Genomic DNA, 144,179 nt, shown 5'->3' with positions numbered 1-144,179 from the left:
TCTCCTGTAGATGTCAGTTGTTTGGGGCGGGAGTGCACCAATCTGTCTTTAAGATTCTGTGATCTTCTGAATGCGAAACGAGGAGGCGGCATTTTGAAGTTGGTAGTGCTAAGCAGATGCCAATGACTTCTTGACATATCTGCAGCGACGCTAAGGCAGCGGGCTCAGTCAGAATAGTCCTGAAGGTGAACCAGGGAGGCCCATGAGATGGTATGTAGGCCGGTCTGTGGTTAATTTCTGTCCGATGGCCTCTTGGTAGTCTTTGGACTGCCTGCTTTTTTTGGTTTCTGTTTGGTCCGGTGGCCGGTGGGCCACAACTTCTCTATGAACAGGAGTCGACGGGCTCTGTTCCTTGGTTGTTTTTGAAATCATGATTTAGAATTTGAAAAAGAAAAATAATGTTTCCCTTCTTGTTGTAATACATTGTGTGTCAATTCAATGTGTATGGTTAGTGCGAGGTTAATGATATGTTGAGAGTGAATGAAACATGGCCATGTTTTGAGTCTGTGTAACAGAGTGTAAGAGCCAGTTGTCAGAGAAAAATGTCGTGTTTTAGCAAAATATGTTTTGGATGTTGTTGTCGACGAAAAAGTATACGATTAGATGAAAGTCAACCCGCCCACCCGGAGGGCAGCCCAAATTTTGATATGTATGTGAAACATGATCTTACACCCATTCTATTTAGTAATTTATGGCACAAGTATACAAAGGATAATGAAGAATTAAGATGGCCTCTAACTGGCTCTTTCGATGAGAAAAAGATACAGTATTTACAAGACCGATTATTTTCAAAACTAAGTAGACAAGGAATGTTTGACGCTCTACAGTTATGGCAGAAAGAGTCAAAACACCGTCGAATTAGAGAGGAAAAATTGTTAAAAATACAGAATGGACAGACCATAACGCAAAAAGCTATACCATATGATAAAGATCAGACAGAAAAGAAAATCGAATGTATAGATAGACAGTTTCGATTACAAACAGATGAAAGTTACACAGTTCGCCCTGAGGCGGAGGACGAAATAGAGGATCTACTGAATGCCCGTCCTCCGCCCTTTTATGTTCCACAAAGAGTGTATCCTGCGATACCTTTAGCTAGTGGCCCCTCCGCACCCATCGTGGTGGCCACTGCCCCTACGCCCCCGTTTCTGCTGTGTCAAGTAGTGCTATTCTTGCTTCCCCCTCTATGACATCTGCCACCGCAACTTTGTTGACAGATGGTCCGTTGACCTCTGTTACGTCCCCAATGACTTTAATTTTTCCTTCGTCGTCAGTAGCCTGGCCCTCTGAGTCAGCCACCCCTACTCCTGTTAAGACAGACATGACTTCCTCTCAAGCCCCCAGGTTGGGGGGTGCTCGGAGATTATATACACGGGCGGTAGTAGGATATGAGGAGAAGCAGCTGGTAATAGATCAGGCGTCCCAATGGGTGCGGAACACTATTTATACCCTTGAAGATATTTGGGGGACTATGAAGGATTATGAACCAGTTATGCAGCAATATGCATTAGAAACTATGGCAAACCGTCTGATCTCATTATGGGAGCAGCAGTTTGATGATTGGAGGGCCCCCCAGGTTTTATATGATATAGTGGATCAGGCCCATAAGTTTGAATTAGGTCAAGAATATGTGTATGGGAATTTGGTTACCATTTTCCGATACCGGCAACGATTGATTAGTAATAGTCCGGCTTGGAACTCTCAGCACCCGATGCGGGAAGTCCACCCCATTTATCACCCCGTAATCGCCGAACTTAAAGACAATGCTAATCAAGCTATAGGAGCTCACGTGGAGGCTCGATTTCAGGAGCAGTGGGTATATACTCCTTGGAAGAGAAGTGAGGTTCTTTCCCTAAAATCGCAATTACCTGATCCATGTAAAAAGCCTACTGCCTATTACAAAGAACTCACTGAGGCAGCCTCCTCAGCAGTAATGACGTTAGCTGATATAGAACTATTTTTGGGATTATTGGTCCCCGTCGATGTATGGCACCAGGTACATGATCAGCCCCACGCAAATGAATTAGGAGGGACATGGGATCAGCTTAAAGCTTGGGAAGGGGAGCGGAAACCTGGAGATAAACCAAGGGCTGAAATTCTGGCCCTGCCAGCTCGAATAATTGCGTATATGCACACTTTAATCCCTCCTCGAAAAGTAGATTGGGATAAGTTAACTTCATGTAAACAAAAGAAACATGAAAGTGTATCAGATTTCTTTACTCGATTTGATGGGGTATTTATTGATTTTAGTGGGCATGAGGTACTGAGATCCTGAACCCCTCTCATAAAAGTCATCGTATCATGACGATTTTGGTGTCATCAGACCGAAAATAGCGAGTATATTATGTACAAATGTTTTCGTCATGTTCGCATGATGGATTCACGATGACATATGGAATTTCGTTCTGAACCCTCGGGTTCCATTTTGTGCACGGCAGCCATTTTGTGGTTGCCCTCACATAAGCCGATGACAGTGGCCGAACGAGTTTTCAAGCACACGTACACTTTAGCTGACTTCTGAATGACCTCAGCAAGCGACCCTCTTGCCTGAAGCCAAACTTGTTAGGCCAGTTCCTTTCCCAGTAGCTGATCAAGATTACGAAGCAAGGCACAGGGCACCATAAACCTTTTCATTGCACACAACTATGTCTTATCTTGCTCTCACCTGTCTCTGCTCCTTTCTTTATGACCTATTTACAATGAGGAGGTGCCCGTTTTTATTATGGGTTCGATCTACCTGTCTGAGGAAGAATGTTGGGTTTGACCAATAATTGATTATGGGCTGGACAAACTGAAAATTGGGCTTGTCATCATGCTCCTACTGTTTCTTTGTCGTGAAAATATGTGAGTGGTCAACTGTAAATAAGGAATGTTTGCCTGAAGCATAATATTTGATATAAAAAGGGATGACTGGCTTTGTAAAGTTGAGCAGTCTCCTGAGAACATACACCGTGTTGTACTTCTAGGATCTCTGTTACCAGCTGCAGCTAATAAAATCGATCTTTGACGTCACCAAGAAGTACCCCGTGTCTCTGTTCTCTAAGACAGGTGGACCCAGAGACTAGGGCGTTTCCCCTGGCGCCGCTGGGTCTTAAATAACCCGGTTCTTCAGGCAAGATCTGTCCGTGGAAGGAGGTATTAGATTGTTTGTTAATCGTTTTGTCACTAATTTATTGCCGGAAGTATCGGCACGGCTTCAAGCCGCCGAAAGTACTTGAACCACCTCTACCCCTTCAATTATACTGAGCATGGCTCAGTATTACTAACATAGGGAAAACGAGAGTAAGGATAGAACAGATAAGAAGGCTAAGGATCTTAAAACTCAAGTCTTATTGCAACAGGTGGCTAGGGGGCGAGGCTGGAATGGAAGAGCAAGGGCAACTGGCCAAAGGGGGGCAGGAACTGAAAGAAGAGAAGAAGGGCCAGCTGTCACTTTGGGACTGAATCAGTGTGCTTATTGTAAAGAGGAAGTACATTGGCGAGCTCAGTGTCCCTACCTTCCCACTCAGAACAGACCCGTGCGAGGTAGAGGTAGAGGCAGAGGATGAGGTGGTACTGACCGGGGTGATATGAGACGAGATGAAATGACACGAGGTGAGTCTGGAGGGAATTATTTCGATAGAAATAATGGAAAGCAGTATTATAATGAAGTTTATGGAACAAGTGAGTCGGACAGATATTTTTGTGCATAGGACAGCCACGGACAGAGAGGGGGCCAAGTGTCAGTACCTGTTGATCAAAGGGGACCCTATGTAAAGGGACAGATCATGGGAGTTTCTGAACATTTCTTAGTGGACACGGGTGCAAAGAACAGTTCAATTTCTCATTCGTTGGTCCCAGGGGCTGCTCTGTCCGGGCAAAATAATGTGTCAGTGGGTTTTTCTGATGTCCCCGTGGTGAGTCCTATTTCAAAGCCCCTTGCATTCACGTTAGGTCCGGTACAGTGGATTCTCCATTCTTGTTGACGTTGCAATGTGGAGAAAACTTACTGGGGTTGGATCTATTAAAGAAAATGCATGCTAAGATTTATTGTTCCCCGGATGGAGTATATTTAACAGTCCAAACACCAAAAGAATATACTAAGCAGAACTTCATGAAAACTGATCAGCTTCCTCCAGAGCCTTATGGGCAGCTGGGGATAATGATGTAGGGTTACTAAATATTCCACCAGTTTTTATTACATTGAAACCCAACGTTTGCCCCGTATTCCACAGTATAAAATATCCCAAGCTGGTGAAAAGGCATTAATGTTGATAATTCAGGATTTGATTGATAAAGGGGTGGTGGAAGAAACAGCTTCTAATATTTGTAATAGTCCTATATTACCGATCTTCAAGAAGGCTCCTATTGGGAGCAGTCCTGATTATGCTGATACGTACCGCTTTGTAATTGACCTCCGGGAGGTTAATAAAGTAGTAGTGCCACAGTATCCAGTGGTTTCTGATATTACAACGATACTTACTATGATCCTTCCTATGGCTAAATATTTCTCAGTTATCGATCTAAAGAATGCTTTCTTTAACATTCCTATACATCCTGAGAGAAGACATATTTTTTGCTTCACATCATCAGGCCGCAGTTTCAGATTTTATCGCGCTCCTCAAGGCTATACAGAAAGTCCTAGTATTTATAGCCAGGCTTTAGAGGTCATCTTGGATGAATTGACCTTGCCTCCAGGAAATGTGCTCCTCCAGTATGTCGATGACTTGCTGGTGGCATCTGATACAGAGGAAGGCTGCAAGGAGGCGACGGTTAAATTGCTGTCCCACTTCGCGGCACATGGTAACAAAGTGTCTCTTTCAAAATTTCAATATTGTCGACAAGAGGTGACTTATCTCGTCTACTGTCGAAAGAGGGGAGGAAACTGACTCCGGAACGTGTGTCTGCTATTTCTAACATGCCTGTTCCTTGTACTCAACGAGATGTTCGTGCATTTCTTGGCATAACCTCTTACTGTCGCCAGTGGATTCCTAATTTTTCTCTTCTTACTAAACCATTGTTACATTTGATTAAGAAAGAAGTGCATGAGCCCTTACCCTGGACTGGTGAATGTCAGGAAGCCTTTGATTCATGAAAACTGCTCTTTGCTCTGCACCTGTTTTAGGAACTCCAGACTACCAGAAGCCTTTTGTACTTTATGTGCACGAGGTAGATGGTTGTTCGCTTTCAGTGTTAACACAAGGTTTTGGTGGTAAGTTAAGACCTTGGGTTTATTTTTCAGCAGTATTGGACCATGTGGCTTGAGCACGTCCTAGCTGTCTGAGGGCTACTGCCGCAGTCGCAGTGGCCATTAGGCAGTCGGAAGGACTCGTGTTAAATTCTGATCTCACAGTGATGGTACAATATGCAGTGGACACACTCTTGAATAAAACAAAGACACAGTACCTTACTAGTGCACGTCTTACTGGATATGAATTAACCTTGTTTGCCCCCCATATCACTATCAAAAGATGTACCACTTTTAACCCAGCCACGTTGCTACTCCTTCCTTCGTATGAACCAAATAATGACATACATGATTGTATATTTCGGACAGAAGAAGAAGCGAAGGGACAGGTGGATCTTACTGACACGCCCCTATTTGAGCCCAAAGGGGAGTTGGATGTGGATGGCTCTTGCTTTAATTTACCAGATGGCACAACAACAACAGCTGCGTATGCGATTACCACTTTGCGTACTGTAGTTGAAACGTCTCTAGTTCCCTATCAAATTGCCCAGGCAGCTGAATTAATGGCCCTTTTACGAGCATGTGAATTGAGTGAAGGACTGGCAGTAAATATTTATACCGATAGCCAGTATGCCTTCGGTGTCGCCCATAGTTTTGGGAGGTTGTGGGCAGAACGGGGATTTTTCACTTCTCATGGCCAACGAATACAACATGGCCCTTTGATATCGAGGTTGCTGACTGCGCTAACTTTGCCCAAGAAGGTAGCCATTATTAAATGTAGTGCCAGCAAAGCTATAGTGGATACAGTGGGAGAAGGAAATGCTTTCGCTGATCAGACTGCGAAGGAGACAGCCAGATCCATAGTGTCCCCCATGTATGTGAACTCAACTCGATGGGTGGAGGAGACTGATATGTTTGATAACACAATGGAAAGTGTCCGGGAAATGCAGAAGGAGGCAACACTGGATGAACTAGCTCGTTAAGAAAATGAAGTAGGGAGGTTGGATGACAACGGGTGCTGGGTTGATTTGAGTGAAAAACAAAGATGGATGCTTCCTAATGCTTTTTTTAATGCTGTAGTGACGATGGCACATGGGACTGCTCACATAGGAGCGAAGGGAATTTGTAAACTATTGGACCAGGTTTGGAATAATCCCAACATTGCTAAAACTGCCATCCATTTGGTTCAACATTGTATGGTTTGTTTGCGACATAGTCCTGGAGGGAGAGAACCTGTTCTTAGTGGAAATTTCGCACCACCTTCTTTACCTTTCGAGGTGCTTCAAATGGATTATATTCAACTAGAGAGAGTGAATAATTTATAGTATGTTTTGGTAGTGGTGTGTACATTCAGTAAGTGGGTAAAAGCTTTCCCTACTAAGGAAAATACTGCATTAGCGACTGCAAAGGCCTTAATAAAAGAGTATATCCCAAGATTTGGGGTTCCTCGGGTCATATGGACCGACAATGTAACCCATTTTATTGCTGCTCTTATCAAGCACATCTGTAACGGGTTGCATATAAATCAAAAATTTCATGCTGCTCGACATCCTCAGTCAGCTGGGTTGGTGGAAAAATATAATGGTGTTTTGAAGTTGAAGATGGCAAAGATTCAAGCACAGATCTTGCTGGCCACCCGAACGGCGGTGAAGGTGACCGGACGGAAGCATTGGGTACATGTGGCCCATGTAAAGTGATTACCTCTGCCCCTCCCATCTGATTGCCTGAATTCAGAAGGAATATTGACCCAGGAAAGTGAAAGAGCTCCCCGTATGGTTCCCTTTTCTGAAGCCCAGGAGTGTGAGAGCGAGACAGGGGAGCCGGAAGCACGAAAGAGGCTACCTCATCAAGTGCAGAATTGGCCTCTGAATCTGTTGCTCCAGTTGTTAAAAGGAGGGTACAGGGGAAACTTGGCGCTTTGGAGGCCACCACTCCTGTTTTGTTCAATGATCAGGAATTGTCAGGTCAAGCTCGATACAACCTGCGGCCCAGAAAACCGACGCGGTATTCCCAATGATGATAGGAGATAGGGAAAGACTTGAGCAGTCGGGACTTGCTTGAAGAATTTGGGAATACTGAGTGAGACACTGGACTGAACCCATTGAGAGCTGGAACTCTGTGTTGCTCTGTTCAGAAAGAAAGACTGAAGGAAAAGGGCCAGGTTGTGATTCTGGAAAATCAGTGAATAAGAGGATTTGTTCTTTTGATGAATGATAGGAGCCTACCTGTGAGGCTCTAGACGGACACAGGAAAGAAACACCCTCTGGCAGGACGGACTGCATTGTTCCTATAATAGTTTGGACTTTTAGTGAGAATGTATCCTTTTGGTCGGTTTATGCCCGAGGAGGAGCGTCCTCTTGCTCCCCGATATATGCCCATTTATGTACCTATGTTTTCGTCATGGACAACCAGAGTGAAGGTTGCTTTTGTGACGACTATTGCAGTATTGTTTATTGTAATCATGAGTGTGTTTTTATATTTAGAATTGCATCACCCTGTGCATACAATAATAGGGACCTCTACCCCACCCCAGAGCATCATTTCTTTACGTTAGCTCCCCACAAGGAAAGACACCGTCAGACCTATGCTAAGAATGTATTTGTAGAAATGCTGCATCAGACTCACAGTGCTACTAATACGACCAATTGAGAACTAAATGGAACATTGTGACTAAGAGAGGGAGGAAGGATGTTGTCTCGGCGGACTGGGGCCTGGGGTTGGAAAATCGTTTTTCTGTATTTTCAAACTTGAATGCCTGTGACTGACAACCACCTATTTGTAATTCTATGCCACTAATTGTCTGCGATGAAAGCATCATTGGGGAGGCCAGCTACTTAACTAAAGACCGAACTAAGGGGTCCCCCCTTGCGGCTCCAGCAGGTCCAACTAATGAAAATGTTAATTGTAATGATACTGTTGGAAAGATGACGCATGAGATTATTACTAGCCCCAGTTCTCTCATGGCAACTAATACGGGGAATCTTTTGTCTTGGAATGTGGCAGGTCTATGTTCCAAGTTGGATTGTGCTGATTGGTTTGGATTTATTAACAAGTACGATCTTTGTATCTTCCAAGAGACTTGGGCATGTGACCCTGTTTTTGCCTTGGGGTATATAAACTTTCATGTCCCTGCTACTAAGGGCCCTAAAGGGCGTCCGATGGGGGGTCTCACCGTATGGGTCAGGCAGTCTTTAAAAACTGTAGTAAAATGTGTGGAGCTCGACCAAAAGATATCCAGCTCATCAGACTCACTAGTGATCTACCCATCTCCATAGATATCTATAATATCTATGCTAGAGGTGGAAATAAAGGTAAATCTGAGGTTCTTATGAACCTGTTTAATCTCCTCGAGATACATTCTGCAGGGAAAAACATACTAATTGCAGGCGATCTAAATCGCACTTTTGAACCTCCCATCACTGGTGTCTCCCCTCTTGGGGAGGAGGAAGATAAGCTATGGGATATCCCCACATTAGACACTCCTCCGATAACTCGCTGGACGGCTGACATACTAGGCTTAAATGCAATGTGCCTAGAGTACGGGCTACGAGCCTTGAATGGTCGAACCAAGTCAGATCGAGTCCCTGCCATGACTTTTAACAACGGGCGAAACAAAAGCCGCATTGATTATGTCATCTGTAGCATATCTATATGGTCATTTGTTAGCGACATGGTGGTAACAGCAAGGCCAGAAAGCGATCATGACCCTTTATGTGTCTTTCACAATTGGTGGCTGTCCAAAGCTATTACATCAACCCCTTGTGACCAACTTTTGCCCCTGACGATTGTTCCAACTAATGATATGCGCAGGTTAAGGTGGTCAGGTGTCAGGACAGACCAGCAGGTCCTTGAAAAAATAGGAGCAGCGACAGACAAGGCCATAGCGGCCCTGGAGTGCGTAGCTGGGACCTCACAGGGTTATGAAGACATAACTAAAGCACACGTGACTCTCTTTAATGAAGTTAAAAGTTATTTCTTAAAACCTGTACATAACAAGAGGGTCTGCCCATATAGAGCTGCAAAGTGGTATAATCATGACTGTAGGGTGGCAAGATCCAACCTAGGAGTTGCCATTAAGAGCAATAACCTGGGTGAGATTCGATCTGCTAGGAAGCATTACAAAAATTGTATTGCTAGGGCAAAAAGAGAATGGGACGAAGCCCACTGGCAGAAGTTGAAATGTGCTAGTGATCGCAAACACTCTAGACTATTTTGGCACGTTGTCAAATGGGGTCACGAAAGGTCTTTAGAAGCTACCAATAACAATGTTTCTCATGATGCATGGGTCAAATTTTTTAGTGAACAGTACTCCTCCAGGGACCAGTTCGTAAATTGTACTTGTCCTACTCATCTGTTTGCAGATGATGACATCTTTGCTCAGAGTGAAGTACTGCTTGCTCTGAAATCCGTTCACAGTGGCCGAGCTCCAGGCATTGACGGGGTCCCCGCGGATGTTTTCTTGAATGACACCGATAGGTGGAGCAAATACATCTGCTTACTACTAAAAATCACATTGCCAAGGGTGCTGAAATCCCGGTATCCTGGTGGGGTGCTGTCATTATTCCAGTATATAAAAAGGGAGATCGTGCCCAACCTTGCAATTATCGCCCTATCAGCTTAATTGATACTGTTCAAAAGGTTGTGGGGCGAGTGATTATTAACAATTTGCTCGATTGGGCAGAGGATCAGAACGTTCTATCTCCCTTTCAGGCTGGGTTTCGCAGAGCAACCAGCACTGTGGACCAGGTCTTCCGTTTTCAATTGATTCAGTGGAGGACTGTGGTGCTGGGTGGGGGTAGTCTTTATGCAGCATTCGTTGACCTACGGGCTGCATTCGACCTGGTGCCTAGGGCAAAATTGTGGGACGTGTTGGCAGCTCTGGCGGTCCCAATGACCCTTCTGACTTTGATCATGAGACTCCACGAGGGTACTTACGCTAAAATCCAATGGGGTGGCTATGGAAACGACACCATTGAATTTCCTGTTGAGCGCGGGGTTCGACAGGGATGTTCAATGGCACCAACATTGTTCACCCTTTTTATTAATGGCATCGTTTCCCGCATGCAATCTCAGGCTGTGGATGCTCCCTCTCTCGCAGGTGTAAAAGTTCCTATTTTAATGTTTGCCGATGACACCTTAATTTTATCTAAATCCCCTAGCGGTCTGCAAAAGGCACTGGTAATCTTTGATAAGTTTTGTGGTGATCACGGCTTGGAGGTGAACGCTTCTAAAACAAAACTCATGGTTTTTAATCCTCACAGAAATTTTAAATCCAAAATATCCATGAGTGGGCGTTACCTTGAAGTAGTAAATTCTTTTACTTACCTGGGGATTCACATTTCTAATGACAATAGATGGAACCAACATCTAAACATTGCAGTATTGAGACATAAGCAATTGGCTGGTACCATCGTTAAGGAACACAGTAAATCGTTGACCAAACCGATCAAACCACCCTTGATCATATACGAGGCTAAGGCAATAGGGTCAGCATTGTACGGGGCTGAGTTGTGGGGGCAAGAAAATCTCCAGGAGTTACAGACATCGGAGAATAACTTCTTACGGAAACTTACAGGCACCCCACAGAGCAGTCCCCTTTTGCCTCTGAGATATGACCTTGGCAGGAAAGAAATCTCGGCAATGGGCAAACTACGTCCGATATTATATTGGCGTAGAATTTGGACCACTCCTGAGCTCTCACATTATGCAGAAGGGTTTGCTGATGTTATCAAAGCGGACCGATTTAACAAAATTAGATGGTTTAAATCACTAAAATTAGCATTATGTGAACTAGGACTAAATGAATTGTGGTCCGACCCAGCCGGGTCACCCTTCCCATCTAGGTTAACCTTAAAAAATGTATTTTGGGAACGGGTCGAAAACAGGAGTATGCTTAGTACTAATAATGGTTCCATGACTACTGCTTTCCTTGAGGTTAAGCTGTTTCCTACGTATGAATTGTATTGGGATTATATATCGAAACCCATGGACAGGAAACTGTTTTTCCAACTGAGGGCTGGTTCTCTACCTCTCCGCAACTTAACATCAAAGTGGAGAGATGGAGGTCCAGCTACTTGCCCAGTATGTGGGGTAGGAAAGGAAACGCTTGGTCATTTTTTGTTCTCCTGTCATGTATATTCAGCTCCTAGACGTGTTTGGTTGGCACCTATGTGTAGAAACCTGGGTACTAAAAGTAGTATGGTAGCTCTGCGTATTGTAAAATCTACCTCCTTAACCTGGATTATAATAGCGACTGCAAAATATTTAGGGTGGGCGTGGTTAATTAGGCAGAGATTGCTAGTAGGGTAACTACTCTCTGCTTAGTTGAACAGAGACTGCTAGTTTATCTATTCTCTGTTCCGTCCCACGCGAGGTGTCTTTGCGGGTGGAAATTTTTTTTATTTTTTTTTAACAGTGAAATTGGACTTGTTCTCTTTTTTAAACCTGATTCTTATTATATGAACTTTACATCTGTGATTGTATGAATTATGCTGAAATGTAATTGTATTTTGTAACGTGCTTATGTCAAATTCGATCTTTGTAATTTAATTGTATTTTATTATGTGTTTGTATGTCTGCTTTTATGAGTAATACTCGAATAAAGCACTTTTGAATTGAATTGAATACGACCAATTGTTGGGTTTGTGTAATGCATCGACATGAACTTTTCATCTCACTGCCCCTATCCTATTTAGGAAGTTGTGAAGCATGGTTCAAATTATTAAGTGTGATGTACTTACATTACACTGTAGATGACTCCCGATACACGGAAAAGGATTACGAGATGATCCTCACCTATATAGAGGTACATCAAGGTTTTGACCCACAGGGGAATATTGGGGAAGGGTCTTTGGACCCCAAAGCGTGTATGAACTTGTATACTGAATATGAAAATGTAACTTGGTTGAGGGTAGAAATTCTAGGCTTTTGCGGAGTTCAACTTTACTCAGTATTTTCACAATTTTCAAGATCGAAATGTCACTGATAATAAACCTATTCCAGTACCTATATTGAACAGCACCTCTGCATTCTGCATACAAGGGCAGGACATATTTCCTTAGGGGGTAGCCAGTGTAATTATACGTACCGACTCGGCACTTTCAGTAGTCCACCATTGATAACGCCCCCGAATGTGTATTTCGTCTTTGGAGAAAATGCATATACCTGGCTTCCCCGGGGATGGATGGGTCAATGTTATTTATCCTTCCTTCACCCACCTGTATACATTGCTCCCTCAAATTACCACAAGGATCATAGACTGGATGGCCTTGGGTCGCTAATTATTAGAGAGAAAAGAGAGTTTGATGCATCTGAGGTAGACCAGACGGATACCCCTGAGCAGCATTTCGTCAATATAGTAAAGGGAGTGTTTCCACGATGGGGGCCTACAATAACCAGTAAGGAAATAAGACGATTATCAAGAGTAGTCGAGAGGGTTATTAATACTACAGCCGGCATATTAACCAATTTGACAGTAGAGCTTCAGGCTACAAGACTTGTCTTGCTTCAAAACCGTATGGTATTGGATGTTATCCTAGCGGATCGAGGAGGAGCATGCCGCGTGATTGGCAGCTCCTGCTGTGTATACATTCCTGACTCCGCCCCATCTGTCCATCTGGCCATACAAAAGTTGCACCGATTAGCATCCGAAATACACGCAGATACAGGGAATTTGTCACTTACTGGTTGGTTTTGGGATTTATTGTCGGCCTGGTGATGGAAGATTCTGATGATTCTGATAGGTATAGTGGGATTCCTCTTTACTTGTTGTTTATGCATACACTGTGGCCCTGCCTGCTGTTCCTATTGTGCTAGGAGAGTATCTTCTGCCCTGGTACCGTCACCGCCCATAAAGGAAAAGCCCCAAATCATACAACAAGAAATACAAGAATTGATGCAGATAGATGAAGGTATTTTTGAAGATTGATTTAGCTACATCATGCTAAAAGGGTGGTTCTGAGGGACAGAAAGTTTTTTGCATAGTTGCTAACGTTATATTTGTTAGCATGATATAGCTGTATGTATATGTGTTCTCATTTATGCGTTATTTCTATATTAGCAACCGAGTGTAGTTCGAGCTCCTTGTAAATAGGCTAAATTGCATCCTAGTTCGAGAGATCACTAAGACTCCATTTTGAATCTGTCGGCCAGGGCCTGGGCGGCTATCACGTGTTGCCTGCTGAATATATAGCTCAGGTCCCAATTAGCTGAGTTAATGGACAGCTGAACTCATGACTGTTTTCCTTTACTAAGGCCCAAGGTCACATCTGGTGTTAAGGGACGATAAGCGCATTCTTGCTGTCGCCAGGCCGTTACTCCCATGTACCAAGAGGAAAGGGAGTTACCCTTACTGACCTTCCTTCTAATAGAAGAAACCGACTTCTAAGCTCTCTTTGTCTCCCATATATGGTCCTTCCCGAAAGATCTCATACCTATTGGAATGCTGCCAAATATGGTTAGTTCATGTAACGTGTCTTTGCATAAAGGATTGGTCTCATGTGTAATTCGGGAGTCTTCTCGGCGCACTGACTGGGTGCTGACGAGGGGGCTCCTCTGCGCAGAGTCTACATAGAATAAACGATTGCATCTTCTTCACTGCCGACTGATTGACTTATTTAATAATTATCAGGCCATTGGTAAGTATAGTCTGGATTTGATTTGTTATGGTACATCGAACCTATCATCGGAACTGTACAATCCGCCCACTTTGAAACCCTGAGATTGCAGAGACTGAAAAGATACTGTGTTCTGGGTGCCCCCCGCCCCCCTCCGGTTGGCTGGACGGTGCTGAGGGTCAGTCCTGGGCAATAGGTGCTGTTGTATCTCCTACCATGTGACTAGGCTGCTTCGTGATAGACACTGCTCTGTCTCCTGCTTCTGTGCCACTACTACTGGGACTGGAAATGGTGGTCGAGATCGTAGGCCTTTTAAGAGGGATACTTGTGGAGAGATGGACACGGCCCCTTTGCAAGTAGCTATCAGTGCAGACAGGTTGCTTTCCAGTGCAGAAAGTCGGAGTAGGATGGAGTCCAATTTAGTTCCAAATGCTGACAGCAAGGCTGCTATGATCATGTCTAACGAAATAGCATCCAGGTTAGGCACTTCTGGGTGGACTGCTGAAGATGACTGTGATCCAATGTTCTTTTTTGATTACAAGGGCCCCCAACTGAGGGGCGCTTCCTCTTAGCCTCTCCTGGGCCCCACCCATTGCCAGGGGTCATGTCAGGGGCTGACCTAAAAATTGGAGACTGGGCACCGACCCGTGTGACAACAACTGTGTGTAAGGGGGACCCCCAGCCTGGTCTTGAGGCATATCTTGAGGTATGTCCACCAAGCCTACTTGAGGGGACTGAGTATGGGAACCAGCATATGGAGCAACAGAAGAAACCCCTAGGGAAGGGTGGAAAGGTGAGCGAGATAATTGTCTAATAGCCAGTTCAATCTCCCTGTCCAGAACCCCAGCAGCATGCTGCAAAAAAGCATCCTATCTATGACTTTTATGGGTTTTTTCCATTTATAAACTGAATAAAGTTTGTTGAATCCCCTAGTGTTTAGAAGAAACATAGATTAGACAGTACTGGACCTTAAAGTAAGCCTTTTCTGCCTGCTCTTTCTGCATTTGGTGAGCCAAGTCTACTCAGGAAGTAACTTGATTGGTATGAAATAAAATCTTAGGCATCGCTATCTCCTTATTATACCTTTAGGGCCCGATGTAGGTAATCTCAATTTACCGATTCTTAAATACCGAATTTTACCGATTCGGTATTTAAGAATCGGTAAATATGATGTAGGTAAAAAATAGGTAAAATTTACCAATTCGGTAATATTCCTTATTCGGTAATGAGGAATACCTTCCCATTCATTCCTATGGGCCTGGAATGAATATGAAGCCATTCACTATTACCAATTCGGTAAATACCGAATCGGTAATAGCGGGAGCATATTCAAGGGTGACAAGGTGTCACATTGACACCCTGTTACACCCCTGAATCGTGCATGTGTGCACATGTGGCGCACATACATGCCCTAAGGGCATGTATGTCTGCCACATGGCACTTTGAAAAAAGCAAATAATTGTTTTTTTAAAGGTATTCGGTATTTACCACCAACTTGTAGTTGGTGGTAAATAGAGAATCCTTAAAGCAAAAATGCACTCACTTAAGTGCTACCTACATAAGTTTTAAGGATTCAGTAATTTACTGATTCCTTAAAATAAGGAATCGGAATTTTACTGATTCCATAGAATAACGAATCGGTAAATTATCGAATCCTTCTTTACAGCCTCCTACATTGAAAGTGCTAAATACCGGTCTGTAACGGATAATACACCGATTTTTGGCCGTTACCGACTGGTATTTAGCTACCTACATTTGGCCCTTAGTCTCTTATCGGTAAACACTTTGAGTGCTTGGAAACTGGCTCTGTAAAAGTAGAGAGTGCTTAAAAAAAATCCTTGTGAATCCCCCCCCCAACAAGGTGTTCACTGATTTGGGCAGCCACAAACCTCACTCATTTATTCCCAAAATATTGTGGTTGAGAACTCTCTATTCAAGGTCTGGGCAGCTCGCACTCAGTGGCATTTCCATGATAAGAACAGTCCCGGTCTCACCATCACAGACAGTGACATCCACTAAAAAACAAGATTGAATCTAATAAAACCAGGAGATTTCTTGTTTTTCTTAATTCTTAATTTTGGAACAGTCACTAGAACTTACTGAGAAACTGGAACACCGTAATTACCCACGGAAGGTGGTAAAGAATGCTAGGAAAAGAGAGCTAAACACTCCACGGAGTGTTTTGTTGGAACAGAACATTAAAGAAAAACAGGACTGTTTACCTGTGGTGATGACCTTTGATCCGATGGCCACCAAAATTAGGCAATCAATACGAAAACATTGGTCACTCCTATCCAACAAGGACTTCTTGATGCCACCACCAAGATTTGCCTTTAAAAGATCGGGTAATCTTAAGGACAGGCTTGTCCATACCCGGGAACAGATGGGGTCTAAAAAAGAAACAACGACTGTCCTCAACGGGCATTATCCATGTGGCATGTGTTCTGTGTGCCCACTCACTAAGAAATGTAACAGTGTGTCTTTGGCATCAGGCAAGGAGTGGTTTCTGAACCATTTCAGCAACTGTAACACCACTAATGTGGTATATCGATTACTGTGTAACTGCGGCCTCCAATAAATTGGTTTAACATCCTGAAAGATTAAGGTCCGAATACAAGAACACCTCAGTTTTTTTTTTTTTTGCAGAGTTTTATATAGGGCGAACTAGACCCGAACCGAATCAGGTATCAGAGCGCTTTACATATTTTCCAGTTACGTTACATGAGGACACACTTTCATTTTAGGCACAGGGAAATTAAGTGATTTGCCCAGAATCACAGAAGGTTTTTGGCGTCGTTACCGAGACCCGAACCCAGATCCCCAGGTCCGAGGTCGAGCGCCCTAGCCGTTAGGCCAACCCCTTTCCCCTACCATCAGGGCAGGCAAATTGACAACCAAATTGGTGCAGCACTGCTTCCAAGAGAAACATAACTTCACGTGGACCGTGCTTGAGAGGGTCAAGGGTAACCCGAACAACATAGAGGGTGTGCTTTTATCGAAGGAAGGCAGGTGGATCTTCAGAGAAAAGAGCGATACACAGGGGCTCTGAGATAATTGAATGGAACAGAGTAAAATAGGGAGTATACAGTTGGGTTATTCCCCACTCTGCTCTAACCATGAAAAGTGATGTTATGCTTTGCTCCTTTGTGTCCTCCAAACAATCCGTGACTGTGATGCCGATCTGATAATATGCGTCCTGGGCTTTAAGCAATTGCCAATATATGTGCCATGCTATGGCTATATATTGTGTCCAGTTGATGCACTACACTGGGCATTCTTTCCATATACGTGTAGGGACATGGGGCTCGGGTTGTGGCGTCGCGACAACCTGATTAGGGTGCTTTTGAGTTGACTCTCATTTTGGCAACATGTAAACACCAGCGTATGTTTATCTACTGTTGAAATTTTCTGCTTCCAAAAAAACTCTTGCATATTGCTTGTAGGTTTTTGATTGTGGCCTCTTTTTCCAGATATGGGGCATAAATATACAAAAATGATTGATGTTTTTTGTTCTGTTTTATGTAATAATAAAAAGTTACAACAAAAATGATTTTTTCACACAGGATGTATATCCTATCACATTCCGTGATTAGACTAACATATTAGCACATCATTAGCCTTGTGTAACGATGTTAGGTGTCGCTCGAAAGATTTTCAGGCCCTTTTTCATTGTAGGGGTTTCTTCTACACGGTCTGCGTTTTAATGTGGCCCTTAAAGATATAATATGAGCTTTCCACACAGCATGTGCAAGTTGTGGTTTATTATTTGTTAGATTACACTCCAGTATTCCCCCTGTAACTTGGACATTCCAATATGGCGCCCGTAGCTGTGATCATAGTCACATGATCTATGCAAGTCACGTGACAGTAGCGGTCACGGAATCAACCGGGCTTTCTCTTTAAGTAAGAGGCACCCGGACAGCCGCGTCGTTCCTGGGATGAGTTACTGAGCGGGGGGTGCGGGGTGAAAACGCGAGGGTGTCACACTTTGTGATGAGACAGCGGGAAGTTGTTTGCACTGATTTCTGAGAAGTACGCCTTGCTGTGAAAAACAAGAGTTTCTTATGGGGCGGGAATGTGAACATAACGCTCTACAATAATATTGATACAGAGCGTAGAGAGACATATGCAGACTCGCAGTTAAGTCTGTTGCTGAGGGCCATAGCGGTGGTTTTTAACAATAATTATGCAAGTTTGGTTCCGATCTAGAAGGTAAATAGATCGTTTTGAATGTCGAGAAATATCTAAGGGCATGTGTACACTAAATTTACACCGTATTATCAATGGCTCATTTGTTAAGGCAATAGTAGAGGTGGGAAGCAGGTTATAAACAAGCACTGCAGAAAGTTTATGCATTCATTCATATATTGCAGATTGATGTAACAATCGCCAGGAGTTGCGTATTCAACTATTGGAACAGGCTTGCATTCAGAGCCTTTTTGCCCCACCAGCCGGTATGAGATGACATGGTTGGATGAGGGTAATTATTTTTTTCGATACGTAATATGCACATATGGAATAGGTCCGGAGAGATGTTCTTAGGTGTTTTTAGCTACGATGTGTTTTCAACTTGACAGTCCCAGAGATATGGTGTCCAACATTGGTGCAGTGACTAAGTGGTGAGCCCTGACGAATGTGCCAGAAGTTGTGAAGGCAGTGAAACATGTTGGCTGCATGTATTGGTATGCAAAACTAAGCTACCAGCCTTTTTAGTTCATCAGAACACACCAAATTTAAGAATTAAATTGTGTTACAGGTATGCCTGTTGATTTTAATCACTTGTTGTGTCACATAAAGGAGCGAATGTGAATGCTCTTTGTTTGCACTATATATTTTTCACAAGTTAAGTTGTTTTACGTTGGGCACGTTTTTTTCTTGCTTTTCTGAATTTGAATGATTACCAATGATGAGAAAGGGGTTCTAGTTTGGTAACATCGACCTTTTGCCCCGAGAGTGGTGCGCCCGTGAGGTGTCATTCTTTTCATCACACATTTTTTCACAGATAGTAAGTGTGGGTGGATGTACTGTCTCAGTGGAGCAGACATCGTACAATTCTCTCTGTGACTGTCGTGTTGAAATCCGCTGGGAGTTTCTCTGATTTATACAAGAATTTGTTTTTGGACGATACATATTTAACATACCCAGCTACATATCGAGGGGGTGCGAGACTGGAATCTGACAGTTTGCTTTTCCAGGCGAATAATAATTTACGCTAAGAGAGTGCTATCCGACGGACAGGGTTTGTGTTATTGTTACTGGTTGAGTGGAGGGCTACCCTGCTGTTACCCCTTATTCCCTCTTGGCTCCTGTGTGAATTATATATTATATTTATATTTCTTAATTCTCAGCCTACCCTTGTGACAAATTGTGTTCTCAAGATCAATCTCTTCGTTTTGAACAGTTACAGGAATAGCTTAAATCAAACAAAATATTTGAAGTAAGTTTGTGATAGAAAAACAGGACTGTAACCTTGGGTAGTCTTAGATGCAAACGGCAGCTAAACCGCCACTCAACTGATCGGCCATCTTACACGAGGCCTTTGAACACTGCATGTACATGCTGCGGCTGCCAGCTGCATCCCGTTTATGTTCTCTGCCGTGTTTCGTTAACCAGAAGCGCGGAGAGAACCCACAATGATTTATTAAATCTTCAGAAATCGAACGTGGAGCATTTACATTTCAAATGAATATATGAATCTTTTACTTATACTTTAAGTTCTTTGACTCTAAGTTCCCTGACTGATTGTAACAAAATGTAAATTTGAGCTAGGACATGTGGATACTGTCCTTATAGAATCCCTTGGGGATCGTAAAGAAGTGCCACACTCAGCGCAACTTCCTGCAAATTCGTTTTTCTATTGCCCTGTTGAGATGAATGCATCTAAGGTAGTTGGGTTCTTTCCTGGTAGGAGGGTTGGCGGGCCGGATGCTGGTGAAGCTGCAGTTCCGGCAGGAGAAGGGTCTTTGGGTGCGTTTCGGGGCAGCAAGGCAGCAGGTGCATGATCATCCGGGGTTGAGTGTGTGGAGGGAGCTGAAGTAGTAGCGGAGACGGGTGTTGTGGCGTTCACGGGGGCCAGGTGTTCTGGCTCTGGGCGCGGTCCAGGTGCGAACACCATAAGAAGGGGAGGTAGAAGGGAGGAGCAGCTGGGTGGTGGGGGCAGACAAATGGGTGAGCGGGGGAGCGGGGGCGCAGCGGCGGGAAAACTGGGGAGGAACGGCGAGGGTACAGAAGGCAGAAAGGGCACAGAAATGGCACAAGAGGAAAAGGAGGAATGGGAAGGAAAACAACTAACAATCCAACAAAATGCAATACAAAATACACTAAGGCGAAGTGTAGCAAGTGGGGGGGGGTGGGCTGGAGGGGACGCAGCGACGGAGAAACCATGGGAGGAACGGCAAGAAGGCAGAAGGGCACTGGGCACAGAAGTAGCGCTAGAGGCAACAGGGGGAATGAAACAAACAAAATAAACAATACAACAAGCAATACAATTACACAAAGCAACCTACCACTGGTCACCAGGGATGAGGCGCAGGTGGTAGCCTGCAGGTGGAGGAGGGCCCGAACTCGCGTCCAAGGCAGCTGCAGCGAGCTGGGAGACACGGGCAGACAGGTGGTGCTGTTGCGGCGTGGGGAGCCACCTGCCTGTGAAAGGATCAAGGGTCGTTCTCCTCACAGTGCAGCAGCCGCCATAAGAAGGGAAGATGGGAGGGAGGAGCATCTGGGAGGTGGGGGCGCATGAATGGGCGAGCGGGGTGTTGGGGCCGCAGGGGGCGCAGCGGCGGGAAAATGGGGAACGGCGAGGGTACAGGGGGCAAAAAGGGCACAGAAATGGCACTAGAGGAAAAGGAGGAATGGAAAGGAAAACAACTAACAATCCAACAAAATGGGCACAGGGCACAGAAGTAGCGCAAGAGGTAACAGGGGGAATGAAGCAAACAAAATAAGCAATACATCAAGCAATACAATTACACAAAGCAACCTACCACTGGCCACCAGGGATGAGGCACAGGTGGTAGCCTGCGGGTGGAGGAGGGCCTTGAACTCGTGTCCGAGGCAACCGCAGCGAGCTGGGAGACACGGGCAGACAGGTGGTGCTGTTGCAGTGTGGGGAGCGACCTCCCTGTGACAGGAAACCTATTGTACTACCTTCTCCTGCTCGCCCATGGCCCAGCAGCAGGAGGGCAGAATTGTGTCTGGCATCGGCAGCAGACCTAGGTTGCTGTTAGGCTCTGTAACGTCTGTCCCGGGAGCAGGGAGGGTTCCCCGGAAGAGCTCTCCTAAGACCAATTTCACGGACCAACTGATAGATCTAATTGCTATACATGTGCTTTCTTCAAATACATTTCTTTTGTTGGGGGATTTTAAATTACATGGTGAAAATCATACGAACCCTGAGGTTAATAAACTCCTCTCTACTCTTGACATGATTAAACTCACCCAAAGAGTTACAGGCCCAACTTATCCAGCTGGCCACTCGCTAGACCTAATCTTTTCTAATATTGATCATCTAACGTGTAACCTCCCAGACTCTTTCTGTAGAAGCCTTTAATGAGGATTTTCACCTGGAATCACCAAAGAAGGATAAGGATGCTCCTACGACGTTGGAAGAATTTAATACAGCCTTTGTGACAGTTTTGGATTCTCTCCAATGTCCACCATCAGACCCCTGGTGCACTTCGGAGCTAAAGATTGAAAAATCCAAATGCAAGAGATTGGAGAGACTTTGGCGAGTTAGTAAAGACCCACAAAACAAACTACGGTTTAAACAATTCTTGCCTAGCTGTAATCTGAATTTAAAATCAGCCAGGCGTCTATTTATTATTAACCAAATTGAACGTGCCAGTAACGTCCCAAAGGCCCTTTTTAATATAGTAAAAGACTTCGTATCTCTTCATGTCTGTTGACAATTGCCTATGGAAACACAAGATTTTTGTAATTCGTTAGCAATCTATTTTCAAGAAAAGATAATTGATATTTATGCTAACTTTTCATCGATCACCTCTCAAGACCTTGAAGCCCCTACTAGAACAGAGGCTTAGAAAAAATGACAGCTAGCACCTTAGATTGTTTCGAGTTAACCACGCTTGAGGAAGTTTCCAATGGTCTCTCCTTCTCAAAATCTGGCTCACCCCAAGATCTTTGTCCTCCAAAGACAATGGCCCTATTAGCCACTCGTTGCGTGCCAGCAATTCTAAATATCAATAATTATTCAATACAATCAGGTACCATTCCAATAACATGGAAGCATTCGTACGCCCAATATTGAAGAAACCAACTGCGGATCCCCGAGAACTAAGCAACTACCGCCCTATTTCTTTGTTCTCCTTATTGGGCAAGCTGCTGGAAAGTATAATTAACAAGCAACTAAGTCTATGCCTGGAGTCCAAGGAAATTCTGGATCAATCACAATCCGGGTTTCAACCGGGCTTCTGTATCGAGACTGCCATGCTCGCTGTAACTGACTCGCTCAGACAGAAAATAGATATTGGAGGATCGGTAGTACTGATCCTTCTAGATATCTCGGCGGCTTTTGATACCATCTCACATTTAGTGCGCGTGGAGAGACTAGCTTCCTGTGGCATTCAAGGGACAGCCTTGAAGTGGTTGCAGAACTTTGTCAGACAGAACGCAAACTATCATGCTAGGGCCATATCTGTTAGAAAAAATTGTAGAACAGCTAGGTTTTGAGATAATTTCATATGCTGATGATACTCAGCTTATATTTACTATTGGCCCAAAGATAGAAGCAGAGAAATTGCGGTTCTCCAGCGGAATGCTTGTAATCTCTAGCTGGATGACACAGAACTGCCTCCAGTTGAATCCTGGAAAAACCGAGGTCATGCTAACGGGGAAAGCCTCAGCTAACTGGTCTGATGAATGGTGGCCCTTACAATTGGAACTAGCTCCTGTTCCTAAACAATGTATTAAAAATCTAGGCCTAAAATTAGATCAGTCATTAACCATGAAAGACCACATTGCTGCCACTACTAGCTCCTGCTACTATAGTATGCGTTTACTCTGCAAACTTCTTCCCTACTTGCCCACTAATCCCAGTGGAACCTTAGTTCAAGCCATGGTCATCAGCCAATTAGACTATGGTAATGCTCTGTTGGCGGAAGTGGGAGAGACCCTGCTTACTAAATTACAAGTGATTCAGAACACGGCGGCCAGAATGTTACTGAACCGCCCTGCTGGCTCCCCTTTTGCTCCCTTGCTGAGAGAGATGCATTGGTTACCTGTAAGGAAGAGATCCTTTTTCACAATCTGTTGTCTCACTTACAATGCACTGAATGGCAGAGGCCCTTACTATCTACAAAAGAAACTCACCTTTCATACACCGAACAGAAATCTCAGATCCAGTACTCTAGGCCTTCTACAGGTTCTACAGGTTCCTCGTATACGTTTGGCCCCAAGATACTGGAATAAACTACTGCTGTCCCTAAACAAAATTTCCATATACAGCACCTTTAGGAAACAACTAAAAGCATTCCTGTTCTAACTCTGTTCTGACTTTCAGTCCTCGGGCCAAATTCCTAGGCGAGTGCTGAGATGCCCGCGGGTGAGTCATGCGCTATAGAAATTAACTTAACATAACAACATACATAACATGCCTGAATATAGATAAACCAGAACCCCTAAATGTGCGCTGTCAACTTTGCTCAGTTTGACTTCTAATTATTATAGCAGCGCTTCAGCACTTGACAGCTCAGGAAGCCATAAAAAATGTGTGACTTTGCATTTCAGTATAGAGATGCGAACCACCACATTGAAATGTGTTAGTCTAACTCCTGGTACTCGTGGTACTTGGCAGGCCTGCTCCCCTCAACGCAGGCACCCTTGCAGTATGGTGCAAGGCTGCCTGCATTGGCGCTATGCAGCTAAATTCAGCACCAGCACAGGGAGAAATGCAGGGCTGCACCGTATTCTTGTAAATACGGTGTAGTCCTGCATTTCAGAAGTGGAGAGCGTGGCGTTAAGCCAAGGAGGCCAACGCCGTGCTCCACCACTTCCTTGTAAATATGCCCCTTAATGTCAACAGCCTGACCCATTTTATCAAGAGACAGAAACTCCTCTCATTTCAGAAGATGCAACGCCTTGATGTAGCATTGCTCCAGGACACACACCTGTCACCTAGTGAACATGATAAATTCAGAAGGGATTGAATGAGTAGGTACTACATGCCAGCAGGATCCTGACTACCCTTACACACCCATCTACTCCTTTGGAACAGGGGGAGAGTGGGTTGGACATCTTATTTCGCAAATTCCTGGGGGTTTGCACACTGCAGACATGGTGGGACCACCCTGGGCAGATATATTTTTGCCAAGGTTCAGATACTCAATGAGTCTTTGTGTGTTGGCTCTATCTATACCCCGGCGGCTGACCAAACTCCTGCTCTCCTTTGGACAGCCAGGGTATTCATGAGGGGGGGTTCTGGAATATGGCACCTTGATAAGTCCAGAAACCAAACGACCAGGCAGCCCCGAGACCGGTTCATCCTCTCTGACATTATTGATGATCATGCCTTGATGGATCCATGGTGATTGATGCACCTGAGGGACGCAGACTATACTTTCACCTCCTGCGTCCATTGTAATCGTTTACGCCTTGATCCTCCCAAACAGTACCTCTGATCATGATCTTCTGCTACTCGACCATAAATTTTGATTGTTGAAAACCCCTCAGGCCCTTTGGCGTATATATACAGCATGGTATAAAGCCCCTGAAAACAAACACAGATGGTTTCAATATCTGAGCCAGTACTTGGAGGAGAACGCTGTGTCCATCTCCTCTGCACAGGTGCTGTGAGCGGGCAGGAAGGCCGATAAACGATTTGGCTGACCAGCCTGACTCGTGCAGCATCGGTCGCTCCCCCAGGCTCCCTGAACACTGGGTATCGTAGCGCTAGCATTTAAATTACACCCATCAGCATTTGTGCTCTGCATTTCTGTGACGCTAATTTCCATTACTCTTGCCCACATCACGCGAGTGACTTTTATTCATTTTATTCCTGTTGCGCGACTTAAAAGTAAATTGCCTGCTGCGCTTGTGACAATTGTTGGTTCTGCCCGCTTGTATGATTAGCTGTGCCTCTGCCCACATTTACGTTTTAATTCCCTGATTGCCGATCTCGTCGTGTTGTGTATTGAACTTCCGGCCATTTTGTTTGTTGTTGTGCCTGCCAGCCCGCCCCTCCACCCCGATCACACCTCCCTGCGGCCCCTCCCTCGCTCCGCCCCCTCCTCCATCCATTTATGACTGATGCCCCAACGCGCAGCGTCCACACGCTGCGGCCGCGCCGAAGGTGCGCCAAAGGTAAGCCCGTCTACGCCCGTCCGCGCCAAGACCGCGCCCAGCGCCAGACCCCCTGGCCCCCACACCACCCACCCCACCCGCATTACATACGACGCCTCCACCCTCTTAGCCCTAAACCCCGGCCGACTCCCCAACTGCGCCCAAGCCGCACCTGGACACACCCATGGACCCTTCACATGCTACTCCTGCAAATATGACGGCACCAAGACCAACTCCTCATCCACGAACACCAAACAGAGATCTGACACCAACCACCTAAAATGCATCCTGCTCAACACCTGCTCGGTCCACAGACACGCCATCGACCTTTGGAATCTACTAGACACCAACTCTCCGGACGTCGCCTTCCTAACAGAAACATGGATGAACGCCTCCTCAGCCCCAGACATCACCATTGCCATCCCGGAAGGCTACAAGATCATCCAAAAAGACCGCACCTACCAAACAGGAGGAGGCATCGCTATCGTCCATAAGAATTCCATCCGCATCTCAACCAGCTCAGACGTCAACCTCGCCTGCGCCGAACACCTCCACTTCCAGATCCACACCGACCCCAAGACCACACTCAGAGGGACCCTCCTCTACAGGCCACCAGGACCCCGTGCACAATTCAGTGAAGACATCACTGACTTTATCACTCCACACGCCCTCCCCTCCGAGGACTACATTCTACTGGGAGACCTCAATTTTCACCTGGAAAAGAGCAACGACAGCAACACCACCACCCTTCTAGACAATCTCGCCAACCTCGGACTCAAACAACTTGTTAATACCCCCACTCACTACGCAGGTCACACACTCGACCCTATATTCACCTCCAGCAAACATATCTCCTTCAGTCACACCACAGTTCTCCACTGGACGGACCACAGCTGCGTTCACTTTGTCTACAAAAAGACCACAACCCACAACCATCCTCAACCTACTCTGCGAAGAAACTGGAACAAAATCACCATCGACCAGATCTCCTCATCGCTTCTTCAAAACCCCCCTGCCCACTCTTCGAACCCCAACCAAGCAGCCATTAACCTCACGCAATGGCTAACCAACAGCGCCGACAACCTAGCACCTTTGAAAAAACGTCAAATCAAACTAGGCAGCAAAAACGCCCCCTGGTTCAACGATGATCTTAAGAAATCCAAGAAACTCTGTCGTTCCCTTGAGAAGGCCTGGAAAAAAGACCCAAACACCATCACCAGGGACACCTTCAAAAACGCCACCCGCATACACCACCAACTGATCCGGACTGCCAAGAAAACTGCATTTAAAGACCGACTAGACAACAACGCCCATAACAGCAAGGAATTATTCAACATCGTCAAAGAATTTACCAACCCCACAGCCAACTCCAACGACATCACTCCCTCTCAAACCCTTTGTGACTCCCTAGCTTCGTTCTTCCACAACAAAATCGCAGACATCCACAACAGCTTCGACAACCAACCCGAAGACCAACCCACCCAACCTTCTGCCGTACCATCACCCCCCTTGAACATCCTTAATGACTGGAACCCAATCTCCACCGAGGACACCATCCGCCTGATGAACTCCATCCACTCAGGATCCCCCACAGACCCATGCCCTCACCACATCTTCAACAAAGCAGACTCCATCATAGCACCACAACTCCGAGACGTCATCAACTGCTCCCTCAACTCCGCCACCTTCCCGGAAAGCTGGAAACACGCCGAACTCAGCGCCCTTCTGAAAAAACCCACAGCTGACCCCACCGAACTCAAAAACTACCGCCCCATCTCGCTCCTTCCATTCCCGGCCAAAGTCATCGAGAAAACTGTCAACAACCAACAAATCCCTCGACTCCTCACAGTCCGGCTTCCGAGCAAAACACAGCACTGAGACCGCACTCATCGCAGCAACAGACGACATTCGAACTCTACTGGACAATGGAGACACAGTCGCCCTCATCCTCCTTGACCTCTCCGCAGCCTTCGACACAGTCTGTCATAGCACCCTGCTACAACGCCTCAGAAACATCGGAATCCAAGGAAAAGCACTGGAATGGATCACCTCGTTCCTTGCCGGAAGAACTCAGAGAGTCCGCCTCCCACCATTCAATAAACCAGAAAAGGGTTCGGGCTCTAAAGCAGTAAGGTCAAGCCTCACTAGAATTCTCAACAAAACAAAACTACCAGTACTGCAGTGTTAGTCCTTGAATAATCACACCAATATAGTGACTCAAAACACTATATAGACAAGACTGCTTTTTCTGTCTGAAATAAATCTTTTTATATCAACATTTTATGATACCAAAACACATTTTACATTTTTTTAGGCACTTGAACACAAAAGACACAGATTACAATATTAATTCTGTACATTACAAATACAAATTAGCTCACTGTACAGCTCTCACCTTTCCCACTCATACCAGTCAAAAATCCCACTCACACTCCTATTTACACAATATACAATATAGAACTGTCATTGTAGTATCAATGAATCAAAGTTCATAACAGAATTCAAAGGAAAGCGACCTTGGTGCGAGTTTCACTTGACTCTCTGTTTTTAATCACTTCAAAAAAACCTAAGGTCGCGTGGAAGGGTCTACGCGTTTCAAACACCCATATTGGAGGGTGTTCTCGTCAGGACCACATATCTGCAAAGACGAAAGGAGGTGTATTTTAAAATCACTCATATAAGCACCACCTTGCAAGCGCATGGGTATCCTCAACTTGGGTCTTACCTTTGCCAATTAGTGGCGTAGGGTGAGAGAAAAAGAGGTTGTGGAATCTGAAAATAATCAAAAGTGGTTGTTCAGTATATAATATGAAACCCGGTTGTTTACACCGTGGTTATGAACCAACCACATGGCTGTGCTTCGCATTCATACTTACATCCGCAACTTGTATGTATTGTTGTCTTGGCAGAATTTTTTCTATTTTTTGAATCTGTGGGGAGAATTCAGAAGGACGCACATTAATTGTGATCTGTGTGTCACTGGGGAAAATAGCACGTTATAAACCACTCGAGTCTGGCTGGAGAGGACTTACTTGCACGGCGGACTCTGTCTTAATGGCGTCCAGCCGTCTGTTTTCGTTCGTGCACTCTGAGGAGAGAGGGAAGCGGGTAGTTTGTTTAGATGACATGGCCTGACTAATCAGCCTCCGTGTCAACATACTCAAAATGTGCGAGGTCTTACCGTAAATGAAGCACTCTCTCTCAGGCGATTCAATCCGTGGTTCTCCTGTGTCAGTCTGTAATGGGTGATCACGTGACTTACACCGATTCCCGTGTGGTGTGTGTTAAAAGCGCACGTGGTGCCCCGCGGGCTTCTGGAGGTTGTAGTGTGTTTTCAGGCCAATACGTGCCAAATGAGTATTATGGGACGCTCATAAGTGGTAGTTGTTGGCGTTGTCCTGTAGTGATCCAAAGTTGGATTTTTTAGGTGTCTGCGGCGACAGCAATTTTATGTTTTGCAATTGTGAATGCTTAGCTTGATGATCATAATATGATCTGCGTGGATGAGTACATAACTCATGATGTAGAAAGGCGCAAGTTAGAAGGACTGTTTCATGGGGTATTTACAACTTATAAATTTCCGAGATTTCATTCAAACCGTCAATCGCTGTGTTAAATTTTATAATAAGCATAGCTTCTCTCCTTGACAGTTTCTCCTCTATGTCACCACCTCTGGGGTCCATCTCAATTTTTGATAGTACAGTCCATTTTATATCAGACTCACAATGATTGTGTGATTTCCAATGATTAACTAGTGGTGCTGTCTCCACGTTTTTTTTAATTCTGGACTTATGTTGTGTTATTCTACACCTGATCTCTTGATTAGTCTTCCCGATGTAAAGCATGTCACAAGGACAGCGTATTCCATAAATTACATAACGCGATTTACAATTTGTAAATGTGTCATGTTTCCAAAAGGTCTGTCTGTGTTTAAACAGCGATCCTTCTTCGGTTGTTGAACAGCAGACGCAGGTGCCACATTTATGGTGGCCTTGCACTGGGGGTAGACTTAACATTGCTCGTAAGCATGGTTGTTTCTTTGTTGGTAAAGTGGCACGCACCAAATGATTGGCGATGTTCTGATCTTTTTTGAATGCAAACAAAGGTTTGTCTTTCAGTGATTCATCTAGATTTTGAATTAAATGCCAATTTTGGTTTATCACTTTTTTGAGGTTATTTGAGTTGGGGCAAAAGGTTGATACACATACCAGCCTTTCCATTGGCTTTTTTTCTTTTTTCATTAATAGATCCTCTCTCGGTGTCCACCAAGCCCTCTTCATGGACCGCCTCAGTAATTTTTTCGGGTATCCTCTGTCCATAAGATTTTTTGTGAGATGATTGGCATGAAGTTCATATTCATCTCTGAAATGACAGTTTCTCTTGATCCGCAAATACTGTCCAAAAGGGAGATTTTCTTTTAAATTTCTTGGGTGGTGGCTGTCAAAATGTAGGGCTTTATTTCGATCGGTCGGTTTTTTGTAAAGTGTAGTTACTAATTTATTCTCTGCAGAATACACCTCTACATCTAAGAACGCCAGTTTTGTCTGTGAGTACTTTATGCTGAATTTAATTTCCTGGGTCCTGTTATTCAACCACTCATGGAACTTGATGAGTTCCTCTTCACTGCCTGTCCAGACAGCAAATACGTCGTCTATAAAACGACTCCAGTGTGAAATATGCTCACAAAAAGGATTGTCTTCGTACATGAATTTGTCTTCGAATTTGGACATGAAGAGAATAGCCAATTCAGGAGCGAAGGGACAACCCATCGCCACTCCCCCTGTTTGAAAAAAGAAATCACCATTAAAGTTGAAATAATTTTTCTTTAAGGCGAATGATGCCAATTCTAGAATAAATTCAGTGGGTATTCTCACTGGTTTGTCTCTGGTCTCTAAAAAAGAACCTATGACTTCCAAGCCTTCCATTTGAGGTATCTGTGTGTATAACGATGTTACGTCTAATGTCACCAAAAAGTCCGAACCTTCATTGAAATCAATGGAATCTAGTTTGTTGATAAAATCCGAAGTATCGCGCAGATACGATTTGACTTGAGGTACAAACGGTTTTAGAAAATGGTCCACAAATTTTGAGATGGGTTCCAATAAGGAGTCACATGCCGAAACTATCGGTCTTCCTGGGGGCGCTGTTTGGTCCTTGTGGATTTTAGGTAGAATATAAAATTGGGGGATCCTTGGAAATTTGCATTGTAAGAATTCAAACTCCTTTTTTCCTAAGAGGCCATCAGTGTGTCCTTTTTCCAGGATTACTCGGAGTTGATTGTTTAATTCCATCGTAGGGTCTTTTGAGACTTTTTTGTAGCAAGCTTGATCGTTCAGCTGTCGCATGACTTCAGAGATGTATTTTTCTTTTTCCCAAATGACTATTGATCCTCCCTTATCTGCCTGCTTAATTACCACAGACGTATCATTCTTAAGACACTCTAGAGCAGTTTTTTCCAATTTCGTTATGTTGTATTTAATCCATTGTCTTTTCTTTTCCATGTTGTTGATTGCGGAAAGTATAGTTTTTTCAAAAGTCATTACTTCTTTCGGAATTTTATTGTATGGGGGGCAAAATGATGATTTCTTTCTGAGACCCGTTGTTTCCTGGTTTTGGTCCATCGGTGTATTTGCAAAAAAAGTTTTTAATTTTATCTTGTGGCAAAATTCAATAGCTTCTGTCTTAAGTTTGACAAAGTTGGTATGTTTGGTTGGGACAAAAGTCAAACCTTTTTCCAGAATACTTATTTCACTATTTGTTAGAACCTTATTCGAAAGGTTGTGAATGGGTGATGTACCTCCTTCAGTTGCGAGATTCTGGAGTGGTGTCATTACCAGTTCTTGTAATTCTGTCGGCGTGTCGACATTTCCCATGGTTGTTGGTTGTACCTGGGTCGTCCTCTGGTTTGTGGTTCGCCTCTCCCTAAAAAAGGTTGTTGTTGTGGTTGCTGTTGAAAATTGCCTCTTTGGTTTGTATTTCTGCGTTTATCGTTGCTATTGCTGTCCCCACTACTTGATGATGAAGTGTCTGAAAAAGTAATGAAATTTCTTGATGATCTGCCTTGGAATTCTCCTAAATTGCGTCTAGACTCTGGTCTCGAATAATAATCCTGTTGGAGGAACGGGTATACTTTTTCCAACGAGAAGTTCCGTTTGTCCTTCTCAAATTGGTTGCTTTTTTGATTTATTGTAAGATCTTTAAATTCAAGTATTTCCTTTTCCACTTTTTCCAGGAGTGTTTTTGCGTCCGTAATAAATTGATTTGCTTTGATTTCAGATTCAAGGGTCTCAATTTCCTTCAGTTGATCGGCTGAAAGTCTCTGTGCCGTCTCGATTGTTAAGACCATTAGGTCTCTGCTACACTTGGTCTCTATGTAGCTATATCCTTTCTTATAGAGTGGATCCTCCGTGAAAATCACTGGGACGTTTTTTACTTGTAATCCTCCCGGGATTGTACCGGCTCGTAAGTGTTGTAAAAGAAAATGCCCATGAAGGTCCGTTCTAATTTGTTTCTTCCTTAATCTCAGAAGTTTATCCGTTTCATTTTGATTTTTTGCAGTAATACTCAAGGAAGCTGATGCGAAAACAGGGGGTGCCTCCAATAGTTTTTTGATATGCTCCTCGCTATACGCGAATGTTTGATCCTCTGACATTATATGTATCTGTTGGATTGTGTTTGATCTGTGTCTTCAGCCACACAGCGTGGTCTCACCACGTCTCATTCATACAAAAATTCAATAAACCACTCAATTAGTCTCGGTGACCCGGACGCTAGACAACCTCGCAGATAGATATCTGCTAGTAAGCAATAAACCAGAAAAGGGTTCGGGCTCTAAAGCAGTAAGGTCAAGCCTCACTAGAATTCTCAACAAAACAAAACTACCAGTACTGCAGTGTTAGTCCTTGAATAATCACACCAATATAGTGACTCAAAACACTATATAGACAAGACTGCTTTTTCTGTCTGAAATAAATCTTTTTATATCAACATTTTATGATACCAAAACACATTTTACATTTTTTTAGGCACTTGAACACAAAAGACACAGATTACAATATTAATTCTGTACATTACAAATACAAATTAGCTCACTGTACAGCTCTCACCTTTCCCACTCATACCAGTCAAAAATCCCACTCACACTCCTATTTACACAATATACAATATAGAACTGTCATTGTAGTATCAATGAATCAAAGTTCATAACAGAATTCAAAGGAAAGCGACCTTGGTGCGAGTTTCACTTGACTCTCTGTTTTTAATCACTTCAAAAAAACCTAAGGTCGCGTGGAAGGGTCTACGCGTTTCAAACACCCATATTGGAGGGTGTTCTCGTCAGGACCACATATCTGCAAAGACGAAAGGAGGTGTATTTTAAAATCACTCATATAAGCACCACCTTGCAAGCGCATGGGTAGCCTCAACTTGGGTCTTACCTTTGCCAATTAGTGGCGTAGGGTGAGAGAAAAAGAGGTTGTGGAATCTGAAAATAATCAAAAGTGGTTGTTCAGTATATAATATGAAACCCGGTTGTTTACACCGTGGTTATGAACCAACCACATGGCTGTGCTTCGCATTCATACTTACATCCGCAACTTGTATGTATTGTTGTCTTGGCAGAATTTTTTCTATTTTTTGAATCTGTGGGGAGAATTCAGGAGGACGCACATTAATTGTGATCTGTGTGTCACTGGGGCAAATAGCACGTTATAAACCACTCGAGTCTGGCTGGAGAGGACTTACTTGCACGGCGAACTCTGTCTTAATGGCGTCCAGCCGTCTGTTTTCGTTCGTGCACTCTGAGGAGAGAGGGAAGCGGGTAGTTTGTTTAGATGACATGGCCTGACTAATCAGCCTCCGTGTCAACATACTCAAAATGTGCGAGGTCTTACCGTAAATGAAGCACTCTCTCTCAGGCGAATCAATCCGTGGTTCTCCTGTGTCAGTCTGTAATGGGTGATCACGTGACTTACACCGATTCCCGTGTGGTGTGTGTTAAAAGCGAACGTGGTACCCCGCGGGCTTCTGGAGGTTGTAGTGTGTTTTCAGGCCAATACGTGCCAAATGAGTATTATGGGACGCTCATAAGTGGTAGTTGTTGGCGTTGTCCTGTAGTGATCCAAAGTTGGATTTTTTAGGTGTCTGCGGCGACAGCAATTTTATGTTTTGCAATTGTGAATGCTTAGCTTGATGATCATAATATGATCTGCATGGATGAGTACATAACTCATGATGTAGAAAGGCGCAAGTTAGAAGGACTGTTTCATGGGGTATTTACAACTTATAAATTTCTGTCAAGGAGAGAAGCTATGCTTATTATAAAATTTAACACAGCGATTGACGGTTTGAATGAAATCTCGGAAATTTATAAGTTGTAAATACCCCATGAAACAGTCCTTCTAACTTGCGCCTTTCTACATCATGAGTTATGTACTCATCCACGCAGATCATATTATGATCATCAAGCTAAGCATTCACAATTGCAAAACATAAAATTGCTGTCGCCGCAGACACCTAAAAAATCCAACTTTGGATCACTACAGGACAACGCCAACAACTACCACTTATGAGCGTCCCATAATACTCATTTGGCACGTATTGGCCTGAAAACACACTACAACCTCCAGAAGCCCGCGGGGCACCATGTGCGCTTTTAACACACACCACACGGGAATCGGTGTAAGTCACGTGATCACCCATTACAGACTGACACAGGAGAACCACGGATTGAATCGCCTGAGAGAGAGTGCTTCATTTACGGTAAGACCTCGCACATTTTGAGTATGTTGACACGGAGGCTGATTAGTCAGGCCATGTCATCTAAACAAACTACCCGCTTCCCTCTCTCCTCAGAGTGCACGAACGAAAACAGACGGCTGGACGCCATTAAGACAGAGTCCGCCGTGCAAGTAAGTCCTCTCCAGCCAGACTCGAGTGGTTTATAACGTGCTATTTGCCCCAGTGACACACAGATCACAATTAATGTGCGTCCTCCTGAATTCTCCCCACAGATTCAAAAAATAGAAAAAATTCTGCCAAGACAACAATACATACAAGTTGCGGATGTAAGTATGAATGCGAAGCACAGCCATGTGGTTGGTTCATAACCACGGTGTAAACAACCGGGTTTCATATTATATACTGAACAACCACTTTTGATTATTTTCAGATTCCACAACCTCTTTTTCTCTCACCCTACGCCACTAATTGGCAAAGGTAAGACCCAAGTTGAGGCTACCCATGCGCTTGCAAGGTGGTGCTTATATGAGTGATTTTAAAATACACCTCCTTTCGTCTTTGCAGATATGTGGTCCTGACGAGAACACCCTCCAATATGGGTGTTTGAAACGCGTAGACCCTTCCACGCGACCTTAGGTTTTTTTGAAGTGATTAAAAACAGAGAGTCAAGTGAAACTCGCACCAAGGTCGCTTTCCTTTGAATTCTGTTATGAACTTTGATTCATTGATACTACAATGACAGTTCTATATTGTATATTGTGTAAATAGGAGTGTGAGTGGGATTTTTGACTGGTATGAGTGGGAAAGGTGAGAGCTGTACAGTGAGCTAATTTGTATTTGTAATGTACAGAATTAATATTGTAATCTGTGTCTTTTGTGTTCAAGTGCCTAAAAAAATGTAAAATGTGTTTTGGTATCATAAAATGTTGATATAAAAAGATTTATTTCAGACAGAAAAAGCAGTCTTGTCTATTTAGTGTTTTAAGTCACTATATTGGTGTGATTATTCAAGGACTAACACTGCAGTACTGGTAGTTTTGTTTTGTTGAGAATTCTAGTGAGGCTTGACCTTACTGCTTTAGAGCCCGAACCCTTTTCTGGTTTATTGCTTACTAGCAGATATCTATCTGCGAGGTTGTCTAGCGTCCGGGTCACCGAGACTAATTGAGTGGTTTATTGAATTTTTGTATGAATGAGACGTGGTGAGACCACGCTGTGTGGCTGAAGACACAGATCAAACACAATCCAACAGATACATATAATGTCAGAGGATCAAACATTCGTGTATAGCGAGGAGCATATCAAAAAACTATTGGAGGCACCCCCTGTTTTCGCATCAGCTTCCTTGAGTATTACTGCAAAAAATCAAAATGAAACGGATAAACTTCTGAGATTAAGGAAGAAACAAATTAGAACGGACCTTCATGGGCATTTTCTTTTACAACACTTACGAGCCGGTACAATCCCGGGAGGATTACAAGTAAAAAACGTCCCAGTGATTTTCACGGAGGAGCCACTCTATAAGAAAGGATATAGCTACATAGAGACCAAGTGTAGCAGAGACCTAATGGTCTTAACAATCGAGACGGCACAGAGACTTTCAGCCGATCAACTGAAGGAAATTGAGACCCTTGAATCTGAAATCAAAGCAAATCAATTTATTACGGACGCAAAAACACTCCTGGAAAAAGTGGAAAAGGAAATACTTGAATTTAAAGATCTTACAATAAATCAAAAAAGCAACCAATTTGAGAAGGACAAACGGAACTTCTCGTTGGAAAAAGTATACCCGTTCCTCCAACAGGATTATTATTCGAGACCAGAGTCTAGACGCAATTTAGGAGAATTCCAAGGCAGATCATCAAGAAATTTCATTACTTTTTCAGACACTTCATCATCAAGTAGTGGGGACAGCAATAGCAACGATAAACGCAGAAATACAAACCAAAGAGGCAATTTTCAACAGCAACCACAACAACAACCTTTTTTAGGGAGAGGCGAACCACAAACCAGAGGACGACCCAGGTACAACCAACAACCATGGGAAATGTCGACACGCCGACAGAATTACAAGAACTGGTAATGACACCACTCCAGAATCTCGCAACTGAAGGAGGTACATCACCCATTCACAACCTTTCGAATAAGGTTCTAACAAATAGTGAAATAAGTATTCTGGAAAAAGGTTTGACTTTTGTCCCAACCAAACATACCAACTTTGTCAAACTTAAGACAGAAGCTATTGAATTTTGCCGCAAGATAAAATTAAAAACTTTTTTTGCAAATACACCGATGGACCAAAACCAGGAAACAACGGGTCTCAGAAAGAAATCATCATTTTGCCCCCCATACAATAAAATTCCGAAAGAAGTAATGACTTTTGAAAAAACTATACTTTCCGCAATCAACAACATGGAAAAGAAAAGACAATGGATTAAATACAACATAACGAAATTGAAAAAACTGCTCTAGAGTGTCTTAAGAATGATACGTCTGTGGTAATTAAGCAGGCAGATAAGGGAGGATCAATAGTCATTTGGGAAAAAGAAAAATACATCTCTGAAGTCATGCGACAGCTGAACGATCAAGCTTGCTACAAAAAAGTCTCAAAAGACCCTACGATGGAATTAAACAATCAACTCCGAGTAATCCTGGAAAAAGGACACACTGATGGCCTCTTAGGAAAAAAGGAGTTTGAATTCTTACAATGCAAATTTCCAAGGATCCCCCAATTTTATATTCTACCTAAAATCCACAAGGACCAAACAGCGCCCCCAGGAAGACCGATAGTTTCGGCATGTGACTCCTTATTGGAACCCATCTCAAAATTTGTGGACCATTTTCTAAAACCGTTTGTACCTCAAGTCAAATCGTATCTGCGCGATACTTCGGATTTTATCAACAAACTAGATTCCATTGATTTCAATGAAGGTTCGGACTTTTTGGTGACATTAGACGTAACATCGTTATACACACAGATACCTCAAATGGAAGGCTTGGAAGTCATAGGTTCTTTTTTAGAGACCAGAGACAAACCAGTGAGAATACCCACTGAATTTATTCTAGAATTGGCATCATTCGCCTTAAAGAAAAATTATTTCAACTTTAATGGTGATTTCTTTTTTCAAACAGGGGGAGTGGCGATGGGTTGTCCCTTCGCTCCTGAATTGGCTATTCTCTTCATGTCCAAATTCGAAGACAAATTCATCTACGAAGACAATCCTTTTTGTGAGCATATTTCACACTGGAGTCGTTTTATAGACGACGTATTTGCTGTCTGGACAGGCAGTGAAGAGGAACTCATCAAGTTCCATGAGTGGTTGAATAACAGGACCCAGGAAATTAAATTCAGCATAAAGTACTCACAGACAAAACTGGCGTTCTTAGATGTAGAGGTGTATTCTGCAGAGAATAAATTAGTAACTACACTTTACAAAAAACCGACCGATCGAAATAAAGCCCTACATTTTGACAGCCACCACCCAAGAAATTTTAAAGAAAATCTCCCTTTTGGACAGTATTTGCGGATCAAGAGAAACTGTCATTTCAGAGATGAATATGAACTTCATGCCAATCATCTCACAAAAAATCTTATGGACAGAGAATACCCGAAAAAATTACTGAGGCGGTCCATGAAGAGGGCTTGGTGGACACCGAGAGAGGATCTATTAATGAAAAAAGAAAAAAAGCCAATGGAAAGGCTGGTATGTGTATCAACCTTTTGCCCCAACTCAAATAACCTCAAAAAAGTGATAAACCAAAATTGGCATTTAATTCAAAATCTAGATGAATCACTGAAAGACAAACCTTTGTTTGCATTCAAAAAAGATCAGAACATCGCCAATCATTTGGTGCGTGCCACTTTACCAACAAAGAAACAACCATGCTTACGAGCAATGTTAAGTCTACCCCCAGTGCAAGGCCACCATAAATGTGGCACCTGCGTCTGCTGTTCAACAACCGAAGAAGGATCGCTGTTTAAACACAGACAGACCTTTTGGAAACATGACACATTTACAAATTGTAAATCGCGTTATGTAATTTATGGAATACGCTGTCCTTGTGACATGCTTTACATCGGGAAGACTAATCAAGAGATCAGGTGTAGAATTACACAACATAAGTCCAGAATTAAAAAAAACGTGGAGACAGCACCACTAGTTAATCATTGGAAATCACACAATCATTGTGAGTCTGATATAAAATGGACTGTACTATCAAAAATTGAGATGGACCCCAGAGGTGGTGACATAGAGGAGAAACTGTCAAGGAGAGAAGCTATGCTTATTATAAAATTTAACACAGCGATTGACGGTTTGAATGAAATCTCGGAAATTTATAAGTTGTAAATACCCCATGAAACAGTCCTTCTAACTTGCGCCTTTCTATATCATGAGTTATGTACTCATCCACGCAGATCATATTATGATCATCAAGCTAAGCATTCACAATTGCAAAACATAAAATTGCTGTCGCCGCAGACACCTAAAAAATCCAACTTTGGATCACTACAGGACAACGCCAACAACTACCACTTATGAGCGTCCCATAATACTCATTTGGCACGTATTGGCCTGAAAACACACTACAACCTCCAGAAGCCCGCGGGGCACCACGTGCGCTTTTAACACACACCACACGGGAATCGGTGTAAGTCACGTGATCACCCATTACAGACTGACACAGGAGAACCACGGATTGAATCGCCTGAGAGAGAGTGCTTCATTTACGGTAAGACCTCGCACATTTTGAGTATGTTGACACGGAGGCTGATTAGTCAGGCCATGTCATCTAAACAAACTACCCGCTTCCCTCTCTCCTCAGAGTGCACGAACAAAAACAGACGGCTGGACGCCATTAAGACAGAGTCCGCCGTGCAAGTAAGTCCTCTCCAGCCAGACTCGAGTGGTTTATAACGTGCTATTTGCCCCAGTGACACACAGATCACAATTAATGTGCGTCCTCCTGAATTCTCCCCACAGATTCAAAAAATAGAAAAAATTCTGCCAAGACAACAATACATACAAGTTGCGGATGTAAGTATGAATGCGAAGCACAGCCATGTGGTTGGTTCATAGCCACGGTGTAAACAACCGGGTTTCATATTATATACTGAACAACCACTTTTGATTATTTTCAGATTCCACAACCTCTTTTTCTCTCACCCTACGCCACTAATTGGCAAAGGTAAGACCCAAGTTGAGGATACCCATGCGCTTGCAAGGTGGTGCTTATATGAGTGATTTTAAAATACACCTCCTTTCGTCTTTGCAGATATGTGGTCCTGACGAGAACACCCTCCAATATGGGTGTTTGAAACGCGTAGACCCTTCCACGCGACCTTAGGTTTTTTTGAAGTGATTAAAAACAGAGAGTCAAGTGAAACTCGCACCAAGGTCGCTTTCCTTTGAATTCTGTTATGAACTTTGATTCATTGATACTACAATGACAGTTCTATATTGTATATTGTGTAAATAGGAGTGTGAGTGGGATTTTTGACTGGTATGAGTGGGAAAGGTGAGAGCTGTACAGTGAGCTAATTTGTATTTGTAATGTACAGAATTAATATTGTAATCTGTGTCTTTTGTGTTCAAGTGCCTAAAAAAATGTAAAATGTGTTTTGGTATCATAAAATGTTGATATAAAAAGATTTATTTCAGACAGAAAAAGCAGTCTTGTCTATATAGTGTTTTGAGTCACTATATTGGTGTGATTATTCAAGGACTAACACTGCAGTACTGGTAGTTTTGTTTTGTTGAGAATCCCACCATTCAAGTCAGAGGCCACTGAAGTTATTTGCGGCGTGCCACAAGGATCTTTACTCAGCCCCACCCTCTTCAACGTTTACATGAGCCCCCTCGCGGCCATCGCACGCCAACACAACCTCAACATCATCTCCTACGCTGATGACACTCAACTGATCCTCTCACTCACCAAAGACCCTAACACCGCCAAAACCAACCTACATGAAGGAATGAAAGAAGTAGCCGAGTGGATGAAGCACAGCCGTCTGAAACTGAACTCAGACAAAACAGAAGTCCTTATCTTAGGTACCTCCCCCTCCGCCTGGGATGACTCTTGGTGGCCAGAGGCCCTTGGAAAAGCACCCATCCCGACGAACCACGCACGGAACCTGGGCGTCATCCTGGCCTTCTCACTCTCGATGACCAGACAAGTCAACGCCGTTTCATCATCTTGCTTCAACATTCTTCGCATGCTCAAAAAACATTTCGCTGGATCCCCACCGAAACTAGAAAAACGGTCACCCACGCACTGGTTACAAGCCGCCTGGACTACGGAAACACCCTATACGCCGGTACCACCGCAAAACTTCAGAAAAAACTCCAACGCATCCAGAACGCATCAGCCAGACTCATACTAGACATCCCGCATAAAGACCACATTTCTAGTCACCTGAAAAACCTCCACTGGCTTCCCGTCAATAAGAGGATAACATTCCGCCTCCTAACCCACGCACACAAAGCACTTTACGAACTTGGACCCGAATGCCTCAACACACGACTTTCCTTCTACACCCCCTCCCGCCAGCTCCGCTCCGCCTACCAAGCCCTTGCTGCTGTACCTCGCATCAACAAAACCACCCTGGGACAAAGATCCTTCTCCTACCTGGCAGCTAAATCCTGGAACTCACTCCCCATTCACCTTTGCCTCACTCAGAACCACCTAGCATTCAGAAAGCAACTTAAAACTTGGATATTCGACAAGTAATTCCCCACCCTTCTTCAAGCGCCTTGAGACCCTCTGGGTATGTAGCGCGCTATATAAATATTTAGTGCCACTGTGAGGCATAACAGCGTTGGTTGACTGACCTCACGTTTCACCTGGCTCAGACGTAAAACGCATTGCTGATCCCTGCGTTTCTCAATTAGCTGATTGGGGCCAAGTATGATCTGAACTCCCAATACACAGTGGAGGACCAGAGGGATACGCTCTGTTGATGATATAGTAGGGGACGTTGAGTTAGCCCCCTTTGGTACTCTCATGCGTGATTATGGGATGCCATCGCTTCACTGACAGTGCCGACAGCTCATGCATAGCCTGCGACACATGCTGGGTGCTCCCCTTATGATCTAGAGACTGCCCCAATGTTGAGTTATACTCTGATGTGGAAAGGATTCAAGGACCCTATGGGCCCGATTCTGATGCGGTGTGGAAAGCTTCCCGACCAAATGGGTTTGGGAATGGTTTCCAACCAAATCGGATCAGGAGAGTCCAACCAACCGAGTATGATGCGTCGGGATGCTTCCAGATATGATTTGGTTGGACTCCCATTGACGTCAATGGGAGCCTATGTTCCTAACCTCATCTTAATCGGGCCCGAGGTGGGAATGCTTTCCTAATCGCATCATAATAGGGCCCTCAATTGGTAAGACACGTTCCCGATCCGATTTGGACATAGCAAATGCCGTTAGGAGGCCTTCCTAACCACATCAGAATCAGGCCCAAGGTGGGATTGTATGTTACAGCTGTGGACAGCCTTTTTTAAAGCACTGCTGCCTACAATCTATGCTGTTTGCTGGAGCAGAGGTTGGGCCTCTCACTCTCTGAGCAGGACTCCCATGACCTTTGGAAAGATCATGGCAGTATATCTCAGGAGGTCAGGTTGAAATCAGTTATTTCAAGTTCCTACACCACTAGCACTGGACCCCGGAGTGGATCTATAAAGCACATATGGCAGACGATTCCAACTGCTGGAGGTGCTGATGGTGTAGCGCACTCGCCTGTGACATTTTGCATTTCCTGTGGACTGTACAGTACTTTGTGCTACTGGGCTCCGTTTGGGATAACTTGATGACCAACCATGGGGTGGCACTGCAATTCATGGCCCCTCAGACCTTGCTTCACAAAATGTCAATATTCCAGGATTTAGCTCCTCATGGTAAGAGTAAGCTGGCTACGGCCTTCGTAGTGGGAGTTGGTTTTTTGGGGGGCGACCATGGGGCCTGGCACCCTGACTTTTCTCTCCTGTTTCCATGTCCCTTCCCCTCCTGTTCCCCCTCGTCCTCCTTCCCTGGTCTTCTGCGGGATCTTCTAGGACACATCACCTCTATCTGGAGATGTTATTTTATTTATCATTTTTCCTGTTATCAATGTCGTCACACCAGTTCTAGTTTACACAGTATCTTGGACTCTGCTGAATTGATAAACTTCAATCCCTGTTAAATGCTCATTGTGTATGAAAAGTCAATAAAAAAATTTGATATTTAAAAAAGACACGGAGTGGTGTCACTTAACATTTGACTTTGACAATTCCAAAGGAAGAGACATTACTGAATTTATAGACATGACCAGAAGAAATGTAAAGTGATAAAATTAACAACCAAGTCTCGCTAAAATTGACATTCAATTTAACATTCCACTGAACTGTGTGCAATACTCATGGTGAAATATAAGTTTTGCCACTAAAATGTGGGACAGAGGGTCTGCTTTGTGCCGAAAAGTCATGTGTGAAGTTCTAGTTAATCCCCATATTTTGGAAGAATGAGCCAGGTTTGAGTGACACTTCAGACCGACCTCCAAATGTGTGAGTGTCACTCATGATGAGTGAGGTTTGAGAGCTCTGATGTATGCACGTCCGAACAAATGTTGCTGTCGAGACATTCAAGGCTGCTTGCATGACAATGCTACAAAGAGTTGACGCACTCACTAATCAATGGTGTATTGATGACGAGCGTACTATAATATAGGGGCCTATGTGAAGGAGTAGAATATTTTCGAGTAGTCAAATGCCCCTCCCCTGTTCTTCAGACCAGTAACACCCACTCATTTTTATGATACAATGCAAACTGTGTGAGAAATTTCTGGTTCATACTTGATATCTCTATCTTAGGAATTATTTGTTTCAAAGATAAACTGCTTTATTTTTTGTCAGTGAATCTTTGTTGAGAGAGGATGGTGGTTACTGTAAACAAAACAACAAAGCCTGGAAGAGGCTGGTGTCTTAATATTTTAGGAGACAGTTGTGCTCTTAAACCAGAAACTCAAAACCTAATTAGAACCTACAATTCAGTCTTGTTCGAGGATATAAAACCGTATCAAATATAAGGAAAAAAGCCACAGACATAGGAAAGTTAGAAATAAGCTCCTTCAATTGTCGCTTTGACACATGACCTATGCCACATTGTCACTGATCTGGTGTCTTATACTCCATGGTATTTATCTCTGTTTACTTTGCTATCCAGCACCTTGTCGATTTGAAAAACTGCAAATAAATTATTTCAAAGAATAAATAAGCTGTCCAGTTTAATTGCAAAACTGACCGAAATACTCATATATTCATTAAAATACCGATATATTCATTGAAATACAGATATATTCATTGAAATCCAGATATATTCATTGAAGTACAGACTGCCACTTCCAGTTGTCACCTTTCTGTAAATACTCTCTAATCCTTTACGTCAGTGTTTGGAAGATGCTCATCAGAAGTGAAGCTATAAATGCTTTTTTACAGCAGCAGCCAAGTGTGAGGCCCTGTACTTGAACTGTCTGACCCTTAAAAACATTCACGTCTGTGACATCTGAAATCCAAGGTTTTTACAGCTATACATGCTTGTTTGTGTGAAATGTAGTCACTGCTGGAGCCTGGAGGTGGCGGTTCCGTCAGCGGCAACCAGAGGGCGCTCCTCACCTGCTGGTGAAACCCACTGAGCTGCACATTGGATGAAAGAGAGAAGGGTTTCCTCCTCCGGGTCACCGGCAGGAGAGACAGCACAAGTAGCGGTGGTGACATTACTTCCGGCCTCTCCTGGTGAATGCAGCCTGCTGCAGAGGAGGAAGGAGCCCTGTCTGTGCAGTTACCTCTATAGACCCTCACAGACCCCAGATCTGCCCCCCTGGAGGAGGAGAGAGCCCGGACAGGTTTCTGCTCAGGTAGGAGAGCTGCTAAGTCACTTGGCTGCAATTTATGAACCATGGATCAGTTTCCCCCGGCCTGGCATTCACGGTGAGGTCTTCCTGTTGATGAGCCTGAGTGGGGAGCAGAGGAGGTGAGGCCTGGGGGTGCAGAGGAGATGAGGCCTGTCCAGGGGTGCAGAGGGGGGGATGCCTGTCCAGGATAGCAGAAGAGGTGAGGCCTGTCCAGGGGTGCAGAGGAGGTGAGGCCTGTCCAGGGGTGCAGAGGAGGTGAGGCCTGTCCAGGGGTGCAGAGGAGGTGAGGCTTGTCCAGGATAGCAGAAGAGGTGAGGCCTGTCCAGGGGTGCAGAGGAGGTGAGGCCTGTCCAGGGGTGCAGAGGAGATGAGGCCTGTCCAGGGGTGCAGAGGAGGTGAGGCTTGTCCAGGGGGAGGCGAGGAGGTGAGGCCTGTCGAGGGGTGCCGAGGAGGTGAGGCTTATCCAGGGTTACAGAGGAGGAGAGGCCTGTCCAGGGGTGGAGAGGAGAGGCCTGTCCAGGGGTGCAGAGGGGGGGATGCCTGTCCGGAGATGCATAGGAGGTGAGGCCTGTCCAGGGGTGCAGAGGAGGAGAGGCCTGTCCAGGATAGCAGAAGAGGTGAAGCCTGTCCAGGGGTGCAGAGGAGGTGAGGCCTGTCCAGGGGTGCAGAGGAGGAGAGGCCTGTCCAGGGGTGCAGAGGAGGTGAGGCCTGTCCAGGGGTGCAGAGGAGGTGAGGCCTGTCCAGGGGTGCAGAGGAGGTGAGGCCTGTCCAGGGGTGCAGAGTAGGAGAGGCCTGTCCAGGGGTGCAGAGGAGGTGAGGCCTGACCAGGGGTGCAGAGGAGGTGAGGCCTGTCCAGGGGTGCAGAGGAAGAGAGGTCTCTCCAGGGGTGCAGAGGAGGTGAGGCCTGTCCAGGGGTGCAGAGGAGGTGAGGCCTGTCCAGAGGAGGGGCAGAGGAGGAAAGGCCTGTCCAGGGGTGCAGAGGAGGAGATGCCTGTCCAGGGGTGCAGAGGAGGTGAGGCCTGTCCAGGGGTGCAGGGGGGAGAGGCCTGTCCAGAGGTGCAGAGGAAGAGAGGCCTGTCCAGGGGTATTGAGGAGGTGAGGCCTGTCCAGGGGTGCAGAGGAGGAGAGGCCTGTCCAGGGGTGCAGAGGAGGAGAGACCTGTCCAGGGGTGCAGAGGAGGTGAGGCCTGTCCAGGGGTGCAGAGGAGGTGAGGTCTGTCCAGGAGTGCAGAGGAAGAGTGGCCTGTCCAGGGGTGCAGAGGAGGTGAGGCCTGTCCAGGGGTGCAGAGGAGGAGAGGCCTGTCCAGGGGTGCAGAGGAGATGAGGCCTGTCCAGGAGTGCAGAGGAAGAGTGGCCTGTCCAGGGGTGCAGAGGAGGCGAGGCCTGTCCAGGGGACAGAGGAGGTGAGGCCTGTCCAGGGGTGCAGAGGAGGTGAGGCCTGTCCAGAGGAGGGGCAGAGGAGGAAAGGCCTGTCCAGGGGTGCAGAGGAGGAGATGCCTGTCCAGGGGTGCAGAGGAGGTGAGGCCTGTCCAGGGGTGCAGGGGGGAGAGGCCTGTCCAGAGGTGCAGAGGAAGAGAGGCCTGTCCAGGGGTATTGAGGAGGTGAGGCCTGTCCAGGGGTGCAGAGGAGGAGAGGCCTGTCCAGGGGTGCAGAGGAGGAGAGACCTGTCCAGGGGTGCAGAGGAGGTGAGGCCTGTCCAGGGGTGCAGAGGAGGTGAGGTCTGTCCAGGAGTGCAGAGGAAGAGTGGCCTGTCCAGGGGTGCAGAGGAGGTGAGGCCTGTCCAGGGGTGCAGAGGAGGAGAGGCCTGTCCAGGGGTGCAGAGGAGATGAGGCCTGTCCAGGAGTGCAGAGGAAGAGTGGCCTGTCCAGGGGTGCAGAGGAGGCGAGGCCTGTCCAGGGGACAGAGGAGGTGAGGCCTGTCCAGGGGTGCAGAGGAGGTGAGACCTCTCCTGGGGTGGAGAGGAGGAGAGGCCTGTCCAGGGGTCAGAGGAGGTGAAGGCCTGTCCAGAGGGGGAGAGGCCTGTCCTGGGATGCAGAGGAGGAGAGGGGTGCAGAGGAGTTGAGGCCTGTCCAGGGGTGCAGAGGAGGTGAGGCCCCTCCAGGGGTGCAGAGGAGGAGAGGCCTGTCCAGGGGTGCAGGGGGGAGAGGCCTGTCCAGAGGTGCAGAGGAAGAGAGGCCTGTCCAGGGGTATAGAGGAGGTGAGGCCTGTCCAGGGGTGCAGAGGAGGAGAGACCTGTCCAGGGGTGCAGAGGAGGTGAGGCCTTCCAGGGGTGCAGAGGAGATGAGGGCTGTCCAGGAGTGCAGAGGAGATGAGGCCTGTCCAGGAGTGCAGAGGAAGAGTGGCCTGTCCAGGGGTGCAGAGGAGGCGAGGCCTGTCCAGGGGACAGAGGAGGTGAGGCCTGTCCAGGGGTGCAGAGGAGTTGAGACCTCTCCAGGGGTGCAGAGGAGGAGAGGCCTGTCCAGGGGTCAGAGGAGGTGAAGGCCTGTCCAGGGGTCAGAGGAGGTGAAGGCCTGTCCAGAGGAGGAGAGGCCTGTCCAGGGGTGCAGAGGAGGAGAGGGGTGCAGAGGAGTTGAGGCCTGTCCAAGGGTGCAGAGGAGGTGAGGCCCCTCCAGGGGTGCAGAGGAGGAGAGGCCTGTCCAGGGGTCAGAGGAGGTGAAGGCCTGTCCAGAGGAGGAGAGGCCTGTCCAGGGGTGCAGAGGAGGAGAGGGGTGCAGAGGAGTTGAGGCCTGTCCAGGGTTATAGAGGAGGTGAGGCCTGTCCAGGGGGCAGAGGAAGAGTGGCCTGTCCAGGGGTGCAGAGGAGGTGAGGCCTGTCCAGGGGTACAGAGGAGGTGAGACCTGTCCAGGTGTATAGAGGAGGTGAGGCCTGTCCAGGGGAGCAGAGGGGGTGAGGCCTGTCCAGGGTGGTACAGAGGAGGTGAGGCTTGTCCAAAGGGTGAATAGGAGGTGAGGCATGTCCTTTCAGGGGGGTTGCAAAGAAGGTGACGCCTGTCCAAGAGATGCAGATGAAGTGATGCCTGTCCATGGGTGCAGAGGTGATGAGGCCTGTAAAGCTGGTGCAGAAGAGTTGAGGCCTGTTCCATGGGGGTGCAGAGGAGGTGTGGCCTGTCCAGGGGTGCAGAGTATGTGATGCCTGTCCTGAGGGCTGCAGAGGAGATACCTGTCCAAGGGGAGCAGAAGAGGTGATGCCTGTCCTGAGGGGTGCAGAGGAGATGCCTGTCCAGGGGTGCAGAGAAGGTGAGGCCTGTCCCAGGGCGTGCAGAGGAGGTGAGGCCTGTCCCGGGGCATGCAGAGGAGGTGAGGCCTGTCCCGGGGCAAGCACAGGAGGTGAGGCCTGTCCCTGGGTGCAGAGGAGGTGAGGCCTGTCCTGAGGGGTGCAGGGGAGATGCCTGTCCAGGGGTGCAGAGGAGGTGAAGCATGTCCTGTCCATGGGGTTAAGAGCAGGTGAGGCCTGTCCAGGGGTGCAGAGGAGGTGAGGCCTGTCCAGGGGTGCAGAGGAGGTGATGCCTCCCCAGGGGGAGGAGAGGAGGTGAGGCCTATCCTTGGGTGCAGAGGTGAAGAGGCTTGCAAAGCTGGTGCAGAAGAGTTGAGGCATGTTCCGTGGGGGTGCAGAGGAGGAGAGGCCTGTCCAGGAGTGCAGAGGAGGAGAGATCTGTCCAGAGGTGCAGAGTAGGAGAGGCTTGTCCAGGGGTGCAGAGGAGGTGAGGCCCGTCCAGGGGTGCAGAGGAGGAGAGGCCTGTCCAGGGGTGCAGAGGAGGAGAGATCTGTCCAGAGTTGCAGAGTAGGAGAGGCTTGTCCAGGGGTGCAGAGGAGGTGAGGCCTGTCCAGGGGTGCTCACGTCATGGTCCTCACAAGGCCCTGGCTCACGTCATGGACCTCACAAGGCCCCAGCTGACGTCCTGGTCTACCAAGCCCCTGCTCATGTGCTGGTCCATACCAGGCCCAGGCTCACATCCTGGTCCTCACTAGACTCCGGCTCACGTCCTGGTCCTCACTAGGCTCCGGTTCACATGTTGGTCCATACCAGGCCCCGGCTCACATCCTGGTCCTGGCTCACATCCTGGTCCTGGCTCAAGTCCTGGTCCTCACAAGGCACTGGCGCACGTCCTGGCCCACCAGACCCCGGAACACGTGCTGGTCCATACCAGGCCCAGGCTCACTTCCTGGTCCTCAAAAGGCCCTGTCTCACTTCCTGGTCCACCAGGCCCTGGCACACATCCTCATCCTCACAAGGCCCTGGATTATGTCCTGGCCCTCCCATGGCCCTGGCTCATGTCCTGGTCCTTACAAGGCCCTGTCTCACGTCCTGGTCCTCACAAGGCCCTAGCTCAATTACTGGTCCTCACAAGGCCCTGGCTCACGTCCTGGCCCACCAGACCCTGGAACACGTGCTGGTCCATACCAGGCCCAGGCTCACTTCCTGGTCCTCAAAAGGCCCTGTCTCACTTCTTGGTCCACCAGGCCCTGGCACACATCCTCATCCTCACAAGGCCCTGGATTACGTCCTGGTCCTCCCAAGGCCCCGGCTCATGTCCTGGTCCTCCCATGGCCCCGGCTCATGTCCTGGTCCTTACAAGGCCCTGGCTCACGTCCTGGTCCTCACAAGGCCCCGCCTCACGTCTTGGTCCTCATAAGGCCCTGGCTCACGTCCTGGTCCACCAAGCCCCTGCTCACCTGCTGGTCCATACCAGGCCAAGGCTCGCGTCCTGGTCCTCACAAGGTCCTGGCTCACGTCCTGTCCACCAGGCCCTGGCACATACCCTCATCCTCACAAGGCCCAGGTTCATGTTCTGGTCCTTACAAGGCCCCGGTTCACATCTTGGTCTTCACCTTGCCCTGATCACATCCTCATCCTCACTAGACTCTGGCTCACATCCAGGTCCTCACCAGACTCCGGCTCACATCTTTGTGCTCACTAGACACCGGCTCACGTCCTGGTCCCTACCAGGCTCTGACACTCGTCCTGGTCCTCACAAGGCCCAGGCTCACGTCCTGGCCCTCACAAGGCCCTGATCACATCCTGGTCCTCACTAGACTCCGGCTCACGTCCTGGCCCTCACAAGGCCCTGATCACATCCTGTTCCTCACTAGACTCCGGCTCACGACCACCTGGTCCTCACCAGGCTCGGGCTCACGTCCTGGTCCTCACAAGCCCCTGACTCACGTCCTGGTCCTCAACAGGCCCTGATCACATCCTCTTCCTCACTAGACTCCGGCTCACGTCCAGGTACTCACCAGGCCAAGCCTGAGAGGGAGACACAATGCCACCTCAAACAGGAAGCAGACATATGCAAATCAGCTTTAGACTTCTTCCAATAGGAGCAGTCCAGCCTGAAGAGCCAATCCAGATCCTTTCTGAACTGGAACAGAAGCAACACAAGACCGGTTTCAACCTATCAGGGCCTTGACTGTAGGGTGCGGATTCACTCCAGTGGTGCAGTGATCACGGGACCCACATCTGGGCTCTGACTGTAGGGTGTGACTTGATTCCAGCGGTACAGTGAGCACGGGACCCACATCTGGGCACACCTGGAGTATTTATGAATAAGCAAAATGATGGGTGGAATGGTTGAGTTCATCTCTGCCACTGGTAATTACTCTGGGACACACCCAAGCCCAACCTTCTTGTTCTTGCCCTCCGTTGCACCCCAGCGTGCAGTCAATCAGAGTGTTTTAGACAACATTACTTCCAGATTTCTGCTCCAGTAGTCACAGCAGTTCTAACTCTAAGGATTGGCCTGTCTCTCTGTTCCTGATGTTCACCAAACTAACTGAGGCCACGGTGAACAAGCAGCTCACCAAATACCTTGAGTCCCACCAACTTCTGCACAAAGTCCATCCAGGGCTCCCACAGAGCTCTCTGCAGAAACCGTGCTGGCTAAAGCCACGTGGGATATTAGAGACATTATGTATGGGGTGGGGAGGTGGGGGCTCTGATCTGATTAGATCTGTCAGCAGCCTTTGACACCATCTCCCACTCCACATTACTACAGAGATTGCAGATGGTGGGTCTTTGGGGAAAGTGCCTGCTTGGTTCTTATCCTTTTTGAAAGATCTGACCCAAGCGGTGGCCTCAGCTAACTTCAGATCAACCCCTAAGACAATTCCCCTCCCCCATCTGGTTTTGAGCCCCAATCTTTTCAATCTTTACATCACACACTTGGCCAGCCTGATCGAGTTATTCAATATCACCTCTACTCGATGATCCACAGATCATTAGATTAGAAAAAAATACACCTGATCGAGTCATTTGATAATCGATATCACATCTACTCGATGATACACAAATCATTAGATTAGAAGAAAATACACCTGATGGAGTCATTCAATATCACCTCTACTCGAATGTACACAAATCATTGGTTTAGAATTAAATACAGATAAAATGCTCACTAATTTCAGGAGCTGCTGCCAGGAAGTCGCTGATTGGATGAGCTCAAACTCCCTGGCGCTAAACAGTGGAAAAACGGAAATAGTGGTATTTGGGACCGGAGCCTCATGGCACAAGGGTGGCGGCCGGTGTCTTTGGGAGCTCTGCCCACCCCATTCCTTCAGGTCAGCAAACTGGAAGTTTGGGTGGACTTGCATCTGTTCCTAAAAGGATACATCAAAATCTCCTGCTCTACAGGCTTTATACTGCTAAAAGTTATCAGAAAAATACTTCCATTAATCCCTGCTTTATCTAGGAGGGACCTGGTACAGGTTCAGATTATATCGAGAATGGATTCCTGCATCACCTTATACGTAGGCATATCTGAATATCGCCTACATAGATTGTTGCTGCTACAAAGACAGCAGTTGGGCTTGTTCTGAGGTTAATAAAATCAAGGCCGATCTCCAACAAACTGGTCAAATTGCAACCGCTTCCTGTCCTGAAAAGATGTCAATATAAAGCACTTTATGTCATAAATGCTCTACAATTGCGATTCTCCTATTAACATGACCAGAGAATCTGGATTTCATTAAAGACACGGAGGCTAACATTATGCATTAATCCTTTAATGCCACTCACAACAGCCGCTTACATCACAAAAGGAATAACAAAGAACTAGATGACATCACGCCATCAATATAAGCCATGAGCAGGAGTAGAGCTGCCTCTTTAAAATGCGGACGAACAATGAAAGTCTAATCAAACTGCAACTTGGTACGAAGAAGGTGATGAGGTTGAAAACCATGGAAGGAAGTGAAGTAAAAAACCGTAGGAATCCATTAGCTCGAATTATCTGAAAGAAAAGAAGAACATCAAAGTCTGAACCGTTGACAAACGGAAAGAAAACAGAAAGTCAGCAATAACATTGGATGCAAGCAAACTTGAATTGAAAAAAATTAATACACATAAGTTTTTCAAATTTTTCAGATATTATTAATATTTAATTGAACAAAATATCCAAATATCCTCCATATAAGGGAGGGAAAGGGGGGATAATGTTAGCCTCCGTGTCTTTAATGAAATCCAGATTCTCTGGTCATGTTAATAGGAGAATCGCAATTTCATTACAAGACAGGAGGCTACATTATGCATGTTGGTAGCCCTGAATGACAGCATCAGAAACATGTTCAATAGGTTTGCAGTAATGATGCGCAAAGGTAGAAGCATTGGACCAGTCTGCAGACTTAAGGATAACATCCAACTTACCACCAGACCAAAAGGATTTGCTGGACATAGCACTTCTTAGAGAGTGAGCTTGAAATTTAGAAAGGTCAATACCAGCAAGGTTCATGGCCAACTTAACCCATCTAGCAATGGAGCAAGATGAAATGGGTTTAAATGGTTTGACATAGGAGACAAGAAGTTGATTCGCATCAGGTGGACGAAGGTCTTTCATTCTTGAGTCATATTCTTTCATGTAATTAACAACACAAAGTTTTTTGCAGAAATCAAAACGAGGATAAAAAATGAAATCAGACATAGTCTTAGTTCTTCTATGAATTTCAAATGTAACACCAAACATGTCATAACATCTATAAGAAATATCTAAAGCTTTGACGTCGGATACCCTGCGACAAGAAATCAGGCACAACAGAGAGGCAAGTTTAATTGAAAGACATTTTCTATTAAGAAGGGAGTTATCAGGCCAAGAGCAAAAGAGGTCAAGTAAAAGTTTAACATCCCAAACAGATTGATATTTAGGCCTAGGAGGTCTTTTAAGTCTGATACTTTTAAGAACTCTACAAATGATAGCATTTTTACCTACCGTCTTATGGTTAACAAGAGAGTGTCCAGCTGAGATTGCAGATCTAAAACAATTAATAGATCTATAGGAAAGACCACTGTCGAAAAGTCCCACCAGAAAATTGACTATATTGACGATAGGAGCTTCCACGGGATCCAAGTCCCTTTCCAAGCACCAACTAGACCATTTTTTCCAGATGTTATTATATCTGTAGTGTGTTCCAGGGGCCCAAGATTCTCCAAGGAGAGTGAGAGCCGAAGACGAAAGTCCAGACAATTGGTTAGATTGCCTGACACTTTCCAGGCAAGAAGGTTCAGGTTCCCTGAGAGAACCAGGTGGTGATCTTCTCCGTTTGCGTTTAGAAGGAGCCCTTGAGTAGCCGGAATCAGGAAGGGAACGTCGCAAGAAAGTTCCAGAGCAGTGGGGAACCATGCTTGAGACGGCCAGAAAGGGGTTATCAGGACCAAGGAGCATTGTTCCTGTCTCACTTTCTGCAGAACCCTTTGGATCATCGCAAAGGGGGGAAAGGCGTAGGGGCAGAGAGGAGCCCAAGGTTTGAGGAAAGCGTTCACAGCTAGAGCACCCGGATCCGGCATCCAGCTGAAGTACTGGGGAAGTTGAAAGGTCAAACGGCTTGCAAAAAGGTCCACATCGAAGGGACCCCAGAAGTGGAAAAGGGAATTGAAAACAGAGGTATCGAGTTTCCAATCGCTGAAGTCTAGAAGGAATCTCGAGTTCCAGTCTGCTGAGATATTGGATTTCCCTGGGAGGTATTCTGCCCTCAGAGAGATTTTGTGTTCTAGACAGAACATCCAAAGTTTCTTGGCCAGGTCTGATAGGTCGGCAGACCTCGTGCCACCGAGACGGTTGATATAAGAGACTGCAGAAACGTTGTCCATTTTCAGGAGAACGGATCTGCCCTGGAGAGAGTGTCTGAAACTCATCAGAGCGTAGAGTCCAGCCGTAAGCTCTAGGAAATTTATATGGTGAGAAGATTCTGAGGGGGTCCAGACACCACCGGTGTCCTGGTCGAGGAGACGTGCTCCCCAACCGTGAAGGCTGGCGTCTGACTCTAGAACGAAATCCGGAGTTGAACCGAAGATAGCCCTTCCGTTCCAGGCATCCAAATTGTCCAGCCACCAAGAAAGTTCTAGTTTGGCTTGTTCGTCCAGAGAAACATGGTCTCCATACCATACGCCGGATCTGAGAGCATTGGCTTTCACTCTCTGAAGAGCAGGGTAGTTCAGCGGACCTGGGAAGATAGCTTAGATCGAGGAAGAAAGGAGACCAAGAAGTCTGGCCAATTCTCGGAGGGAGAGAGACTGTTGTCTCAGAACAAATCTGATTTCCTTGCGGATTTTGGCAATTTTCTTTTTTGGGAGTAAGAGGAGACAGCTGGAGGTGTCCACAGTGAAGCCTAGGAACTCCAGAGATGTGGAGGGTGAAAGAATGGATTTTTCCCTGTTTATAATAAATCCGAGATCCTCTATGAGATTCATGGAGGTTTGGAGATCTTTTAATAACTGAGAATGCGATTGGGACATGATGAGGATGTCGTCTAAGTAAATAATGAGACGGATACCTCTGGTTCTCAGGATGGAGACGATCGTTCTCATGACCTTGGTGAAACACCAAGGGGCGGATGAAAGGCCGAAAGGAAGGGCCTGAAATTGAAAAAGGCAATTGTCCCAAATGAATTAGAGAAAGGGTTGATGTTCTATAGCCATGGGTATGGTGAAATAGGCATCCTTTAAGCCCAATTTGACTAACCAATCTCCTTGAAGGAGAAGATCTCTGAGAAGATGGATGCCCTCCATCTTGAAATGTCGATAAATGAGGTATTTGTTTACCTCCCGAAGGTTTATTACTGGGCGCCAACCCTTGTCCTTCTTCTCGACTAAGAAGAGGGTGCTTACGAAGTTTTTTTGAGACCAAGGTACCTCTATTATAGCGCCCTTCTTTAACATAGAAGAAACCTCTTCTTTGACAATTTCTAGGTGTTCTAGAGGAAGAACCAGAGGATTCGGAGTGACAGATTGATATGGGATCTCTAGGAATTCTATTTTGAACCCTTGGACTGTCTCTAGAACCCAGGGGTCTTGTGTCAAGGACTCCCAAACGTGGAAGAAATGTTTGAGCCTGCCTCCGACCTTGGGAGGGGAAGAAGAAAGAGAAGCACTTACTTTGAGTAGTGTAGTTGGAAGCATCACGGGGGGAAAGCCTCTTCCTCATGAACCTCTTCCTCTTGGCGGGTAGTATTGCCTGTTGTTGGAGGGGTAGAAGCCTCTACCAGTAGAACCTCTTCCTCTTCCAGATGAGAAGGGCCGAAAGATTCCACGGCCGAAAGAGCGGCTCCTTCTTCTGGCCTGGCCAAAAAGGTTTGTAGGGAAAACCCTTTTCATGTTAATTTGAGCTCTGTCCAGAGCGGTAAAGGTTGCAACATATTTACCGAGCGTTTTAATCATGTCTTCTCCAAAGAGGAGGCCATTGGGCTTAGAAGAAGGCTCTTTTTCTGCGAGATCGCCTAGTTTGGGATTTATTCTATTAAGGACAGTCCTCCTTCTTTCGATGTTAAGCGAGGAGTTTGCGTTACCAAGGAGTACTATTGCTCTTTGGCTCCATCCCCTGATTAGGTTGGTATCGAGGGGAGAGTTAGAGATGTGGGATTCCTCAGCTAGGTCGAGGATTCTAGTAAGGGGGCCTAAAAGGTCAAGAAGGCGATCCTGACCGGCTTTAAGAGCCCTTTCAAGGCCCTTCCTGGGGTCCTTACCTAATTTAAATTAGAGCTTTATAAGGTCAGGGTCTAGGTTAGGAGTTTGGCACACCGTATCTTCTATGTAAGGTCTAGGGCATTCAGACCTCATAGTGTTGCGAGACTGTAACTCGAGAGAGTTTCTGAGCCATTTAGGCACAAACTTTGCGACATGGTCATGTGGATACCACCTTGAGCTGTTGGGGAGAACATTTCTCCACCTAGGGGGTCAAGGATCGCGTCCTTTGAAGAGGGTGAGGAGTCTGCCTCTGAAAAGGTGTTAAGATCCAAGTCGTCTAAGTCTCCCTCATCGAGGTCGAGCACGAATTCATCGTCTGGTTTGTTGAAGAACTCGTCTTCATCGGAACTAGGATCAACACGAGCACTGTCAATACATGTGCCGCTTGGGGCACCTGCCAAATTTGTGCCGCTAGGGACACCCAACCTGAGTGTGCCACGAGGGGCAACCTTACCTTTTGAGGCGCTAGGGCCTCCCAAACCTTGTGAGGTGCTTGGACCTCCAATGTCGTGCGAGGTATCGCGACCTCCATCAGTGCTTGGGCAGTGTTTGGATTTTTTCTGGGGTTTAGAGTAATCGGGATCACGAGGAGTGTCATCGAATAAAAGGAATCTTTTATTGGATATGACCTCCCTCAAGGTATCCAACATACAGGTCCTCATTTCCCTTTGTAAGAAGGATTTAAATGCGTCGCTATTGTGATTAGGCGAGCTAGCCACTGCATCATCTGATTCTAAGTCGGACATAGCAGGTAAGTAAGGGTTAAACTAAGTTAGATAAGGAGAGAGGTTAGTAGGAGCGTATTCTTCTTAAAAGTTTAAACAGATAAAATCCCTTATAATAATGTAATAGTAAAAGAGTCTTTTTTTTTTCTTTTTTTTTAGTATTAGGCTTTTTTTTTTGGCATTAGGCTAGGGGATTAAATGTTCGATTTAGGTTTTAACTTAAATAATAGGGTATTATCGCAAAAGGAAGGCTTTATCTTAAATAATGGGGTATTTTCGCTAAAATGTTGGCCTTGAGAAGTCAAAGGAACAGCTGATCGATGGTTTAAAGTGCTCGGCAGGGGCTTCTGAAAGCAACCGGCATGCTCGAGCCACTCAATGCATCAGCGAGGAGGAATGGACCTTAGGAGGCATATCGTGAAGCGTCACGGTTGCCAAGGTCCAGTCCTCTACTAAAGACGACGAGCCGGTTTTGAGGGACGAGCGGGCTTCGAGGGTATTCGGTGAGCCGCAATGAGACCGAGTGGGGTCCTAGGTGGAAGGGGGCAATTTTGGGAGCGGAAGTGATAGAGAAAACGGCAAAAGACGGGAAAGGTGAAATCGGAGGTACCGAGTATTCGCACACGAAATAGTGGGGGGGGGGATGGGTAAAAATGCGGGGTAGACACGACAACCATAGATTTGAAGTCGTTAGGGAGAAGGAAATGGGAGCATTTCGAGTACAGAGTTATACATCATGCTAAAAGTACGAAACAAATTCGTAAAGACATTCAAATGTAAGCATTTAAAAGCATATAAGGAATAAAGGCAATTGAATATAAAGATAAACAATGACATTCATGATAGTATCAACAAGGTAAGAGAGAAAACTTATCTGTTGTGAGCCGCATTTAAAAGAGGCAGCTCTACTCCTGCTCATGGCTTATATTGATGGCGTGATGTCATCTAGTTCTTTGTTATTCCTTTGGGATGTAAGCGGCTGTTGTGAGTGGCATTAAAGGATTAATGCATAATGTAGCCTCCTGTCTTGTAATGAAATCAGGGGTTCATTCTTATATGTCCTCATTTTTTGCCTGGTATCAGCTGGCCAAGTGGTGAGAACCCGTCATGCTTTGCGGCGTAAAGTCTCTAAGTTTATAAAAATCAGAATAGATGACTGCTCTCTGCCTGTGGTGACTGCAGGTACCTGGAATGGAATGCGCTCCCACCTGCCCTGTGCGCCCAAGAAAACATGAGTTCTTTCAGGAAACAAATCAAAACCTTTCTGTTCATGTTCAGGGGCTGTGGGATTTTGACACTTATGTGCTTATACTAGCGCCAGGACACTTCTTTCCCGAATGAGCTGTGCAGCGCTATATAAATTGGATCTCACATTATGTCATAAGCCATCGATCTCTGGGCAACAGATTGTTGCAGCTATAGACGCCCTAGGAGGAGGAAAGGCTCCGGGATCTGAAGGTCAGGTGTAGAGTTTTACAAAGCTCATAAATAAATTCCTGCCTGAGGTGATGCAACTCGGCTATCCCTCCTACGAGAGAGAATTGTCTCCCCATTACAGTTGGGATTTGTCCCACATAAACCCACAGCAGTTCATCTACGGACGGTATTCGCAGTGCTGCATCGGGAAAAAACACACATGAAGGCTGGTGATGCCGATAAGGCGTTTGACTCCCTGGAACAGTCTTTTATGATCGAGACGTTTAGGCGCCTTGGTATGTCAGGGAGTTTGAGATCATGTATGAAGCTGCTGGACACACAGCCTATGGCCTGAGTTTACGTAAATGGGCTCAACTCAGACGCCATTCAGATAACCTGGGGCACTGGGCAGGGACGCCCTCTGTCATCCGTTCTATATACCAGGAACAAACCCTTAGGTCCGTGAACTCCAGGAGAGGCATACCATAACCATACTTGGCTGACACCTTTTAGACACTGAAACCAAGAAGAAAACACGTATTTATAAATTGACAGGTTTATAGTCACGGTGGCCAGGACGGGAGGGGGTTGAGAGTTGAGAAGGTCAGACGACGGAAGTTCTATTGTTCAAAATCCTTGAACTTAGAGGTTTTCTAGACAGGTCCGCTGTCCTCTGGGGATCTGGTCTTTATTGAAGAATAGAAAATAAAATATTCTCTTGGAATCAAAAGTATCACTAAATAGGTATAGCCCCCATTCAAGCCACTCCACTCAATCACATCTACACAAGAACCGTTAATTATACATATATATACCACCAAGAAAGAAATTCCACATATAAGCTTTAATATAAAAAAATACAACTCATGTTATTTCCTTTGTACGTAAAAAGGAGATTATGTATGTGACTCCCTATAAACAGTTCTAATTTTAATCCCCCAGTACAAAATATAGTTTGGCGCACTAAAACACTGCAGATAAAAATACATGAGGTACTGGCATCAGTGTGGGTTTAATGAGCTGAGAAGTTTGATACCAAACTTCCCAGGTTTCAGTGTAGCCATTATGGTGTGGAGTTCATAATGACAAACTCCCAGCACCATATACTCTTGATGGCAGGACTGTACTTACTATGCCCAAGAATGGACGTGGGCACTGTAGGGGTACAGGGCTCATTCACCTGTACCCTCACCACTGGCATAGTGAACCCAGCTGGAGGGGTGGCTGATCTAGGACAGGGCCGTGGGTTGTAGGCATGGCTCACAGGGATGTGTGCCATGTCGACTCTTCACTTTGTTCTGCATCAAAACACGCAGCCTGCAAAGGCAGTGTGTGTGTGTAGAGGTACAGGGCCCCTAAGGGTGGCACAATAAGTGCTGCAGCCCTTAGAGGTCTTCTCTGGTCACAGTGCCCTGGGTACCTGTGGTACCATTTCCAGGGGCTGAACTGTGGCCAGACTGTGGGGAAAGAACACAGGCCCTGGGAACCTGATTGGCAGGGTCCCAGGTCACATCAAGTCAAAGTGCATCAGTGGTCTGGCAACAAATGGGGGGGGGTTACTATAACAGAAACCCACTTTCCTACAGGTAGTCTTTGAACAAAATGTGGAGCTGCATACCATGCGTTCTAACTTGTCATTTGCTGGTCTATTTTCCAGAAGGGTCTAACTTGGACTCCACCAAGCACGTTTCATCTTATTTTTCAGCAATTTGTTTGGGTATCTGCGTTCCTTTAATACTTACACAAGAATTTCTGCATTCATGAAATAATCACTGGTACCTGAGCAATTGCGTCTATTCGGAGAAATTGGCCCTAATGTGGAAAAGTAAATTTTGCCATGTTCTGTGTCCCTACGTCTCATCCATCATATGTTATGTGTGCATGATCAATATGCATATGTTATTCCCCATTTCTGATTAAAGACGCAATTACAGTTGTGTCCACCTCTAGTGTGCTATTTCCCAGTCCTCGTGAATACTACGAATATCAGGCCTATGTAAGTAATGTTGCCACGTTTCCCAGTGTGCACGTTATTCCATTATAAAATCCCCGTTTCCAGGCCTCAAAAGGGCCCGGACCACAGATTCAGCTCCTGTCTCCTGAAAGCCTCGCTGAGGAGCGATACAGCCCCCACCTGTATCCTCGACCCTTCACTTACTTCCTGCTTCGCAGTGCCCGGTGCACCCCGGCTCTGCTTCTGAGTCTGCCAAAAGTATGTTATAGTTCCTACTATCAGTTCAGTCCTCCTCCTCTGCATTCCTAAGCTACTGAACTGCATCAATAGTTTCCGTCATTGTCTAGCCTTCTCGTCTCCACGTTAGAAGAATACTGTATTTAATGGTCATTTAATATTCTTCACGCACTACATGTAGAATAATGCATGGTCCAGTCTTAGAAATCAGGTCAGCCTCTCCCCTCATGACTTCTAGTTTATATCAACATGTTCCCTAAACATTAGATACCAGATAGGGTTTAGGTACATGTCGCTCCGACCCTCTAGACTCTAGTCTCTACTCCTAGCACAGAGTTCGTAGCCCCCAGCTTCTCCTAGTAATACGTCATTGCTAGTTTTCGCGCACCATTAGGTTAGAGGTCCCGGCTCCTTAGGTAGCCCCCTCCAATGTTTCCGCCCATTCATGACATATTCTGTTACGTTCGCATCACATGTCTATGTATACTCCCAGTTACACCTCTTTTTACTGTTATCTCTCGCGACTGTTACACGTCACGCCTTCTGCTCCACCCACTGTTACGCCTACTGCAATGTAATGCTATGTGTTTGCGCTATGTATATATGCCTGTGTTTTATTATTAAATGTTAGCGCGCTCATCCCAGACCCAGCCCCGGCAGCTGCCGGGCCTTATTGTCCTATTCCTATGCAGGTTGTCCTGATCCTGTCCTTATGCTGTAATAAACCTGCAGAAACTCCTACTACCTCGAATCTTGACTCTTATTTATTGAGCTATCTGTTATTCATTCATTCATCCAAAAAATAGGGTATTATTTATTTATTTACCACATAATGGCGCCCGAATAGGGACTTGCCCTTTCCCCACGCGTCGGTGAAGCCACGCCGACCCCCTGACCCTCTGCAGTCGTGACGGAACTCTTCTGCGCAGTGGCAGATATTTCTGTTCAAGTATCCCTCAGGCCCACGGAGGAGACGGAGGAGGCGGTCCAGCATCCGAACGAGACGGTGGAGGAACGCGGCGAGTCCCGACCAGAGCCCAAGCCGAGAGTCCAAGGTCCGAGGTATCCGGAGGTCCACCCGTAATTGAAGTCCGAAGTCCGAAGTTCGTCGTCGTAGTCCAGTCCCGTCCGAGGCCTTCCGTTCCGTGCTGCCCGGTGAGTACCATTGCTGGGGTAGTGTCTAGACAGGGTCAGTCTAAATTGACTCCTGGTCCGTGGGTTGGTGGTACCCAAGCTCACAAACGAAGTGTTCACCTAGGTGGATACGGGTCTTGATGTGTTCCTTTATGGGACCGGTATGTTCCGTACTGTTATAGCAGTGCATCCAGTAACTCTAGTCTGTTCCGTTCTCGAGAATTCTGTTCTATTTCTGTTTTCAGTATTTTCAGGTAGTATTCTGTTCGAACTGTTATTTATAATGTTGTTCAATGTATTTCCAATGTCGTGGTATGCCTGAATTGTTTTCCCAATTGTTATTGTTTTTCGTGTATTGTATTGTGCTCCGATTCAAGTTTAGAATGCCGCTCTTTTCCAAGTTACGTCAGTTAAGAACTAGAAAGGGTCTGCTGGAAGCAGCAGTTCCTGTTCCGCCTAGGGACAGTCCAGGTCACTTTATGTATCAGAAACATGGCATAAGCGCCATATTGTATCTAGATTTATGGGTAGAGTATACCAAACAGTTAGAAGAAAAGTATAGATGGCCCGTATCGGGTACATGGGATGCCGAATGTATCATGCGAGTAGAAGAAGCATTATGGAAAAAGAAAGCCAGACAGTCACAGAAAGATGCCATCGAGTTATGGCGTAAGGAAGCGCATAGAAGAACGGAAAAGGAAGTCAGAAAGTCAGAGTTAAGTAGAGAATCCCAAGAACGAGCCCAAGAAAGAGAATTAATCGAGATAGGTGAACAAGTCAAAGTTGAACAGTCAGACAGACAGAGGCATGCCCTTATTAAGGGTATGTATCCTCTCCTTGCCGAGGGCTTGCCACAAGCGACCCCAGAGGCATCCAGTAATTTCCCGCCACCATTAGTTCCGACCAAGCTACGTCACAAACCGACCGCAGCTGATATTTTTATTTCGTCCTATTTGGACGACACAGTCCCCGAATATGCCAATCCTGTTCGCGCTCCGCCAGTCCCTGTAAACCAGGTAATTCATGTTCCTCCAGACACCGGAGTACCTGTTGCGGTACCCCCGGGTCAGCCTGCCATACAAGTTCAGCCCACGTTACAATTACCGACCCTGCAAGCACGAAGAATGTCAGTCGACGACTCTAGTCTAGGGGCCGCAGGAGGAGGTCCTCCTCAAACCCCGCCGCCACACAAGCGTTTATCAGCACTCGAATTACATGCTCAAGCATCACAGCGTACTCCTAAAAGTAATAAGTCTGTTACAGAAATCAGGCAAGCCCTTAACGAATGTGTTTATGATCCAGTTCCAGGCGAATATACTATGGTTTTATATTCCGTACGCGTAAGAAGGATGACCGAGTATCTAGTCACCTTGCCGAATATGAAAGAAGATCTAGACAGAATATATCGTTTCATCCGTACAGGGGATGATCCAGAAAGTATTGGCGAGATTATGTCTCAAAGGAAAGCCGAGATTCAGCTCATGATATTAAAGTTCCTGATAAATTGTCTAATAAGAGAACAAGATTACCCGTCTAAAGATCCCGCCGAAATGAGAATCCTGACAAGGTGGAGTGATAATATAGCCGAGGGTAAGCACAAGACCATTAGTGCCATGGAAAGTATGTACAAGAAAATTCGTAAAGAAATAATAAGGTTACACGAACAGCGTAAAGCAGCACAAGTAAGCGAGAAAGAAAGTATCTCTGATCCTGAAGAGGAAGACGAGAATCCCGCCAGAATAGCGTATGTAGGAAAATCCAGATTTCCAGATCGCCATTTACGTCTAGAACCTATGTCTATTTTTCATCATCCAGCACCAGAACGAGGTTCTCTAGAACAAGTATTTCAAGCTACCGATCACATTCTGAAATCACGAGTCGGTTATAGCGAATTAAGTACCATGCATGAACAAGAACTAGCCCGATCAGCAGTCCGATGGATTACTGATTCTACCACTTTTCCAGACGAAATAGTGGCACAAATGTTTCTGAAACTGCCCCCAGCCGAGCAACGACTGGTGGGTATGTATATGATCCAGCACCTCATTACCCTGTATGAGGGTCAACATTCTGATCCAGGCCCGTTACACGATATCCTGAACGAGTTACTCCAGTATAAATGGAGAGGTCTAGGTACCGATTTAATTAGTGTTATTCTAGAACAACGCCACAAGTATAGAACGTTCCTGAACCCGCATTTTGTTCATGTCTCACCCCCAGAAAGTAAACCATTTTACATAGACAGACAGAATCCGTTACGAGAAGTCCACCCAGTCCAAGGGGCGGGTGGCGTAATGCAACGAGTGTTTGTATACACTCCGATTTCAAAGATGGAACTCCTAGAGATGAAGAAATTAATTCCCTGTCATGACAAAGATCCAGCAGGGTTCCATCGAGAATTAAAAGACATGCTCCGTATGGGAGAATACACTTACCCAGATGTCATTAAAATGTTAAAGGTCCTGTTGCCCGCAGGGGTGTATGAAAAGTTAAAGGAAAAAGAATGGGAGGTGGGAGAGAAAAAGATCGATTGGGCAGCTCTAGAAGCTGAAGACAAGGCACGAGTACCAGGTACCGGTCTTGGAGATAAATGTAAAGAATTACCAGAATTATTGATTCAAGTTTTACCCAGATTATTGACAACTAGGAAAGAAGACTGGGATGCAATCTCAGCCTGTAAACAGAAACAAGATGAAGACATTAGTGATTTTTATTCTAGATTCGAGAAATGTTTCAGTATTAACAGTGGTCTCAAGACAAGTAGTGAGTCGTACCCTCATCTTTTCGTTACCAAATTAGTCGAGAATTCAAGTCCACAAATTAAAAACCGAGTTTTGAAAGTCGAAAGCACCTGGCAAGCAAATACTCCGTCCCAGATGCTCCAGATGCTCCAGTATCACCAGAATAGAATCAGAGAAGAGCAAGAACACGAAAGAAAACGTATGAAAGACACGAAAATGAAAGTGCTAGTTGCACAATCTGTTCCTCAAGACAGTCAGAAGAGGGGTCCGAATCAAGCCAGTCATCCTGCGGCTCCCGTTAAAGGGAATTGCAATTATTGCAAACAGCCAGGTCATTTTATAAACGAGTGTGCAGTTCTGAAACACAACATAGCTACTGGTAAGACTAAAGAGAGACCACGTCCGCCGAGACAAGAACAAGTTTCACAGATTCCTCAGCCACAGAATGCACAACAGACAGTTACAGTACCGCAGCCTATTGCTGCAACACAGCACGTTACTTCACAGATGTACCAGTATGCACAGTCCGAGTATCCAGAGTACCAGTCATATTCATGAAACAGCCTAGAGAGGGAGGTAGGCTTGCCTCTCGTCGAGATACCTGTAGACCAAGAAGGTCCCTATGTTCATAGTCAAGTATTAGGGAAAGACAGAAAGTTTTTGATCGATACAGGGGCAAGTAGGACCACAATTAGTCATGCCGAAGTTCCAGGGGCTCCGCTCTCAGGCTCAAGAAATGTTTCCCTTGGATTTTCAGGAAAACCCATAGTTAATGAGATTTCAAAGCCAGTTACTCTAGAAGTAGGTCCATTGTCCCGTACTACTGATCTGTTACTTACTAAGTCATGTCCAGAAAATCTATTAGGCATTAAGACATTGAAAGAATTAGGTGCAGTTATTTGCTGTTCCCCAGAGGGAATACGCCTGTTCCTACGTGACTTTAAGGGTCACTATGTATTACGAGATTTTGATTCAAGATTGTCTAATGTTCCGCAGCATTTATGGGCGCAAGGTCCAACTGATGTAGGTTACATGCAAATCACACCCTATCGTGTGACTCTCAAACCAGGTGTAGTGTTACCCCGAATCAGACAGTACAGATTGCCACCTGAGGCTGTAGCAGCTTTATCCAAAATTATTGACGAGCTCATGGCTCAAGGAGTAGTTGTAGAAACTGACTCCAATGTATGCAATTCTCCAATCATTCCAGTCATGAAACGTACTGATCCAAATGCACCCCCAGTATATCGATTAGTGATTGATTTACGAGAGCTTAATAAATGTATTATTCCTCAGTACCCAGTTGTCCCAGATATTTCTTCCCTGTTAACAGCCATTGATTCCGAAGCCATGTTTTTCACTGTTATTGACCTCAAGAATGCATTTTTTAGTGTTCCAATTCATCCAGACAGCCAGTTTCTTTTCGGATTTTGTTTAAATGGAAGGAGCTATATGTTTACACGCGCTCCTCAAGGTTTCACAGAAAGCCCTAGTATTTACAGTCAAGCACTCAAGAGACAACTAGACAATATTCACATGCCAACTGACACTGCCCTGCTCCAGTATGTCGATGATCTACTGATCACAGCCCGTTCTGAACGTGACTGCGAGCGAGCATCACTTACAGTTCTGTATTTTCTAGCCGAGATGGGGCACAAGGTGTCACCTTCAAAGCTTCAATTCTGTGTCCAGCAAGTGGTATACTTAGGACACTTGCTGTCCAAGAGGGGTAGGCAGTTGACACCCGACCGTATCCAGTTAATAGCGAGTCTTCCCCAGCCCAGAACCCAGAAGGAGGTACGTGCTTTTATCGGCCTTACTTCTTATTGTAGACAATGGATTCCCCAGTATGCATTCCTAGCCAAGCCACTGATACAGTTAACGACACAGGAGGCAGCCGTATCGACTGTCCTCCCTTGGACATCTGAACATACACTTAGTTTCAACGAGTTAAAGAAAGCCCTATGTCAAGCTCCAGTTCTAGCTACACCGAACTACAGTAAGCCTTTTATACTTTTCGTTACAGAACGCGAAGGTACAGCATTATCTGTTCTCACACAAGATCAAGCAGGTCAATACAAGCCCTGTGCTTATTTTTCGAGCACATTAGATCCAGTCGCCCAGGCGTTGCCTGCGTGCCTCAAGTCAGTTGCAGCCACAGCACTAGCTATCAGACAAAGTGATTCTATAGTTTTAGGACATTTCCTGACAGTACAAGTTCCACATTCAGTAGAAGTTCTTTTAAACCGAACCCAAACTCAGCACTTGACAATTGCACGTTTAACAGGTTATGAATTGACACTATTCCAGCCACACATAGAAATTAGACGCTGCAACGTTCTGAATCCTGCTACACTGTTACCAACAGTTAATTCAAATCCAGACCCACATGATTGTGTGGAAGTAGTTAACATTACGACAAAGCCAAGACAAGACCTGACAGATATTCCGTTACCAGATCCTGACCTGACACTTTATGTGGATGGTTCATGTATGAGAACTAGTACTGGAGAACTAGTCGCCGCGTATGCAGTGACTACTGACACTGAAGTTATTGAAACACACCGTATTGATACCCTGTCCGCTCAAGCAGCAGAGCTAGTTGCTCTGACACAAGCCTGTATACATGCCAAGAACCTGAAGGTTAATGTTTACACAGATTCACGTTACGCATTCGGAGTTGTACACGACTTCGGAGTGCTCTGGCAGGAAAGAGGTTTCATGACTTCTCATGGAACCAAGATTCAGCATGGTCTCCTTATTCAAGCCCTGTTAGATGCCATACATTTACCGACATCTATTGCTATCATGAAGTGCAAAGCACATACGAAAGTTACTGACATTATTTCCCAAGGTAATGATTTAGCAGACCGCACAGCCAAGCTTACAGCACAGACTCCAGACATTCCAGTAAACAAGACACATATTCCAGATCTGACTACATACATGACAGTTAAGGACCCTACACAAGATGTCATAGATATACAGTCACATGCTACTCCCGATGAAATCAAGAAATGGTCTGTACAAGGAGGGGTCCAGACAGATCAAGGATGGTTAACGAAGGGTAGAGCCACATGGTTTCTCCCCGATTCTATGGTTCAAGTTATTATCAATACCGCACATAGTCCAGCACATTTAGGAGAAAAAGCTATGTTAGACAGTATCCAGAACATTTGGTTCAACAAGCATTTACGAGCTGCAGCTAAGCAGAAAGTCCGTACCTGTATGATATGTTGTCAGTTTAATCCAGGTAAAAGTGTCCCGGTGGAACAAGGTGGTTTCCAGCCCCCTGACCACCCTTTTGAGGTCCTCCAGATGGATTATATTCAGATGGAGCGATGTCGAGGTTTCAAGTATGTCCTTGTAGTAGTATGCGCTTTGTCCAGATGGACAGAAGCATATCCAGTCCCAGATTACACAGCCGCGACCACTGCCAAGCAGTTGGTTCGTGAATTTTTCCCTAGATACGGACTCCCTAGAGTCGTATATTCTGACAACGGCCAGCCATTCTCATCCGAACTCATGAGACACGTTTCCCTTTTGTTAGGGTACCAGTGGAAGTTCCATTGTGTACGCCATCCAGAAGCAGCTGGACTAGTCGAAAGGCATAATCAGACTCTGAAAATCCGTATAGCAAAAGTCTGTAAAGACAAAGGTGTGGACTGGTTAGTAGCTTTGCCAGTCGCTCTGTTTTACATGCGTATGGTCGCACATTCCAGATCAGGTCTGTCCCCGTATGAGGTCGTTTTCGGCCGCCCCCCTAACATGTGGGGTACTCCTAGACCCCGAAGTATTACCGATGTTTCATGTAATATGCTGACAGATTACCTAGCTTCCTTGATGTCTGCCCTCAACTCATGTCGTTCACAGGTTGCCGCCGCATTTCCAGACAATACCGAGGTGGCACCGCACGAGATCGTTCCAGGTTCCTTGGTGATGATCAGAAATTTTGACAGATCAAGTCCGCTGGAACCACGTTGGAAGGAGCCACGTCAGGTCCTCTTGACCACCCGAACTGCCGTCAAGTTGGAAGGCAGGAAGGGGTGGGTCCACCTTTCTCATGTAAAACTTTTCAAAGGACCAAAGCCCGTCTTCAAAAACATTGCCAAGAACATTTCCCAGGATTCAAAGGATTGCCAGAACATTGTTTTAAAGGACTGTCCCGCACCGAACATTATTACAACCCCTCCCTTGTTAGAGATAACTCCGCAACAGGAGTATAAGTTAAAGCTCAGGTCTAATAAGTCAGCCAGTTTGATTGTATAAGTCCTCCCCTAGGTGAAACGGTTAGATTGTTTCTGACATGTATAAAATAGACCCCCATAGTGAGAGAGTCAGTCGAAGTTCACTACAATGTATCGTTTTTCTGAGTTTCATATTATTCATCAGCATAATGATTTCTTGCACCAGCTATGCTTTCTATCTGTGTTTTTCAGTTCCTCATGTAAATATGTCTGCTCATGCTACAGTAGAGCACACGTTTAGTGATCTGCCTCCTCACGAATATTCATACCGCCTCGCAATGCGTAATAACACATTCATCCGTATGTTACATTATTCACACCAGACCAGCAATGCCACTAATTGTTGGGTGTGTGGTCGACTCCCCCCTTTCCAGACACCGAAGGGAGTTCTGCCACTTTTTCCTTATCCATTCTCACACAATGGTTCGTGTGGAGCATGGTCCACGCTAACGTCATCCTCAACAGATATGTCTTTTCTTAATAGTACATGTTTCCCAGACAAGCAAGGTTTCCCCCACAGAACAGGTTTAGATTTAGAAAATGAAGTATATAATTTAGGAAATTATTCGTCGAATTTTATGGTTCTGAATGTTCAGTCTGATACTACTCCAGACTCACCCGCTATTTCAGTACTACCAGTCAAAGGCGAATTATGTGTCCGTAGTTATGGTTCTGTACATATAGGTCATAGTGAATGTACTACTGTTATCAAGTATAGTGACAGTAGGAAATCTATTTTTAAAGCTTCACGTCATTCTTATTTTGTTTGTGGTCAAACTGCATATGTCCGTCTGCCCCTCGATTGGGAGGGAACCTGTTACATTGCTTTCCTACTGCCACCTGTCTTTCTAGCCCCACCTGACTATCATAGGAATTCTTTCTTAGTACACACTAGACACAAGAGAAATCTCCCGATTGTCGATTATACTGAAACCGCCGCAGAGCAATTCATTGATATAGATAAAGGTGTTTTCCCTTATTTAGGTACAGTTGTAAATAGTAAGCTTATTCGTAGGTTAACAAGAACCCTTGAAGCAGTAGTAGATGAGACTGCCTCCGCTCTAGGTAACTTAACTGAAGAGCAATCCTTTATGAGAATTGTCATTTTACAGAATCGTCTCGTCCTTGACGTCATACTGGCCGATAGGGGCGGGGCCTGTAGAATTCTCGGATCCAGTTGTTGCATTTTCATTCCAAATAACGCACCGTCTGTTTATTCAGCTATAACCAGACTCCATAAAATTGCCCATCTGTTACACCAAGATCCAGGCACCTGGACATGGTCCGGTTGGTTCTGGAATGTAATTTCCGCATGGGGATGGAAAGTTCTGTCCTTTCTAGGTATTGCAGTAGCGATCATATTTAGCTGCTGCCTCTGTATACAATGTGGCCCTGCGATTTGCAGCATGTGTGCTACCTCTTATATTCCCAGTCCCAAGCCCCGTTCTAACTCCCGTTCCAAGACAATTCGAGACGAGCAAATGGTACTGTATGAAATGATAGACGGTATCATGAATATTGATGTTTCCTGATGGAAACGTAGTGACAAGGAGGGAATGTGGAAAAGTAAATTTTGCCATGTTCTGTGTCCCTACGTCTCATCCATCATATGTTATGTGTGCATGATCAATATGCATATGTTATTCCCCATTTCTGATTAAAGACGCAATTACAGTTGTGTCCACCTCTAGTGTGCTATTTCCCAGTCCTCGTGAATACTACGAATATCAGGCCTATGTAAGTAATGTTGCCACGTTTCCCAGTGTGCACGTTATTCCATTATAAAATCCCCGTTTCCAGGCCTCAAAAGGGCCCGGACCACAGATTCAGCTCCTGTCTCCTGAAAGCCTCGCTGAGGAGCGATACAGCCCCCACCTGTATCCTCGACCCTTCACTTACTTCCTGCTTCGCAGTGCCCGGTGCACCCCGGCTCTGCTTCTGAGTCTGCCAAAAGTATGTTATAGTTCCTACTATCAGTTCAGTCCTCCTCCTCTGCATTCCTAAGCTACTGAACTGCATCAATAGTTTCCGTCATTGTCTAGCCTTCTCGTCTCCACGTTAGAAGAATACTGTATTTAATGGTCATTTAATATTCTTCACGCACTACATGTAGAATAATGCATGGTCCAGTCTTAGAAATCAGGTCAGCCTCTCCCCTCATGACTTCTAGTTTATATCAACATGTTCCCTAAACATTAGATACCAGATAGGGTTTAGGTACATGTCGCTCCGACCCTCTAGACTCTAGTCTCTACTCCTAGCACAGAGTTCGTAGCCCCCAGCTTCTCCTAGTAATACGTCATTGCTAGTTTTCGCGCACCATTAGGTTAGAGGTCCCGGCTCCTTAGGTAGCCCCCTCCAATGTTTCCGCCCATTCATGACATATTCTGTTACGTTCGCATCACATGTCTATGTATACTCCCAGTTACACCTCTTTTTACTGTTATCTCTCGCGACTGTTACACGTCACGCCTTCTGCTCCACCCACTGTTACGCCTACTGCAATGTAATGCTATGTGTTTGCGCTATGTATATATGCCTGTGTTTTATTATTAAATGTTAGCGCGCTCATCCCAGACCCAGCCCCGGCAGCTGCCGGGCCTTATTGTCCTATTCCTATGCAGGTTGTCCTGATCCTGTCCTTATGCTGTAATAAACCTGCAGAAACTCCTACTACCTCGAATCTTGACTCTTATTTATTGAGCTATCTGTTATTCATTCATTCATCCAAAAAATAGGGTATTATTTATTTATTTACCACACTAAGGCAAATTGTCTCATAAACTGTGTGGATGATGACTAGTATAATGCAGGGTATTGTTCCTAACCGTTGATTTGGTAAACAATGTAGTTCATAATCGGCCATTGTGGCCAAAGATGTGATAGATGACTAGCTACTGGACACACAGAATTGTATATCTACTCATCTGGCATTCAACCATTCAATAAACACATTTAAGATATCATCTTGTCCATCCCAAATGCAAAAAATGTCATCAATAAACCGAAACCATTTGTGGATATGATGCACAAATGGATTGCTATCATAGGTAAATTTCTCCTAAAACTTGGCCATGAATAACACGGCCAGCTCTGGGGCAAAGGGACAGACCATCGCTGTCCCTTTGATTTACTCTCCATGGGAAGCTCGCTGGTGTATCAGTGTCTCCATGAAGACACGTTGAGATGTCTGCCCCAGAGGTCATGGCGGAAGTTTGAGTAGTCGCGGCGGAAGGATCTCCTTCTTGTGTCTGAGGTGCTGGTTTTATCGCAAAAGTGCAACAACGGTAGAGTCAGCAGTGGTTGTCTGCTTCTTCCCCTCTGCGGTCTCCGAATCAGATTTTTTTTATTTAGCAGTTGACACTGGCAAGTGAGACACAACCTCTACACAGACTTGCTCAGTCAGGGAGACTGGGGGACCCTGGGCACTTCACAGGACTTCTCAACACTCTGCCACATTTCCTCTGTTCCTTCTGGGCCGTTCCTCACAACGGGCTCTGCTGCTGGTCCTCCTCAAAGGGCAGGCAGACTTCTCCCAGACAAGGCTCTCTCCTCTTCCCTCTCATGAGACAGGTAGCTCACAGGGCCACTGCCCGGGGCAATAGTTTCATCCCGGAAGACTTGTAGAAACCAGGCAATGTGCCCTCGCATACGGGGGAGTCACTATCAGTGATACTTATCTTGAAACAGCAGCTCTTCGTGTCGGGCAGTAAAGCAACTTGAGTTACAACAAAGCCCATATGATTGCCACCCACTTGTCTGTGGTATTTTCAGACCCTGAATGCTTATTCCCTGTTTGGGTTTACTGGTTCCCCTGGTTGCATTTCATCATCCATTTTCTTCTGCTGCACAAACAAGGACTTTGTGCAGGAGGATTGCTGCTCACAGCAGTTAGTGATGATGCTGCCTCCATGCGGGAATACTTACAACATGAGCACAGTGAGTGTGAACCTTCTAAAAGGCGGTCCTGACTCCATCCCTCCACCCTTATGTCCAAAGTTACACCCTTCTCGTCTGGATTGCTCACAATGTTGCCCATCTTGTGCCATGTTAGATGATGGGCAATCAAACATGGATGTGTCTGGTAACAACATACACACACATGTGTAAACAATATAGTGCCCTGCGACCTTATATTATAAATACACGTCTCAAAATTCAAACGGGGATGCAAATGCGAGGACTGGTCATGACACGTGAATGGAACTTTACTCAATGCCCTGTAGGTATTGCGGCCACCCTCTGACAGGAAAATTTGGCCTGTTCAGCTGGTGACCTCTAAGAACATGGTACACTGCCACCACTACTCACTGTAGGTGGGCAGGGACACAGACTGTAGTCTTTGCCCCACCAACAGTGTGCTTTTAGTGTCCGTCTTAGGGTAAATTTTGAGCCTAGTCATGCAGTGCGCACACAGTATCTTCTCTGTGCTGAGGCCAAAATAAAATCAGGATACCAGAATCTCTTGCAGTTCCGTCTCTCAAGGCAAGGGTGCACTGGCTTTGGCCAAGAAGGGGGATAGGGTGACCAAGCAGGGCTTAGCCAGTCTACATTGTTGTCTGCCCCTAAAACACTTGGCCTCTGCTATTTACATTTATTTATTTTAGCCTTCATTTGCAAAGCAACAATATACTGCTAGCAGAACGTTGAGCTGGACGAGAGTCGGGTAAATGAGGTCCGAGCGGGAGGAATTGTAATATAGTATACTCATCTAAAATGAAGAGAAAATGCAAGTTAAACTATTCTGTATGAAGTGGTCAATTGCTTAGTGATATAATTTCTGATGTCTTTGTCTCGAACTGGAGGCTTGCTAATTTGAATCCGGGTTGGTGCACTAGGAAATAGTGTGAAAACGAGAGAATGGTTTTGAAAAGTGTCAGGAAGATTGGCGCTCAGCTAGTCCCATTATGTAAGAGGTGGTAAGGCAGTTGTATGTTCGGTGCGAAACAGGTCAGGGGAACAAAACCAACAGAAAAAGACCCCTGTGTAGACAGAGATGCGTCTCCCTTGTCAAATGAAAAGCAACGAGGTTCCTGTGCACACGAGATTCTCATGTGGTTCTCAGGTGAGAACCAAAGTATAGTAAGGCTTAAAAATGTTTTCACAGTCCATCCATGTGGAATTAAAGAAATGATATAGTTCTGAATGAACCAGTACAAACAAGCGCAATAACCCGACACGTGTTTCGTCACACCGTGTACGGGTAATGACTCATCAGGGCTGTAAGCGCAAAAGCTTCTTATGTCGAGTAGCGTGCCAAGCGCGATATGAGTGGCAGTGTGTAGGTGATGAAGTAGGCTGAAATCCTAGGTGCAGCGTGGGCACGGGTATGTGCAAAGCTTTGAGCTCATCATCCGGGTAGGGAATAGTGACTTCTATATTCACAGTGGTATGACGTCCCTGCCTGTGTGAGACAGCACTTTGAACAGGAAAGCCAATAGTATAAAGAAAGAATTACATAAGGTATAACATACGCTACACAAATTATAGGATGGGCTGTGGTATAAGATCAGTCGTGCATAATTTGCAAAAAGAGAGTACGTGTAAATGCTTACCGTGCTATCGGATGCTACATTTCTAGTAACCGCACTCATACGGTAGCTAGTTTTAACCTTTTTGTTTTGGTTTCCATGAAAATACTGCATTTCAGAAGTACTGGTAACACCCTCACAGTAATATTTAAAAGAATTACTCTTGGTCACCGGGAACCTCCAGGTTTGTTGCGTCCTCGGGTGGTCTGCTCCATTGCCCGCACTCATCTAGTGCAACTCGGTGATTCCAGCACAACCGGAACAGCCTGGCAGGGCGCACACATCTCAGGTATAAAAGCCCTACTTGTTTGGTGCTGGGTGGCAGGAGCTGCCGGGCAGCAAGGTTCCCGAAGTGAGTTTCCACATGCCAGTTTGTGGATCGTGTTTGCAACCCAACCCAACCATATCAGCATACTGCGAATCTTTGCATCCACCACTCAAGCAAACTGACCCAGGAGTTACAAGTTAGCCATGGCGGCTCCGGGCCATTGCTTACATTGATGGTGCCACTCAGGTCTCTGGCCCTCTGGAAAGCTATCTAAACAGAGGACATGCCCTTTTGAGAAGCTGGTAACCCCTGTGCTTCTTCGAACAGTTCTTTCATTGTGGCGCTCCATTTTACGTGACGAACTCTCACCCCAATGGCCTCCTCAACATGGTGAGATGTTTGGGTGACATTCGTTGTGCGAAGTCCTGAAGCGTGCCTAAGGCACAATCGCGAAACCCATCGACCTATATCTTCCAGGATCAACACCTAACAACAAGAACAGATGCAGAGAGGAGGAGCTACGCTAGCAATCAAGATGGCCGCGTAAGCTCCCGGCTCCGCCGACCTCCGCCAGCAGCTCGTATATCCTGACATCAATCCTGAACTCACACCAGACTCCCGTGTTCATGAGGTGTTTCTGATTCTAAAGGTGCAATCCCGAGATTTCCATCTTATCGGATGATGAAGATATGCCGTGTTTCCATCCTCGGCCTAACTCGGCGTGGAAGCCGGGGCCTCGATTTCTAGCCCATCCGGGTTAGAGTTGAACAACAACGGCCGCGGGACCTGGGCTGCGTCCGGTCTTCCGAAGTGGGACTTACTCTGCTTGTTTTGGATGGCGACACTGTGAACGGTTCACACCGAGGACACCGCTGCGTGACGCACCGGCTGCTGTGGTCGGGGGTCTGACGTCCGGAGACTGTGCTAGCCTCCCAGGGTGGATGGGCATGGGCCCTCGCTAGCGGTGCCGGTGTCGATATTGCAAGACGGAAAGCGCCCGCTGTTGTCATCGGCTTCGCGTGGGCCTGTTACCCTGGAGTAGTTGACCTCCGGGGTTCAAGTCCTGCTCTGTCGCTTCGTGAGATGGGATGGAGCGGACGGAAGGCACGCCATCGCTGCAGGCCGTAATGGCCGCCATTGGGGCGCTCCACTCCAAGGTCACCGCCATATTCCAGAAGCTGACTGTAACAGTGGAAGATATCTGTCTGAGACCGGACGACGACCCCCCGGTAGGTTTTCAGCAAGCTGTGGTACCCGCGGAGCAGTGTACTCTTGAGATTGAGGACCCTGTGCGGAAGCCAGATTTAATGCGCTTTGTCGGTCCCCAAATAACAGCTAACAAGCCTGTGACTATCGCCTGCTTTTCCTGTTCGATCCTGATGCCGCCCAATATAGATATGGACAATCCTATGTGCCGTTATAAGTTCCTCAGTGACTATTGGAGAGATTCGCTATCCTGGGACACTTTTCCTCGCTTGATTTGTGGACACCGTGAACTTTTCTCCTGTTTTCGATCCTACTGCACTGACTCGAACTTTTACGAACGCTCTGATTTTTCTATTGAGATGGCGGTTCGGGTGAAAAGGGCTCTCAAGAAAAACCGGACTGGCCAGGGTTGAACTTGACTGCTTGGGTTTGATACAATACCTTGATTTGGACAGCTATCCTCGTTTGATTTGTTGACATCGAGAACTATTATCCTGGTTTCGATCCTACTGCACTGACCTGGACTTTTCTCAGCGCTCTGATTCTTCCATTGAGATGGCGGTACGGGTGGGAAGGGCTCGCACGAAAACTCGTAGTGGCCAGGGTTGAACTTGACTGACTGGGTTTGATAAAATACCTTGATTCAATAAGGAGATTGCACCTATAATGATGTGGGAGTCGGGTGGTTTTTGCTCCCTCCCCCGGTTGGTGTATAACTTTAGCTTCATACTGTCTTGATTATGTCTCGGGGAGGTCGCTTCTGGCGGGGGGTAAGGGAGACCAGGGGCATGTTTACTTTCTCCTCCTCCACTCTTTTCCTTCTTGTAGGGTTAGTTCTTGGGCGACAGGCACGCTGCTAGTGGGGTCAGGCCGTAGCCATTGCAGGGGTGCAGTGTGGGGGGTTTGGAGGGGTTTGTTATTTTATCTTATTTTGTTCTATGGCCTTTTTTCTTTCCTTCTTCCTTTTGCGAGAGGTGGGTTGTTTATCCTAAACTGATTTACTCGTTCATGTGGGTGTCTACTCCGGCCTTAATTATTCTGTATTTTGGGTGGATGGGTCTTGCATACTGAAGTCAAATTGGTTTGTTTAACATATTGTTTATCCTTCTTTATATGCTTACTTACGTTTACGTCATAGATTCATGTATATTTGTTTATCTGTGTTGCCGTATTCGCCCATCGCCTATTGTATGGTATCTCAAGTATGACACCCTATTTCTGTAATGCCTCCTCTTGTTCTCTTCAATAAAAAGACTTTAGGAACAGACGCAGAATTCAAATGTTTTGATAGACCAATGTCATAGTCATAGTTTGATGTGCTGTAGTCGTTCACCGTGTTAGCAGGCCTTTTGTAATTAGGCGCTCCGACCTGGAGACGGCTGTTATGTCGTCACTATCAATAAGGGTTTATTGTCTGTCATTGTGGATACACTGTCTACCTTGATACTTCTGCTTTTCCTTAACCTTTGTGTTGTTCTAAAAGTACCAGTGACCTTGATAAGAATCTGTTGGTAAGCTTTATAATGTTGTCTATCAGTTGTCGCTTTATCCCCTCTTGTAAATTATGCAAGCCAAACTTGAAAAAAGTACATTTTGTTGTGAGAATAGCTATTGTTGCCGGTGATTTCTTTTATTGCAGCACAGCAATGCCTCTATTATAAATCGAACATTGATTATTCGAATAGTATTGATTTAATTCCAGAGTGTCTTTTGCACCATTAAGTCAATAAATATTATGTTGACCTTATATTTGAGTTGGATCGGTTTATCTAATTAGAGTCCTGTCCTTCGTCGTCGTTTTCTAGTGAGCGGCCTAGGCTCTCGAGGGTCATACGGGCTCTCCCCCTCCTTTTGTTTCGACAGTGTTTGCCTTTAGAGATGCTGATATGGAGTGCGGAGACCTGCAGTTAAGCAGCTCTGAACGAGTGAATGAAATCCATGCTGGTGTTTGTGCTGGGAACGTGCCTTTGCTGTTTATTGCTTCCATCCAGCCTCCTTCGAGGTGCTCACATTGTCCGGTTAGGGGACAGAGCACAGAAAGTGTCAGATTTACCCAGTACTTAACAGTTTAATGAACGCAGAACTACTTTTTCCAAAGGTTATTACTTGGCCACCTTACACTCTGATGAATAGTCCATGAGAGTGGGCGCTGTGTACCCCCAACCGGCAATGTCTATGTGGTATTCAAACGCTCGTGTCATCAGTAGGCTAAGGGTAAGATTTATTCACCACTCACCCTACTGCACTAGGAAAGTAACTGCCGGTAACACTCCTGGCAACGCATCAACAACACTCCAGGCAACGCATCAACAACACTCCTGGCAACGCATCGACAACACTCCTGGCAACGCATCGACAACACTTCACGAGCTGCGAGAATGAAGCTTTAGTTAAAGAGGCATTACCACAGTCTGGGCTCCTTTTTAAAAGCACAGTTTTACTTACAACTTTAGGATGGTTGTAAATACCCCCGATCCTGGACATTAATGGGGGAGAGTGATTCCCAAGCGCACTATTTCACAAATTGGTAGGTCAGGGTTAAACACAGAGTCTCCTGGTTGCAGAGTTTCTTAGTGCTGTAAGCTACACGTGGGGTGGCAGAGATTGTGAGGGAGCAGCTGAGGGACTAAAATCCCAGGATTAGGATCTGTATAGTGGCCCTGTCGAGAAGTAACATTTGGTGTCTATTTCCAGCATCTTTAGGTAAAGTGATAAAGCCGGGTTTAGATGGTATGTCTAATAGTGGTGGTGCGCGCACACACCAGTGAATTGCCCACCTCGTAAAGGGTTGTGTCAAGGGTTTTTTCCCCAACATTTGCTAGATGTATTGAGCATATTTTAAAGTGCCTTCCCACCAATATTTTCATGTAAGAAGGTTGAGACCTTTTCTTTTGGTCGTGGAGCAAAAGCTGCTTGTTATAGGGGACTACCGTCCTGACAACCAGTCCATGACGCGACTAGCTAGAGTAGTCAGTTTCCAGTAACGTGTCCCTGAACACCTACTAGCTCTTCCTTCTATGTTTGTGTTCTGAGACCCTCCTTCTTCCCTCGGACACACCAAGGATGTTTGGTCAGTGTGTAAAGGCGCTTTCTTGTACTGGATTCATGTGAGGTGCAGAGCCCATTTCAGGTATCTCCCTTGTATCTACGTAGCCTCTAAAGTTGTCTGCTGTTCCATAACGTTTGTGACAATCTGCATTCTCTCCTCTCACTGCATGCCCCAGTCACTCCAAATTCTTTGTAAAGCAGATGACCCTTTTAGAGAAGATTATAATCTCTCTGACACCACTTGGTACATAATATCCCATACCTGGCCCAAAAAAAACCTGACTCTGCGTGATTTACTATATGGTAATACTTCCTTAAAATATTGCTCATTTTGCCCATGCTTCAGTCCATATGAAACTAGTCTTTGTCCTCCCACCCTCTTGACCTAAATGTTCCCTGGATCCCGCCAGCTATTACATGCTCACCTGTCAAGAGAACTTACAAACACAATAGAAGTTTCCTGCTGGTGGACACTGAACACATTCTGTTAGTACCTCCACTGGGTGCAACCCCATTGGTGCCTGTCCTGTGTTACTGAATTGTTTCCATCAGATTCTCCTCGTGCCTGGTCTGTGATATTGCATTGTTTGCATCAGATTCACCTACTAGCTAGCATGTGTTATTGCATTGTTTGCACTAATCCTAGTGCCTGGCCTGTGTTATTGCATTGTTTGCATCGATCCTACTGCCTGGCCCGTGTTATTTCATTGTTTGCTTCAATCCAAGTGCCTTGTCTGTGTTATTGCATTGTTTGCATCACATTTTCCTATTGCCTGGCCTGTGTTTTTGCATTGTTTGCATCAGATTCTCCCAACGGCCGGTCTGTGTTATTGCATTGTTTGCATCACGTTTTCCTAGTACCCGCTCTGTGTTATTGCATTGTTGGCGTCACGTTTTCCTAGTACCCGCTCTGTGTTATTGCATTGTATGTGCTGCTTTTGGTATGTCATTATTCTAATAGTTGCAGCTTTTCTAACAAACATGGTACCTTTTATCCCAATCAAGTGCACTCTTCCTGCAGTAGCAATCTACTTCCTATTTATGTAGCAACAGACAGCACAACATGTCTGCCAGAGATGCTGTAGGGTCAGAAACAGTACATAGGTAAGTAGGTACGATGGAAAACAAACTGTTGAGTAAGAAACTGCTGTGATAGACGGCAAAACATCCATGTCGAAACAGCAGCAGTAGGACAATGGTTCATGGAATGATAATGGTAGATTTATTTACACGCCTGTGCAGTGCGTGTCACTTATTGTTCTTTTCTTGCACTCTCATGAGATGGTTTTACAAGGCAACTCTGAGCTCACTGAGTGTGGAGCCTCCACAAATCTCAGAGACAGGCCGTTCCAAAGATTGAAACAGAAGGTTGAAAGATCTGAGTCTTGATCCTGGCAGATGGACGGGTGATCCCTGAGGGGGTGTAGTTGGTCTGTGTGTTGCCACGGCTGTCCAGGGGGTGTAAGAAAATGTCAGCAATTTGTGGCGGGCCCTCTTTTAGGTGAGAACCACCCAGCTTCATGCAATACAGACTTGAGGGTTTGTGTCTGCGCAGGATGAGTTACATTCTGATAGCAAAATGGAGGACCTTGTCCAAAGCAGATAGATGTTACCAAGGTTTAACATCTTCAGTTACGACAGATAGAGAAAGTCCATGTACCTCGACGTTCTTGAAAAGCTTCCTGCGCTCTGCTGGTGCAGGCAGGATGTTTATTCTCTAGTTGGCATTTGCCAGGGGATGTTCAGATACAGTGGTTGAATCAAACCTTGGAGTAGCACTTGTAGCGTTGACTTTTGGAGTCTTGTAGTGTGTGGTGGATGAGGTAGAACTGTCTTAATGTTCCATGGAGCTCAGAAAATCCAGACTCTCCTTCATCTCAGAGCTCCAGCTCTGTGGCTTGACCAGTTTAACTGCAATAGAGAAGATGACATGGACCAGTTCTACCTCTCCAGACCTTTGAACTGATTATTGAGGAAAGAAGCCCTTGTCTGGAAGGAAGATCTGCACAAGGTACAGCTGACAGAAGTCCCACCTGGTCGGCCCGAATGGCCTGCTTGTATGGGATCTTATCACAGGGATCATAGTGGATGCACCGTTTCCTTTCTAGCCTTCTGCAGCTTGTTTGTGAGCTCTAAGGTTCTCGTCAAACCAAGGTTCGGAGGGAAAAAATCTTTTATTTTTCTGATTTTTAAATGGAGCAAGCGAATGGAGACTGGAATCAATCCACTGGCGATATACATCCGTGGCGGCATCTAAATCTGCAGTAATCTCAGGCATAGATTGAGTGAGCTGTGCCATCTATAGTTCAGGGGTCATTTTATGCCAGGAGTGGCATAAGGACCCCAGCGGTTAAGGATGAACAGTGACAACATCCGCTTCCAAATTCAGTTGAAGCATAACTGCACGATGGTCTGACCAGAGAAGTGGACGTGCAGTAGTGACTTGAAGAGAGGGATTGACTGAGAAAATACCATCTAATGAGTGGCCGGCTGAGTGTGTCGGAGCCGTCACTAATGGGGTGAGACCGAGACTTGCCCCAGGGTCTGAGAGATCGATACTATCTTTATCCGCAGAATTTTCAAGATGGAAATTGAAGTCACCGAGTAGAGTGAAATCGAGGGAATTTGATTTAATGCCCTAGATTTGATTGTTACTATTTAAGAAGGCTGTCCTAGGGTCTGGGGTCGGTAAATAAGTACCCCATTGAAGGAGTAAGGATTAGAAAGAGGAATTTTATATGCAAGTGCTTCATAATCAGATGCGGCTGGTGATGTCTCAAAGGAGGCATTGAGGTTGTCCCTGTAAATGATTGTTAACCCACCGCCCCTTTCCCCAAATGATCAAGCAGGAAATTGGAAAAACCGGGAGTGTAGGAACAATTAGATCTGGGTCGGATTAAGCATCTGCCCAGGTTTTAGGGATGAAAGCAAAATCCAGTGCACAAGCTTCTAGAAAGTCCGCAAAATAGGATGCACTCTCTGTTAGAGACTAGGCATTAATAAACATGTCTTTGATTTCCCTCTGAGGAGTGGGTAACCTAAAGACATGCGGTGTAGGAGAGATAAGTGCTACAATCCTAGAGGTGCTCAGAGTGAGCTTACAATCTGGCATAGGAAAAGCCTCAGGGTCTGCTCCTGTGACAGTTGACCCTACCCAGGCAACTTTTGGATATGACAAACTAACCCGCAGAGACTTGATTGCCTTGTGCAAAGCAAGAGGGTTAAAAAGGGGCAGAAGCCCCACCTGCCTAATCCTGGTAGAAATCCTAGAACAGGATGACTTAGAGAAGGCTAAAGCAGCTTCCCTAGACACAGGAAATGGAGGGAACCCCCCTGTAGTTGATCCCCCTGAAGAGGAGGATGATGATGACTTGGATGAGGACTCAGATGTTGAGGACTTAGAAGTACAGGATCAGGGTAGCCAGGTTCCAGTTGGTAGGCTTAGCCAGGCCAACTTGGACCTACTGGGGAATGGAGAGGGCCAGCACCTCCCCAGAACCCAACATGTGATTCTCCCAGGCAACAGAAGAATGAGATCTCCCTCAGGGGACTCTCATATTTCTAGTGCCTCCAGAGAATCAGAGAGAGGCATAAGTGCTTCTCAGAAAGCTGAGCATAGGGCTAGAATGAGGGCTGTCAGACTCCAGATAGAGAGAGAGGAGGTAGCCCTGAGTCAAGCTAAGCTTACCTTAGCGCTAAGCCTACCAACTGGAACCTGGCTACCCTGATCCTGTACTTCTAAGTCCTCAACATCTGAGTCCTCATCCAAGTCATCATCATCCTCCTCTTCAGGGGGATCAACTACAGGGGGGTTCCCTCCATTTCCTGTGTCTAGGGAAGCTGCTTTAGCCTTCTCTAAGTCATCCTGTTCTAGGATTTCTACCAGGATTAGGCAGGTGGGGCTTCTGCCCCTTTTTAACCCTCTTGCTTTGCACAAGGCAATCAAGTCTCTGCGGGTTAGTTTGTCATATCCAAAAGTTGCCTGGGTAGGGTCAACTGTCACAGGAGCAGACCCTGAGGCTTTTCCTGTGTCAGACATGGTTACTAGTGAGGTGTAAGTGGTGCACTTACCTACACTAAGTGTTTTCCTACTGTACCTTGCTAGTTACCATGTCTGACACAGGAAAAGCCTCAGGGTCTGCTCCTGTGACAGTTGACCCTACCCAGGCAACTTTTGGATATGACAAACTAACCCGCAGAGACTTGATTGCCTTGTGCAAAGCAAGAGGGTTAAAAAGGGGCAGAAGCCCCACCTGCCTAATCCTGGTAGAAATCCTAGAACAGGATGACTTAGAGAAGGCTAAAGCAGCTTCCCTAGACACAGGAAATGGAGGGAACCCCCCTGTAGTTGATCCCCCTGAAGAGGAGGATGATGATGACTTGGATGAGGACTCAGATGTTGAGGACTTAGAAGTACAGGATCAGGGTAGCCAGGTTCCAGTTGGTAGGCTTAGCCAGGCCAACTTGGACCTACTGGGGAATGGAGAGGGCCAGCACCTCCCCAGAACCCAACATGTGATTCTCCCAGGCAACAGAAGAATGAGATCTCCCTCACATTGGTGCATGCGTGCGCTTTCGGCACATCTCCCGAATCCCGAGGGCCATTCCCGACTTCAGCATTGCTTTTCCTGACTGCTCCCAGCGATTCCCTAGGCCCTAGGCCTAACCACTGTTCGAGTGGCCTCTCTTATACCACTTGTTTAGTATATGGTTTGAGTGGCCACCCGCCCTCATCCATAATTGTGCAACTTGTATGTTTAAACAGTGCTTTTGATTTAACGCTTGTGCCCCTTTATTCATAAAGAATACTGGGGATTGTTTTTAGTAATAAACACATATATTTTTATAATATATACTTGTGTGGTGTCCTTTCATTTGGTATTACAGGATTGTATGTGGTAAAACAGCTCGCTTAACACGACCTCTTAAGTTAAGCCTTTAGGCTGCTTAGTCCATGCTACCCCTAGGATAGCTTGTCTAATAAGGTTGACTTACAACCAGACACCATAAGGGATTGTTTGGCCTGGTAGGGGATGTTTCCAATTCTGGAACCACCTACTACCTGACCAAACAATCCCTTATGGTGTCTGGTTGTAAGTCAACCTTATTAGACAAGCTATCCTAGGGGTAGCATGGACTAAGCAGCCTAAAGGCTTAACTTAAGAGGTCGTGTTAAGCGAGCTGTTTTACCACATACAATCCTGTAATACCAAATGAAAGGACACCACACAAGTATATATTATAAAAATATATGTGTTTATTACTAAAAACAATCCCCAGTATTCTTTATGAATAAAGGGGCACAAGCGTTAAATCAAAAGCACTGTTTAAACATACAAGTTGCACAATTATGGATGAGGGCGGGTGGCCACTCAAACCATATACTAAACAAGTGGTATAAGAGAGGCCACTCGAACAGTGGTTAGGCCTAGGGCCTAGGGAATCGCTGGGAGCAGTCAGGACAAGCAATGCTGAAGTCGGGAATGGCCCTCGGGATTCGGGAGATGTGCGGAAAGCGCACGCATGCACCAATGTTAACCAATGGTGCGTAAAAGTCATAGAGTTAAAGTTTAAGGACACTTCCGCTGAACCTAGAGGAACAAAACTTAACACACAGACCCTAGAGGTGTGCACCAGTGTGGGAACACCGGCGGAGCAAAGTTACCTCACCCACAGGAAGTGGGTGCACAGGGTCGAAGTGGCGTCGGGTTTTGACACGCAGGCTCTTGGTGCTTGAAGCTGAAAGGGCTGCAGGCGGGTTAAAGATGAAGTGTCCGGTGGAGTCCAAGGGTGGACTCAAGTTGTAGAGTACCTGAAAGCAGAGGGGACAGAGTCTGGGTCACTCAGCAGTGACCAGGGTGGAACCAGGACGGAACCAGGCAATGTCGGGCGCAATCAGGTGGTCGTCGAGGAGCTTCTCTCCGCTGTCACGTGGGCTCTGGGGCATCTGCGACGTCCAGGAGCAGGTCACGATCTTTCCCACGCAGGCTCTCACCGTCAGTGCAGTCGGCTTCAAGTTTGGAGCAAACAAGCCTTGGTAAGAGCAATCCACGCAGGATCGGAAGATTGCTTCTCACTCGGACCAGGAAGGTCAGAGTCGGGGCTCCTTTTCAGGGGAGCTGGTGTGGATCTGGAGCAACCAGATTCACGAGTCTTCTTAGGTAGTTCGTCGGCACAGGGACCACTAGCCAGCTGGCAAGTGACCGGGCCAACGCGTTGAGCCAAATAGAGCCAAAGGGCCCCACGCAGCACTCGTCGAGTGTGGAGGGCTGAACTTCGGCTCAGGAGTAGCTCAGGGTGGGGGCTTCTCAAACCCCGGTGCACAGCTTCGAGGGTTACTCGTGGGCTGCACGGTCAGCGTCTCGTGGTCAATTCAAGATGGCGTGCCCCATGCTTCCGGTCGCCTCCACGGGTCTCAGCTCTGCAGGGACTGTGGATCGGGCTGTTGGAAGGCAGGCAAGCTTGATCTCGTCGATCTCAGTCGCTCGAGTTCCGGCGGGAACTGCAACTAAGTAGACGTCGAGGGCTGGATGGTGCCTGCTGCTGCAGGGTGGTCACTCCTTGACCACAAGGGAGACTCTTCGGGCTTCCACGATGAGATGGAGGGCGAAGGGTCCAGAATTGCATTTCAAATGTTTCTTCCAGGAAATCTGATGTGCATTGGCACTGCTCCCACTCTTATTCCAATCTGGGGGGCGTGATTACCTGCTAGGTCCCCTCCTATGGGTGGGACCCAGGAAGTGGGTGGATACACCCCCTTCCTTTGATCCAGGCCGCCCTGGCACGAGGGCTGGAGTGCCCCAGAACCGGTTTGGCCGGATTATGCAAGGGGCAGCCTTGTGCGCCCCAGGCAGTGTCTGGTTTCTTTCAAACCTCCCTGCTACAATCCACTATCTCCTGTCTGGAGGGCGGTGACACCCTCCTGTGACAGGAAACCCTTTGTCCAGGACCCATTTGGTCGAGTTTCGGTCAACTGCAGGGGTCCAGACATTTGTCTGTGGCAGAGGCATCCATTTTGTGGATCTTAAGGTCTTTGGAGAAATTAACCGCATTTAGTAAAGGAACATGTCTTACCCCTCTAGAGGGGTGGAATGCCATCCCCGTCGCCAGAACTGGCGAGGGGATGGTATTCCAAAGCGTATGACACCTTACACGACATGTTTTGATAAAGCCAAACCAAAGTTGCTAAATAACCGCGAGGATTATAAGGCACTTAATAGTATATGGTATGGCATTATCCTGAAACAGCTTAGGGATTTGTTCCCGACGGCTGCAGACAGGCTCAGCTCATGCTAGAGCTCCATCTCACATAAAACCATGCACCCAGCCTCCAGGATTGGTGAGGCCTGACTATAGGAGTGGCTCACAGGTTTACATGTGTCCAGATATAGGTTTAGACATAGGTATCCTATATCTAAGCAAGGGGTGTGTACACCACCTTACCCCAGCTGAGTGATCAGCCAGTTGTGTCAATTTAAGAACCAGCCAGGGGTGGCAAAAGATATGCTGCAGCCCCTGGTAGGCCTTAGTGGCTCCTATGCCCTGTGCACCTATAGTGCATTCTACAGGGGCTGACAAGGAGTCCATTTCCAATTGGTATGCGCCTATAGCACATGTGTCATTAATTTAGTGAGAGAACAGCAGGCTGGGGGTCTGATTAGCAGGCCCACAGCCTCAGTAGTCGAAAACCAGTGAAGCACAAAGCAAAAATTTGGGGTGACCATAGGATAGCAGACCCTACTCTCCTACACAACCCCCCCCCCCAAACGCAGGGACATTAAACTAACCTTGACCAGATAAGTCTTCATGTTCTAAGTGGAAGTACCTGGAGAGACCATCTGCATTACCATGGTCAGTCCCTGGGCGGTGTTCCACTGTAAAGTCCATCCCCTGTAGGGAAATGGACCACCTGAGCAGTTTGGGATTTTCACCCTTCATCTGATTAAGCCATAAGAGGGGCTTATGGTCTGTCTGCACCAGGAAGTGAGTTCCAAACAAGTAGGACCTCAACTTCTTTAATGCCCAAACCACAGCAAAGGCCTCCCTCTCAATGGCTGACCAACGTTTCTCTCTGGGAGTCAGCCTCCTGCTAATGAAAGCAATAGGCTGGTCTTGACCATCTTGATTAAGTTGTGAGAGCACAGCTCCCACCCCCAACTCAGAAGCATCTGTCTGAACAATGAACTGTTTGGAGTAGTCAGGACTCTTTAGGATAGGTGCAGAGCACATGGCCTTCTTCAGGTCTTCAAATGCCTTCTGACAGCTAACTGTCCACTGAACCTTTTTTGGCATCTTCTTGGATGTCAAGTCATTTAATGGTGTCACTATAGACCCATAGTTGTTCACAAACTTTCTGTAATACCCAGTCAGGCCCAAGAAGGCTCTGACTTGTGTCTGGGTAACTAGAGGAGCCCAGTCCTGTATGGCCTGGATTTTGCTTTCCAGTGGCTGAACCTGGCCTCCACCTACTAGGTGGCCCAGGTATACAACCTTACTCTGCCCTATCTGGCACTTTGTGGCCTTGATAGTTAGGCCTGCCTTTTGCAGGGCCTCCAAAACTTTCTTCAGGTGGATCAGGGGATCCTCCCAGGTGGAGCTAAAGACAGCAATATCATCTAGATAAGCTGCACAAAAGTCATCCAACCCAGTAAGGACTTGGTTCACCAACCTTTGGAAAGTGGCAGGTGCATTCTTCAAACCAAAGGGCATTACCACAAACTGATAATGTCCACTAGGGGTAGAGAATGCTGTTTTGGCTTTTGACTCCTCAGCTAGTCTGATTTGCCAGTAGCCAGCTGTCAGATCAAATGTGCTCAGAAACTTGGCAGAAGCCAATCTGTCAATGAGCTCATCTGCTCTTGGAATGGGGTGAGCATCTGTCCTAGTGACAGCATTGAGACCCCTGTAATCCACGCAAAACCTCATTTCTCTCTTTCCATCTTGGGTATGAGGTTTTGGCACCAGGACTACTGGGCTGGCCCATGGGCTCTCTGATGGCTCAATCACTCCAAGCTCCAACATCTTTTGCACCTCAGCCTTGATGCAATCCCTGACATGATCAGGTTGCCTGTAGATCTTATTCTTGACAGGCAGGCTGTCACCAGTGTCCACAACATGGGTACACCAGTCAGTCTGGCTGGGTGTGAGTGAAAACATTTGCCTGTGAGCCTGCAAAACTTGTCTGCAGTCCATCTGTTGCTGGTCAGTGAGGCTGCCTGCCAAGGCTACTCCATCAACTGAACCATCATCAGGGTTCTGAGAAAGCAGGTCTGGGAGAGGGTCACTCTCTTCCTCCTGTTCCCCATCTGTGGCCATGAGCAAGCTCATGTCCTCCCTGTCCACAAATGCTTTCAAGCGATTCACATGGATTACCCTGTGAGGGCTCCTGGGTGTTCCAAAGTCTACCAAGTAGGTGACTTCCCCCTTCTTCTCAATAATAGGATAGGGTCCACTCCATTTGTCTTGGAGTGCTGCTGGAGCCACTGGCTCCAGTACCCATACCTTCTGTCCTGGTTGGAACTCTACCAGCACAGCCTTTTGGTCATGCCAAGCTTTCTGTAATTCTTGGCTGGCCTCCAGGTTTTTGGATGCTCTTTCCATGTACTCAGCCATCCTGGAGCGGAGACCAAGTACATAGTCCACTATGTCTAGTTTGGGCTTTTTGAGAGGTAACTCCCATCCTTCCTTCACCAAACACAATGGACCTCTCACAGGGTGGCCAAACAAAAGTTCAAAAGGGCTGTAGCCAACCCCCTTCTGTGGGACCTCTCTGTAAGCAAAGAGCAGGCAGGGTAAAAGAATGTCCCATTTCCGCCTGAGCTTCTCTGGTAATCCTTTTATCATGCCTTTAAGGGTCTTGTTAAATCTCTCCACAAGCCCATTGCATTGTGGATGATATGGGGTGGTAAACTTATAGTTTACTCCACATTCCTTCCACATTGCTTTCAGATAGCTGGACATAAAATTCGTCCCTCTATCTGATAGTACCTCCTTAGGAAAGCCCACTCTTGAGAAAGCTGCAATGAGGGCTTTTGCCACCACAGGTGCTGTGGTGGTCCTTAGGGGAATAGCCTCTGGATACCTGGTGGCATGATCCACTACCACCAGTATGAATCTGTTCCCAGATGCTGTTTGGGGGTCCATTGGACCCACAATATCAATTCCAACTCTCTCAAAGGGTACCCCCACCACAGGTAGTGGTATAAGGGGGGCCTTTGTTGTGCCACCTGACTTACCACTGGCTTGGCAAGTGACACAGGAGCGACAAAACTCCTTGACATCCTCTGACATGTGAGGCCAGTGAAAGTGTGGAACAAGCCTGTCCCACGTCTTGTTCTGGCCTAAGTGTCCTGCAAGGGGAATATCATGGGCCAAGGTAAGAAGGAATCCCCTAAACTGCAGAGGTATGACCAACCTCCTGGTCATGCCAGGCTTGGGGTCTCTAGCCTCTGAGTAAAGGAGTCCCTCATCCCAATACACAGTATGGGTACCTTTGGCATCCCCAGCAGCCTCAGCAGCAGCCTGCTGTCTGAGGGGTTCAAGGGAAGGGCAATCTAATTGAGCCTGCCTCAGGTCTGCCCTTGAGGGTCCCCCTGTCCCCAGAAACTCAACCTGGTCAGGTTCAAGCTCCTCTGAGACAGTCTCCTCTTGGACTGCAGAATCAGTTTCCTCTGAAACTTGATCCTCAACCTGGGGCAAGGTGGAAGGCTGGGCCTTTCCTCTCTTGCTCCTTCTCTTGGGTTGTGGCTGGTCTATTGTCTCAAGATCCACCACTGGTTCAGGAAGGCACTTCTTAGCCTGAGCCCTTGTCATGGCAAGGACATGCTCTGAAATCCCTAGCATTTCTGCATGAGTCCTGTACTCCACTTCTGACCATGCTGAGCTTTCAAGGTCATTGCCTAACAGACAGTCTACTGGTAGGTCTGCACTCACCACAACTTTCTTTAGGCCATCAACCCCTCCCCAGGAGAAGTTCACAACTGCCACACTATGGGAGGTAGTGGAATTTGCTGGCGTTGGTTACTAGGTAGCTCTCTCCTAGTACAATCTGTCCAGGGTCCACAAAGTCAGGTGTCACCATGGTGACACTGGCACATGTGTCCCTGTATGCTTGAGCCAGTTTCTCATTAATTAAGGGAGTCTGCCTGTATTTGCCCAGGTTAGTGGGGCTTACTGCAGTGGGCAACTCAATGTCCACATCATACAGGAGAACTGCCTGTGTAGGGACTCTGACTAGGCCAGATCCTACTTCAATACCCAGGGTCAACCCAGCTACACCCTTGGACTGTGTTCCACCACTGCTTACTGTACTTGGGGTTGCAGTTGCTTTAGGAGCTGTAGTGGTGGGAACTGGATTTGCCTTGGTGCACTCACTGCCCCAGTGTGAAACTGATTTGCAGGTATTACACCAAGGTGTCTTTGGACCTTTGTTCTTCTTCTTCTTGTTACCATTTTGGGAACCACCCTCCTTACTATTAGTTTGGGGGCCTGAAGACTTCTGGTCTTTTTCTTTATCTTTCTGATTCTGATTACCACCCTTCTGGTCTGTTTTCTTCTGGTCACCACCTTGGTTCTGGGGTTTCTGCTTAATCCTTGTTCTGACCCATTTGTCTGCCTTCTTTCCCAATTCTTGGGGAGAGGTCAGATCAGAGTCAATAAGGTATTGATGCAACAGCTGGTTTGTACAGTTATTAAGGATCTGTTCTCTCATCATAAGATTGTACAATCCTGTATAGTCTGAAACTTTACTTCCCTGCAACCAACCCTCCAAAGCCTTAGTGGCACACTCAACGAAATCAGTCCAGTCTTGAGTCTGTGCTTTCTGGGTGTCTCTGAACAACAACCTGTATTGCTCAGTGGTTAGGCCATACCCTTCAATGAGAGCACTCTTCAAAACAGAGTAGTTTTTGGCATCCTCAGGTCTAACTGTGAGGAGCCTGTCCCTCCCTTTCTCAGAAAAGGAGTACCACAAAATTGCAGCCCACTGTTCCTCAGGAACCTGCTGTACCATGCAGGCTCTCTCAAGAGCAGTCATCCATTTGTGGATGTCATCCCCTTCTTTAAAGGGGGGCACAATTTTGGTCAGGTTTCTATTATCATAGGCCCTGTCTTTTTCTCTTGGAAAATTGCTGCCACCAGTGACATCTAAGCCACTTAATTTCTGCTCTCTTGCCAAGGCAAGTTTAGCTTGAGCTAAGGTAAGCTTAGCTTGACTCAGGGCTACCTCCTCTCTCTCTATCTGGAGTCTGACAGCCCTCATTCTAGCCCTATGCTCAGCTTTCTGAGAAGCACTCATGCCTCTCTCTGATTCTCTGGAGGCACCAGAAATATGAGAGTCCCCTGAGGGAGATCTCATTCTTCTGTTGCCTGGGAGAATCACATGTTGGGTTCTGGGGAGGTGCTGGCCCTCTCCATTCCCCAGTAGGTCCAAGTTGGCCTGGCTAAGCCTACCAACTGGAACCTGGCTACCCTGATCCTGTACTTCTAAGTCCTCAACATCTGAGTCCTCATCCAAGTCATCATCATCCTCCTCTTCAGGGGGATCAACTACAGGGGGGTTCCCTCCATTTCCTGTGTCTAGGGAAGCTGCTTTAGCCTTCTCTAAGTCATCCTGTTCTAGGATTTCTACCAGGATTAGGCAGGTGGGGCTTCTGCCCCTTTTTAACCCTCTTGCTTTGCACAAGGCAATCAAGTCTCTGCGGGTTAGTTTGTCATATCCAAAAGTTGCCTGGGTAGGGTCAACTGTCACAGGAGCAGACCCTGAGGCTTTTCCTGTGTCAGACATGGTTACTAGTGAGGTGTAAGTGGTGCACTTACCTACACTAAGTGTTTTCCTACTGTACCTTGCTAGTTAGTTGTAGTCAGGGTGTGCTAATCCCTTCAACCTACAACTACTAAGTTCAGTAGAACTTAATATGCTAAGCTTTTGATTTTATATGTACCTAGAGGTACTTGATGTGATCTTTCAATTTGATATAAAGATTGCAATGGTAAAACAACAGCAAGCTCAAATCCGCACCGCTGCTCACCAATGTGAGAAGTTGGCCTGGTAGGGGATGTTTCCAATTCTGGAACCACCTACTACCTGACCAAACAATCCCTTATGGTGTCTGGTTGTAAGTCAACCTTATTAGACAAGCTATCCTAGGGGTAGCATGGACTAAGCAGCCTAAAGGCTTAACTTAAGAGGTCGTGTTAAGCGAGCTGTTTTACCACATACAATCCTGTAATACCAAATGAAAGGACACCACACAAGTATATATTATAAAAATATATGTGTTTATTACTAAAAACAATCCCCAGTATTCTTTATGAATAAAGGGGCACAAGCGTTAAATCAAAAGCACTGTTTAAACATACAAGTTGCACAATTATGGATGAGGGCGGGTGGCCACTCAAACCATATACTAAACAAGTGGTATAAGAGAGGCCACTTGAACAGTGGTTAGGCCTAGGGCCTAGGGAATCGCTGGGAGCAGTCAGGACAAGCAATGCTGAAGTCGGGAATGGCCCTCGGGATTCGGGAGATGTGCGGAAAGCGCACGCATGCACCAATGTTAACCAATGGTGCGTAAAAGTCATAGAGTTAAAGTTTAAGGACACTTCCGCTGAACCTAGAGGAACAAAACTTAACACACAGACCCTAGAGGTGTGCACCAGTGTGGGAACACCGGCGGAGCAAAGTTACCTCACCCACAGGAAGTGGGTGCACAGGGTCGAAGTGGCGTCGGGTTTTGACACGCAGGCTCTTGGTGCTTGAAGCTGAAAGGGCTGCAGGCGGGTTAAAGATGAAGTGTCCGGTGGAGTCCAAGGGTGGACTCAAGTTGTAGAGTACCTGAAAGCAGAGGGGACAGAGTCTGGGTCACTCAGCAGTGACCAGGGTGGAACCAGGACGGAACCAGGCAATGTCGGGCGCAATCAGGTGGTCGTCGAGGAGCTTCTCTCCGCTGTCACGTGGGCTCTGGGGCATCTACGACGTCCAGGAGCAGGTCACGATCTGTCCCACGCAGGCTCTCACCGTCGGTGCAGTCGGCTTCAAGTTTGGAGCAAACAAGCCTTGGTAAGAGCAATCCACGCAGGATCGGAAGATTGCTTCTCACTCGGACCAGGAAGGTCAGAGTCGGGGCTCCTTTTCAGGGGAGCTGGTGTGGATCTGGAGCAACCAGATTCACGAGTCTTCTTAGGTAGTTCGTCGGCACAGGGACCACTAGCCAGCTGGCAAGTGACCGGGCCAACGCGTTGAGCCAAATAGAGCCAAAGGGCCCCACGCAGCACTCGTCGAGTGTGGAGGGCTGAACTTCGGCTCAGGAGTAGCTCAGGGTGGGGGCTTCTCAAACCCCGGTGCACAGCTTCGAGGGTTACTCGTGGGCTGCACGGTCAGCGTCTCGTGGTCAATTCAAGATGGCGTGCCCCACGCTTCCGGTCGCCTCCACGGGTCTCAGCTCTGCAGGGACTGTGGATCGGGCTGTTGGAAGGCAGGCAAGCTTGATCTCGTCGATCTCAGTCGCTCGAGTTCCGGCGGGAACTGCAACTAAGTAGACGTCGAGGGCTGGATGGTGCCTGCTGCTGCAGGGTGGTCACTCCTTGACCACAAGGGAGATTCTTCGGGCTTCCACGATGAGATGGAGGGCGAAGGGTCCAGAATTGCGTTTCAAATGTTTCTTCCAGGAAATCTGATGTGCATTGGCACTGCTCCCACTCTTATTCCAATCTGGGGGGCGTGATTACCTGCTAGGTCCCCTCCTATGGGTGGGACCCAGGAAGTGGGTGGATACACCCCCTTCCTTTGATCCAGGCCGCCCTGGCACGAGGGCTGGAGTGCCCCAGAACCGGTTTGGCCGGATTATGCAAGGGGCAGCCTTGTGCGCCCCAGGCAGTGTCTGGTTTCTTTCAAACCTCCCTGCTACAATCCACTATCTCCTGTCTGGAGGGCGGTGACACCCTCCTGTGACAGGAAACCCTTTGTCCAGGACCCATTTGGTCGAGTTTCGGTCAACTGCAGGGGTCCAGACATTTGTCTGTGGTAGAGGCATCCATTTTGTGGATCTTAAGGTCTTTGGAGAAATTAACCGCATTTAGTAAAGGAACATGTCTTACCCCTCTAGAGGGGTGGAATGCCATCCCCGTCGCCAGAACTGGCGAGGGGATGGTATTCCAAAGCGTATGACACCTTACACGACATGTTTTGATAAAGCCAAACCAAGTTGCTAAATAACCGCGAGGATTATAAGGCACTTAATAGTATATGGTATGGCATTATCCTGAAACAGCTTAGGGATTTGTTCCTGACGGCTGCAGACAGGCTCAGCTCATGCTAGAGCTCCATCTCACATAAAACCATGCACCCAGCCTCCAGGATTGGTGAGGCCTGACTATAGGAGTGGCTCACAGGTTTACATGTGTCCAGATATAGGTTTAGACATAGGTATCCTATATCTAAGCAAGGGGTGTGTACACCACCTTACCCCAGCTGAGTGATCAGCCAGTTGTGTCAATTTAAGAACCAGCCAGGGGTGGCAAAAGATATGCTGCAGCCCCTGGTAGGCCTTAGTGGCTCCTATGCCCTGTGCACCTATAGTGCATTCTACAGGGGCTGACAAGGAGTCCATTTCCAATTGGTATGCGCCTATAGCACATGTGTCATTAATTTAGTGAGAGAACAGCAGGCTGGGGGTCTGATTAGCAGGCCCACAGCCTCAGTAGTCGAAAACCAGTGAAGCACAAAGCAAAAATTTGGGGTGACCATAGGATAGCAGACCCTACTCTCCTACAGCAACTATTCTCATCTATAGTGTCAGACGGAATCAAAGTAGGGTCTAAAGAAGTTTTACCTAAAGGTTTAAAAGCGAGCAGCTCAGCCCGTGAGTAGCAGATATGAATCCCCGGATGGTGGGTGCTACCAACAGGAGGGCCGGCGCTGAGCACAGCCTGAGCATGCACGTGCATAGATGAGCTTGCCTTAGACACAACTTCTGCAGGCTGTAGATCTCTCTTTGTAGCACAGCATCCAGCTTTGAGATCACTAGGGCTTGCACTGCAACCTTAAGGTCAGGAGCAGGAAGGTAGGGTTTGAGTTTTCTGAGGATTTTGAGTTGGTGGTTCACTCCTTTGGTGCGGGAACTGATGTGTTTCTGCATGTTTAGGCTTTTGTCTAAGATGATCCCCAGAGAAGATGCCGAATCCACTAGTTGAGGTCTACAATTCAAGGCAGTAATCTGGGACAGCCATTGGTCCATGTCCAGGGATTTGTTCTGGGGAGAGATGAGGAGGAACTCAGGTTTTAAAGCATTCAGCTTCAGGTGATTGCGTGTCAGCCAGCTTTGTGTTTCCAACAGGATTTAGTTGAGGGATTGAACGTACTCGGCAGAAGTGATCTTCAGGTAAAGTTGAGTGTCGTCCGCGTACATGTCATAATGAATATTGGATGATTTCAAGATTTCTGTCAGAGGCTCCATGAACAAGTTAAAGAGCATGGGAGATAGTGCTGATCCTTGTGGAACTCCAAGAGTAACCGGGGCCGGGTGAGACATGGATTGGTTCACCTTGAAGCATTGTGATGTGTTGTGAAGGAAAGTGGAGAACCACTTAAGTACAGGCCCAGACTACCCCACCCTGTTTTCCAGGAGGAAAGTTAGGTTATCGTGTTAGACTGTATCGAAGGCTGATGAAAGGTCGAGAAGGATCAAAAGGCAGGCCTCATTATGGTCCAACATTCTAAGTGCATCATCTACGATCTGCGTCAACGCTGACTCTGTACTGTTGGAACCCGAAGGTCTCTGGTTGGCACAGGTAGGTACTTGTGACAAGCAGGGACCCTGAGACCCAATCGTCAGGGCAAGGGAACTACTCCTTCGAATAACCCCTGCTCACCCTCTAGGCAACGTGGCGCGAGCAGACAAGGCTAATCTTCAGGGCGATAGTAAGTTAAGCATTTATGATCACACACAGTAAACCCACTGACCCACCACAAATGGACACCAGTCAAATGGTTGTATCAAAAATACGTATACTTTATTTAAAAGACATATTTGAGCAGAATTATCACAAGACCAACAATAACGTTTAGCGAATGGGGGCCACCAGATTACAATAGGCAAACTTAGTCTTTCAATGTTCGTTGTTCGGCAAGGTACGAAGACAGGGAAATAAGAACGTTGCGGACCCTGGATCCGATATGAACTCGGGACAGAGTTCAAGTGTACCTTGCTGTGGAAGTCCGAGGCGTTTCAGGCGCGGCTGGTGAGGGCTGACCCCGAACGAGGCTGATGGTTCTCCAGAGGATCTCTCCGGCTCGGTCCCCCTCGAGGAGCGAGGCGGGGGAGCTAGACTGTGGAGGGTTGCGGCGATCCGGGATCGATGCAGCTCACGGGGCGAGGCGCCGTTCAGGCCTGCGGGACGTACTACTTCTTAGCACGCCGGGTCGTACTCGTGGATCTCTGAGGGGCGTCACGTTCTCGGGCAGACGGGTGCAGCACCAGGCTTCCAGTACCACTGTACGGGGAGGCCTTTCTTGAGGTGCGGCACAAGCCTTGGTATGCAGGAGGACAAAGCGAGACAGTCGGGTACGTTGCAACGTACGGACCGTCCGAGGCTATGGAAATGTTCTCCGTGCAGATTCCGGCTGGAGAGATGAGAGGTACAAAATCGCGCTCCGTTAGCGGCGAGGTGACAGGAGAGCAGGCGGCCCGGCACTGAAGCGGAGAGCGACTCAGGGATGAGCGGGGCTCTCTACGGCGGGGCGACCAGGCTCCGAGCTGTCACGACCTGGGAGGGGGCGAAGGCACCCGAGTCACAACTCTGGCGAGGGAATAAGAACTAAGGCCCAACAGCAGACGGGCACAAGCAGATAGAACCCAATGGTCCTGGGGTTCCGTTCAGGGGGCAAGCTCTCGATCAAGCCCTTGGAGATCGTTTCAGGCACAAGTCTACAAAGTCCTTTCTGGTCCTTTCCTCTCCGTTCTCAGCAAGGCACCACTGCAGGCCAGTCTAACAGGATACAGACTGGTTTCCGTCCTTCAGCTTCTCCTGGTCCTTCTAGTCAGGCAGAGGTTCGTCGTGATCAAAACTGGATCTCAAAAAGATGGAGCAAGCAGCTCCTAACAAAGGAAAGTCCACCAAGCGTCCAGGGGCTGGGCAGGGCCCAGGGAGGCAAGCCTTCCCCCGGGCCCAAGCAGCCGCACGCCCCTGGTAGTTTCAAGTTGCACACAAGAACAAGAACATTTTGTAAGGAGACACAGCTCCTTTTTATACACTGAATTCCTTTGTCTAAAGGTGCAGGGTGGGGGAGAAACCAGTCCCAGCTGGTTTTGGAGTACTTTGTTTTCCCCAGCCACCCTTTCCATTCATCAGGCTGGCTAGGGTCATCAGTCGCACCACAGGGGGGCGGAGCCAGCATTGTGTGGGAAAAGCCCAGCCCCTCCCTCACATCAGCATGCTAATCTCAACACTCACCACCGGGCGGACCCATCCAGACATCCTGGAGCCAGGCTCACCAGCCAGCTCCAGCCAATCATGTGCCAGCATACTCACTGCACATGCATACCCACGTCTAGAAGTGGCACTTCCCCACTAGACACATACACGCCGCATACATCATCGCGCAGCTTTCAATCTCACGAGTTTACACATACCAAACTCGAGCCTGCACTCCCCACACATCAGGAACTAACATGGACACATACATGCCCCATGCATTCCTATGGGAGGGCAGACCTATCTCTCCACACACACACAAAGTGCGCACGCACTTTCCACTGGGACACAGTGAAAGTGCGCAGAAATCAAGAATCACTAATACAATGTCACAATTAAAAAGCAAAAGGTTCGGGGGTGAACCCGCCAGAAGGGCCAAGTCCAACACAACCCCCTTCCAGCCAAAACGCAGGGCAGACCAATCACCACTGTGATGGACTTCCCTGCTTTGGGCGATAGAACACGGACGCGGGCCCGCACTGCTGGGACACCCTCCGGTTCTACGCCACCTGGGATCCAACTTCACCGGATACACAGGGGTCAGACTCCCTCTGACCCCCTTCCAGAATTCCACACACTCCCAACTGGAGCGGTACTGCCAGACAACAGAACTACTGAAACCCTGTTCACTGATGTTCCACATTCTTCAAACACTCTGGGAGATCTTCCTCAAATGACCTATTGGTACAGCCTAGGCCCCCGACCTGACGTTCCCTTCAGAAACATTCCAGGCCCTGACACTGGGTTTCGGGCACCTGGAGACACGCAGTCCCACCCACTCCTTCTCCTCTTGAGACAGGACGTGAGCCCCTACACCGAGACCTAGCTGGGCTACAATGAATCTCTTCCACCACACCTGGCTGGAAGACACTTCAGACACTCCTTTTGGAATCACTCCATCCCCGATGCCTCTCTCCTCCCAGAACATTACCAACTCCAAAATTCTGTCTCCCAACAGACCACAGGAATCAAAAAGCAGGCTCCACTTCTACAGACGTTCTTGGGAAAAGTTCAACACACGGGACTTAGGTATCTGAGCAAAACAAGAGCACACAACTATTCAGCAAGCTCCCCAAAGAGAACTCACACCATTCATCCATACACTCCCCCCCCAGACTGGTAAGGCAGTTTCTACCACCCCTGATCTCTCAACCTGACCACACGTGACACAGGTACCATCACTCTGGGAACGGGACGGGGAACACATGCACTGAACACACTCATGCTGCCACCACTGGATCCCACCCTTCCTTGGGAATCCAGCAAACACACTGCACTTAGGGGGATGATCTACCCTCCCGAGCTAGGGACACCTAACTCAAAGTGCACAAGACACACATTTCTACAGAAATGACATTTAGAATAACTGAGAGACAATACTGTCTTTGCTTCGTTAATGGTCTGCTCTCACTACGTGGTGATCAGTAATTTACTGTATATAAATCATAAATGCAAATCCGAAATCCTCACCGCTGGTACCAATGTTGGAACCCGAAGGTCTCTGGTTGGCACAGGTAGGTACTTGTGACAAGCAGGGACCCTGAGACCCAATCGTCAGGGCAAGGGAACTACTCCTTCGAATAACCCCTGCTCACCCTCTAGGCAACGTGGCGTGAGCAAACAAGGCTAATCTTCAGGGCGATAGTAAGTTAAGCATTTATGATCACCCACAGTAAACCCACTGACCCACCACAAATGGACACTAGTCAAATGGTTGTATCAAAAATACGTATACTTTATATAAAAGATATATTTGAGCAGAATTATCACAAGACCAGCAATAACGTTTATCGAATGGGTGCCACCAGGTTACAATAGGCAAACTTAGTCTTTCAATGTTCGTTGTTCGGCAAGGTACAAAGACAGGGATATAAGAACGTTGCGGACCCTGGATCCGATATGAACTCGGGACGGAGTTCAAGTGTACCTTGCTGTGGAAGTCCGAGGCGTTTCAGGCGCGGCTGGTGAGGGCTAACCCCGAACGAGGCCGACGGTTCTCCAGAGGATCTCTCCGGATCGGTCCCCCTCGAGGAGCGAGGCGGGGGAGCTAGACTGTGGAGGGTTGCGGCGATCCGGGATCGATGCAGCTCACGGGGCGAGGCGCCGTTCAGGCCTGCGGGACGTCGGGTACGTTGCAACGTACGGACCGTCCGAGGCTATGGAAATGTTCTCTGTGCAGATTCCGGCTGGAGAGATGAGAGGTACAAAATCGCGCTCCGTTAGCGGCGAGGTGACAGGAGAGCAGGCGGCCCGGCACTGAAGCGGAGAGCGACTCAGGGATGAGCAGGGCTCTCTACGGCGGGGCGACCAGGCTCCGAGCTGTCATGACCTGGGAGGGGGCGAAGGCACCCGAGTCACAACTCTGGCGAGGGTATAAGAACTAAGGCCCAACAGCAGACGGGCACAAGCAGATAGAACCCAATGGTCCTGGGGTTCCGTTCAGGGGGCAAGCTCTCGATCAAGCCCTTGGAGATCGTTTCAGGCACAAGTCTACAAAGTCCTTTCTGGTCCTTTCCTCTCCATTCTCAGCAAGGCACCACTGCAGGCCAGTCTAACAGGATACAGACTGGTTTCTTTCCTTCAGCTTCTCTTGGTCCTTCTAGTCAGGCAGAGGTTCGTCGTGGTCAAAACTGGATCTCAAAAAGATGGAGCAAGCAGCTCCTAACAAAGGAAAGTCCACCAAGCGTCCAGGGGCTGGGCAGGGCCCAGGGAGGCAAGCCTTCCCCCGGGCCCAAGCAGCAGCACGCCCCTGGTAGTTTCAAGTTGCACACAAGAACAGGAAAATTTTGTAAGGAGACACAGCTCCTTTTTTTACACTGAATTCCTTTGTCTAAAGGTGCAGGGTGCGGGAGAAACCAGTCCCAGCTGGTTTTGGAGTACTTTGTTTTCCCCAGCCACCCTTTCCATTCATCAGGCAGGCTAGGGTCATCAGTCGCACCACAGGGGGGCGGACCCAGCATTGTGTGGGAAAAGCCCAGCCCTTCCCTCACATCAGCATGCTAATCTCAACACTCACCACCGGGCGGACCCATCCAGACATCCTGGAGCCAGGCTCACCAGCTATCTCCAGCCAATCACGCGCCAGCATACTCACTGCACATGCATACCCACGTCTAGAAGTGGCAGTTCCCCACTAGACACATACACGCCGCATACATCATCGCGCAGCTTTCAATCTCACGAGTTTACACATGCCAAACTCGAGCCTGCACTCCCCACGCATCAGGAACTAACATGGACACATACATTCCCCATGCATTCCTATGGGAGGGCAGGCCTATCTCTCCACACAAACACAAAGTGCGCACGCACTTTCCACTGGGACACAGTGAAAGTGTGCAGAAACCAAGAATCACTAATATAATGTCACAATTAAAAAGCAAAAAGTTCGGGGGTGAACCCGCCAGAAGGGCCAAGTCCAACATGTACTATGACCGCGCGGAAACCAGATTGACATTGATCGATATGGTTACAGAGTTGGGCGAGCACACATTTCTCCAGTAGCTTGGCCAAGGTGGGGATGTTGGAAATTGGGCAAAAGTTATGATGATCTGTGGGATCCGCTGATGATTTCTTTAGAATTGGGGTAACTTGGCCCACTTTAAGGCAATCAGGAATATCACCTTGACTGAGAGAAGCATTTACGATCCTGGTCAAGAGTGTTAGTAGGGAGGATCTGACTTCCGGGAACAGATTCGCAGGTAAAGGGTCGGTGTAATGATTGGAAGGTTTCAAGGACATCAGCCTTTTGCGAATAGTGAATTCATCCACCGTTTGGAATGAGCTCCAGGAAGCATTGTTTTTGGGGATATAGGGGAGCATATGGAGTGTATCTGCACTCGGGTGACGTAGGGAGGTCTGTGGGCAGCTCGACAGTTGCTCAAGGGTATCGCGTAAGTCAGATTCCATCTTCAAGGACTTCTCCAAGAAACTGTTCACAACTCGGCAGCGAACCTTGAGCCAGTGGTGAGAGGTTGGAATGACTGTAAGTTTGATCCTTGATGATTTCGAACAGTTTTTTGGCCGATTTTTTGCTTGGTCAAGTTGCGTTCTGAGGAAGGTAGCCTTTGAGCACCTGATGTGTTTATTGTAGAGGCATCTCCGGGATCTCAATTGGTGTAGGTGTTCGAGGGAGGGATGGGAACGCCATCACCTTTCTGCCATTCTTAAGTCTCTTCTTTCGGAAGTAAGACTCTTATGGAACCAAGGTTTGGAGGCTTTGGCGGACTGTCTTTTAAGCTGTACCAGTGCAACAGAGTCGAGTATATTAATCCTAGTCTTGTTATAGTTGTCCATAAGGTCATGGACGTCCGACATGTTTGATGACGGGGGCAGAATATTATCGCAACGGTTGGTCAAATCTTGTAGACATCTTTTCATCTGTTTTGGGTTCTTAGTCTGGGATCCACTTGCACTTCCCGAATTCAGGGCGAGGAAGGTGATGCAGAAGTGATCTGTCCAATCACAACGGAGGATAGACTCCAGAAGGATGGCGTTGGGTTTGGCAATGACAAGATCTAAGGTAGCTCCTTTTATGTGAGTCGGACTGTCACAGAGTTGAATTAAGTTGAGGTCAGAATGGAAAGATTTGAGGCTATTGACCCCCAGATCATTTCCATCATTCCAATGCAGATCGAAATCTCCCAGGAAGACATGAGTGCCATGGAAATCCTCATTATCCGCAATGATGTCCATGAGCTGTTCAATGAAGGGTAGGTTGTCTCGAGGTGGGTGGTAATAAGTGTGCAATTTGCATGAGTGCTTATTTTGACTGGATACTTCAATACACAGATATTCACCGGAAGAGAGTGGGTCAGCATGTAGTACCTTCACTGATAAATTGCTACGGTGTAAACATGCAATGCCTCCCCCTTGGCCAGTAGCTCTGTCCAACCTGATGATATCAAAATTGGGAGGCAATAGAAGGTCAAGGATGGGAGCAGCTGATTCATTTAGCCAGGTTTCCGTAAGCATAACAAGGTCAGGATCCTGGTCAAGGAGGAGGTCGGCAATGTCCACTGCATGTTTAACAGCTGACCTGCAGTTAAGGAGCAAGCATTTCAGATTTATGTTGGTGTCCGTTGGTGTAGGTAGGGTGGTGGTGATTCTCCTGCGGTTGTACTCGTTTAAAGATCTGGTTTTAGACCTTGTTTCCCTAAAGGGATCTGAGAGGATGGGCTCAATTTGTTGCCCTCTTGAAGCTGAGGAGGGGTGACCCATGCCGTAAGAGGGCACAGGAGACTGAATATCCATATCAGACAATGAGGCTCTACATCTGTACGAGCGAGAGGGGTCATTAGGGTGCGGGCAGAGGCCCAGTTGTGTGAGTGGGTGAGGTAGGATGGAGACCGCCGTGAATAGAAGATAGCAGACTGGATGCCTTAGTTATGGGCGGGCGGCGTTGTTGCTTGTATGTAATGGGGTGACTGAATCTAGCATTAGACAGCTCCTTAGTGATAAGCAGAATGCTGCGTACCTCCGCCTTAAGTTGTTGGAGCCAGTGTATGATCTTGTTCAGTCGAGCTTCCAGCGAGGTGAGAGAAAAAGGATGGGAGGGTATGTTCGGCGTGCCCTGCGGTGGAGCAGAGCTAGTGGGATCGGGGGAAAGACTATCAGGTATGAAGAGAATGAGTCTAGACGCAAGGGGTTCAGGGGAATGGAGCTGTGGACAGGGAGGTCTGGAAAGGATGGGTGAGGAGGGGTCCTGTAGGATGAGGACCCATAGAGGCTCGGGGGAGGTGGTCAGACTTGCGGTTAGGACTGAAGGAAGGGATCTTGGAGCTTGGCAGGGCGGTGTTGTGACCACAGGAACATGGTGAGTTAGAACTATCTAACGGTGAGGTGGGGGACAGGAGGGCTGGAGTACGGACTGTACTGTTACAACTCCGTCAGGGCAGGTATGGATGTGGAATGAATATTTTGCGTTAAGATAGCTGGCGATGGTCCCTTTGGAGAGGAGCTATGTTCAGAGAGAGGAGGGAGAAGGGTAGGAAAAAGAATTTGCGCCTCATTCAAAACAGGCCCAAAACAGGCCTCAGTGGGGAGTGTGTTGAGCTAGCCGCAGGTGGTCCCTTCATAAAAAGGCTATGTTCAGCGAGAAGAGGAGGGGGGGCAGATGATAGACTGAGCAAAGACTGGGGGCTGTTTGGGAGCTCGCCCCACCGAGAAGGTCGGGAGTGGTGTTAGCCACTGCATTCTTGATGGTGGGGAAAAAGATCAGAAACTTGTATAAGTATGGTTCCGTTTTTATAAAGGGCGATGGTGACCTCAGCCTTGAAGGACGAGGAGGGTACAACCAACAGTCTGAGACCATGTGGAGTTTTCACTAAAGCGGAGATCCTAAGTAGAGAGAACATGGCCTTCCGCCATTGAGCATGGCGTTTGGTTTAGAAGTTGAGGTAATTTTTTATGGTAGCACCCTTTCCGAAGGAGAAGGCAAGGTCAGATATAAGGGTTTCCGGATGGTTTTTAGGTAGTCTGTTTGAAGTTTTTTGCAGCATTTTTAGGAAGATTGGGGGGGTAAACAATTCGGAAAGCATTCCGGCTCGACGGCGTCAGGTTGGGAGAGATGAGGATCAACGTATTGGGATCCATTACTACCAGCGTGTAGTCTCTGAACAAGATTATGAGCAAAAGGCTAGTAAGTAGTGCTAACAACAAAACACTACGGTAGGGTAGGACCCGGGGGAATATTTAAAGACCAAGCTCTGGGAACGGCCCCCAATGATACGGAACAACAAGAAAGTACCAGAGGGTCTGAAAAAAAGGGAAGGTTTACGGTGTATGTAGGACAGTGCAAACAACATGAGACCCCTGAGCTCAACCAATCAACAGTGGTATACAGTGACAACCCGATAGATGGTCAAAGATACCCATCAGTCATCACTCGGAACCGCCCCTCATCATTTGGGATTTTTTTAAAACCATCTATACAGATATGTTTTGTTCAGACAGAAAGAGAGCATGATGTAAATGGATCTCATCCACTGAGCAAACAATAGTATGGTCTACCACTCTTCGGAACTAGTGAGTGGTCAAGTGTGATGTGACTGAGGGAGTGCAGTGCAGAAAAAGTTTTTACGTGAAAAATGATAAACAAAGAGGTGTGTTTAAAATTGGATGAGGGAGCATAGAACAGACTTTATTCGGATGATGCTCACTCCGCCAATATGAAAAATTTGTTAAAGACAGTTTGAAAAATGCGCTGTCTAGGGATCGAACTAGGTCGACATGTTTCAGCAACAAGTGGACACAATTGTCCTTGCTTTCTTCAGGAAGTTTACAACAAATAAATGCTACTGCATGAATAAAATAAATAATAAGTGACAACTAAAAAGGCAAGTGTAACAGACAAGTACAGAGATCACCTGCAATATCCAGGTAACGGTTCTTGTCTTTAGCTTACAGCTTATGTCGTTCACTAGAAGGTCAGAACAAAAAAGAGTCACAGGTCAAACACACTGACTACATACAGACAGCCTCACATATACGCTAGGTCACATAAAAGTGGACCTTAGACTTAGTCAAACTAATAGTGCTGACTCTAAACACTCATAAAAGTAATGTAATAGGTATGCCATATCTGGATATATAATTTATATGCCAAATGTAAAAGAGTACATCTTACCATAGCTTGTAAGACGTGAAGACCTCACCCCACCTGGCAGTGGCTCAGGAGTAGAGTGAAGCACCGCTCTATAGAACATGAAAAAAGGGTATGTTTTTCCAAAGTGTACATAAACCTGCATTGTAAAGCAGCCTTCAATAGACTAAGCGTGAACAGGAAGTTAAGAATACGGGATATGCTGAGTCGTAAATTACAACTCCACATCAGTCTTTAGAGTCTCTCGGAGATGGTTAACAGATTTACCCTGTTGCCGGGAGTCCCCGAAAACGAGACTCCTGTATCCGAAACGAGGTGCAAATTAGTTGTTAAACTGCAATATGTCAATCGGTACTTCAGAATGAAGTGAATCGCTTAATGTCTCATTAGCAAACGCAGGGGAAAAAACGTGGCAGTCTTACTTAACCGTCGGTACTTCCTGGCCGGCGTCTGAACCGACTGGGGAGGCACCGAACAGTCGATGCGTGTCTCAATAAGAGAGGAATCCTGATTGGCCGTAGCAGACACGTGACAGACTCTACGCGCCTTGTGATAGGCTAGATGACGATCTGAGGAGTAAAAAAGCTCGTCATTGGTGTTGGTACGTTCTCTAGGTAACCAGAGTGTTTGTATACATTATATTGTGGCCGATCGCTTGAAATGTAGCCCGTATATGTGCCCAAAGGGCTATGATCAATACTCATACGAAAGGCTTACAGGGGGAAGGGTGCTCTTCTTTAGCCACAATTAGGAGTCAAACACTCGTGGCCAAGGCAAAACGACTGAATAAACTCGGACACGCATGTGTCAAGAGTATAGTGTGGATGGTATTTATGAAAATTGTATCTCTCAAAAGTTGTGTCTTTCCTCAACACCAAACACAATACATTGGATGGCAAGTCATCAAAGTGACAGGGCTCCGTGATAATGTGAGAAACTAGGAAACGAGCCTAAGAATCACAACGTTCGTCATTAATGGAGGTACATTACCTAGGTAACCAGTGTGTTAGTATACATAGTAGTGTAGCCGGTCGCTATAATTTGGCCCACATTTGTATCCATAAGGTTGTGACGAATACTCATAGACTTGCCCGCCTTAAAGACTTAAAGACTTAAAAGTGGAGAAATACCCCTCTCAGAGTCAAACCCACTAAATATGGTAACAAGTCATAGTGTTAACAGGGCTGAGTGGTAAGAACCAAATATGAAAATATATTTATATAAATATATATTGTGATTGACATTGCTGGTCTCAAAGATGAGACTATAACTATTCATATGCTCACAGGGTTGACCAGGGAATTTCATCGTTGAGACCATTGTGGTGGGTATCCAGCCTCAGGACCCATCTCTGTTCCCTCAAGAGAAGGAATTTTGTTACATCTGAAGTGTGGGAAGGAATAAAGGTTTGTTCTAGCACTGTCCATTGGAATGCAGTAGAAGGATGGTTAGCTTCTAAGAAGTGTGTCGTGAGCTTGGTGGCCTGCCTCTTGCAACGAATAGTGCTCTTATGTTCTGATATCCTAATGCGTATTTTACGTGTGGTCATCCCCACGTACTTGTATCCACAAGGGCAAGTGATGAGATAGACTAGGCGTTCACTGTTGCAGTTAGTGAATTTGTTTTGTTTCCAAGGTCGCATTGTTCCTATATCTATCTCTGTCGTTTTTTTGGTTTGTGGGCAGGCTTGGCAGGCACCACAAGGGTGATGTCCTATGACTGGCGGAAGGTCCCATAGTGACCCCAAAACCCTGGGTTGTTCTTCAAGGGGTCTTGTATGCACCAATCTGTCCCTCAAATTGGGGCCTCTCTTGAATGAGAACAGAGGGTGTGGAAGAGTCAGACGTCTAGAATTAAGAATTGGCCAGTGTTTTTTGACTGATTTCTGGATATTATTGGAAAGAGTCCCAAATGTATGTACAAACGTAAGTCTTTCCAATGGAGCTTTGGGTATAGATGGTTCCAACAGAGCAGAACGATTGTTATTCATAGCCCGTTTCATTGATCGACGTACCAGCTTATGTGGATACTTGCGTGTAATGAGCTGATTGCCCAAAGTATTTGCATGTTCTTTGTAGGCTGCAGTAGTGGAACAGTTCCTTTGAACCCGCAAAAATTGTCCGAAAGGGAGATTCTCCTGGGGTGATGACTATCGAACAACAGGAGTGAGTTCCTTGAAGTTGGTTTCCTATATAGTTCTGATTGTAGTCCATCAGGTTTAGCCACAATTAACAAGTCAAGGAAAGCAAGGGTGAGGCCTCCAATCTCGATGGTGAATTTGAGAAAGGAGTTCCTGGTGTTGAGCCATTCCAGGAATTCAAGGCAGTGTTCGCTGGAGCCCCGCCAGACCACCAGAATGTCATCGATATACCTTTTCCAGGTTTTTAGGTTATCGGTGTAGGGATTGCGGTCACTGAAGATGTGTTGCTGTTCAAAGGAGTGAACATACAAATTCGCTAGACTGGGGGCGTAAACGCTCCCCATACTCGTGCCAGACACCTGCAGGTAGATGTTGTCTTCAAATCGATGGAAATTCTGCTTCATGGCCAAAGTGGCACAAGCCATGATGAAATGGACCGGTGTTATGCTGTTTAGATCTTTCGAATCCAACAACGAGTGGATAACTTCTAGAGTCTCGTCCTGTGGGATGGAGGTATAGAGTGCCTCGACATCGAATGAGATGAGGAGGTCTGTGGTAATATCGAAATCAATGTCCGGTAACAGACGTAAAACGTCCGTGGTGTCCTTGAGATACGTGGGCATTTCTTGCACCATAGGTCGCAAGAAATGGTCCACGAACGTAGACAAAAGTTCTAGGGCCGAACCTATGCCGGAGATGATTGGCCGGCCAGGGAGCGGCCTCTGTTGTTTATGAACCTTGGGCAAGGCATAAAAATAAGGCATCTTCGGATGTTCAGTATATAAGAAGGTGGCTTCAGCTTGAGTAATCCAACCCTCCGATGAAGCCTCTTCAATCATCGTCCTGATTGTCAATTTTAATTCTTCAGTCGGGTCTTTGTTCAAGAAGGTGGTACTCATTCCTGTTATTGAGCTGTCGCAAACATTCGGAACGGTAGGCATCGGTGTCGAGTAAAACAATAGATCCGCCTTTATCAGCCGGTTTGATGGTTAGTTCCTTGTTGGCTGTTAAGGATTTGAGTGCCAGATGTTCTAATTTGGGTAGGTTATAAAAGATCTTTTTGTTTTCGGAGAAAAGACTCTCTACTTCTTTCTCAATAGCCTGTTCAAAGGCTAGAACCTGTGGTGGCATCAAATGGGTGGGAGGCGTAAAAGTAGACTTACACTTCAACCCAGTGTTGATGTCCCTGTCATCTTGTGTTGATGGTTCTTTGTCCGCAAAGAAGAAGTGTAATCTGATTTTCCTGAGGAAATTCGCGAGCTCCAAACGAGTCTCGAAATGGTCATTCCGATGGGTCGGTACGAATCCGAGACCTTTGTTAAGGGCCTTGTCCTCTGTTGGAGTCAGGATATGTCTGCTTAAATTAATTACGATGCTGGATCACACGTAAAATACGCATTAGGATATCAGAACATAAGAGCACTATCCGTTGCAAGAGGCAGGCCACCAAGCTCACGACACACTTCTTAGAAGCTAACCATCCTTCTACTGCATTCCAATGGACAGTGCTAGAACAACCCTTTATTCCTTCCCACACTTCAGATGTAACAAAATTCCTTCTCTTGAGGGAACAGAGATGGGTCCTGAGGCTGGATACCCACCACAATGGTCTCAACAATGAAATTCCCTGGTCAACCCTGTGAGCATATGAATAGTTATAGTCTCATCTTTGAGACCAGCAATGTCAATCACAATATATATTTATATAAATATATTTTCATATTTGGTTCCTACCACTCAGCCCTGTTAACACTATGACTTGTTACCATATTTAGTGGGTTTGACTCTGAGAGGGGTATTTCTCCACTTTTAAGTCTTTAAGTCTTTAAGGCGGGCAAGTCTATGAGTATTCGTCACAACCTTATGGATACAAATGTGGGCCAAATTATAGCGACCGGCTACACTACTATGTATACTAACACACTGGTTACCTAGGTAACGTACCTCCATTAATGACGAACATTGTGATTCTTAGGCTCGTTTCCTACTTTCTCACATTATCACGGAGCCCTGTCACTTTGATGACTTGCCATCCAAATTTATTGTGTTTGGTGTTGAGGAAAGACACAACTTTTGAGAGATACAATTTTCATAAATACCATCCACACTATACTCTTGACACATGCGTGTCAGAGTTTATTCAGTCGTTTTGCCTTGGCCACGAGTGTTTGACTCCTAATTGTGGCTAAAGAAGAGCACCCTTCCCCCTGTAAGCCTTTCGTATGAGTATTGATCATAGCCCTTTGGGCACATATACGGGCTCAATTGCAAGCGATCGGCCCCAGTATAATGTATACAAACACTCTGGTTACCTAGAGAACGTACCAACACCAATGACGAGCTTTTTTACTCCTCAGATCGTCATCTAGCCTATGGCGCGTAGAGCCTGTCACGTGTCTGCTACGGCCAATCAGGATTCCTCTCTTATTGAGACACGCATCGACCGTTCGGTGCCTCCCCAGTCGGTTCAGACGCCGGCCAGGAAGTACCGACGGTTAGGTATGACTGCCACGTTTTTTCCCCTGCGTTTGCTAATGAGACATTAAGCGATTTACTTCATTCTGAAGTACCGATTGACATATTGCAGTTTAACAACTAATTTGCACCTCGTTTCGAATACAGGAGTCTCGTTTTCGGGGACTCTCGGCAACAGGCTAAATCTGTTAACCATCTCCGAGAGACTCTAAAGACTGATGTGGAGTTGTAATTTATGACTCTGCATATCCCGTATTCTTAACTTCCTGTTCACGCTTAGTCTATTGAAGGCTGCTTTACAATGCAGGTTTATGTACACTTTGGAAAAACATACCCTTTTTTCATGTTCTATAGAGCAGTGCTTCACTCTACTCCTGAGCCACTGCCAGGTGGGGTGAGGTCTTCACGTCTTACAAGCTATGGTAAGATGTACTCTTTTACATTTGGCATATAAATTATATATCCAGATATGGCATACCTATTACATTACTTTTATGAGTGTTTAGAGTCAGCACTATTAGTTTGACTAAGTCTAAGGTCCACTTTTATGTGACCTAGCGTATATGTGAGGTTGTCTGTATGTAGTCAGTGTGTTTGACCTGTGACTCTTTTTTGTTCTGACCTTCTAGTGAACGACATAAGCTGTAAGCTAAAGACAAGAACCGTCACCTGGATATTGCAGGTGATCTCTGTACTTGTCTGTTACACTTGCCTTTTTAGTTGTCACTTATTATTTATTTTATTCATGCAATAGCATTTATTTGTTGTAAAGGTCCTGAAGAAAGCAAGGACAATTGTGTCCACTTGTTGCTGAAACATGTCGACCTAGTTCCATCCATAGACAGCGCATTTTTCAAACTGTCTTTAACAAATTTTTAATATTGGCGGAGTGAGCATCATCCGAATTAAGTCTGTTCTATGCTCCCTCATCCAATTTTAAACACACCTCTTTGTTTATCATTTTTCACGTAAAAACTTTTTCTGCACTGCACTCCCTCAGTCACATCACACTTGACCACTCACTAGTTCGGAAGAGTGGTAGACCATACTATTGTTTGCTCAGTGGATGAGATCCATTCACATCATGGTCTCTTTCTGTCTGAACAAAACATATCTGTATAGATGGTTTTAAAAAAATCCCAAATGATGAAGGGCGGTTCCGAGTGATGACTGATGGGTATCTTTGACCATCTATCGGGTTGTCACTGTATACCACTGTTGATTGGTTGAGCTCAGGGGTCTCATGTTGTTTGCACTGTCCTACATACACCGTAAACCTTCCCTTTTTTTCAGACCCACTAGTACTTTCTTGTTGTTCTAGTAAGTAGTGCTAACTTAGGGCATGAATCCCTACATAGAGGGCAGATCGTGCAGATAATGTCAGAGGTTTAAAGGCGAAAGCCCCCAAAACCACGCCGCTGTGCCTTGATTAAGAGTTAGTGAGACATTGTGGAATGTTAAAGCAACTATTTGCAAGCCTCGATCGCTACTCTATAGAAAGGGTGTGCTGGAGAAGCATGTACGAAACCATAGTACTACTCAGCACAATATTAGCAAGTTTAAAAGATAATGTGAGGGCAAAGTATAAACCAAATTAGGGTATAGCGATATCTGCGACCTTCACATGCTCCCTGGTATCCACTACTAGTAACAGAGATAAAGAAAAGAAATGTCAAAAGCTAAGAACACATAAAACAAAAGTCATAACAATGCACCATTCCAGTGTGGCCGCAGTGGAGCCAGACACCTCCCAAAACGATATCCTTGTGTGATACAGGGAAATCAAAAAATCTGCACAAGGCGTAGCTGACAGAAGTCCTGCCTGGAAGGAAAATCTGCACAAGGCACAGCTGACAGAAGCCCTGCCTGGATGGAAGATCTGCACGAGGCACAGCTGAGAGAAGTCCTGCCTGGAAGGAAGATCTGCACGAGGCACAGCTGAGAGAAGTCCTGCCTGGAAGGAAGATCTGCACGAGGCACAGCTAAGAGAAGTCCTGCCTGCAAGGAAGAACAGCACAAGGCACAGCTGACAGAAGTCCTTCCTGGGAGGAAGATCTGCACAAGATGCAGCAGACTAAAGCCCTGCCTGGAAGGAAGATCTGCACAAGGAGCAGCTAACAGAAGTCCTGCCTTGAAAGAAGATCTGCACAGCTGATGGAAGTCTGGCCTGGAAGGAAGCTCTGCCTGGCCGTGATCTCAAAGCAGTGAGAGACCCACAAACCACAAGATCCCTCAAGCCCAGCTAGCCACACAGGACATAATGTACTCCGAAGGCCTGATTTAGATTTCAGCGGATGGTTTACTCCATCACAAATGTGACCGGTATCCTGCCCGCTCCATTAAAAATGCATTATATTCTGTGGCAATTATAATAAGACAGACAGGATATCTGTCACGTTTTAATTAGTCCTTGGTATAGTTCGCAGATTTTTACTCCGCGGAACTCCACGAAGTGCCAGAGAAACTCAGCCACACTCCGCGGACTTCTGCTAGTAGCAGAGTTTGTTAAGTTGCGCTGCTTTCACTGATGTTTAGTGCCAGGATATTGTCCCACACTGTAAAATCAGCACAAACTGCACTAGGCATCGCGCCAGAGGGCGCTGCTGTGTTCTGCCACTCAATTTGACATTCTACTTAATTGGCAGCTTCATCAACGAGAATGGCAAATTTCTACACTCGAGTGGTTGCGACCTGCCGTGACCTCCCGCAATGAGAAATTTCGCCTGGAGGTCTAGCTTGTTATTTTTTCTCACAAGCGCGAACCACCTTACCGTTGGCGAACCGCTAGAGAAAAAAAGCTCCATTCTGCATCATTTTGTGGAGTTTTTTGGATAACTTTGTGAGTTCCACAGGCATTTCAGAATTCTTCATCACCCCTAATTTTGAGGCAATAATCTGTTGGACAACTAGGCCCTATGTCTGCAATAAGTGTTGTAGAAGAAGTGAGATCCATGGCCTTGTGACTATCAGGCCGTTATCTGACTTCTGATGAACCCCACGGAGTGAGTGCAGAGTCAGAGGGCAGTAGGGGGGCCGCAGGACAGGAAACTAGGTAAACTTGAATATGAGAAATATGGAAAGGTAGAAATGCCGCATCACCAGTGGATAACTGACACCTCCTCCCGCTCTTCCAAATGCCCATCCAGTCACAAAGTGGCATCCTGGACCCCAAACGGACAACATCATGCCAGATGCCATGTATTGGTGGAAAAGGGGGGAAAAGGAGTAATATGCAGACATCTGCTGCAGGGATATGTCAGGTAAATTATTGGTTGTGATGGATTCTCTATAAGTACTAAATGACTGATATCATTGAGATATTAAATTATATGAATCAACGTTTGTTTACCTTATCTGCGCTTATAATGTAAAGGATGGGCCTTACAGTGAACCCCTTGTTCTGTTTTACAAAAAAGCCCCTGAAGGAGCTGCATCTTACAGAACTTTATCTGCTTTAGGAAGAACTAAAGACTTGTTTATTAAAGTTGTCTTTCAGGGCCAGAACCGGGTGCTGTAAGCTGCACTAGTTTCAGGGAGATGGACAGATGTTATGGCGATAGGAAACCCCCCTCAACTCACAATAATGTTCCAATCTTCGGTTAGAAGAAACCAGAAATGCTTGAACCTAGGGAGCTGTTGAAAGTGTCAAAGGTGACTTATGATCAGCGAGTAAAGACAAGAGTTGGTATTTGAAATGATCTTAAGTGAATCGGAAAGGAACGAGAAGAAGTGCGTGAATGGAGTTATTTTTGTTGTATACTTCATGGAAAGTTACTGGAAATTTTGCAGCCCACCCCGATCCATCTCTTTTTTGAAAATCTATTGTTGTTTAAATGAAATCTCGACCATATGAGTCTATCTGAAGTTAAACCTCTAGCACTTGGGTGCTCCGTGAGCGCCCTTACTTTGCTAACTCTGTTTTGTTTACTCTGTGAACACTGGTAAATCACCTCTTTTTCAGACCTTAATAAGATGTCACGTGATCAAATGAACTTTTAGTTAAATATCTGTGTATGATGAAATATTCCTTGCTAAGTTTCAAAGGCGGTAAAGAAGAAGGGGGGGATTTACGAAGATTTTGCACCGTGTTTGTGTCACAAAAGTGGCACAAAGCAGCGCAAAATGTTTTTTTCGAATCTGCTTTCCAGCGCTAATCTTGTTTAGCATTGGAAATAATGTAAAAGTAATGTGAAGTATGGCATAACACTGCTTCACATTACTTTGCACCATGGGGTCCTGCCAAGGGGGGGGGCATGGGCGTTCTCGTGCAACCACCCAAGGTTTGTCACGCTAAACCCAATTTACCAAATACAGTAGATTGGGTTTTGCGTGAGGAAACTGCACCCTTTTAAACTAGGCGCAAGGAAGGAGAAATGCTATAATTTCTCCTTCCTTTTCTGACTTTGCATGCATGCTGCACTGTGCAACACGATACAAAGTGGGAAAAGCTTTCTCCTCGTGTCTACGCATAGTATTTGTACCGGAAGGCTGTCCTTCCTGTACAAAACCTATGCTGGACTCACACACACCCTAGTGCTAAGGTGTGTGCATGGCGCAGGCCCCCTGTAATCAGTGCTGGCGCAAGGGAAAGGGAAGGAGAGAGCCATATCTTTGAAAATATGGTGCTCTCCTGCTCCCCCCTTGTCGCGCAACGCAGCGCAGCCTCGGGGGGGGGGGGCTGCGCTGCATTGCGTGGAGATTTGGTAAATCTCCCCTGAAATGTCTTTAACAACCAGTTAAACATTGTGAATTCTCATTCCATTATGTTTCAATTTAGTAATTTTAAATATATTTACATCCAACAGAAAACAAGCCTTGAATGTATGAAATGACCATCAATAATCAAGCAAATGCTGTAAATCTTCAATAATAGCAGAAAGAATGAGCTACAGTATTCAGGAAAACATCAGCGCAGTCAGCGACAGAGGAACCTGCACACAAACTGACAGATCCCGGATCAAGCATCAAGGGCAGTTCAGTGATTGCAAGAGGCTGAGCTGTGCACCTCCACACCACAAGACGAAGAAATGACCTTAGGAAAATTAAGGCAACAACAATAACAAATCACCTCCTACATAAACAAGTGTCCAACACCAGTCCTCTATGTGAATTGTAAACTCTTTGTGGCCAAACCACAGTAACCAGAGAAAAGCACTACAGAGTGGAGCCGGACAACTGACGGGTAAAGGAAAGAGGAGTTCTTCTATCAACAATACAACAGACTGTCCCAATTTGCACCGGCAGAAGGAAGATACATCTTTACCCGCAAGCATGCATAGCCATAATCCAATCTAAAGGCACAATCGCCTACAAAGACACCTTCTACGTATTAGGAGTGTGGCAAATATTTGGTGGCTATCGCATTTTGTTGTTAAAACAGAAATGAAATGTGCTAAATACTGCACACATATAAAGTGTGTGAGAAAAACACAAGTGCTTTATCAGCCATGTTTGTCCATCAGGAAATACAGTCATGGGATATAGACACATATATACCCGACCCACAGACACTAACCAAGAAAGAAGAATCATACGCATGTAGCAAAAGCTTTAGTTTGTCATCACTACTCAAGCTTCATCGGCACACGTACACAGGACAAAAACCATTCAAGTGCAGTGAATGTGTAAAGAGCTTTAGTCAGTTATCAGACCTACAAAGTCATCAGCGAACTCACTTGGAGGAAAAACCTTATCATTGTAGTGAATGTGACAGGAGTTATCGCTTCTCTTCAGCATTAAGGAATCATCAGCGAACTCACACAGGAGAAAAACCATTCAAGTGCAATGAATGTGGGAAGAGCTTTAGTCAGTTATCAGACCTACAAAGACATCAACGAACACACACAAGGGAAAAGCCATTCAAGTGCAGTGAATGTATGAAGAGCTTTAGTCAGTTATCAGACCTACAAAGTCATCAGCGAACACACTCAGGGGAAAAACCATACCAGTGCAGTGAATGTGCAAAGTGCTTTAGTCGCTTAATAAACCTCCAAACACATCACCGAATACACACAGGGGAAAAACCATTCAAGTGCTGTGAACGTGCAAAGTGCTTTAGTCGGTTATCGCACCTTCAAACACATAATCGAACACACACAGGGGAAAAAACATTCAAGTGTACTGAATGTGCAAAGTGCTTTAGTCATTTATCAAGCCTACAAAGTCATCAGAGAACACACACGGGGGAAAAACCATTCAAGTGCAGTGAATGTGTGAAGACCTTTAATCATTTATCATACCTACAAAGTCATCAGCGAACACACACGGGGGAAAAACCCTATCATTGTAGTGAATGTGACAGTAATTTTCGCAGCTCTTCAGCATTAAGGTATCATCAGCGAAGTCACACAGGAGAAAACCCATTCAAGTGCATTGAATGTGGGAAGAGATGTGGTCAGTTATCAGACCTACAAAGACATCAGCGAACACACACAGGGGAAAAGCCATTCAAGTGCAGTGAATGTGTGAAGAGCTTTAGTCAGTTATCAGACCTAAAAAGTCATCAGCGAACACACACGGGGGAAAAACCCTATCATTGTAGTGAATGTGACAGTAGTTTTCGCAGCTCTTCAGCATTAAGGAATCATCAGCGAGCTCACATAGGAGAAAAACCATTTAAGTGCAATGAATGTCTAAAGAGCTTTAGTCAATTATCAGACCTACAAATACATCAGCGAACACACACAGGGGAAAAACCATTCAACTGCAGTGAATGTGGGAAGAGCTTTAGTCGATTAGAATACCTACAAGGACATCAGCGAACACACTCTGGGAAAAAACCATACCAGTGCAGTGAATGTGCAAAGTGCTTTATTCACTTATCAAACCTGCAAAAACATCAGCGAATACACACAGGGGAAAAACCATTCAAGTGCAGTGAATGTGCAAAGTGCTTTAGTCGGTTATCACACCTTCAAACACATAATCGAACACACACAGGGGAAAAACCATTCAAGTGCAGTGAATGTGCAAAGTGCTTTAGTCGGTTATCACACCTTCAAACACATAATCCAACACACACAGGGGAAAAACCATTCAAGTGCAGTGAATGTGCAAAGTGCTTTAGTCGGTTATCACACCTTCAAACACATAATCGAACACACACAGGGGAAAAACCATTCAAGTGCAGTGAATGTGTAAAGAGCTTTAGTCAGTTATCAACCCTACAAAGACATAATCAAACACACACAGGGGAAAAGCCATTCAAGTGCAGTGAATGTGTGAAGAGCTATAGTCGGTTATCACACCTAAGAAGTCATCAGCGAACACACACAGGGGGAAAACCCTATCATTGTAGTGAATGTGACAGTAGCTTTTGCGGATCTACAGCATTAAGGTATCACCAGCGAACTCACACAGGAGAAAAACCATTCAAATGCAATGAATGTGGGAAGATCTTTAGTCAATTACCAGAGCTACAAAGTCATCAGCGAACACACAGGGAGAAAACATAGAAGGGCACTGAAAGTGTGAAGGGCTTTTGATAGAAGACGCGACTAGCAGTAAAGAAGAAAAACAGATATCAGTATTTGCAGAGTTATAAAAGGGTTTGTTTCCAGAGATTGTTCACTTGCGTACACAAAGTAAAGCAACATGATGCGCCAGGATACACAGTGGGAAGTGAGCACAATGTGGATTAAAAGAAACATTCTTCATTTTTATTTGATGAAGAAGAGATACTAAGAAAAAAATTCAATCGCACCTGATCACACTTCCTGTAAAAGCAACTTTGAGCAATACTGGGACTAACAATGGTATTTTCAGCTAACTTGTTGAAATAGTGATAAAACCTATAAACCCGACACACCCAGAGTGGACATGTTGTCAGGGCTCTGGAGATATGAAGCTTCATTGGTTAAATGTATGTATTACTATTAACAAATGCCACTGCAGTATATGTAATGAACTAAAGTGAAACACAGGTGTTCAAGAAATAACCTATTTTTATATCCTGTGGCTCCTCTCCGACTTAGCTCTCCCTAGTCATTTTGTGACTTGCCAAACTCTACTTTTTACCAGAATTGAGCCACTGTAAGCAGCAGACTCTGTTTGAAGAATGTGATGAAATAGTGAAATCCTACATCAAAAGCATATATGTGCCAGTACAATCAGTTGCACTTCCAGCAACTCGTCTTCCACACTGATTATCCCTTGTTCTCAAATGTTTTGAAGGATTTGTTGTATGAATGCCAGAAGTGGCAGTGACATTCATGAAGCTAATGCTAACAGGAGTGTGTGGGAGATAGAGAGGGGGAGAGATAAAGAGAGCGAGAGAGACAAAGGGGGAGAAAAAGAGAGAAATGGAAGGAGGGGAACAACACATTATTTGTACTCACCTAAAAATAGAAGAAGCAGCCGAATACATGTCAATGTTTGACATCACCAGAGAAACGGGCTGAACACCTGTGAATTTATATGTTTATTTTTAATACCTATAGAACCATGTCATGCAAATAAACGGCACAAGTAAGGAAAATAGTAAAGGAGCCCATTATCAAATGCAAATCACAATGACGTCACATGTAGTGACGTCACAAGAAGTGATGTCAGGCCCTTATAATAATTTTCATGTGAAAGGTCGATGGCCTGTTTTAAAAACAAGCAACATAAAATAATGTAAGAAGATGTTTTTGGATTCAGTTTTTATACATCATGTTTTTTTCCACTATCAGTTTGTAACTAAACTCAGAAATTACTGAAAGTGTAAATATTTTTAAACAGATATGGGGAACTTGGAAATTACATTTTTAAACAGTTTTCAGTGAATAAATAAAATGTGCTTTTAATTTGCGTTTGTTTCCTGACATTATTCTTTATTTAGCCCCTAAGCCCCAAAGTGTTTCACATTTACAGTGTATTAAGCAGCAATAGAAGGGCTAATTGTGTCAAGTTTCTGTTCCTCTCTTGCGCCACTCACACAAATAAATAAAGGGGACGCTGCTAGTGGGACGGATAGTTACAAACACTCAGAGGCCTGTGTCTGCAGTGCTGAGGCACAAAGTAACAATTCCCAGTCGCAGCCTAAGGAGCTAGGTGGAACTGAGTCCCTTTTCTAGATAATAGTGGAGGGACCCAATCAAACTGTGTCGACCCCCAACTTGTGCCGTGCTGACAAAGCAATAGTGAATTTGAGTAATTTACAATTAATTGAAATGAGAGAAAGAGAAGAAGAGAGCGAGGTGCAGGATATAGTCAAGAAAATGAAAAAAAGAGACACGAGACAAGGAGGAAGTAGCAAGGGAGAGAAACGAGAGGAAGCGCTGTGGGAGAAGGTGGAATGGAAAGCAGAGAGAGAAAAGAGGGCATGGTTATATAAGAAGCAGGCTTGATAATCGCCTGGCTTTCGTTAATAAGAACCAGTGCTTACTTTGTAAACGGGGTGCAGCCGACACTACTGAGTATCGGGTGCTGAATACCAACGTAGTGCAGTCTTGATTCCACCTGATGCCTCTTTAATCCACCACCAGACACTCTCTGCCTCTTTATCCTACTCTAGCAGGTTTCTGCTTTCTACCTCATATTTCCTGGGTTTTTCTCTTGTTTTTTTTTCTTTCTATCTCCTGTGTGTCTTTCACCGTTTTGTTGTGGACTATAATGAGGAAAACAAGTTTAGTTCCAACAAAAATTAGTGTGATGTGCCTTACCTGCAACCACTGACTCAAATTAAGCACTGACAACAACCTGTGTATTAGGGTGTGATGATTAGCAAGGGAAACATACGGAATATGGATGGAACACATGCTACACTGGGCAATAACATATAGTTATGCAATATGCTGCAACAAAAGGCACTTTCCTCAGAGGTGAATGGGACAGAACTCTATCCACAGAGAGCAGAGTGGGACACAGCTCTGTCCGCAGACAGCAGAGTGGTACACAGCTCTCTCAGCAGAGAGTAGAGTGGTATACAGCTCTCTCCACAGACAGTAGAGTGGGACACGAATATAGCACGTTACAATGCGTGCCTTTACAAAGCAGTACGTTACAACGCGGTTGTTACAATGACTGCGTTGTAACCTCGTGTGTCATTAAAATGCAAGTCATTGCTCTAGGGGGTGCGCTGGACTTAGGAATAGTATTAATTACTATTCCTACTCCAGTTTGCGCAACAGCATGGAAGGCATTAGATTTAAAATCCAACACATTCGCTGGTGTTGCACGCCCCCAAGAGCAAGTCGTTGAAACGACTTGCGTTGTAATGACACGCTTGTTAGCAACATGGTTGTTGTAAAGACCACGTTGTAAAGTAATGGGTTGTGTCTGTTGCGTAGTAAATATTGTTTCCTGTGGGACACAGCTCAGTCCTAAGAGAGTAGAGTGGGACACAGCTCTCTCCGAAGACAGTAAAGTGGGACACAGCTCTGTCCGCAGAGAGAAGAGTGGGACACAGCTCTCTCCACAGACAGTAGAGTGGGACACAGCTCTGTCAGCAGAGAGTAGACTGGGATGCAACTCTGTCCACAGAGATTAGAGTGGCTGCTCTATCCGCACAGAGTAGAGTTGTACACAGCGTTGTCCACAGACAGTATAGTGGGATGCAGCTCCGTCCGCAGAGAGTAGAGTGGGACATAGCTCTGTCCGCAGAGAGTAGAGTGGGATGCAGCTCTATCTGCAGAAAGTAGAGTGGTACACAGCTCGGTCCGCAGAGAGTAGAGTGGGACACAGCTCCATCGGCAGAGAGTAGAGTGGAACATGGCTCTGTCCACAGACAGTAGAGTGGGACACAGCTCTGTCCACAGACAGTAGAGTGGAGAGCAGCTCTGTCAACAGAGAGTAGAATGGGATACAGCTCTGTCCACAGAGAGTAGAGCGGTACGCAGCTCTGTCCACAGAGGGTAGATTGGGATGCAGCTCAGTCCGCAGAGAGTAGAGCGGGACCTAACTCTACATTGTGGGCATTTTGCACTTCAAGCCACTTCTGTGCATCTCGTCACCTTCTGAGACTGATTCAGAGAAAACCTAGCATCAAATTCCAGTGTTAATCATCACCGCCGGAGACTGAACTTACCTTTGCCCCTTGAGCATGGCTAGTGAGGTCAGGTACTATTTTGTGTGCACCTTAAACACTGATTCAGTGGATCTGCATTTTTTGGTATTCATTTACCTTTTTGTTTGGTTTAGAGTACATGACTAACAGTATCTGTTATTTCCTTTAGGACAGTTTTTGTAATTATTAATCCTTAAATCAGAGACCTTTTGATTTTGCTTCTGAATAGTTATTAAATATTCTTGTTTTTCTAACCTTGGTTTGCATCTTAAAGTTCCTTGTCTCTTTTTACTACACTGTATTAACATTTGTGACTTCCATTGTGTTGCTTTACCTTTGAGTGTGCCTTAGACTGTACTACTCAAGCCACGTTACCAAAAGTGTGTTAAGTAGTAGATGACACTTTTACCTTTGCCGACAGAAGTATGAGAGAAGCAAAGCAGGTGCAAAAAGTAGATGCAAAAAATAAAAACCATGAGGAGTGTTGTTGGTAGCTGTACCCCCAGAATTTGAGACTGCCACCCTCCCTCAAACAGTTAAAAGAGCTAAAGATGCACCCTTCAGACAATCAGGTCTCAACAACTAAGACTGCCCGCTCTTGTCATACAAAACTCACACTGTTACCTGAGTCACTGTACCCAGTTATGTGTACAAGCATTTTACGTAAACAGCTTGTGCTGTGCGTTGTGAACCCCTTTGTATGTAAATGAGCTTCAATGACCACACACCCCAGGCTCCCATCTCTTCCAGTGCGGATGATAATGTGAGCACTGTAAGGTAATCACAAACAAGGGCTATATTGAGAAATAATCGGCTTCCAGGTCACACAGCGGTGGATATGTGCTTCTTTATTAGGTTTTTTTAATGTACTTTCATGTGCAGCAATTCTCCAGTTTACTTTTTCTCAGAATATCACTTTATATCGCTCGTTGTGCTCCATCAGATAAATGTTAGGTTTGATGTAGGATTCATTGTTAGTGTTCCTAGACCATGTCCCAATCCCTTTGTCCTCGATTTGTCTGCATGTGCTTTGTCCACACACTGGTCTAGGATAGGCCTTCTCATGGTAGAAGGCGCTGTAATAGGAATAATAAATCATACATATAGGAAATTGTCTGTAAACAAATATATGCATTTCAGCTATCAGGCACCACCAGACTCAAATCTACACTTGTAATTGAGCACCAGACTAAAGTGACTCCTCCCTATATAAATATGTGCCATCAGTAATCGGGCTGATGGTTCCGCTGATGCGCACAGCAAATTAAGTTTCTGGGATTACGCGCAATGGCCTAAATTTTTATTGCTGAACTTTCACGCAGTTTCACTGATACGCACAGCTTATAAGATTTGTGGATATTGTGCACTCTAAGCAGATCACTGAAGTTCACCCTTAAGTGGGAACTAGGTCAAACATGCATAGTGCATACAACATGCAAAATGTCCGGGCCGATTCACAGAACTAAGTTAAGACAAAATCCTAAACGTACTAATTTTGGTATTCACAGAAGGCATTTTGTGGTAGTGAGTTAGGATTTTCATATTACTGTTTACGCTGTACGCATTATACTTTACAGTCTGCCTAACTATTGTAGCAGTTCACTTCTCTTGCATGAGAAAGAAGACTGTTCAATAAACCTTTTTATTGGAAACGCCCGTCTCTCTATTTCTCTGCAACTCTGTAGAAATGAAGCATGCACGATTGACTGAGTGAAATACTTATCTATTATTTCAGCGACTCTGAGGGATATATTCTTATTCTTGGGAAACAAAGTTGTCATGTTTATGCGGTTGTCAGAAACTAATCCCTTCTTGTGATTTCGAGAAACTTTCTAGTGACCTCTGAGCTAGCTGGCACTCACAATTAAGTTTAATATATACGATAGAGACCTAGTCGACCTCAGTCCTACGTCTAAACTATAGTATATGTTATTCCAATGCTCAGAGCCTATTGGGAATATAGGAACTACATTACATGGCGCCCAACGTTTGGTAAGGCAATAATTTAATGCTAGATACTAGAGTAACTCAGTTGTGCTTTTCACACAGACCCCTTTTTCCCGTAAAATACTCCAATAGATGTCTGGAGTGGGTAAAAGGATAATATCCATCAAAACTGAGTAGGACGAAAAATCATATGTATTAGTTTTTGGTTTGGTAAACGTTGAAGGATATAGTGTTCCAAAATATTGTGCCCCTAATCTTTGTTTCCTTGAAACTTTGCTCTGCAAAAACTTCCAGTCGACAAAATGTCGGAGAGTGACGAATAAAGGGAAAGAGCTAGAGTAGCAGCTCAAGCAGTCTTAGATGACACAAATCTCCAACAAAATGACCCGGATGCAATATTCATCCTGGCAAATATAAGGAAAACCATAAGTATAAAACTTATAGAAAATAGAGTATCATCGAGAGGTGGTAAAGTAATCTTTGTTATAGAGGCACATGAATATCGGCAGACAGAGGTATTATATTAATGGATTCTGTTTCCTACAGCAAATCCAGTAACACACGAGTTCCACTACTACAAAATAGAGGAACCTCCAGCGGAATACATTCCATTCGAGGACGTTGAAATTCCATTAACTTACCAAAAGCATCAGCTCTGGTTTAAAGGCGCCCTAAAACATCAAAATCACAATACCAGGCTCAGTCCACTAGGTAGACCAGGAGCAACATGGCCGGTACTAGCCAGCTATACACCACATCCTGACATTAACGGAATGACAGGTCCAGAACTGTTAGCTCAGCTGAAACAGTTAATTAAAATACATAGAAAATTGGTTCAATATGTCTTGCTGACTTTAACAGTCCAACCAGCTGTAAATATTCCACAGCACACCCCTCACCAGGGGAATACTAACAAAATCACACCGCAGACTATACAATCAGTCATTGGTAGATTGCCCGCAAAAAAGGAAAACACATTTCGTTCTGGTTAGCTCAGAAAATTACTCAAATAGAGGCAGTATTCCCTGATAGTACACCTCATGAGAAGCACAGAATTCTGACAGTCTGTTTACCAATGGGGTTTGCACCACACCTTTAGGACTGTGACACTTGGGGTACAGTCTTTGCTTCAATATACACAAAAACACATGGTGTCTCGTCCATGGCGGGAATAGCAGACGTTCTTAGACAGATTCAAAATGAATACGGTCCAGAACCGGCCTTAAATCTAGGTATGACATTATTGAAAGATTTCAAACAGGTCTCAGCTATATTATTAGCTAACATTAAAGGTGAAGCAGCATCAGTGGCAATCCGCCAAAAATTAAAAGAAACAGATATAACAGACCAACAATATGAGCTTGCTAGAATTATTGAAAAATCTTATGAAGAATTAGGTAGAGATAGTTTGGGTGAGAAACCAGTAAAACCCGAATTAACAGAAAATCCTGAAAAAGTGTTTATCAAAAATAACCTCACTACGCCTAAAAAGAAGTGGGAAAATACTAATGAGAAACGTTCTCAATCCAGAGGAAGATCTCCCCAACGGGGAGGTAGGTTCCCCCAACGGGAGCCCTCTGAAACAAGGCATAACCTTTGAAATAGGGATACTTTAAGAAAACCTGATAGATATCAAGATACTGATACACGTTCCTCTCGTACCTTTCAGACTTCCTCGCAGAAATCCGAGAGGAGAGGACGATCAGAACAGAAAGAGGAATGCGTGAAGTCCAAAGAAGAACAGCACGTTCCAAAAAATAAGAAAACTCAATTCACCAAGAAGAAGCTAGCAAGCATAAAGATCAGACATGCCGAGCATCTTGAGGACACAACTCAAGAACGGGGAGTAGGCCCAGACAATGCTAGACAGTGCAGCAGACGTCACCATAGCTCGCAGCATCCTGAAGGATCATCTGGAGACAGTGGCTTGAATGAATGCATTCAAGTTGAAACTGCCGACACCAAGGTTAGTGTGCCCCACAAGTTATATGAAGTAACACTCCGGATGGAGAGGGACATAACTAGAAAAATAAGAGCACTCTTTTGGGAGAAGCTCTCTAAGGGCTTTGACATTCTTCTAGCTCAGGGGTCTTCAAACTGTGGGGCGCGACCCCCAGGAGAGCCATGGAGTGATGTGAAGGGGGTCGCGCATTCACACTCACACTTCTGCCCTGCCCTCCAGGGCTTCAGCTTCCCTCCTCCCCCGTCCTTTGTCTCAGCCCGGGCTGCTGCAGTGCAGCTCCCGCTGCTGGAGGCTTGGCTGGGCAGTGTCTGCAGTCTTATCTCCAGCACGCCCGAGTTTTTCACAGGTCTTTAAAGACCATTAGGATATTTACATGCCTTTGTTAACTGGTTACCAAGGCTTAGTTTTTTTATGGTCCCACTTTGCCTATTCCTTGCATTTGTATTTTTACACTTACTGCTGTAGTGTGAGAATGCATTTAATGAAAAGGAATATAAAGTTGAGTTGCCAAAAGAAACATGCCTGCTGTGTGTTGTGTTTAAAGAGCCTGCAGAGACCTGCTTGTGACACTAAATAGAGTTATAAATAAAAAAGCATGTATTCATTAGTTATGTGACTTTTCTGTCTTTGTTCTCTTTAATTATCAGTTATGGATCATTGAGGCATCCCTAGAACACAATTAAAAGTGCTTTCTATTTATATTTGCTGTTCTAAGTATTCACAGATAAGTGCTAAAAATACAGCTTTAGGTGACTGCTTATTTCTGGGCCATCAAAATAATGAGCTGGTAACCCTAATCATAAGACTGGAAGTTTGTTGCAGGATCAGCACATTATTTATATCCCTGATTAATGCCATTATAGCAATGGTTTAACTTATATCTGAAACCCTATGCTTCAAGTTTCAGGGAATGCACCCTGCTTTCAGACAACTCACTTCTCATTCTCGCCTTCACTTTCATGCTCACCCTGCAGTACCAGCGATCACAATGCACTCACACTGATCACGATGCACTCGTAGCAATCACACCATTCACCCGCTCACCTACCTTGCACTCACACTTAACATGATGCACTCACATCATTCACCCACCCACCTACCCGGCACTCACACTTAACACAATGCACTAACCTCATTCACCCACTCACCTACCCTGCACGCACACTGATCACCAAGCACTCACACTGATCACCATGCACTCACAATATGCACCCGCTCACCCTGCACTCACAGTGATCACAATGCACTCACACTGATCACAATGCACTCACACCATTCACCCGCTCACCCTGCACTCACGCTGATCACAATGCACTCACACTGATCACCATGCACTCACAACATTCACCCGCTCACCCTGCACTCACAGTGATCATAATGCACTCACAGTGATCACAATGCACTCACACTGATCATGCACTCACAACATTCACCCACTCACCCTGCACTCACAGTGATCATAATGTACTCACAGTGATCACAATGCACTCACACTGATAACCATGCACTCACAACATTCACCTGCTCACCCTGCTCTCACAGTGATCACTCTGCACTAAAAATGCGCTTGCATTGTTCACTCTGTACCTCACCCTGAAGTCACATGAGCACACTTCTCACCCTGTACTCATGTGACACTTCACTCACCTGTCCCCCCTCACTGCTCAATCTGTAGCTCACTCAAACAAGGCCATCACTAACCATGCACTAATTCGTCCCACTCTGCACTTACAGCCGAACCCAAATTAATATGGTCACCTCACTCACCCGGTAGTCACTCCTTTTACCCTACTCTCACACTGTTGCATTGCTCACCGTGCAGTCCCATGGGCACTCTTGTCACCCACACAGTGCAGAAGGTTAAAGTGCCTGGTACAAAGAAGATGTACCATGCACATCACAGATATGAGTGTGAGTAGACTAGGAGTAGCGCTATAAAAAAATGAAATGTTTGTCAGACAGGGGCTAAAGAGAGATGAGGTGTATTGTTGGTGATTGGTAGTGAGGGAATTCATGGAGAAGGTGGAAAGACTGTTGCACCGTGTGCGACCAGTGCTAGGGCCAGCCCTGGCTGGAGGTGTTAACCCCCCCCCCCCCGAAGTTCGGGTGTAGTGGATCCCCTGCTTCTGCCTATTATTATTTATATTTGTAGGGCGCTACTGTTCCCAAAAGGTGTCCTGGGGCTAATACCCATCTGCCTGCAATGTGATAGAGGGATCCAGGGTTGGGAGAGGAGAGAAGAGAGGGATTGAAGGAAGGGGGTGAGAGGAAAGGGGCATCGATAAACTACTTAACTCTGCACGAGACCGCCAGGGTTTGAAGGGACCCTTGCTGCTCCTGGCCATGGCCAGGTGAGCTTCTCATGTGGCAGCGCGTATTCCTGCGGAGTGGGAGGCCCTTCACAAAGGTTGACTAGACATCTTTCTGATGTTAATTGCTGTATTTTGGTTATAAACTGGAACTGATGGGGTGAAATCTTTCCTCAGTGTTTAAAAAATTTCAAAATAATAAAGCAATGCTATCCCAAAATACGCAGCATCACAGAACATTATTAACATTTTCTACTCACACAATTTAGTCAAGCCTGTTGCATAATTTGGTCCTCACCTGCCTCATAATTCCAGTAGCCCTGCCTAGAGGTTTAGACATTTTTGTCAGGAGGGGGTCCTTACGCCTGAAAAAGTTGACAGGAGGGTCTCGGCATCTAAAAGTTTGAAGACCTCTTTTCTAGCTGAACAAGACTGGCCACCTGAATTTGTCAGGGAGTGCCCACTTGGCGAAGAGATAATTATGCCAGCCTTCTCAAATCATATTCCAATTCACAAAAAATACACCTATGCCAGAAAATGGGATGTGGCCCAGGCTCCAGCATTATATAAAAATCATGTGGGATGGGATGAGGACTCTCCTCACCATAAAATCCAGTTAAAAAATCAACCTACTGCACAGAAGCAGTATCCAGTTAAGCAAGAAGCTAAAAAACAGGTCAGGTAGATTTTAAATCAACTAAAATACCAAGGGGTGATTGAAACATGCACCTCGTCAATGAACAATCCTTTGTTTCCTGTCTCCAAACCAGACAATTCATATCGTCTAGTATTGGATTACAGACATTTAAACTCCTGTTGCAAAACGTTTGCAGTACAAAATGCACATAGTGCAGCATTGATGAATAACATCGTGCGGAAAAAATATAAAACTACATTAGATATTTCAAATGGGTTTTTCTTTCAAAATATTGCACCTGAAAGCAGGCATTTAACCGCTTTCTCAATTATGGGGACAGAGCGACAATTTTGCCGTCTCCCCCAGGGATTCAAGAATAGTTCAGGGTTATTTTCAGCCATTTTAACAGAGTTACTACAAACGTACGATGATGAGGCATTATCTTATGCCGATGACATTTATCTTACAGACGATGATTTGGACGTGCACTTGAAAAGAGTGAACACCATAATACTTGGTTTCGCATCTGAAGGGTATAAATTCAATTTTAAGAAATCACGAATTGCCCACCTCAATGTCCTATTTCTAGGCTACGAGTTATCAAGTGAAGGCAAAAGCCTGGCAGATAACTTTCTAGAGAAATGTGCGCTGCTCCAACCTCCAAAAACGCTGAAAAACTTACAGTCAATTCTAGGTGAATTTCGGAGGAACTTATGTTCTGAACTATGCAGAAAGGGTTAAACCTCTCTACGAATTAATCAAACCTGAGTATAAAACAACTAATTGGACTCAAACATACAGAGAAGTTTTGCGTTCAGTGCAAACAGACATGTTAGCAAAAACACAGTTAGAGACACGCGACAATGTGAGCAACCTTGTGATCCGAATCATCCCAGGAAGATGCGGATTCACATACCTAACCTTTAATGAAGGTGAAAAGGTACCAATAGCATACAAATCACTGGATAGATCCCTATTTTCATCCTATTCTTAGAGTTTGCCTATTGGCTTTGACATAATTTGGTGCCCCTACATCGTTTTCGGGCCTAAAGGCCTATATTAGGAGGTAGATTCTTTATTTCTGACTCAATATTACCTCTTGGTAGGGCTTGCCTATGTACTTTGACAGAGTTGTGCGTCTCTTTCATCTTTTTCGGGCCTACAAGGCCTAAACGAGAGAGACTCCATTTTCCTTTCTGCCTCGGCTGCTCGAGGCGCTTGTAGATCAAGGGTAATATTTTAGTTATGAGCTGTTGTTCGCTGGAGAGGAACCGGTCAGAGCTTGCCCTTATCGGAGGAATGTAAACGGAGCTCGGGCTTAAGACGAAACAACAGGTGGCCACTGTGGGAGCGTCGGGAGCCCGGGGCCTGGTACAGAAGTCTGGTGGGCGGCAGGTTACTGTCTGGAAATTTCCACGAACGAAGGGCTCTCTATATTAGCGAAATGCAGCAAAGTAGAGCAGGCACATGATTTTTGGACAGACAGATGATCTTTGGAAGAGAAACGAAGCAGACGATTCTTAGCCACGCAGATGATCCTTTGAAGAGGCCGAAGTTATATCAATCGGTCTGTTAGAGCAGTTGGAGTTAGTTTGTGGCCAGCATTGCCATAATCAGAGTGAAGAAGTTAGTCGACGGATGGTTCTCAGAATAGTAAAAACTATACAAGTAGAGTGAAGCTTGGAGGTGAAGACAGTTCGTGGGAGAGAGGAGAAGTCAGTACAGATTGGACGGTGTAGAGCTGAGTGGCAGAGACGAAGACCAGAGAAAGGTTCCAGTGCTTTGGAGGGGTGACGGAGGTGAAGCAGCATAGCGGTGCAGACGTGTATCCGTGAGTGCAGAGCAGAGTCTGAGATGAGCCAAGGCACAGATGAGAGAGGGACCCAGACGACAGCCAGAACCGGACTACGTAATTATAAGGTGAAGTCTGTCCTGCTATTATAGTGTGCAAATATATTAACTCTTTCCTTTACTTTTCAGGCTACGCTTAGATTGCTAGGTGCTACTATGAATGCAATGTTTATTTTTATTGTTTAATAAAGGGACCCCAGTTCTTAATGAATGCATCTGGGTATTGTTTCTATGATAGAGTTAACCTTTCTTTTTAGCCAGGTGCTGACGAACAGAAGGATGGGACATCCCCTTCTGAGAAGGTAACTGATGACAGGGGAAAGTGTGAATTAGATCAGGGAATAATTCTTGAATGTAACGACTTAACAGTTCTTGTGTGTGAGGATTGGATCTCCTATTCAGCATACAAAGGATAATAATAACTCATGTGAGATAGATACTTCCAGTAGATATTAGGTACTTAGGAAATTCCCAATAGAGAGCAGGAGGTATTAATAGGACAGTGGGGACACTTTAAATTGGAGCTGCTCCCCGAGGAGCGAGGGGGTAGAGTAGCCCAGGCCGGATCGTCATGGGGCTACAAGTGGGGATATATATATATTGGAGCTGCTCCCCGAAGAGAGAGGGGGTAGAGTAGTCCGGGTTGGATCGCCGTGGGATTACAAGTGGGAACAGTATAAATAGCTGCTGCCCGACACGAGACAGAGTAGATTAGCCCGAGCCAGATTGTTGTGGGGCTATAAGGTGAGATCATAGGATGTAAGATGGAATTCCGTAGTTTCTCTAGGATTTAGTAGTATATTAGCTGTATAAGCTTTTGTATATTGCGGGTTCCCCATTCCCAGGTAAGTACCCCAGGTACTGTTGTAAATAGGGTCTGGGAAGGGATGAAGTTACGTGATGGCTGGGTTTGTGGTGTTTGGGTAAGCTGATAACTTGGTCAGAAAATCCGGTCATTACACTAGTGCACAGGCCTTCCATGTGTGAAGATCTGTGAGGCCGGTGACTGTTCGCAAAGTAGCGTGTACCGTCGCCCAGAGGGTTTGTAGTCCAGGACATGTCCAGAACATGTGAATGAATGGGGCATTTGGTGTATTACATCGGGGGCATTCAAAATGGGATGTCGGGTAGAAGCGTTACAGCCGTGCCGGTGTGAGGTAGGCGCGGTGTAATATATTGAATTGAACATTCATTTTCTAGGACAAGGGGAGAGGAGTTGGCCTAACGGCTAGGGCGCTCGACCTCGTACCTGAAGGAACTGGGTTCGAGTCTCGGTAACGACGCCAAAACCTCCTGTGATTCTGGGCAAATCACTTAATCTCCCCGTGCCTAAAATGAAAGTGTGTCCTCATGTAACGTAACTGGAAAAATGTGTAAAGCGCTCTGATACCTGATTCGGTTCGGGTCTAGTTCGAGCTATATAAAACTCTACCAAAAAAAAATAAAAAATGTAAGGAATAAGCTGCATCGCTACATGGGCCTAAACTGGGAATATAACACTAGGGCCTAGGGTTTACAGTGTTCTCTCATCAAATTTGACTTCCACTGCAAACAAGTGCCGATCCCAGTCTGGGGGTCTAGCCATGTTCTGTGGTGAGCCTGCGCAGCCCATTTCACTCGGGCAGTATTCCAGAGCGCAGGCCAATGAGCCACGGCTGTACAGGGGAGATAGGAGAGATTCCCAACACATGGCTAATTGCTTCTAGGCCAGGACGAGGGCCAGACAATTAACTTATTGAGGGGTTTACACTGAGCAGTTCATTTGGTAATCCAAAATATACAATGCAGTGAGTTATTCGGTAAACTGGAACCCAATATCTCCGAGGTTTGGGTGAGTACCTCATCCCAATATATACTGAAGGAGAGACACTCCCACTTCATATGTATAAAATCCGCCTCGGCCGATGCACAGTTTGGGCAGGCACCCCAGATATGTGCTAACCTTGCTGGGGTGAGATAAGTATGGTACAGGTAGTTAAACTGTGCATACTTAAGTCTAGCATTGGTGGAGTTAGTCTTAGCGAGCCCTATACATTGTTCTCATTGCCTATCCGCTAGGAATGGTTCTAGTGTTGTCTCCCAGTACATTTTCAGCGATTGAGGTGGTATGGCATTTGCCGTACGTGGGACGCCATACAAGCAAATAATGGCCTGCTTTTTCTTGTATGAGCAGTGTTTGCAAAAAGTGTGTGGTCTCTGACTTATCATGAGTTCTATGCCAAACCCAGGTTAGCTGTCTCGTGAGTGCTGCATAGATTAGAAAGGAGCTCGGGGACATACAATAGGCCTCTACCAGGTCTTCAAACGTGCGCAGGACATTGTCTGACTGACTGACTGAATTATTTATTAAGCGCACTTATGCCGAGGCGTCTTGGCGCTGTAGGAGGAATAAAGATGGAACTACCAATTAAGCCATGGTAAAGAGACAGGTTTTTAATGCTTTTCTGAAACGGATCTTATTTGTGTCCAGGCGTAGGTCGGTGGGCAAGCTGTTCCATAGTTTAGCTGCCTTGTAGGAAAAAGACTTGCCACCCCAACGGACTCTCTTTGTCTTAGGCAGGCAGATCAAGCCCAGACTACCTGATCTTAGTGTGCGAGACGGCACATAGCGAGGAAAGAGGTTTACCATGTCTTCATCCCCTCTTCCATTTACAGTTTTGTGGACTGGACAGAGGGCCTTGAACGGCACCCTTCGTCTAACAGGAAGCCAGTGGAGTAGGCAATTACTGTTAGATGTTAGGTGACGTTTGGGAAGATCCAGCAATACTCTCACAGCAGCATTTTGCAATGACTGGAGTTTTGTGAGCTGCCTTTCACCAATTCCTAAGTACATTGCGTTACAGTAGTCGATGCGTGATAAAACCAGGGCTCCAACTACTGTTTTCCTTAGTGTAAGGGGTATAAATGGTAGCATCTTCCTGAGGACCTTGATTGTAAAGAAACAGGCTGATGTTACTTGATTGATTTGTAAAGTACATGTTAGATCTTTATCAATCACAAATCCTAGGTTCCGGACTTTTTGTGCCGGGACAGGGCAAAGGCCCGCTGCTTGAGGCCACCATAGATGATTACAGATAGAGGGTTTGTGTCCGAATTCAATAACCTCTGTTTTTTCGGTGTTGAGCTTTAAAAGGTTTTTGTTCATCCAGCTCTTTACACTTAGGAGACAGTTTTGAAAGCGCTCCGCTGTGACTTCTATCGTCTGGGTAAGTGACACCATTAACTGAGTGTCGTCAGCGTAATACACCAGTTGCAGGCCATGAGCTTTTATAAGTTTGGCCAGTGGTGTCACGTACAGGTTAAACAGGGTAGGGGAGAGCGCCGATCCCTGGGGAACTCCGCATGGGAGAAAAAACTCTCCAGATTGAATTCTATCCCAGTGGATTTGTTGTACTCTGGCTTCTAAAAAGGATCTCAGTAAGGTTAAGGCAGTATCTGTAATGCCTACAGCTTTAAGCCTTTCTAGTAGGACCCCATGGTTAACGGTATCAAAAGCTGCCATCAAATCCAGCAGTATTAGGACAGCTCTGCCACCTTTGTCCATGGTCTTGCGGATTTCCTCGGTAGCCATTATTAGGGCAGATGCCGTAGAATGACATGACCTAAAGCCATGTTGGGTAGGGTCTAGGATGTTATTTAGATCCACAATTGTCATTGAATAAGTTCCCCCAGGTAGTGAGGCCCACCTCTGTCCATTGGTTACCTCCTGTCACTGATAGAGCGAAGTGCTACCAGGCATCACACCCTGAAACAGCTGAACCAGCCAGCCAACATACCGGCCACTGCCCCTAGACCACCCTCGAGCTAAAGGGCATGCAGTTTAGAGATCGCCACCCAGTGTCTCACTTCACCCCAAATAAATGTGACCAAAAGTGAACCGAGTTCCCCAAAAAAACCTTGGTCAATAGGGCATGTATGGCAGGGAAGACGTATAGCAGGCTCGGAAATACCAACATCTTGAAAATGGCTATACGGCCCATAGGAGAGAGCGAGAGAACAGTCCAAATGGCATAGAAATCCATATAGCTGTTAGTGCTATTTTCTATGTTGCCTTCAATCAGATCTTTATCTGAGGGATACACTCACATCCACAAGTATTTAATGATGTCACAACCCCAGGGTAGGGGGTGTTGGAGAAGCACCTTCTTTGTTCATCTGTAGTCACTGTCAGGGCTAGAAACTGAGATTTGTCCCAGTTTACTCTGAGCCCAGATGCCTCCCCAAAGAGGAGATGGAGATCGATGAGGCATGATATGATGTCCACTTCATCTTGAAAGTACACTAGGGCATCATCCGCATAGAGGAAGACTGTGTGCCACATGTCCCTGACCTGGATACCCCAGTCTGGGGCCATGGCACGGTGTGCATATGGCAGGGACTCCATGGCTAGTGCAAAGATAATCGGTGATAGGGGGTAGCACTGTGGAGTACCCTGCTCAATATGAAATGGAACCGATATAGTGGCACCTGTCTTTATCCTGGCAGCTCCAAGTAAGCCAAAGATCCGGGTCTTGAGGCTCTTCCTGAAGGTGTGTTGAGTGGAGGAGCGTCTGATGTTGATCAGGAGCTCGTTCCAGGTCTTTGCCGTGATGTAGAAGAAGGCTCTTCCACCCGCTCTGCGCAAGCGCGGGGTTTCAGTGAGGTCGGCGGAACATAGGTTTCTCTTGGGTATGTGGAAGGAGACTCTTTTGTGGAGGTATTTGGGTCCGATGTTGTGGAGGGATTTGTAGGCATGGGTGGGTGAGTAGCTTGAAGCTTGCACTCTGCTCGATGGGGAGCCAGTGGAGGTCTGGCAGGTGTTGGGTGATGTGTTTGTGTCGTGGGAATCCGAGGACAAGTCTGGCCGCAGTGTTCTGGATGGTACGTAGTTAGCATAGCAGGGATGTGTTGATTCCGGCGTAGAGGGCATTTCCGTAGTCCAGTCTGCTTATTATGAATGCATGGGTGACTGTCTTTCTGGATTCGGGGGGTCCATTTGAAAGTCTTACGAAGGATGCAGAGGGTGTCGAAGCAGGTGGAGGTAATGGCGTTGATCTGTCGGGTCAAGGTGAGGGAAGAGTCGAGTATGATGCAGAGGTTCCGGTCGTGGTCCATGGGAGTGGGAGGTTGCTGAGGGCGGTGGGCCACCAGGTGTTGTCCCATGCTGAGGAGGTGTGCCTGAGGACAAGGACTTCAGATTTCTCCAAGCTGAGCTTCAGACAGCTGCTGGTCATCCAGGATGCGACCTCTTTCATTCCTTCCTGGAAGCTGAGTCTGGTGGTGTTGGTTTCCTTCGTGAGGGAGAGGATGAGCTGGGTGTCGTTGGCGTAGGATACTATGCTGAGACCATGCTGTCTGATGATGGCGGCGTGGGGAGACATGTGGATGTTGAAGAGCGCGGGACTGAGCGATGATCCTTGGGGTACTCTGCAGTTGATCTCTGTGGGTTCGGAGAGGAAGTGCGGGAGACTGATTCTTTGAGGTCTGCCAGTGAGGAAGGAGCGGAGCCAGTCTAAGGCTGTTCCCTGTAGGCCGGCATCGAGGAGTCTGGTGGTGAGAGTGCGGTGGGAGACGATGTCGAAGGCAGCGAAGAGGTCTAGTAGGATGAGGGCTGCAGTGTGGCCTTGGTCAAGGAGCGTGTGGATGTCATCTGTGGCTGCGAAGAGTGCGGTCTCAGTCCTGTGATTGCTGTGGAATCCGGATTGGGTGAGGTCGAGGATGGAGTTCTCTTCGATGAAGTTAGTCAGCTGGGCGTTGACGATCTTCTCCATGACTTTGGCCGCTAAAGGGAGGAGAGAGATGGGTCAGTAGATTTTGAGGGTCGTGGGGTCTGTGGAGGTTTTCTTGAGGAGGGGCTTGACTTCTGCGTGTTTCCATTCATCATGAAATGTGCCAGATTCAACGGTGGCGTTGATGGTGCGTTGTAGCTTGGGTGCTATGGTGGCGGCTCTGTGGAAGATGTGCGGTGGACAGGGGTCCGTGGGGGCTCCTGAGTAGATGCTTTTCATGGTCCCGACGGTGTCTTCGTGGTTACCGGGGTCCAGGCGGAGATGGTCAGCTGGTTGTCGTTGCTGGAGGAGGGGGAGGTTTCGGTGTCTGAACTCTGTTCGCTGAAGTTGTCGTAGAGGGACTTGATTTTCAGATGGAAGTAGGAGCCGAGCTTGTTGCAGAGGTCCTGGGAGGGTGTGACGTCCATGGCTTCAGTGGGGGGTATTGTAAATTTCTGGATGATGTTCCTTTGAGTTGCTGGAGTTAGCAAGGATTTTGTTCCAGATAAAGGCCCTGTTGGCGGATCTGATGAGTTGGTGGTATTCTGTCATGGCGTTCTTGTAGGTGGTCTGGTCTTGCGTGGTTTTGCTGTTTTTCCATCACTTCTTGAGACGTCTGCAGGTGTGTTATATTCTTGGAGATTGGTGGTGAACCATGTTGCCTTCATGGGACGCTGTCTGACAGGGTTGCGGAGGGTGGTGAGCTTGTCTGCGCAGTTGGTGATGCATCTGTGTAGTTCTGTGACTGCAGAGTTGGTGCTAGTCGAGGTGGGAGGGGGATCGTGGTTGAGAGTGGAGTCAAGGTGTTCCTCAGTGACATTGCTCCAGTTTCTTCATGGAGAGCGTGGTATAGTTTTGTGAGCAGTGGCTTTGTTGAAAGAGAAATGTACGCAGTGGCGGTCTGTCCAGGGGGGTTGCGTGATGTGGCTGAAGTGGATGTTGCTACCTTCTGCGAACATGGGGTCGAGGGCGTGTCCTGCCTTGTGGGTAAGGGTGGTGATGCGCTGTCTCAGTTTGATGTTGGCGAAGTTGTACAGGAGGGCAGAGGAGTTGAGGTCGCTAAGGTTGTTGAGGGGAAGCTGAGGTCTCCAAGCAGAATGTAGTCCATGGAGGCGTTGGCGTTGGGTGCGATGAGGTCGGTGATGATTGTGGCAAACGTGGTTTTAGGTCCTGGAGGTGTGTAGGCGAGAGTGCCGTGTAGGGTAGTTCTGGGGCTGCTTTGAATCTGGAAATGGAGGTGTTCTGTGGGGGACAAGGAGTCATTTGTACTGGAGGTGGTTAGTTGAAGAGCGTTCTTGTGCGTGTTGGCGAGTTCTCCTCCTAGGTGGTAGGGGCGGTCCTTTTTCCTGATCTTGTAGCCAACAGGGATGGCGGTGGCAATGTCGAGACAGAGGTGGGGTTGGTCTCGGTTTCCGTGAAGAAGGCGACGTCTGGCGAGAGGGGGTCGAGGAGGTCCCAGATTTCTACTGCGTGTCTGTGCAGGGAGCGCACGTTGAGGAGGATGCATCTCAGAGCTTTGGGTGTTCTGGTGTCAGGCAGGAGGGTGGTGGTCATGGGGGTGCGGAGGCTGGTAACGTTTTGTCACAGTGTCGGCAGAAGAACTGGTAGTGAGTGGTGTTCATCGTAGAGAGACAGCTCCATACCTGGGCCCCTGGCCTGTTTCAGCAGCCCCACGATTCTCACGTTATTGTGGTGGGAACGGCTTCTTAAGGTAGCACACATCTTCCACAGAGCAGGCCTCAGGCTCTCCTTTGCTGCTGCATTGCTCTCTCCTGCTCTCTACCTTTTTTCACTGCTTCCTCCTGCCATTCTCGCTGTTTTTCTGAGTGCTTTCTCCTGATTTCTGCCTTGTTTTACTGCTCCCTCCTGCCTTTCCCCCATTCTTTTAATTGCTTTCTCCTGCTTTCGGCCTCATTTTACCACTTCCTTCCTGCCTTTGCCCCCATAATTCTAAGTGTTTTCTCCTGCTTTCTGCTTCATTTTACTACTTCCTCTTTTCTTTTTGCCATGTTTTTCTGAGTGCTCTCTCCTGCCTTCTGATTCGTTTTACTGCTTCCCTTGTTTTTTTCACAGCTTTTTCCTTGTTTTTCACATTGCTGCTCCTGCCTGCCTCCCGTTCACCTGCCTCCCACCTAGCCCCGCCAAGCGCCGGGCAGTGCTCCTCCCAGGACCTACTTAATGGAGGCGGCAGCGCAACCATATTCAGAAGGCCCTGGCCCAGCTCTCCCGTGCTGCTCCATCGCTCTCTCCTGCTTTCTGACTAATTTTACTGCTTCCTCCTGCCTTTTTCCTTGTTTTTCTGAGTGCTTTCTCCTGCTTTTGCCTAATTCTGTATTGCTTTCTGTTTCCTCTCTTCCCTTTTTTCTGGGTGTTTTCTCCTCGATTTGCCTAGGTTTGTTCTGCTTTCTCCTTCCTCTCTCCATTTTCTGAGTGCATTCTCCTGATTGTCCCTAATGTTTCATTGCTTCTCCTTGTTTCTTTCACAACAACACTTTGAGACCCTCACAGGTGACTTGCAGCTGTTTAGAAATCCTGATTGCTTGAATGGGGCATCTGAATTCGAGAGTCTGCTTCAACGACAGCTGGTCTGAGCGCACCCATTGTAGACTCGGGCCCCTCGGCCTGCTCCAGAATCCCAACGATTCTCACATTATTGTGGTGTAAACGGTCCTCGTGGCCCTTGACTCGCTCCTTAAGGCAATGAAATTGTTCCTGGAGCGTCTGAATCTGAGAGTCTGCTTCAACAACCGCTGATCTAAATGTAGCCAGTGTAGACTCTGAGACCTCTACCCAGTCCTTCAACTTATTATGGTCTTCACGCATTAAGCCCGTGTCAAACCCCAAGGCATCTTTTTTCAGCTCTACGGAGGATTTAATGTTCAAGACTGCTAATAAGATCTCTTTGAAATTTCATGAATGATCTTATAGAGTATACTCCAGCGGTACGTCCAGCGAGCGTTGGGCTTCCCCAGCAGCATCCCTGGCATCAGATGTGCTTGCAGCAACTTGTCTTGTTTGAGGCGAACCACTGGGCCAACCAATGGGACAGGAGCATCTGCAGGGAGCATGGACCATGGTGCGCAACCCCTCACCAAGTCCCACAATCCTGTACATTGTAGGGTACACAGAACCTTGTGCTCAGCAAAGTCCACAGACGATCTTCGTGTGGCAATGAAAGTGGGCAACCCAGCAGGGGTGAACACAGGCAGTTAGAAGGGCACAGGAGAGGGTAGAAAGGGGGAGGATACTTTTTATCCGGCAACACTGACTGGTGCTATTACGGCATTAAATGAGGCAAAGTAGACCTGGAGGTCCACCCAGGGACCAGTGCTCACAGTGTTGTTCCCAGGACCCACGAGCAGTAGAGTGGCGACCTTGGGGTTTTCAATATGGCAAATGATGGCTCCCTCTGGCAGCAGTACACAACAAGAAGCCTGGCCCAGGCACAATAGGCTGCAGGTCCGGTTCACTGTGAGGGACAGGAGCCACAGGTTCAACAGGGCTGCTGCGGGGCAATTCCAGCTTCATCTGGGTACCAGGCAGTGGGGAAGGGCAGTACTAGAGGCCTGCAGGAGAGAGGAGGATACGTCAGGAGTCGCTGACGCCGCTCACAGCAGTTCACAGGTGGTCAAGGACACCAAGTGTTGCCATGTAGATCGGGTGCTTCTTTGCAGGCAGGCTTCTCACAGCTCAGTCATTCAGCCAGGCGCAGGGAGGCTGAAAAGTCTTGTTCCGACCTCCCAGTGGTTCTAAGGGGACTCACCAGTAGCATAGCGCTGTCTGCGGTGGCATGCACCATTTTTTGACCTCACCTCACTGAAGGGATTGGGAGGCTCAGTGTGGTTGCAAGGCCTGCCTCTGTACCAGCACAACGCATATGGAACATCTGTGGGCCTCGCTCAAAATGGGCCGAACATCTCGCTTTGCAGAGATCTTCGGGTGTTGCTCCCCTGTTCCTCAGTCCTCAAGGAGCTCTGCGACTGTGGGGCTCACAGAGGTCAGTCTGGGACATCTCACCCAATTGTCATCTTGCCCACATACCCCTCACCCTGCTACTTTTTCTTCAGGAGGAGCTGGTGTCCCAGCAGCAGCAGGGATCTACACCCTAACTTCCACAATGTCTTGAACATTGACTGGAACAAGCTGCAGGTTGTTTTGAACACCGTCTACCAAATCAATTCATTCTGAGGAAAAGTAGATTGACCCTCTAAAGCAGAGGTCTTCAACCTTTTTACTCTGATCCCCCCTCAGCAAAATGTTTTGAGCTCAGGCCCACCCACCAAAACTTTATGGCATGGATTGGGGGAGCGGGAGGGACATGGCTGCGTGTAGGGAGCGGGGCTTATGAGATGATTTCAGGAATACCTTTTCGATAGCTTATGAACCGCATAAAAAAGCAAATGCATCAAACAAAAATAGATATTATTCCAAACAAACCTGGTCCCCATAATTGGGGTGTTGTGAGCCCCTCACACTCTTTGACCGCAATGCAACAATACCTGCTGCACTAATGATAACTGCAGTCCTGAGTAGCAGGCTATCTCCTCGGAATCTTTGACCTCTTCCCCACCATGGCGGATCATCCCCAAGGTCCTAATGCTTGAAAGGAAAATAAACTCTGATGCCCCTTTTTTTTAAAGGTAGACAGTCATAACTGTGATGCAGTGGGCCCCTCAAATCCCTGAGCCCCAGTACTGCTGCATCTGCTTCCCTAATGATAACCAGCAGTAGTCACATACACACTTGTCAGAAGTACCAGCTTGTAGCGCAAGAGGGGTGCAAAGTTCCCCGATGGGAAATATAAGACACAAGAGTGCGTGCAGCGTAGAGGAAGGTAAAAGAGAAAAGGGGCATTTCCCTTTTTTGGAACTAAAGCCCTCACACACCTAGCAAGCTAGATGTCTCAACCGTCACAACCTACCCCCACGAGCCTGGTCAGGGCGTCAGAGCGACTGGCTTGCGAGGTGGATACATCATCGGAAGGCAGCGGGCATCTGTGGCGGCGCACGGTGGACCATGATTGCCTTGCTGGTGCCCTTGTGGGAGGCGGAAGATGCGTTGGACGCTCTGACGCCCTGACCAGGCTCGTGGGGGTAGGTTGTGACGGTTGAGACCGCACGCATATCAGGTATCTGACACATTGGTTCAGGTCCCACGGGAGCAGACTGCGAGGCGCCTTAGGGATTCACTTAGGGTCGCATTGTTACAGCAGGACCTGCTGGCCTGCCAACTTATTGACCTCCTGAAATAAGGTTGTAATTTATATTCATTTTTCACTGTGTAGTACTGAGCACTTAGGTCCTGAAGAATTGCCATGACGGCAAGAAACATGTTGACCTGACCAGAGGGTCGTAGATGTTCTGCTGTTAACTTTTCCAGCACATATCTCCCCTCCCACCCATTTTAACCAAGGGTGTCAGCCACTCTAATAAAGTTCCCTGTGGACTGCCCCACCTTTTTTAATTCACCATTACTTCACGACTACACTTTCACTCGCCCTCTCACCCGCATGCACCATATAGCCGGAACAAAATATCTCCGATAAAGAGCCCCTTTACGGGTGCCCGTTAGACATTGCAGCGCCAGTCTGACGAAGAGCAGAACCCATATGATGAAGCATGACATCTAGCTTGCTAGGTGTGTGAGGGTTTTAGTTCCAAAAAATGGAAATGCCCCTTTTCCCTTTTACATTCCTCTACGCTGCACGCACTCTTGTGTCTTATATTTCCCATCGGGGAACTTTGTACCCCTCTTGTGCTAATAGTTTCCTGGACATGTACACTGGACCCCGCTAAATATCGTCCACTCACGGTTCCCCTTCTTGTTGATATAGAAGTACCAGCTTCCCTGATGAAAGTCCCTTTAAATAAAAACACTTTTATTTTCCCCTTCTTTGGGGTATCTCTCTGAAGAAGCTGTCTTTTGCCATTTGTAAACATATAAATGTGTCCCCACACAGTGCTCCCTATTCTTGGCCTTCTCTCTGACAATATCTATGAATCTCCCTCCTTTCCTCTGTCTCCTAGACCATTACTGTGAGGCCCCAAGTATCGAGAGGATTAGGGCTCAGCATCTGAATGCAACCCTGCTGGCCTTCTAGCTGCCATCCCATGGACTCAGATTTCACAAACAAAATGTGGCGTATTGTGCTGTATAATTAACCTTTTCTTGCTGCATAATTCAGTCAAACCTTATCCATAATGTGGTCCTCTTCTGCTGAACAATTCCAGTGGCAAAGAATCTTTTTGAGATGTAATGTGAGGGTGTTATCAGCTGAGATCTGGAATAGATGAGACACTTACACAAATGTCGGCATTAGATACAGTTTGATTACTTATTACTAAAACGTATGTTTGTAAGAACTTGTTTTATCTCAATCACTGCATCATTTTGCAGCAGCCTAGCTTAGAGTATGTAAATACTGTTTTAAAATAATGACTTGGGGTGTGTGGTGTAGCTGGCAATGCAGTAAGATGCACACTGAGGTGAGGGCCCGTTTGACACCAACACTGGGGGTGCTGTGCTAGTGGACGGCGAGGGGCACCTCTTGCGTGGCTGGAGGCTTCTCGGAGACGGCAGCAGAGAAGCTGCAACTCTCCGGCCATTTTATGGCGCTCAGAGCAGGAGAACCCTGACGTGCGGCGGACACTGTGCTGGTGCCTTGATGACTCTTGGGACCTGAACTGCTCTGGGAACGGAGAAGCAGCCAGGGTGCCTGTATTGGAAAGGAGGGAGCCGGGGATCGACTCAGAGCTGGTGAGCAGACTCTTGCCTGGGCCCTGAGGCACCATTTTACATGCCGTGATTGAGGCATCCCCGGCGCGGATCACTGCAGGCTGCATTACCCTTGCGGTCTGCCCCTCCCGGCCCAGTAGGTCTGCTGTAGTAGCTGACGAGCAGCAGTGGAGCACGGACCTCAGCGGAGGGAGACTGAGGTGGACCCGACAGTGAGTAAGAATCCATTGCCCCAAGGACCTACTGCCGAGGTGACTGCCATCTTGTGTGAGCTGTCTGTGAGGAGCCCGCACTCGTGAACTGCTGAGGTGGAAAGAGGCGCGCAGCTCTGGGGAAACGGTGTAGGCCCTACTGGAGACCTAATGAATGCTCACTGCTCTTGCCATGGGAAGCGCCTAGGCCGTCTGAACGGCCTTGACCATCATCCTGGGCCCCACCCGACCCCCTGGTACCTGCGCAGGGCGGATTGGGGAACTGGATGTTCACAGACGATAGACTACATTGGTGGTGGCATTGTCCCTGGGGTACCTCCCACGGTGCCCCAGTAACACTGACACACAACGCAGGTGAGGAGTGAGGGGTGGGGACACCTCCTGTTGACTCACTCCTCCACATCCCCCCACACCCCTGTGCCTTGTTGCCCCGTGCGGCCTGCTGGCCCTGAACCCGCCTCAGGCCTGGCCTGATATATTGAGGGCCTGGTGGCGCGGACAATGGGGAGCCCGGTAGACCCACCTCCCTGCCATGGATTTTCCCTCTGGGGTTCCTGGTGGGACTGACCTCCTATCGCCTAAACTGCATGGCCTGGACCCATCACTCGCCCGCTTGTGGGCCCTAGGGGACAGACACGTTACACGCACCGCGTCATCTTTGAAGCACGGACGCAGGGCCTGAAGCGTTTCAGGCCCCCTATGAATGGTCCCCGATATACCGCACCTTCTGCCTGGACAGTACAGCTCTGAGGTAACCTGCCCTGACGCCACCTAGACGGTGAGCTACGTGCCCTGTGCCGCGGGAGAACATGGTGGGCTAGTGGAGACAACTGCGACCTGTTGGACCTGGGTGATAATGGTCAGATCTGTATGGCCCAGATATTTGAGACCATGCTGGACGCCTGAGTAGCTCAAAGTGATCTTGCATTAATCTCAGCCCTGGGCAGGCTGATCCTCACTGGTTTTCCTGTTAGCACAGCACTAGAACGGACGGGGAGCTATGGAGAGTACCATCTGGTAAAGGTGACCCGCCAGGCTGAGTTGCTGCTGAGTCAGAAAAGCCACACCTCAAGCTCTTTCAGCTAACGCAAAGCCAGTGCGCTCAACACCCGGTCCCACTCCCTTGCAACCCTCTGACCATTTACTGGTCCCTCTGGTCACCTCCGATGAAGGCCACACTGCGAGAGATGACGTGCACTAAAGCGGGAAAAGACCCAGCCACAGTCCCCAAAGATAATCCTGATGCTGCGATGTGGCACAAGACGGGCGCATCGGCTTCGGCAGAGGTGGTTTCACAGATTGGAGGGGAATCGCCTGTCACACAAGCTTTTATGGCTACCTTCAGGTCAGAACTTGAGAACGAAATCGGCTCTTCGCGCACAGAGGTCCATTCTTGTGTTCGGGAGCTTACATCCGCATCCGGGGAATTCCTATTGGGGCAAAAGGGAGTGATATCATGACCTATGTGGTGCAGCTCCTGCATGAGGTCTTGGGGGGACGACGATGCCTCTCCGCCAACCCTAGACCAGGCACATTGAGTCTCCGGCCTCACTGGCAGGCCGGGTGTTCTCCCGGACATCCTAACCCGGGTTAATTTCTTCACAGAAAAGGTGGCTCGTGCCAAACCAGATCTTGTCTACAATGGGATCAAGATCCAGATCTTCTAGGACCTTGCACCTAACACTCTAGGAAGGTGCCGGAATTTTAAACCTGTGACAGATAAATTGTGAAACAAGGGCATCTCATACCAGTGGGGTCACCCGTTCGCCCTCATCTTCCAATGGGAATCCAGGCGCCAGGTGATAAGGTCCTATAAGGAGGCAGCGCAGCTTCTTCACCTCTCCTTAACGCCGCCTACCAGTCCAACGCATCTTCCGCCTCCCACACGGGTACCAGCAAGGCAATCATGGTCCACCGTGCGCCGCCACAGACGCCCACTGCCTTCCGATGATGTATCCACCTCGCAAGCCAAGAACATCATCCAGCATATCAGGTCCCTTGACGGGGAAATGTCCTCAGCAAACTCCCGATCACCAACTCCTTGATTGTCTGAAACCCCACATTTGCAATTGACTACAAGTGGTGCCTTTGGAAGATGTCCCTGACCCCAGGGGGACTGGTGCTCTCTCTCATGGCATGGCTGTACCCCAGCTCCCTATCTGCAGTGATGCTGGAGCTGGGCCCCCACCTGGACGATCCCGCGAGCAGCTGACAGCCTACCCCCTATCTGTTCTTGAGAGAGTGACATCTCTGGGATCACCCGAACCATGTGGACTAGGCTGACCTGTGACTGGAACAGAAAAATGTGGCCCGGTTGGCCAATCAGGGTTACTTATTTTTTGTCTCTATACATCTTTGCTTCTCTCTTTCTTCTTTCCCGCTTTCTCTCTTCCTCAGGTTGTGGCAGGTGGGCGACCCTGTTTCGAAGGTACCCTTCCCTAGACTAGAGAGACGGACCCCTGTTTTGCTACCTCTCCCCTATACCCCAGTTTCCTCTCTACGATGGCATGACGGACTAATTCAGATCTGGACACAACTATGGCCTTCCCCTGCCCTCTGAAGATTATATCCCTTAACGTTAAGGGACTTAACTCCCCCAACAAATGGCAACAAACATGGCGCTACATCTTACAACACAATCCAGACATTATCCTCCTTCAAGAAACCCACCTCTTAAAAGCAGATATTTCCCGATGTCTCACCCTAAATACCCTCTCAAAATTCTGGGCCACGGCACCCACCAAAACCACCGGAGCGACAATCCTATGCAGAGCTGGCATCAGGCAGGGTGAATCGAGGGTCTTCCATAGCTCGGATGGCTGATTAATCAGGGCTGGGGTATGGATTGGACAACGCCTCTTAACACTGTGTAATGTGTATGCACCCAATCAGATGCAAGACTCCTATCTCCGAGCGACCTTGCGAGATCATGTGCCACAGGACGCTCCCTCGCTGATACTAGGGGGGACTTTAATCTGGCGTGGGATCCTAAGATAGATCATAGCCAAGCCTCCTCGCACGGGACAGGGGGCCATGTCATCGGCCCTCAAGAGACAAATAGCTGACCTTGGTTTGCTAGACTCCTGGCGCTACCATTCTCCTGAGGCGCGTGATTTTTCGTATTATTCACACGTTCATCGTTCGTATTCGCGAATGTACTATATTTTTATCTCCCACGCTCTGATTAGAGAAACGCTTTCAGCCGCCATGTCCGCCATCTCGCTCTCTAATCGTGCTCATGTAAAACACTACCCCTTGGTTCTTATGTACTCAGAGGTATGATTTATTGTTTGATTCTAAGTTCTTTCAGAGATTTTTTTTTTTCCCTTCATATGCCAAACTTAAGTTTTCCTTGCCAGCATATTGAAAATTTGTATTGTGTCATACTTATTCGCCATTGCTTTGTGTACGACTGCTGGTTTACTGATAACTGTTACTGGAGGGACCTTCTCGGGTCCTGTTTCATTGATCATTGTACACACGTGGATTGCTTCTTTTGTTCAATAAAGAGATTTATAAAAAAATATATATATATCAGTTTGTCCAACTGCCTGTTGCCAGCTCAGTCTGGGGAGGGGTAGTTAAGTTTTCTTGTTGTACTTGTACCCAAGCTTATTAGGAGGGGATTGTGATGCCTATCTTTAGGGTATAGGAGTTGGAGAAGGGGGGGTGGGGGGGTTAACATATGAGCAACACACGTAATGCAGACACGACCCTCTAGGTACAACTTCCTTACCCGGAATGTCAGGGTTGTGGGCTCCATGGCCAGATGGTACAAAGTCTTAACATGAGGCTCAGAGCAGTCAGTGGTAAGTCCTCCACTAACAGGAAAGTGGCCAAAACATATAATAATTTGTCTCATTCTAGTCTCATGGACTACATGTTTCTACACTTGAGATTTCGGTCACTCCTTATGGGTACGTGTATCCTCGAGAGATTGAA

At 46.5% G+C, this 144,179-nt stretch overlaps 1 protein-coding gene across 1 annotated transcript; it reads left to right on the top strand.

The window, feature by feature from the left end:
* The first annotated feature begins 43,590 nt into the window (after positions 1–43,590).
* LOC144830415 (uncharacterized) lies at positions 43,591–116,639 on the top strand. Its single transcript, XM_078688913.1, has 2 exons — positions 43,591–43,710; positions 112,655–116,639. Exon 2 carries the CDS (start codon positions 113,297–113,299, stop codon positions 115,301–115,303), a length of 2,007 nt encoding a protein of 668 aa, XP_078545039.1. The 5' UTR covers positions 43,591–43,710; positions 112,655–113,296; the 3' UTR covers positions 115,304–116,639.
* Positions 116,640–144,179: the final 27,540 nt, after the last annotated feature.

This window comes from Lissotriton helveticus, chromosome 1_1 (assembly GCF_964261635.1).
Source record: "Lissotriton helveticus chromosome 1_1, aLisHel1.1, whole genome shotgun sequence".
Lineage (NCBI taxonomy): Eukaryota > Metazoa > Chordata > Amphibia > Caudata > Salamandridae > Lissotriton > Lissotriton helveticus.
Note: the sequence above shows the minus strand (reverse complement) of the source record. Positions and strands in the feature narration are given on the sequence as shown.

Coding starts and splice junctions, on each gene's coding strand:
- LOC144830415 (XM_078688913.1), top strand. CDS start 113,297: ATGTTTGTCCATCAGGAAATACAGTCATGGGATATAGACACATATATA.